At 32.6% G+C, this 144,179-nt stretch overlaps 2 protein-coding genes and 2 long non-coding RNA genes across 12 annotated transcripts; 3 read left to right on the forward strand and 1 right to left on the reverse strand.

The window, feature by feature from the left end:
- Window positions 1-26,851: 26,851 nt before the first annotated feature.
- LOC139886240 (F-box protein At2g23160-like) lies at window positions 26,852-31,803 on the forward strand. Of its 3 annotated transcripts, XM_071869985.1 has the most exons (5): window positions 26,852-27,067; window positions 27,578-27,753; window positions 28,240-29,636; window positions 29,750-29,879; window positions 31,711-31,803. In XM_071869985.1, exons 2-3 carry the CDS (start codon window positions 27,594-27,596, stop codon window positions 29,619-29,621), a joined length of 1,542 nt encoding a protein of 513 aa, XP_071726086.1. In that variant the 5' UTR covers window positions 26,852-27,067; window positions 27,578-27,593; the 3' UTR covers window positions 29,622-29,636; window positions 29,750-29,879; window positions 31,711-31,803. The 3 variants fall into 3 exon arrangements, with proteins under 3 accessions (XP_071726086.1, XP_071726085.1, XP_071726087.1); XM_071869984.1 differs by having other exon boundaries at window positions 28,240-29,879; XM_071869986.1 differs by having other exon boundaries at window positions 28,312-29,879.
- Window positions 31,804-31,834: 31 nt separating this feature from the next.
- LOC139886241 (aconitate hydratase, cytoplasmic) lies at window positions 31,835-35,549 on the forward strand. 6 transcript variants are annotated; one of them, XR_011772346.1, is made up of 8 exons: window positions 31,835-31,964; window positions 32,367-32,503; window positions 32,601-32,687; window positions 33,713-33,834; window positions 34,525-34,590; window positions 34,815-34,892; window positions 34,981-35,223; window positions 35,365-35,549. XR_011772346.1 is itself a non-coding variant. In XM_071869991.1 (7 exons), the coding sequence occupies exons 5-7, from the start codon at window positions 34,884-34,886 to the stop codon at window positions 35,434-35,436; spliced, it is 324 nt and encodes a 107-aa protein (XP_071726092.1). In that variant the 5' UTR covers window positions 31,835-31,964; window positions 32,367-32,503; window positions 32,601-32,687; window positions 33,713-33,834; window positions 34,815-34,883; the 3' UTR covers window positions 35,437-35,549. The 6 variants fall into 6 exon arrangements, 5 of the variants coding, with proteins under 5 accessions (XP_071726092.1, XP_071726093.1, XP_071726090.1 ...); XM_071869991.1 differs by lacking the exon at window positions 34,525-34,590; XM_071869992.1 differs by lacking the exon at window positions 34,525-34,590 and having other exon boundaries at window positions 32,601-32,629.
- Window positions 35,550-69,412: 33,863 nt separating this feature from the next.
- Window positions 69,413-70,069, forward strand: LOC139886242 (uncharacterized). The gene is made up of 3 exons (XR_011772347.1): window positions 69,413-69,535; window positions 69,837-69,885; window positions 69,975-70,069. It is a non-coding gene; the product is annotated as an uncharacterized lncRNA (long non-coding RNA).
- Window positions 70,070-79,866: 9,797 nt separating this feature from the next.
- LOC139886243 (uncharacterized) lies at window positions 79,867-99,951 on the reverse strand. 2 transcript variants are annotated; one of them, XR_011772348.1, is made up of 3 exons: window positions 99,675-99,951; window positions 80,391-80,433; window positions 79,867-80,293 (listed from the first exon to the last, which is right to left on the reverse strand). It is a non-coding gene; the product is annotated as an uncharacterized lncRNA (long non-coding RNA). The 2 variants fall into 2 exon arrangements; XR_011772349.1 differs by lacking the exon at window positions 99,675-99,951 and adding an exon at window positions 82,590-82,648.
- Window positions 99,952-144,179: the final 44,228 nt, after the last annotated feature.

Genomic DNA, 144,179 nt, shown 5'->3' on the forward strand with positions numbered 1-144,179 from the left:
AATGACGATAAATAAAATTGCGAGAATGTAAATTGCGATAATTAAATTGCGATAATATAAAATGTAATCAGTTAGCTAGGAACAATTAGCTAGGGACAGTTAGCGTGTATTCTTAACAAAATTTCTCATAGTTAATTTGTATGTTTCTAACAAATTTTATTTTGTCAAATGTTTTCTTCATTATGCCACTTGTTGGATTCTGATAAATCAAAATCCCAATATGAAATTGGATGAATATGGTTATTCTGTGGTGAACGGATTTGTATATCGGTGAATGTAAGTAGGATAGTAAATGACTATTGAATCTGATTCGAAGAATGTACAGTGTAACTTATTAATGTGGAATCTAAATATTCCTCGGGTATTACCTACCCGTTAAAATATTTTCACCATTAACAGTTTGTACAAAAGGATTTTTAATTACAACCTTTATGAAAAAATATATATACCTATATATTTTCTTCAGATGTATTCATGGATTTAATGAGTTAATGTGATATTAATCTCATTTGATTTACCGTTAGAACTAGAATATATAATCTCTAAAACATTGAAGATTACATAATCGTCATGTCGAACGAAGATAAATGATGTAGAAAGATTCGTAGAACGATGATTATGCTCGAGGTACATAATGAGATGTTGAGGCATGTTTTGTTGACGGTACGGGTGCTATTGCTAGTGGTTCTGTTGATGTCGGTGTTTGTAACAACCCGTCAAAATCGCTATTGACGCGGCATGTTAATTATTGATTCCACAGTGAGGTTTTGACCTCTATATGATACGTTTTGATAAAATATTGCATTCATTTAAATAAGTGACTTTCTAAACATAGAAAGTTATAAACATGTGGGTGAGTGCTTAGGTATAAGAAAATCCCCAAAATACATAAGTTTTTATCATATAGTTTGACATTACAGTCAAATTATTTATTACACAACGCAGTTTTATTTTGAATGCAATAAACTTTGTACAAAGCATGAGAGGCTCCATGCAGGCAACAAGCACATCACAGCGGAAGCAGTCTAAGGACCTGAGAATAAAACATGCTAAAAAGGTCAACACGAATGTTGGTGAGTTATAGTTTTAATTGCTCGAGTCATAGGTATATAAAGATGGAACACAAGATTTCATCAAAAGTTTATCAATAGATTCTACATAACAGAGCACCCTGGTAACTAAGCTTTAACGTTATAATGATAAATACCCCATTCGTTTTAATACACGCAAACCAACGTGTCCTAAACTCAAATAACACACGTCCGTTAAAAGGCTAGTGCTCTAGCTCGGACGGGGATGTCAAGCCCTATGGATCCATATACTATTATTCGCGCCCACCAGTCCATACTCTATGTACTGGCAGTTACTAGTTACCAAAGCTAAGGGATTTTCGGTTCAAACTCAGTGTAGAATTAAGTATGTACTTGTATCCATTGCGTTTAAAATAAATTGCATGTATTCTCAGCCCAAAAATATTTAAAGTATTTAAAAAGGGAGACTATAACTCACAGTTCAATATTGTGATTCAATATTGTAGGGAAATAGCGTAGACGTAATGATGGTAGACGACTGTATGGTTGGCCTTGTATTCTAGAACAATACCCCGAACAATACCCAATATTACCTTAGCTTGAAACGGTTTGAAACCCGAATTAAAATACCCTCGTAAATACCTTATTATTATTAAACTTAAATTATAATATTAAAATTATAAATATCTTATCGTTTACAGAAGGAAGAAAAGAAATTGGGGTGAGTAACTCGTCGAACAAACTGGCGTATTTATAATACTTTTTCATTTACTGTAGCTCATGCAATCGCATGAGTTTTCAGTGTTTTTGCCATGCGATCGCATGGCGTTTTGTTTCTAGTTCGTCGACATCAAATAGCGCTACTGTAGCAATTCACTATAGCAAAGTCAATTTTACTGTAGCAATTCATTGTAGCAAAGTCAATTTTACTGTAGCACTGTAGCAAAGTACGATTTCACTGTAGCAAATAGTGTTTTACTGTAGGAAAGTCGTTTTTACTTGTACATATACATATATACATACATATAATTGTTCATGAATCGTCGAGAGTAGTCAAAGGTAATTGAATATATGAAACAGTTCCAAAATTTTGAGACTCAATCTAACAGACTTTGTTTAACGTGTCAAAATAATAAATCGTATAGAGAATTGGTTTAAATAAGTCGAAATTTTTCGGGTCATCACAGTACCTCCCCGTTAAAGAAAATTTCGTCCCGAAATTTTTGAGTAGTACCTGTTTTATGAGCGATATCAGTGAACAAATGTGGATACTTTTGCTTCATTTGATCTTCACGTTCCCAAGTAAACTCGGGTCCTCGTCTAGCGTTCCAACGAACTCTAACTATCGGTATTTTGCTTTGCTTTAATTGTTTGACCTCACGATCCATGATTTCAACAGGTTCTTCGATAAAATGGAGTTTTTCATTGATTCGTATTTCGTTAAGAGGAATTACGACATCCTCTTCAGCTAAACATTTCTTCAAATTTGACACGTGAAATGTGTCGTGAACACTACTAAGTTCTTGCGGTAGCTTTAATCGATAAGCAACTGCTCCAATTCTTTCGGTGATTTCAAAGGGTCCTACGTACCTAGGACTTAGCTTTCCTCGTTTACCGAATCGTACAACGCCTTTCCAGGGTGACACTTTCAACATGACTTTGTCGCCCACTTGAAATTCTAGAGGTTTTCTTCTTACATCAGCATAACTCTTTTGACGACTCATGGCCGTTTTCAATCGCTGTTGTATTTGAATGATCTTTTCGGTGGTTTCATGAATAATTTCTGGTCCGGTAAGTTGTCTTTCTCCTACTTCACTCCAACAAATAGGAGACCTGCACTTTCTACCGTAAAGTGCTTCAAATGGCGCTGTGTTGATGCTCGTATGATAGCTGTTATTGTATGAGAATTCTGCCAATGGTAGATGTTTATCCCATCCGTTTCCGAAATCGATGACACATGCCCTCAGCATGTCTTCTAGGGTTTGAATGGTTCTTTCACTTTGGCCATCTGTCTGGGGGTGATATGCTGTACTCATATCCAAACGTGTCCCCATTGCTTTCTGTAAAGTTTGCCAGAACCTTGAAGTAAATCGGCTGTCGCGATCAGAGATGATGGACACAGGCACACCGTGTCTAGAAATAACTCCCTTTATGTAAACTTGTGCCAACTTTTCCATCTTATCGGTTTCTCGTATCGGTAAAAAGTGAGCAGACTTAGTGAGACGATCCACAACAACCCAGATGGTGTCGTAACCTCCCACTGTTTTCGGTAGCTTTGTGATAAAATCCATGGTAATACATTCCCACTTCCATTGAGGAATCTCTGGTTGTGTCAACAATCCTGACGGTTTCTGATGTTCAGCCTTGACCTTGGCGCAAGTCAGGCACTTTCCAACATAAGTAGCAATGTCGGCTTTCATGTTGGGCCACCAATAGAACTTCTTGAGATCGTGGTACATTTTCCCATTTCCGGGGTGAATTGAGTACCTCGTTTTGTGTGCTTCATCAAGTACTAGTTGCCTTAGGTTACCATGTTTTGGTACCCATATCCTACCAGCAAAATACAGGGTTCCATCGGCTTTTACTTCAAGTTGTTTTTCTAACCCTTTGCTCATTTCACCTTTTTCATTTTCTTCTTTTAAAGCCTCTAACTGTGCTGCTTGAATTTGCTTTGTGAGATCAGTACGAATTGTAATGTTCAAAGCTCGGACCCGAAGAGGTTTTACTCTTTCTTTTCGACTTAGGGCATCAGCTACAACATTAGCCTTTCCGGGGTGGTAACGGATTTCACAATCGTAATCGTTCAACAACTCTATCCAACGACGTTGCCTCATATTGAGTTGTTTTTGATCAAAAATATGCTGAAGACTCTTATGATCGGTGTACATTGTACACTTGGTTCCATATAGATAGTGTCTCCATATTTTGAGTGCAAAAACTACTGCTCCAAGTTCCAAATCATGCGTCGTATAGTTCATTTCGTGAATTTTTAGTTGTCATGAGGCATATGCGATAACTTTTGTGCGTTGCATTAATACACATCCTAAACCTTGGCGCGAAGCATCACAATAGATCACGAAATCATCATTTCCTTCCGGTAATGACAAAATGGGTGCAGACGTTAACTTCTTCTTTAATAACTGGAATGAGGATTCCTGTTCCGTGGACCAATCATACTTCTTTCCCTTTTGAGTCAATGCAGTTAAGGGTTTGGCGATTCTAGAGAAATCTTGAATGAATCTTCGGTAGTAACCAGCAAGACCTAAGAATTGGCGGATTTGTGTTGGAGTCTTCGGTGTTTCCCATTTACTAATGGCTTCGATCTTGGCAGGGTCAACTTTAATTCCATGTTTACTGACAACATGACCCAAAAACTGTACTTCTTGTAACCAGAAATCACACTTTGAAAATTTTGCGTATAATTCTTCTTTCTTGAGTATCTCTAGTACCAGTCTTAAGTGTTGCTCATGTTCTTCCTTGTTCTTTGAGTAAATCAATATGTCGTCGATAAAAACAATAACAAATTTATCTAAAAACGGCCGGCAGATGCGGTTCATTAGATCCATGAATACAGCTGGAGCATTAGTTAATCCAAAAGGCATGACTAAAAACTCATAGTGACCGTAACGGGTTCTGAACGCGGTTTTAGGAACATCTTCTTCCTTCACTCTCAGCTGATGATATCCGGAGCGTAGATCAATCTTAGAATAAACACTCGATCCTTGCAATTGATCAAACAAATCATCAATCCTCGGTAATGGGTACCGATTCTTGATCGTTAATTTGTTTAATTCTCGGTAATCTATGCACATTCTCATAGATCCATCCTTCTTCTTGACGAACAGAATAGGAGCACCCCAAGGTGAAAAACTGGGGCGAATAAATCCACGATCTGATAATGCATGTAACTGGCTTTGTAATTCTTGCATCTCTGAAGGTGCAAGTCTATATGGGGATCGGGCTACAGGTGCGGCTCCAGGTACGAGATCAATCGGGAATTCTACACATCTGTGTGGAGGTAGACCAGGTAATTCTTCTGGAAATACTTCGGGATATTCTCTCACAATCGGCACGTCATCAATGCTTCTTTCTTCGGTATTAATCTTCTTCACGTGTGCCAAAATAGCATAACACCCTTTTCTTATAAGTTTCTGGGCCTTCATACAGCTGATAAAGTTCAGCTTCGAGTTTTTCTTCTCCCCATAAATCATTAATGACGTTTCATCCTTACGAGGGATGCGGATCGCTTTCTCAGCACAAACAACTTCTGCTCTTGTTTTGGACATCCAGTCCATGCCAACGATTACATCAAAACTTCCTAATTCTACGGGTATTAAGTCGATTTTGAATGTTTCACCACTAAAGTTTATCTTACAACTACGGCAAATTTTATCAACTTTTATTAGCTTACCATTAGCTAATTCTACAATATGTTTGTCATCTAGAGGTAACAATGAACAGTTTAACCTAGTGCAAAAGTTTCTACTCATATAACTTCTATCAGCACCCGTATCAAATATAATGTAGGCTAATAGGTTATTAATGGTAAACGTACCCGTGACAAGCTTAGGATCCTCACGTGCTTTACTGGCACTAATATTAAATGCCCTCCCACGTGCGGGTTCTTTGTTCTTTTCCTTATCAGGGCATTGATTTATAAAGTGACCAGACTTCCCGCATCTAAAACATTTCTTGACATCGGTCGGTTTTGTCTTCACTTCAGAAATGGTGGCATAACAATCCTTCGCCACATGTCCTTTCTTGTTGCACTTATCACAGACCACCTGGCAATAACCTGAATGATGGGTGTAACATCTTTTGCAGAACGGATGGGGTCCCTTGTAGTATGGGCTAGCAGTTGCCCCATCTTGTTTGCCCTTAAAGTTCTCTTGCCTCTTCGGGTGAGAAAATTTTCCCTTATGGTCCTCCCATTTCCTCTTTCCTTCAGTTGTCTTGACTTCTGTAATTGGTGCCTTAATCGAACTCTCTGTGATCTGATCCATGAGTTGGTGTGCCATTCTCATGGCTTCCTGCATCGTATTTGGTTTGGACGATGTAACATTTCCTTTGATGTTGATCGACAAACCGTCAATATACATCTCTATCTTTCGTTTCTCATTTGGCACTAATTCGGGACACAACAAGGCTAGTTCCATGAAACGCTTTTCATAGTTGGTGAGATTCGCACCTACAACCTTTAAATTACGTAATTCAGTTTCCATTTTTCTGATCTCGTTTCGAGGACAGTATTCCTCGATTAACATCTTTTTCAGTTCTTCCCAAGAGATATCATATGCCGTATCTATTCCTTCTACTTTAGCATAATTGTTCCACCAAGTAAGTGCACCGTCTTGCAACGTGCACGAAGCATACTTTGACTTGTCTCCGTCCGCACAATTACTGATTTTGAAAACGGACTCCATCTTTTCGAACCATCGAGTTAGACCGACTGGTCTTTCGGTTCCACTAAACGTCAGTGGTTTGCATGCTTGAAAAGTTTTGTATGAGCATCCGTTTCGTGAGTTTGTGTTTAAGGCTGCTGCTTTGGCTGCTGCTTCGGCTGTTGCTTTTGCTGCCTCAGCTGCAGCAATTCTTTCATTCACACGTTTGTCAACTAGTTCCTCAAACTCAGCATCCGACATTTGAGACATGTTTCTGTTAAAGTTCATACTTAATAGCTTAATACAAAAATTAACTACTACCGTTCAAATAATATTCTATTATGTAAAACTAGTGCATTTTCATTTCACGCTTTATTCATGATATAGCAATACAATACCAGTATTTCACATAGGTTTATTTTATATAATACACATGTAGGATAAAATAAAGCACACTACATAATATTATACATGGCGTGAAATGTTATAATAGCGGGAGGTGATTCAAAAACGACGGGGCCTTTTAGTTGTTGGTGAATCAATTTGTTTAGGTGGAATGAGGGATAGACGCACAGTGTATTTTGTTGTTGGTTGTGGGTTTGAGGTACTTGGTATCTCGGTAGGATTATCAGGGAGATTTATATGGTACGGGTGGTTTGGGGGTAAAAGGTGTCGGTTTTCAAGCCCTACTACAATAGGAAGTTTAACATCCCTTGTTACGTTAATCCACTCTTGTTTAGAAATTTCTTTTACTTCCTCCTCCGCCTCAGGATCGTTTTCAGGTTCTTTCCTTTCTGGTTCTTCTGGAATTTGTGAATTTTCCCAAAATGCATCCCACTCTAGGTTATCATCGTCATCAGTTATATAGATGATTGATACATCTTTCGAGTCAACGTCGTTATCAGATAAGTCGATGATTGGTGCTTTTCCCGGAGATTCAACTTCGGAGTCGCTGAATGTGATAATGAGATTGGTGCTAGAAGTAGACATCTAATATGAAAAATTATAGCGAGTTAATAAGTATTAATAATACAAATAATCATTCCATGTTTTTATTATTAATAAACCAAAATAATACAATACCATATAATACCGATATTTTACATATGCTTATTTTACATAACAAGATAGAGTAGCACACATAAGCAATAGAATAGCGCATGGAAGATTTATGGGTGCGAGGTCGTTTATTCAGAACTATCAGAAACTTCTTCCCATTTGGTTCTCTCTGCCAATTGTTTGTGTGCGTATGGTTTGACAGACATTCTAGCAGTGTATTTAATTTTTGGTTGGGGTTTTGAGGTACCTGTTGCCTCAGTGGGTTTAATACAATAAGGGTGGTTACGGATCGAATGGTCATGTTCCTTTTTAATAATTAAGGACTTTTTATTATTGTGGTTGTTTTTATTATCTATAGCAAGTTGGAATTTCTCCTTAGTGACTTCTTTTATTTCATTAGCAAAATCCTCCTCCTTAGTGATCTCATCTGATGACGAACTGTCTGAGTCATGTGTAGGAGAATATGATGACGAACTGCGATCATATGTACCGGTGGTCATGAACCGAAATCTGCCAGGCGTAATTGGCACAACCCGCCCGTCGGCGGTATATCTGGACCAATGTCCATATTCATTTAGAAATGGACGATCTTCGTTTATTCCACGGATCATGGGTCCATTCCAACGATACTGTGGCTCCAGAAAACCAGAGCTGGGTGGAGCTGGGACCTCCTCCGGGTTTACCTGTAGTTGAGATTCCCCGGCTAACACAATTTCTTCTTTAATAGGTATTGGAACGCCCTTTTTAGTTGTGGATAGAATAGATTCAGTGTCCGATTCCGAGTCGTACAAAATGATAGGATTAGAAGAAGTCATCTATCACATAATTGAAACAACAATTACGTTAGCGTATAGATATATTACATATAATGTTTTTGACAAAATGATAAGCAAAATCGGTAAAAACAGTTATGGTTATAGTCCAGACTCACTAATGCATCCTAACAATTACCAGTTAAACACATTAATGTAAATTCTGGTTCCCTATAATCTCAAGCTCTGATACCAACTGTAACAACCCGTTAAAATCGCTATTGACGCGGCATGTTAATTATTGATTCCACAGTGAGGTTTTGACCTCTATATGATACGTTTTGATAAAATATTGCATTCATTTAAATAAGTGACTTTCTAAACATAGAAAGTTATAAACATGTGGGTGAGTGCTTAGGTATAAGCAAATTCCCAAAATACATAAGTTTTTATCATATAGTTTGACATTACAGTCAAATTATTTATTACACAACGCAGTTTTATTTTGAATGCAATAAACTTTGTACAAAGCATGAGAGGCTCCATGCAGGCAACAAGCACATCACAGCGGAAGCAGTCTAAGGACCTGAGAATAAAACATGCTAAAAAGGTCAACACGAATGTTGGTGAGTTATAGTTTTAATTGCTCGAGTCATAGGTATATAAAGATGGAACACAAGATTTCATCAAAAGTTTATCAATAGATTCTACATAACAGAGCACCCTGGTAACTAAGCTTTAACGTTATAATGATAAATACCCCATTCGTTTTAATACACGCAAACCAATGTGTCCTAAACTCAAATAACACACGTCCGTTAAAAGGCTAGTGCTCTAGCTCGGACGGGGATGTCAAGCCCTATGGATCCATATACTATTATTCGCGCCCACCAGTCCATACTCTATGTACTGGCAGTTACTAGTTACCAAAGCTAAGGGATTTTCGGTTCAAACTCAGTGTAGAATTAAGTATGTACTTGTATCCATTGCGTTTAAAATAAATTGCATGTATTCTCAGCCCAAAAATATTTAAAGTATTTAAAAAGGGAGACTATAACTCACAGTTCAATATTGTGATTCAATATTGTAGGGAAATAGCGTAGACGTAATGATGGTAGACGACTGTATGGTTGGCGTTGGATTCTAGAACAATACCCCGAACAATACCCAATATTACCTTAGCTTGAAACGGTTTGAAACCCGAATTAAAATACCCTCGTAAATACCTTATTATTATTAAACTTAAATTATAATATTAAAATTATAAATATCTTATCGTTTACAGAAGGAAGAAAAGAAATTGGGGTGAGTAACTCGTCGAACAAACTGGCGTATTTATAATACTTTTTCATTTACTGTAGCTCATGCGATCGCATGAGTTTTCAGTGTTTTTGCCATGCGATCGCATGGCGTTTTGTTTCTAGTTCGTCGACATCAAATAGCGCTACTGTAGCAATTCACTATAGCAAAGTCAATTTTACTGTAGCAATTCACTGTAGCAAAGTCAATTTTACTGTAGCACTGTAGCAAAGTACGATTTCACTGTAGCAAATAGTGTTTTACTGTAGGAAAGTCGTTTTTACTTGTACATATACATATATACATACATATAATTGTTCATGAATCGTCGAGAGTAGTCAAAGGTAATTGAATATATGAAACAGTTCCAAAATTTTGAGACTCAATCTAACAGACTTTGTTTAACGTGTCAAAATAATAAATCGTATAGAGAATTGGTTTAAATAAGTCGAAATTTTTCGGGTCATCACAGTGTTGTTGTTGAAGCTGATAAATTTTGCACCATATTCTCCAAATTGATTACTCGAGCGCGAAGTTCGTTGACTTCTTCCATTATTTCGGGATGATTGTCAGTCGGAACGAGCGGATGAATGAGGTTTAGAATCTGAGATAGTATAAGATCGTGACGAGATACTCTGGAAATGAGAGAGATAATGGTGTCTCGAACAGGTTCGCCGTTAAACGCTTTAGGTTCATTGTCAAGAGGTGAATTCGGTTGGTGGAAGGGATTGCCTTCTGCGCATTTCCATTAATTAGGTCAACTACGAAACCATCAGATGAATTGATAATGGCTGATTGGTTGATTCATGCCGATGATGCTGTTTTCGGAGCTTAGGTGAACATCTATGTCGGAATAGCTGTCGGAATAACTATAGGAATAGTTATTGGAATCTGAGGGACTCGAACTGGTTGAGGAATTTATCTTGTACGATCAGATGAAGGATTTTCGATAAGAAATAGATTATGGGATGTAGATTAGTACTCTGCAATACATAATTTACATATGCATATATAATACTAAAATCCTATAAGTTACGGAGGAATCTACGGAAGTTGTCAGGCAAAGTTACAGTAATAGATACACTAAGATATGAAGTAGCAGATACGCTAAGATATGAATTTTGTCTATACACTATTCATGCAGTCAATGCAGTAAAACGTGTCTAGACTAAGAATGATAAGTAAGTGATTCTCTAAGAATGATAAGCAGGTAATTTTTGACACAAAATGATAAGCAAAACTTTTGATATGCAGACACGGTCGAAGTCCAGACTCAATAATGCATCCTAACGACTTATCAGTTAGACACACTAATGCAGACATGGTTCGCTAAGACCACCGCTCTGATACCAACTGAAACGCCCCGTCCTAATCCATCCGGACGTAGTCCATATCGATTATAAGCGATTCATAACAGTTGATTACATCGCGAGGTACTTGACCTCTATATGATACATTTTACAAACATTGCATTCGTTTTTGGAAAGACAAACTTTCATTTCATTGAAAATTGACGACATGCAAACCATTTCATAATACATCCAACTATAATTGACTGAACAATGATCTTGATGAACTCGATGACTCGAATGCAACGTTTTTTGAAATATGACATGAATGACTTCAAGTAATATCTCTAATATGAGCAAACGCACAGCGAAAGATTTCTTTCGTACCTGAGAATGAACATGCTTTAAAGTGTCAACTAAAAGGTTGGTGAGTTCATTAGTTTATCATAATCATTCATCATTTTAATAGACCACAATATTTTTAAATATTATAAAACGTGCAGAAGTCCCATTCCAACTGCACAAACAAAATATCTTTCATATGAAGAACACCTGGTGAGGATTCAAAATATAATAGTAACCATCTGTGCTGGTCTTTCACCCCACGGCTGAATACATGTGCCTTCAAAATATAGAACCTCTGTGCCGGTCTTTACACCCCATGGCTGAACACATGTTTATAAAATATAGGACAACCGGTGCCAAAATGTCATAAATAATAAACCATCCACCCGGCTCGGGAGCTCATACACTATAACGGAAACCGGGGGCTAATGCGTCTCATAATAATCAACCCCAATCCCAGATAATTCTTTCATAGAATACAGTTAAGGTACTTGTGTCTATTGCGTCAACATTTATAAAAGCGCATGTATTCTCAGTCCCAAAAATGTAAAGAGTAAAAAGGGAATCAAATGAAACTCACCTAATGTATTTTGTAGTAAAAATACATACGACTATATTGAACAATGCAAGTTTGGCCTCGGATTCACGAACCTATATCATATATATATATATATATATATATATATATATATATATATATATATATATATATATATATATATATATATTAATACACTTAATCGTAATCGAATAAGTTTATATATATAACCTATTAATAATATTATTTTTATATTAAACTATATTTATTTTTCACATATTCTTTTTATATAATAGAATATTTTGTTATGTTATATGTGTTAAATATATATATGTTTATGAATTTCATTTGTTTAAAAAAAAATAGTTTTAATCATACTAAGTTAATATTAGTAAAAATAATGATAATAACATTAATAATATATTTATGTTAATAATAACTCTATTAGCGATACCAACAATGATATTAATAATAATATTTGTAAAAATATTAATTTTATTTTTAACGATAGTTATAATATCGATTTTTAATCATTATATTAATAATACACATAGTAATCTTAATGATAATATTTATATTGATATTAGAAATTTTATTATATACAAAAGTTACTAATACTAAAAATACTAATAATATGTATTAGCCTCCTAATAATCATAATTAAACATATTCATGCTAATAATATTAAGGTTATAATAATATCATATTTACTACTTATAATAATACTACTAGTAATAATAGATACAATATTTATAATTATGATAATAATTTTGATATTTATAACAATAATTATTATACTACTATAAATGATATTCATGATTCATGATACTTAATAATAAATATAATACTAATAATAACACTTAATAACAATAACAAGAATAATTTATAATAATAATAATAATAATAATAATAATAATAATAATAATAATAATAATAATAATAATAATAATAATAATAATAATAATAATAATAATAATAATAATAATAATAATAATAATAATAATGAAAGAAATAAAAAGACTACCTTATAAGCTCAATTTGAAAAGGATTGCACCCAGCAGGGATTGAACCCGAGACCACTCGAAACCCGACACCATACCCAAACCATCCATCTATTTTCGCTTATCAGTTTTATTTCACATCCCAATTCTATTAACCTGTTAATTTCTGTTTCCATTTTCTTCTTCCATTAAACTGGATCGACCAGAGCCCCAAACGAAATCATAATGGTTAATTAACTTAAGACTTACACTTGGATTAACATCAAACTGTAAAAAAAAATTGATTAACAGGTAACAAGGAAAATAAAATAAAAAAATAATAAAATAAATAAATAAATAAAACAGTCGCTGAAATCGTTTATGAACTCCATTCTTGATTTCGATTTTCAGACGTTTTTAGATTAAAATCACAACATGAATTAGGTTACAAATCCTTCCTAGAAACTCTATGAGTCGTCAATTTAAACAGAAATATCAAAACACTTACGGATTTCCTCATGAACATAAAGTTTGACTTTTTGATTTTTAAACTTTGACTCAACAATTGAAATTCAATAAGATAATTTGGCATCTGTAACTTTACAGATAGATTAAACGTAGGAATTCTAACCTATCTGCATTTATATATTTTGAAAAATGATTTGATCTCAAGCTTTTGACCAATTGGACCAAGAACAGAGAACTTGATAGCAGTTTTAGAGTTTTCAGTTTTAATTAAATCAGTAGAAATCAGTGGTAGTTGAAATTGATAGCAGTGGTAATATAATGGAATGGTGTGACTCTGATAACGTGATGAAACTAGTTGTTTATAGCTAAATACGTCGATAGAATTTATTTCAAAGACAGAAGAAAATGTAAAAAAAATAAAAATAAATAAAAGGTTGAATGAGACCTCTAACAAATTTTAGATTCATGTCTGTGATTAAACCCTTAATTGGTACTATCTATTAATTAGAAAACAGATTTCGTACAGCTTGATAACGATGGAGAACTGAATATGTTCCTGTATTTGGTTTTATATATTTCAGATATAATAAAAGAAAAAATGCGTATGAATCTGTAATTATTTAAGTATATGACTGTATTTATATAAATGAATAACTGTATATGTATTTTCATATGTATATAGCAGTATTTTATATATTTATGTGTATTTATATTTATGTGTGGTTATATATCTGTCTATATAAATTATATTTATTATTATTAATAATTAGTAAATATAAACATATTAATAATAATAATTTTGTTACTATTAATAATAATAAGTAATAATAATAATAATATTAATTATGATAATAATAATATTAGTAATAATAATACTAAAACAAATTAAATATACCAACTTTCATATCTATACATTATATATTAAAAATAATAATATAACTAATATCGATTATTAATACTAATTTTTAATATTATTATTGATAAGAATAATAATGAAAGTAATAATAATAATAATATTAGTAAAGATACCACATTAAATGTACTAACTTTCATATCTATATATATTTATTAAAAATAATAATATAACTCATATTGATATTAATATTAATATTAATATTAATATTAATATTAATATTAATATTAATATTAATATTAATATTAATATTAATATTAATATTAATAGCAACACTGAAAACAATAGTATTAGTATGACAATTATATTTTTAACTTATGGTTACATTTAATATGTTAATATTATAATTATAGGATAACATATACACGATAAGTAAATATTTATACATTTTATATATATTACATTTATATTTATATACATATTTATTTACAAGTACAAGTTCGTGAATCGTCGGGAATAGTCAAAGGGTATTTGATTACATGAATATAGGTTTCAAAACTTTCGAGACTCAACATTACCGATTTTTACTTATCGTGTCGGAAACATATAAAGATTCAAGTTTAAATTTGATCGGAAATTTCCGGGTCACTACATCAACAACCCGAGATCCCACAATGGAAATGGGAAGGGATGACGATAGATTTCATCCTGAAGACTACCAAAAACAATAGGCAGTTATGACACCTTCTGGGTTATCGTTGACCGCCTCACCAAATCTGCTCACTTTCTAGCCATGAAAGGAACCGATACAATGGATAAACCTGCACAACGATACATAAAGGAAAATGTATCCCGTCACTTCGGCAATTCAAATTCTATCTTAAGGACTGGCCAGGAATCTTATTTGATACTCATTCTTACGCGACTCTAAATCCTAACTTACTCCGAGAGATTTCTTATTTGATGATAATCGTACCATCATCCTTCTTACGTCAATATTAGTCGTACCAGTTCGAAATTTCTAAAATCAATGGGTAGTTAATTCCCATCCTCATACTCTCCCACTCGTATCTCACTTATAAGCAACAACTTCACACTTAAGCATTTTTGGTCATAGGACTTATGTCCTACTAAAAGTCATCAACCACATTTAAATTCAATAGTTTTTATTACCTCAAATGTCACCCGAAATTTTCAAAAATCTTTTACTCGATCTTTTTCCAACTTGTAATCTCCGAAATATGAAAATTTGTTTGCCAAAATTTTACACACACTATTTTACTGTGACATCCTCTCAAAGTTTTATAAAAATTTATTTTATTGCCATTCGTACAAATTTTAGAAACCGTATATGTTAAATAATTACTTATTTTGACTAGTACACATGAAATTTTACTTTCACTTTTACAAATCAAAGCTTTTATTCAAAAGATATTTTACCTTAAATGGTACGTGTTGCACATAACCCTAGTTTGCTAAGAACTTCGTTTCTTTTCTTACATTGTCACCTTAAACGATTTTTATAAAATTTTCGTTGCTTGTCAATATAAAATTTTTCGTTGCTTATTCGTATCCAAGTCTTCTTGGAGACTTTACAACCATCGAAACCGAGAGATTCATGGGTGTGTATGTGATGAAGGCACTTACTACCACGTCATGCAGAGCCTTCGGGCATCCATCAACACTTAAACCATTCAAAATTACTGCGTTACCCTAGGGATCTTATCCTTCACACCTGTCCGAGCGATGCTCTATCTTACACAACTCAAAGTCCTGACTTATTCCAAGGGATTCTCATCTAGCGATATTAACATCATCAGTACTCCGACTTTAATATTGGCCATAACCTGTTTGCCATTTTTGCAAAGTCAAGAAACAATTAACTTCTCATCCTCATGCTCTATCCTTCATACCTCACTTTTTAGCAACGGCTTCGCACGTGAACATTTTTGGGCCAAAGACTTAGGTCCTGATAATTTTCAAAACTACATTTAAGTCATTAGTTTTCATTACCTAGTAACATGTCAACCGATGATTCAAAGATTTTTCACTCGACCTTTTTCAACTCATAACCTCTAAAATACGAAAAACTATATTTATCAAAATATTTTGATTTTACACGTTGCTTATTTGTGCGGTCCGCACGAGATTATGGACAAATGAAAGTAATAAAATTTTTCGGTCACTTACGCGATTTATAAAATCATATATGTATATATATAATTAAGTTAACAAATTTACCCTTACTTATTTTGGTTAATACCTACTAAGTTATACCTTCAAATTATTTAACAATCGCTCCTTTAATGAGTTGTTTAACTTAAGTCAAATAGTTTTATGCAAAATGGTACACGTTGTACATATTTCTAAATTTACTAAGAACTTCGTTCCGTTTATGTTGTCACATCAAACGTTTAAAGGTTTTTCAAAACTTCCTTGGTTGATTTTAAAGGTTTTCGTATTAAGCTACACCATGTATGGATCACACTTCTTCTCGCCCTCCGTTAGGGATGAAGCTTACTATTAAAATTCTTGTTAAAAACACTTGAGCCACTTTGGGTGGCAGATTTTTTTAAAAAAAAATAAAAAAATTGTTAAGAAGTCTTTGCGCTCATGAAATGTTCCTCTTAAAGTTAGACTTGGCAAAAACGCGAGCCGATAAATCAGTCTTCTGATGTACACTCAGTGTTTACCCGATTGTAGGAAAGGAACTAGTTAGGTTTCTACTCTCAATATTTAACGGCTAATCGCAACACCCTCGTAAACGTCATCTCTAGGATTCATTATGTTGAGGTACAAGAAATCATTGTTGGAGATTCTCTTAACTTAGAGTAAATCATTCTTTATGACCAGGAGTTCACGTATCTTCTCATCCGCGCATCCCCTTAAGTATAAGGATAAATTTAGAACGAACTGTTCGGAGAATTCACTCTCGTTCAAGGACCACACCTTTCGTGCGATTTTCTTTCGGAAATGTAATATAAGATACCTTAAGAATCTATGAATCTTGTTATCCTCTTGGAAGGGACTGCTTAAAACGTCTGTAACACGGATATGGTTACTCCACACATTCCTTCCTTCGCCGGTTGCAACTATATGTTGTTCTAGTTAATGTTAACCCTAACCCCAACATGTAACTGAAAGGAAAAAGTTACATTATGGAACTGTTCACCTGTAGTATGGTAAACTAAGGTGATATATTTCATTGTTCGTTCAGACCGTCCTGAAGACACTATAGATAATTATGGCTTGCATTTCAAATAAGTCTGATTAGTCACTTTCAGCTAAAAATTTCAATTCATTTAGTCAAATGAAACGTTCTTAAATATCGGGTTCTTTATGCCTATGGTCTCCCTCCGAAATTTAGGGGTTAGTGAAATCCGCGGCCAACACTATCTATATATCAAATCGCATAGTTGTGATCACCATGTTTTCCATTTCACCTGTCAGCTTTATATTGCGACATAAACGCTCGATGTTTTAAATTAGTTTGGTAACATTCATGATGCATTTCATGCATCCAGCTTACTGAAAATGCCTGTAAGGCTAAAAACATCAAATTTCCTTTTGTGGGTATATATATTCGGATGACATATTAGCAAGAAACGAAATCAACTTGTTGATCTCTTAGGATAAGAGACTTACTTAATGGCATATACCTATTCTTACTTTTATACGCCCAAGTACCTTTCGAGGTAAATAACTCACTTCTGAGCCCACGAGTCTCAAAGAACCTTGATACGCTACTTCTTATTTAAATACGGTACCATTTGTAGTCACTCCTTAAATTTCGGGACGAAATTTCCATTAACAGGTGGGTAATGTAACTACCCAACTTTTTCGACTAGCTTTTATGCTTTGTATTTTTGCGAAACTGCGTATTTGTGCGTACTGTGTTACTTTATTACTCCGGAACCTGGAATACGTGTTTTATATTCATATATACTTTAAAACGTGCCTTGGTATATGTAGAATGCTTAACTTGTCCACCGGATGCTTTATAACCGTTAGCGTTACTTGCCGTTACGAATAAACCGCGGACTGCGCGCACGTTTGACTTTTGTCGGAACCGGAACTTTTGGACTGCGAAATATTAATTATTATTTTATAATAATAATTACTTGGGCCTTTGGATGCTTAATTTTATTTATTTAATTGCTAAAGCCCAATAGTTAGTCTTGTTGGACTTTCTACCTTGTTGGGCTCAAGCCCACCCTACTCTAGCTAGTGACCCAATTAATTAGCCCAAGCATAATTACTAGTGGCCCATAATAATAAATAAATAATAAATAAATTAATTAGTGAGTCATACTAGCATAATGGATAAGGTTTATCTAATTGTCACATGAGATTCTAGCAAAAGGACACACTTTAGACACCATTAGCCAAAAAGTAAAGTTTTGTCTCCCCCTCCCCTCCCTCAAAATTTCGGCCACCAAGGAGGCCTCATGGCCACCTCATCAATCCATGTGAATCTCTAATGCTTATAAATACTAGCCTTTAGTCTCTCATTCCAACACTTGATCATTTTGGTTTTTCACACACTTGTTCTTTCTTTCTTTCCATACTTGTAAGTTTTCTTTTTCTTCCTCTTTTCCTTCAATATTTTCGTGTATCATCATCATTCATCTATGGAGATCAAGTTCCTTTTAGCTTGATCTTACTTATATCTTGTTGATTCAAACATGAATCTTTCAAGAACAACAAAGATTCAAGCTTTCTAGCTTGAATCTTCATATCTTTTGTAGATCTACTTCTTTTATACTTTAATCTTTCTATTTTGTAATAAAGATTCAAACTTTTGTTTGTAATCTTCATGCATCTTCAAGATCTAAGCTTTATGCTTCAAGATCTTCAAGAACAAACAAGATGCAAGCTTTCTAGCTTGAATCTTCATATCTTTTTGTTAAATCTAAGTTCTTTTTGCTTTGATCTTGTTATTTTATTAAAAAGATTCAAACTTGTGTTTGTTATCTTCATATATCTTAAAGATCCAAGCTTTATGCTTCAAGATCTTCAAGAACATCAAAGGTTCAAGCTTTCTAGCTTTGCAACCTTGTAACTTGTGTGAAATGGATCCAAGCTCTCTAGCTTAGGGTTCCATCACCTCTTTTGACTTGGATTGTGCTTATACTTGTTGAATTAATGTAAAGTTTGTAACTTTAGTTGTTATTGTGAATTGAAATTGTGTTAAGACTAAGGATATGATGTAACCTTGGTTCATCATCCATCTAAGACTCATGAATGAGTTGTGTTCTTACTTGGTCTTAACATATTGTGTATTGATGGTGAATCTTGGTCAAAAGTGATGCTAAACCATCAACGAGTTGTACACTTGAAGCTACAAGCATCAAGGATGAGAACCGTGATGAGCATCAAGCACCAAGAACACCACTGGAGCACTTACCTACTGTTTTTCGTATCTGATCATACCACCTGGGCTACTGTAAAGTTGATTTTAAGTTAGTTCGGTTCGAGTAGATGATTTTCCATTTAGGCCTCGTCTTAATCCGAGTTACGGTTTAGGATTTATGACCCTCCGATAGTCACTACACCCTATTAACGTTGTGCTGAAATTTCTAACCTACTCGCACTTAAACCGTCGCCACGGTCAAACGAAGACGAGTTAGGTTCTGAAAATTGGTCAGCTGTTAGGGGACTCATATACGGAGCCATAGCCACTAACCATGCGTCTTTTCGATTTACGTAGAGGTCATAGCAGCTGACCAAAGTCAGCTTATTGTTTCGATCTCTATTCTCGTCAAACTTACTTAGCTTTTATGATGATGAATGATCATGATGATGACACTTAAACTTATTTTATGCACTATTAGAATTTATAAAGACAACCTACTGACCTAGTAACCCTTGATTTAGGTTGACGACCTTTCGGATCGACTTACTACTTGCGTACTTTCATTACCGACTTTACCGCTTTTATCACTGTGAGTTATAGCATCCCTTTTTACTTTAATTATTTTGGGACTGAGAATACATGCGCTTTTTACGTTTTACATACTAGGCACGAGTACTTAAACTTTATATGTGTGTGGGTTATACAACGGCATAAACATTCCCCTTAGCACGGTAACGTTTAGTCATTGGTTTTTGAACCGGTGAATGCGAATCTTAGATATGGATCCATAGGGTTTGACATCCCCACTCGGGCTAGTCGCGCTAGCATTTAACGGGTGTTTAATACTTCGTGAACATACGCACTCGCCAAGTGTACTTTCAGGGGGTTATAAACGTTAAGTCTAGTTACCGGGTGCCCACGGTTATGCATATACTTTTCATACTGTTTCGATATGCTGTTGCAGCACTGAAATCTCGTGGCCTATCTTACGTTACTATTACAACTTAAACTATAGCTCACCAACATTCGTGTTGACTTTTTAAGCATGTATTTCTCAGGTGCTTAGACGTTGTTGCTTCCGCTGTTAGACTTGCCGTTATAGACTTGCTGTTATGGACCTGCTGTATTAGATTTTCCGCTGCATTACTTAGAGATGTCTCAAGCATGGAACTTTTATTTTGCATTCGTGACTTACGTTATTTTAAAACAATAGCTTTGTAATGACCTTTGTACCATGTACTCATGTTAATGTTTTCTAGTCATCTTTTGTAAAACGCTATCTTTTTACGAATGCAAACTGGTTTTCAAACAGTATATAGTGTTTGACCTTGTAATGATCCTGTTGTTGATGATTCGTACACGATGGTTTTGTACGGGGCGTCACAAAACGTACCTTAACGTGTCCTTATCGTACCCTTCCCCGCTAACTCGGGACATTCCGACTTACGATGTACTTCTTCTTGGCAGTTGAAGCACACCGTACCATCACCCTTTGGCACCGAACATTCCCAAGACTTGTGACCCCTCACGCCACAATTGTAACATCTAGACGCGCTAGAATCCGATATACTCGTCCGCGTACCACCCGTGCTCACATTCGGACCCTTAGTCCTCTTACTTGGAGCACCATACGAAACAACCATTCTCTCACTTGAAGGTTCACCCATCTTAGATCGCAAATACGACTCGAAACCTCTAGCCACGACGAATAATTCCGAAAACGATTTCGCGTAACCCCGGCTAATCTTATTCTTTAAGTCATCATTCAAAGTTCGATAGAAATCTTGCATCAACAAATGGTCATTCCCCAAATACTCCGGGCAAAAATGAGTCTTCGCCATAAAGGTCGTCTTGAGAGTATTTAAATCCATAGAACCCTGTTGTAAATTTCGCAACTCATTTCGCAACTCCGACAAATCGGCTGAAGTCCGGAACTCCTCGAAGAATTCCTTCCTAAACTCGTCCCACGATAACGCCATAAACGGTTCACCACCGACAAGATCAATCTTACCATCCAACCAATCATTCGCTCTACCCCGCAACAAACTAGTAGCGAGTCTCGTCTTTTTCTCGGGAGGGCATTCAATAGTACGAAAACACCCTACGACCTCTGAGATCCAAGTTGTGCTTATCAAAGGATCCGGTTTCCCGTCGTACATCGGGGGTTTAGTCCTCATGAAGCTCTTAAGACAACGCTCCATTTCACCACTACTTTGAAGTTCGGAATACTTCCTATCCATTTCTTCTTGAAACGCACTCATTTGCTCCGCAACGGCAGCCGTAACTCTAGCGTTAAACTCCAAATCGTTCGTCTCGATCCCGTTTACCGTCGCCATTCTAAGGAATGCAAAGCGATTAGATCACGAACGTATAAAACCACACACACAACACCGCTCCATCTTGCTAAACACTCGTCGTACATCACTTGCTAGACACGATTTGCACCCGTAATAAGGTTTGCAAGTCCTTATTACGCACACACGCCGTATCAACTCGTTAGTACAACGACCGCCTCGCTCGATGATATAAACAAATACAAACAAAATTCTACGCGATATAAACACACGCGAGAATTATTATCACAACACAATAATATATTAATAATATCCGCATTACTAATATAAACATTAGTCCACCTACAACAAGGCACTAACTATAACCCATTCTGACCCGTACTCCTACAAGTCCCGCAACAATTTAGCACACCCAAAAGTCTAAGTCTAGGCACCTATCTCAAGTCACCTAAATCCCTTAGACCATGCTCTGATACCACTTGTAACAACCCAACCCGTTATCCAACCAAATCACGCTTACATTTTTTTTTTATTATTCAAAAATCAAGTTTACAGGCAAATGGAGCGATGCTCCATATAGGAGCGCGCCGCTCCAATCCCTGCTGTCCCAAATGTCGTTTTCCCACAAAAAGATCTCCCGCTTCCCGATACTTTTAGACGAAACGGTTTTACAACATTTAATAATAGTTAAATCTAACACGTTTCAATAATAAAATGAGTTATACGACACCGGGCCCACATATGCCCAAATTACCCTTTAAGTACAAAATACAAGTTCGACCACATGATTTTAATACAAAATAAAGACCGAGCATGGTGATTGGGGATACGCTACCCAATCCTAATCGATCCAAAAGCACATCCTCTAAAGCAAACTACGCAAGTCCACTAGTCCCCACGCTTACCCGATCCATCGTCTCCATGCAATCTATAAAAAATGTAAACAACGAGAGGGTAAGCTAACGCTTAGTGAGTGAGAATATACTACATACATATATATGCATAAAATGAACACGCCACGCAAATAATCAAATAACGCATACCGGAGCATCCAAGCATAAAGGCAAGCTAATCTAAGCATACCGTACGATCACTAAGCAACAAGCTAATAACATCCACAATAAAGTAAGTTCACCAACGACGATGTGAACAACGCCAATGAGCTACACCCGGAGGGTTAGCTACGTCACAACAATACATTAATATATATATAAAACTCTATATATAAACGACCAAGGTTAACCCCTTAACCCAATACCGAAAACCAAATACCACAATGAAGATTGGCCGAACTACACGAGCCTTAGTAAATCTGCATCCACACGAGACTACTATCTTCATTACCACAATAACATCGAGGTTGGCCGAACTACACGAGCCTTAGTGAATCCGCAACCACACGAGATCACTACCTCAATAAGATGACCAAACTACACGCGTCATCGTGAATCCGCATCCACACGTGACTCACTTCTCAATATCAAAACCCTTCGCCATTGGGGTTAATTAATCCACGTCACAAACACGTGTGATAACGTGCACACAAAATGTGCACCTCGCCAAAGGTGGTCAACCAAAATGCACAACCGTGCCAATTGGACCCATACACAAGTCCATCAAATCCACCTATATGTGAAGTGAGCTCTATAGCCGAGAATCACTTCACCCGACCCGCACCCATCCTACACATACATATGCACATAGGATATTAACACTCACCTTGTCGCCTTGATGAATGCCACCGAATAATCAACAACACGCCAATGGAAAGTACCTATTCCATTAATCACATAACAAACAACACAATTAGGGTGGATTTACAAATCAACCAAAATTGACAACTAGTGCAATTTCGACCCAATTGCACTTCCAAGCTCAAACCGCGCCCAAACTAGCCAATAATCACTAACACAAGTGAGAATGGTCCTAATACGCTAATTAAACCCAATCGTAATTGTTAAACACCAAACTTGCCCAATTTGACACCTAAACCCTAACTTTGACCCATTTCAAAATTAGTCAACCCAAATTCACCTAAAGTGGTTCCAACACTTCCATAATCACTAACACTAGTGATTACACACTACTTACAAGCCTTAAACATGGTTAAATCATTAACCAACCCAAAACCCGCCAAATATCAAAATAGCAAGTTTTCATAAACCCTCTTCATCAACTAAATGGGTTTTACAACTAACAATCTCAAACCCTAACTTGAATATCAAATCAAACAAATGAAATTCGGAGTTTGAACTTACCAATACTACCATAACGTAGCCGTGAACGAGATGAACAACTTTAAAACCCGAGCTTTGGTGAGAATCCGACTCATTCTTCTCCAAATCAAGCTCTCTCTCTCACTAAAAGTGGGTTTCTCTCACTAGGGATTGAAGAGAGTGTTTGTGTGGGTGAGAATGAGCTCCAATTGAGTTCTAGATCAGTTTTGATGATCCCAAACCGACCCCAAGTGAAAAGACCAAAGTACCCCTCATTAAAACCCTTTACAAATGCTGAAAATTGCATCAGACGCAATTGGAGCGCCGCTCCATAGGGTGGAGCGCCACTCCATAGGGTGGAGCGCCGCTCCAATCTTCAGGTGCTGGCAGTCGAGGAAAAACAGTTTTCAGTAACTTGTTTTGGCCATAACTTTTTGACCGTAGCTCCGTTTTCGATGAATCAAATATTGTTGGAAACGTAATAAGATTTTATTTCTAATGGCATGACTTTGAAATATCAACACAAACTTTATTTGGGGTTGAAAAGATACGTACACACCTTGTAACTTCAGACAACGTCCAGTTTTCTTCGACGTTCGAGCAAGCAACACGTACATGCTTCGTACACCTCATACACGCATCGTACACCATAAATACATTATGTACAATAAATATTTGGGTCTTACATGCAAGTATATTAACGATCCGTACTTTGAAATCATCATGCATAATGCCAAACGAGGAGCTATGAAAGATGATCCCACGATGCACATGTATGCATATGCATCTGCATCTGCATCACTCACAGAAGAAGAAGAAAAATCTGGTGCAACTAGTCATGAAGAGGTGGTGATCACAACAAAAAAGAATCCACGAACACCACCGTATATGGAGTTTGTCTGTAAAGACTGGCTTTTTAGATATTTAGTAGAAGGAGACATAATTTTAGGTTCCTGCAAGGGTCTGATATTTTCATCACAAGATCACCACCCTGACAATGTTGACGATGGCACCACCGTTTTACTTGTGATCAGTCCTTTAAAAAAGTATGTTATAAGTTGCCACCCATTAAAATTTGGTCATGTACATCAGCTTTTGAAGAACGCGAGTCATGTGGGCTTGGTTATGATGCTTCTTCCAATACTTACAAAATGGTGTGTGTTGTGCTTCGAAATCAACAAAAGAAGATTAGGTCGTATCATCGTGATGATGATGTGGTGAAGGAGGATTTATGCACCATGGTACATGATGTTGTATTGGGTGGCACCGCCAACTCATTGTCGTCGTCATCATCATCATCATGGCGGGAGATACCTGCAGTTCCAGCGTATCCCATAAGTGGTGAAGCCGTATTTGCTAATGGATGTTTGCACTGGTTGGTTAGTATTTCACTTAAATATTGGTTGTTTGATGCTCTAAGGAAAGTAATATGTTTTAACATGACGAAAGAGGAATTTGGGTTGATAGATCCTCCTGATACACTTAAATATTGGTCGTTTGATGCTCTAAGGAAAATAATCGCAACTACAAGTGAGAATCAATAAACACTCCTCTCGATTCTAAAACCTATAATGATTTACAAGTAGCAGGGCTTGATTCACAAGTGACTGAAGAAGTTTACACTCGATTCAAGTGTAATTCTTCTACAGTCACTCTAAATTTTGATAATTGGTGATTTGATCGTTATGTTTTGATAATTTGATTGGTGATTTTATACGAGTATTTGAATGTTATGATAATTTAATTGTTATGTTTTGATTTTGTAGATTGACTTTGTGTTTATGAAACTTCATAATCACTTTAATTGATTTTAGTAATTGGTTGTTGTTGTTGATAAAGTTGTTACTATTTCTTTTTGTATATATTCTTGATTAATTAGATTGTGTACCTCCATTGTGATCATCTGGCTTATGCTTTGTACATATTACTTCACCGCATGGAACAAGCAAGCCCCATCGTACCTGACACAGCCATCGTCCGTTGTTGCAACAACATTTACACCACCATCGTCCTTTGTTGCAACAACTTCCGAGTCGAAAATACCGAAAGTAGAAGGTCAATAAGCGTACGGTCCAATGATATAAATAAATTGTTTCAAGATAGTCAAATATAATGAAAGTAGAAGTCCAATAAGCCTATGGTCCAATGATATAAATAAGTTGTTTCTACTAGTCAAATATCAGTAAGCCCATAACTTATTAAGCCCAACAAAACCCTTAAACTTGACTAGCCCACTAACAATTCATTTACTCCACAACTTAAATCTAAATTAATGAGCCAGCTCAAAATAGAATTCCTTTCATTATTTACGCTTGTTTATCGAAAAGTAAAGACTTCGTAACAATTTTACGACCCAGTTAATCTAACCAAATTCGTACAATAATTAGTAATTAGGGTGTTCATCGGTTTAGCTTTCGATTTTTAGGTTTATTCGGTTCAATTACCTCGTTATTTTTACTTTAAATGTAAAACCGAACCGAAACCGATCGATACCAAAAGAATAGTGATATTTACAAAATCATTTTTTGATAGATCCACGTAAGTTTACTAAAATACCCTTTAATGATGTTTTATATTAATTTATTTGAGGGTATTTTAAGAAGATAGTATTAAAATAGTGATGCATCTATTAAAAATGGGATATGATTCTCACACACTACATTTTGGTCCATGTACACCTAATTACCTAATCTACCCTTGATTATATTTATAATAATAATAATATAAGTTCAACTTTCTAGGGACATAACTGTCAACCTATGAGACAAAAGTGTATAGAGATCAAAAAGTGGTGTGTGAGAATCATTTCCCATTAAAAATATATTTAGAAATTAAAAATAGTGGTGATATATGTAATTTATAAATTTATGAGGGGAAAATATAAAATTGGCTCAAAAATAAAAATATATTTGAATTTGAAATTCGGTGATAAAAGGCAAAAACCGAATTAGAAATCGCTTAGGTTTCTGTTAAAACCCAATTTAATTTAATCCGTCATCACCAAATAAATATTAGGGCTCAGACGTTAAGCAGAACCCCAATTCGTACTAACACCTTCAGCCCTCGTTCGCATTACACCAGAGGAATCGAGTTGCGTAAAACAACTGAAGTAATAATTAGACCTCTTGATTCTGAAACCTAGAACGATTCACAAGTAGCAGGGTTTGATTCGCTGGTGACTAAAGAAGTTTACACTCGATTTAAGTGTAAGTTCATAATCACTCTATATGTTTTATTAATTTAATCCTTCATCACCAAATATTAGGGCTCAGACGTTAAGCAGAACCCCAATTCGTGCCAACATCTTCAGCCTTCGTTCGCATTACACCAGAGGAATCGAGTTGCGTAAAACAACTGAAGTAATAATTAGACCTCTTGATTCTGAAACCTAGAACGATTCACAAGTAGCAGGGTTTGATTCGCTGGTGACTAAGATCATAATCACTCTATATGTTTTATTAATTGATCATTTGATATTTATGTTATGATGATTTGATTGCTGATTTTTATATGAGAATTCGAATTTTCTGATAATTTGATTGTAATGTTTTGATTTTGTAGATTAACTTTATGTTTATGAAACTTCATAATCACTCTAATTGGTATTAGTAATTGGTGGTTGTTATTGATAAAGTTGTTACTGTTTCTTTTATATACGCTTGATTGATGGTGTGTACCTCGTTTCGTTTGTGATCTTTGGCTTATGCCTTGCACAGATTTCATCATCACCACATGGAACAAGCAAGCCCCATCGTATCTGACACTGCCATCGTTCGTTGTTGCAACAACGTTTACAAAAGAAGAAAAGTAAAAGAGGCAAAATCTCGCCACAATCACAATCCCCTGGAGAATACCGATATCCAAAACCCTACGAAAAAGATGGAAACTTCAGGTGAGAAATTTATATACAAGTATGTTTTTGTGTTTAAAGTTTGTGGCTTTATCATACTAAATAAATGTGAAACGTGATATGAAGTAAAGTGGGTATTATATATGAACTGTTTGATTTGTTGAAACAGCTCGGGTATCCAAAACGGGAAGGTTAGCTTAATTAATTATTAATCTCTTTCGAAATACACACACATACAATATCTTGCCTTTTTCTTTTTTTTCTGATCATATTATATCTTCCCTTTTTCTTTATATAATTAAAAAAAAAACATATGGTGGTGAAAAAGGTATGTATGTATATGCACTGACCACTACGATGTTGTTGCAACAGTAGCCAGCCCAGTGTGAATGTGTAATGCTTCTTAAGCAGCACCTCTACTTTATTCACCACCGCCCTTGTAGTATTCAATTCAATAGATTCGTGAATTCAAAAAATAAAACCAATTTTCTAACGTATTGCATTGCATTGCATTGCATTGCGTTGCAGGGGGGTTTTCTATTTATCATCATCATAAAAAACAAAAAAACCCAACCCGTGCTATATCGATGACAATTACAGGTGGTGATGAGTTGCCGGTTGACATCGTATACAACATCCTGTCTAGAATGCCTATAAAATCTTTGGCTCGTTTTCAATGTGTAAGCAAGGTATGGTGCAAGTATATTAACGATCCGTACTTTGAAATCATCATGCATAATGCCAAACGAGCTGATATGAAAGATGATCCCACGATGCTCATGATATTCGAGTTAGATCGATATCCGTATGCGTATGCATCTGCATCTGCATCACTCACTATGTTGGTAACTAAAGAAGAAGAAGAAGAAAAATCTGGTGCAACTAGTCATGAAGAGGTGGTGATCACAACAAAAAAGAATCCACGAACACCACCGTATATGGAGTTTGTCTGTAAAGACTGGGGTTGTAGATATTTAGTAGAAGGAGAAATAATTCTAGGTTCCTGCAAGGGTCTGATATTTTCATCACAAGACAACAACGTTGACGATGGCACCACCGTTTTACTTGTGATCAATCCTTTAAAGAAAGTATGTTATAAGCTGCCACCCATCAAAATTTGGTCATGTAATATATCAGTGTTTGAAGAACGCGAGTCAAGTGGGCTTGGTTATGATGCTTCTACCAATACTTACAAAATGGTGTGTGTTGTGCTTCGAAATCAACAAAAGAAGATTGGGTCGTATCATCGTCATGATGATGTGGTGAAGGAGGATTTATGCACCATGGTACATGATGTTGTATTGGGTGCCACCGCCAACTCATCATTATCATCATGGCGGGAGATACCTGCAGTTCCAGCGTATCCCATAAGTGGTGAAGCTGTATTTGCTAATGGATGTTTGCACTGGTTGGTTAGTCATTCACTTAAATATTGGCCGCTTGATGCTCTAAGGAAAGTAATATGTTTTGACATGACGAAAGAGGAATTTGGGTTGATAGATCCTCCTGCTTATAATACACGTATTCATAATAGATGTACGGAGCGTTTGGTTGATCTAGATGGTCAAGTTGGAGTTGTGTATGATGATGATATCAGCACGAGGCACACGTCCTCCATAGAGGTGTGGTTATTGAATCATAAAACAAAATGTTGGGTCCTCCATTGCCGGTTGGATAAAAAACCGCCTCTTCGTCATGATACGTTTATAAAGGTTATAGGCTACTGGAATAAGGATGCATGCGACTTATTAATAACAGATGGTTGTCGGAAACGCTTGTACATTTACCGCTTAAAACAGGGCGTTTTGCATGAAATCAACTTTAATTATTGGGGTTATTCAATTACAACAGATATTCGACTGTATCAAGCTACGTTTTCTTCGATCCTCCGCCGTTCAATCAACATATGATCGCTTATCTACCAAGTAGAAAACTATATTATGCAAATAATTTATAGAGTAAACTTTATTATTTATCACCAAAACTTGTGATGTTTGTTTTGAATGGTTGTCATTATGTTTTGTTAAATTAAATAAAGAGATGTGCAAGCTAGCAGCATACTTCTTGATGATAGATATGAAGTGCGATTAGGGAGTCTAAGTGAAGTTTGTATCCAAGAAGGGGACAACCCATTCGAGTCGGTTCACCAGGTTGCTCAGATTACCTCAGTAAGTATTCGAAACAAAAAACCTAACTATACTTCTTTTTATATTATTATTATTTTTCTTGTATAAGAATCATAAAAAGTGTCTTTAAGTGCCAGACAAATGTTGTTTTGATGGTTAAGGTATTGTTCTACATCAAGATCTATACTTGTAAATGTTTTGTTTTTATAACCAATGCAACTTTTTCTGTTTAAAAAAAAAAAAAAAAAAAAAAAAATACTTCCTATTAGCTAGAGTAAGATTATACCGGATACTCAACGCAAAAAGCTTAAACAAGGAAACTGAATTTTAATCTTTAGAATCCGAATTTGGATAAAGTTGGATTGTGTGGTTTTGGGTCCATATATATATATATATATATATATATATATATATATATATATATATATATATATATATATATATATATATATATATATATATATATATTGGTAGGATCAAGGGGGAAGTAACCAATCGGGGAAGCGGGGGGAAGCAAAAATTTTTTTTTTTCGTTTTTTGAAAAAACTTTGTTCACGAACATTATAGATTGGATGAAAATATGAACATTTAATAAAGACACTTTGTAATAAAGACACTTTGTGATAAATATTTTTATTCATCACGAAGTGTCTTTTTTAAATGTTCATATTTTCGTGTGATCTTGATGCCTGAAAAAAAATTCCAAAAAAAAACGAAGAAAAAAAAATTTAACTCCCCCCGCTTCCCCCCGATTGGTTACTTCCCCATTGATCTTGCCCCTATATATATATATATATATATATATATATATATATATATATATATATATATATATACACACATATATATGTGCATATATATGTACATATATATGTGCATATATATAATATATATATATATATATATATATATATATATATATATATATATATATGCATATATATACATATATACCTATATATATACATATACACATATATAGGTACATATATATACATAGGATCAAGAGGGAAGTAACAAATCGGGGGGGAAGCGGGGGGAAGCAAATTTTTTTTCTTTTTCGTTTTTTGAAAAAACTTTGTTCACGAACATTATAGATTGGATGAAAATAAGAACATTTAGAAAAGACACTTCGTGATGAATGTTATTATTTTGGCGGAAAAACGCTCGAAGAAGTAATATATAACAATTATCGTGTTTTTCGAGCATATGTTGAGGTTTTAGACATTAGGGTTTAGATATTAGGGTTTATAGGGTTTAGATATTAGGGTTTATAGGGTTTAGATATTAGGGTTTAGAAATTTAGGGTTTAGGGTTTAGATTTAGTGTTTAGATTTAGGATTTAGATTGAGTTTTTAACACGAACGGTTTAGAGATTAGGGTTTAGGGTTTGGTGTTTTGGGTTTATGGACTAAACTCTAAATCGGGCTAAATTTTACTTCACAAAACATGAAGAAAAAAAACGTTAACATTCTTCACGAACATATTATCTTGAATGTTATTTTTGTCGATCGTTTTCCCGCCAAAATAATAACATTCATCACGAAGTGTCTTTTCTAAATGTTCTTATTTTCATCAAATCTATAATGTTCGTGAACAAAGTTTTTTCAAAAAACGAAAAGAAAAAAAAATTATGCTTCCCCCCGATTGGTTACTTCCCCATTGATCCTGCCCCTATATATATATATATATATATATATATATATATATATATATATATATATATATATATATATATATATATATATATATATATATATATATTGCTGTGGTGCATTGGTTATTCAAATTATGAACATTTGTTAGGTAAATCTCATCTTTTAAATTCAAAGGGGTTTTAACTGGAAAGTCTCTTCTTGATTTCATCATGCAGGACTTCCGAACAAGGTGCTTCTGGTGTAACCACTGCAACGTGTGCATATATATATATATATATATATATATATATATATATATATATATATATGATAACTTGTGTTTGCTTATAATTATGGTTTGGACATACTTATACTTGCAACTGAACTCAAAAAATAATAAGGATCGATGGAGTGGAGTCACGGTGTTGATTATAAGTCACCGGCTTTGTTGTCTTCTTAGATCGTTTTCACCGTAGTCTCTCTACTAAAGGTCATTTGCTTCATCTCTTATACGTTATATATTTATATTCACTGATTCTATTTTGGATATATGTTATGTTATTTATTTTTATTATTTTTCTTTCTAATTTTAGTAGTGTCCACGCTTGCGTAACATGTTTGACCCAAAATTTAGTTTCGGATTTATGAAATTATAAAGAATTATGAATTCTGATGATATGAATGATAGTAGCTTATTATATGACACGCAGGATTATGAAGTCAGATAAGTTAGACCTGTTTTAGACATGCTTGTATTACTGTGAGCTAGTAGTGACACTTAAGTTAATGAAAAATATCAGTTTAGTGTTAATATTCATATAACATCCGAATCATCTTTTTCCTGTTTATACAATTCCGAAGTTATAAGCCGATTTATTCTATTTGAGTACAGTCTATAAGTAAATTAGGATTCTTCTCGAATCGGCTATCCAAGTCACAAAGGAAGATGTTGAGAAGATCATTGATTGAGAGAAGAGTGCACCACAGCAGGTTGAAATTCCATTTAAGCCCACTCATGTTCTCTTGCAGGTATCTATTTTTTGGTTTCAATCTCACATGCACTATAAACACATGCATTTCATGATTTTTTAGTGAAGTTGTGTTGTAATGTTTCTTTATTGTTTAGGATTTTACTGGTGTACCCTGTTGCTGTTGGTAGGCATTTTGTTATACCTTTCGTTAGTGAATTATTATGGGCAAATGACCCGAAAAGGTAACCTATATTGTCAAATTTGACAATCAAGGTAACCTCCAATTCGCTAATGCCCGTAAAGGATTTTAATTTTAAAAACTTCGGAGAAAAGGTAACATCGTCAAATTCATTAATCATCGTCAGTCAAAATGACACAATTGGTCCCTGAAGTTTGTTAAAAGATTGCACAAAAAGTCCTTTTCATTATCTTCATCATCATCTGCAAAACCATCTTCAAAACCCATAACCATCTTCAAAACCAATGCATCTTCAAAACCCATAAATATTAAATCACTGTAATGTGCCAAATATTAATTGCTGTAAATGTGCCAAATATGAATTGCAACTAAGTGAATATCACAAACGCTAGATATGTTCAACACGCATCCATGTAAAAATTCTCATCTTTTTATAATTTCTTCTTTAAATTAAACCCAGATAGCATAGTTTTGACCGGTAATACTTCTTTTTCGACAACGAATCCGAAGTTCACAACACCGACACCGGTTAAAATTAGGTTTGAAAAGTCGATGAAGGAAGAACACGATCTCAATCTCTGTGAATTTGAACCTGTTAATCTGTTATGAATGATCACGAACATTAGGTTTTGTATGAGGATCGTGTTTATGAGCTGAATTTGTGTCGAAGATCATCTATGAAGATGAAGATCTGAAGAGGACTTTTAGTGCAATTTTTTAACAAACTTCAGGGACCAATTGTGTATTTTTGACTAACGATCGTTAATGAATTTGACGAAGATTACCCCAATTCTTAAAATTTTTGAACACGTAATCCTTTTATTGTGCAAAAATAAAATTGAAATCCTTTTTGGGCTTAGGCAAATTGGGGTTACCTTAATTGTCAAATTGGGTAATTTAGTTTACCTTTTTTGGCCATTTGACCAATTATTATTTATGTTATGACTTTACTATTTAAAACAAGTTAATGCATACGGACTATGAGCATTATGCTAATTTTTATTATATCCGTGCTTTGTTGGAATGCAATACATTCTGAGTTTTTCTCTTTTTGAAATTGTGGTGCAGGAGGATCTTGTGGATTCAAGTTGATGTTGCTAGATCTGAAAATGCTGTGAAAGCTAATATGGATTGGAACTTAATTTTCAGAGAAACAATGAGAGATTTGTGTTTCTAATATTGTTCGTCAGGTATATGACTTTATTATCGTGAATCATAATTGCTCATCAGGAAATGTCATTACATTGTATATTTTAACTTATCAGGTTTTAGCATCTATCTATTATATTTTAACTCAACCTGCTTCTAAAAAAATATTATCGGCCAACTCGACCTGCTTCTAAATCTAACTGAACAAAAGTATCCATTTTGACCTGAACCTGATTTTATCTTTACCTAGCCAGATATATAACCTACCCTTTTTGCCATCTATGGTTGTGAACGTCACTTACTTCTCACTGTTGTGCTATGCATATAGTGAATGTGTATACGACCTTCTATCTATCTGGGAACCGAAACTTTGAGGGGCGTATTCATGCATTGATAAGAGCAAACTATCTTGCATCCCCTCCTTTGGTTGTACTAAATAATAAATGTGTTTGCCAAAGCTATGTTGTTTGTTATAAAACTAATTACCTTTTTCTATTAAAATGACTTAGAAGGTTTTATACATTGGAATACACTTTGAATGTCTTCCTACTTGTTTGACCCACTTAGTTAAATCCTTCAGCTAAACCCATCTTACATTATTATGATTAAGCTTAACCCAATTTGCCCCATTTATAGGTAAATGGTTCAAAACTGCTTCATCCATCAAATGCCGGTTATCTAATGTTATGTTATACGTAGCAACTTATAACCTGTAAATGTGATTGGTGCAGGATGTTGTACTTATAAATCCATCAGCGAAGGAAATCCCATCTGGAATGATCTAATGGGTTAAACGGGTGAAAAATCGTCCATTTGCTCATATATCAGAAAACCATCTAATTATTTACTTGCTAAGTAGATTATTTAATTTTGTAGTCATACTTGTTGGTCTAAATATTATAAATAATCTAGTATTATGTAAAATAAGTGTTTTGGATCAACCTAACCTGACACAAGTAAGCCTTATAAAAAAGTGCATGTTTTGACTGTTTACCCAAGCTGTGGGACCTCCCGTTTTCAGGATACAATTGTGTTGGCTGGAGCAGAGTATGGAAGTGGAAGTTCAAGGGATTGGGCTGCCAAGGGTCCTATGTTATTGGTATGTTGGGATATTTACTATTATACCCTTTAACCTTTTTTTGCTTAACATTTTTTCTGATGGTTATAATAATAGTAATATACCACAGGGGGTTAAAGCGGTTATTGCAAAAAGTTTTGAGAGGATCCATCGCAGTAACTTGGTAGGTATGGGAATTATACCCCTTTGTTTTAAAGCCGGTGAAGATGCGGATACACTACAGTTAACTGGTCATGAACGATATACCATTGACCTTCCAACCAACATCAGTGAGATTCGACCCGGCCAGGATGTCACCGTCAAAACCGATACTGGAAAATCTTTCACGTGTGTCGCCCGATTTGACACTGAGGTACGTCCCCTCTTCATCAAGTATATAAAGGTAATGGTCAAGTGTCTTTAATGTTGCCAAGTATATATCCATGATATATACTTCATATACTTTGTCTCACCATATGCCTATAACCTTCGATATATATTTTGCTTTAAACAGGTGGAATTGGAGTATTTCGATCATGGCGGCATTCTTCCATATGTTATCAGACAACTATCAGCACAAAAATGATGTCGGTTTCGGAGAGCTTTATTAAATTGTACAATTTGAGCAATAGAAAAATAAACTGTTTTTCCTCCATGTGTATGATTTTTACATCAAGGGTATGAAATTTTCAGATTAGTCTTTTTCGGATCAAAACGTGTAAGTTGGCAGGGACACGCTAACCCTGTGTGCCGTAGCACCCACCAATCCCACCCCGAAAGAGACCTGTGCCGGCAAAGTACCTCCTCCCAGGTACCACAGTGACGGCAAGGCGATTTTTACCCCAGCTAGCTAGACCCCCGAAACACTTCACAAATTTCCCCCCGGAGGGAGAAATAATTCCATGCGGGGCGCCCAGACTGAGAATCGAACTTGCGCCTTTCTTCGGATCAAAGCTTCCCCCACTGTGGGCCCAGGGATCAAAGGCATCGGGTACCACTGAGCTATAAGCTCGTTGGTCAGATTAGTCTTTTTGCAGACGTCCAATTAGGTCTGCAATTGTGGCAGCCATTTTTTTTTTTTTTTTTTTTTGTAATAATACTCTAATCCTGCTACTGATGTCAGGCTGATATTTCCCTCAGTTATGTAGATGTGTATCTGAACCTCTGTTGATACGAGGAAATACGAGATGATATTTCGTAATTTTTCGTTGAGCTTAGATTGTGCAGTCTCCGTGATATATTGAAGTTCTGTAATATAACGCCCACTAAATCAACTTTATTAGCTTCATTATAATTATGTCGCATACTTACCATGGATCTAGATGTTGGAAAGATCTCGTATTCCGCTAGATATAAGGTTCTAGTATCGACAACAGACGAAATAACGATTAATATTGGAAAATTAATAGTTTTTTTGTTTAAAGGGTCTGGCATAGTAATTACAGAGAAAGAGAGAGTGTTTTCCTGATAATGGGGAGAATATCATTTACCCGGTGTGTTCGTTGATTTAATTGAATTGAATGTTTGCAGATACCGTCAATCAAATGTTTATTTCAGTCATGAATGTTTTTCAAAGTGATTTAGGTTCCAGTGAGTGATTAAGTGGTAGTGATTAAGTGGTAGGTTATTGTGTTTTTTGAAAGGGATTGGGTATTCTGGTAAGTCAACAATTGAATTTAAGGAGAGAGATAATTGTTGAGTGATCACTTAATTCAATGAATGATATTGAAAGTTGGTTCGTAATCTAATGATCACTTCTCCTCTATTTAAACTTTTTTGAAAATACTTTATTATTATATATTGATATTGATATTGATATAGAAGATAGATAGATATAGATTTGTGTGGATATTGTTAACTACAATCTTTAGGGTTGTGTTATACACAATGGTTATATATTAAATTTTGATATGGTGGTTTTTGATTTGTACAACACATTAAACCGTATTAACCACAACTCAAAGAACTTTAACAAATTTCCTTATATATTAATCAATTAATTGAAGAGTTAATGACTCGTATAAATGATTTCCATCATATCTTTTCCATCAATAATTCTATTCTTACATACACATTATACACATTTCAACTTGTTTTTCATAAATTAACAGACATTTTCTCTCTCTCTTTTTCTTTTATTTTTTCAGATCTAGAGTTTGGATCATTTTGGCCGCCGCTGCTTGCTCTCCTTCGTCTTCTCCATCGCTGCTGCTTCACCTTCATCTCGCTGGTTTGCATCTTCAGGGTTTGAGGCCCTCTCCGGCCACCGGTATCTGGCCGGTGGTTCGTTTTTCTTTCGTCCTTTTTTGATTTCTGGTTATATGTGGGTTTACGATGGTTTCCTCATCCACGCCGCCGTTCTGATGACTGGTTGTTGGGTTTTCTCGGTTTACTTGCTTGTAGCCGGTTTTCTTCCTTTCTCCGTTATATTTCCGGCAGCCTCGTTCCTTCTCTTTGCGTTTTCTGGTGGGTGAGTCGCCGGTGTTCTTGCGTCTGTAGCGGCCGGTAGTTGTACAATCCCGTTGGTGGTAACCAACGCTTGCAACGTTCGTATGATGGCTTTCCTACACCTCCGCTTCTTGTGTATTCACTGCCGGTTAGTTGGCTTGCCACCCTGTTGGTGGTAGCTGCTCGCTGCTGTTTGGGTCGGGCGGAGGTGGCGATCGACGTGCTTATTTCTCCGGATGATTGTTCTCGTTGTCGTGGGTTTGTCCAGTATCCTTTCCTTTCCGGTGCGTCTTCGGGTATATGCCATGCGACGATCTCCCTGTTGGAGATCTGGTTTTAGATCTAGAGTTTGTTCCCGTTTTTTTGCAGGTTTGGATCACTTCGTGACGGTTCCTGAAGCTTGGTTGCTGTTGGTAATGTTCTGGTTGATGCGGTGGCGGTCGGCGTTCTCCCGAAGGTCATCGTCGTTATTTTTCTTTATTTTTAGTGCAATCGGTCGTTAGATTTCCTTTGTTTGGCATGTTGTAGACTTGTTTGTTTCCTAAGCGAAGTGCGTTTTCTACCCTATTGCTGGGACCGTTTGCTTTAGGTCTCGATTTTTAGTCGTTTGTTTTTGCCTAGGTTTAGATTTCTTATTGTATCGGTTGTACTTGTTGATCTTCGGATCCGTTATATATTATTACGTTTTTTTAGCCCAAAAAAAAAAAATCAACATGGACTATCATGATAGCAATTAAGTAGAACATAGGGTGGTCCTAACCTTGATTGACAATTGGTTATGAACTAGTGTAGACCGGCCCGCGCGATGCGGCGGGGGATTTCGGCCGGCGTATTCATATTTAAAGCAGTTTTATTTACAGAAGGGAAAATGGTCCATGTGTTATGCGTCGTTGTTGGTGTCGTCGTATTTAGTGTTTTTTAAAATCTGTCCGGTTCGAACGTAGTTAGTTTCATTTTGTTGATAAAATTATTTCGAGCCTAACGGTGCTGGCGACAAAATATAACTCGCGGCGAACAGGAAGATACAGGCTGTCGTTGTGTTTAGCGTTTTTTAAAAAGTGTCCGTTTCGAACGTAGGTAGTATCTTTTTGTTCGTAAAATTATTTCGAGTCTGACGGCGTTGTCGGAAAAATTTAACTCGCGGCGAGCGGGAAGATACGAGTTGTCGTTGTGTTTAGCGTTTTTGAAAAAGTTTCCGTTTCGAACACAGTTAGTTTCGTTTTGTTCATAAAATATTTCGGGTTTAACGGTGTGGTCGGTGAAATTTAACTCGGAGCGAGGAGGAAGATACGGGCTGTCGAAGTGGTTGGGTGGAGTTTTTATTTTAATTGAAAGAATTAACGGTTTAACCCCCTGAAGTTTAGTGTAATTTTTGTAAGTTGGTTCTAGTTGAGGGGGGAAAATGCAAAATCCTAGTGTGAAAAGGGGTACTTACTGTTTTCGTTTTTTGCTTGAGGAAACGACCAAAAACCTCATGGTTTTTAGTATATACAGTGTTATTGTGACTCGTTCATTACTTCTTATTACTAGTTAAATAATAATATCGATAAAAATGCAGGAAATGCACAAACTTGTAGGGTGGATACTGGGTTTTGAAATTTTTGTACTTATAAAATTTTCTTTTTTAAGATTGGTATTTGTTACATTATATATTATTAAACCATAATTTTCATTTGTATTTGTGTAGATTTTGTCAACTATAATCACTAAGGTTGTTGTTAACACGTTTTATGTATTATATACATCAGTTATATATTAAATTTATTATGGAGGTTCTTTATTTTTATAACACATTAAAGCAAAGCGTGTTAACAACCATAAGAACTTTAGCAAAATCGTATTTATATTAATCATATTGTTAAAGGATTAATTACTTCGTTGGTCCTTGTAGATATATTATAACTACTGATTGGTCCTTTGAAATTTTCAATTATTTCGATAGTCCTTTATTTTTAAACTTATTGACTATTATGTTAATAGTCCTTTATTTAAAAATTTATTGTTGACTATATTATTATTATTATTATTATTACTCCTACATACTAAAAGCCAACCCAGAATTTGTAGTTTTAGTTACTTTTAAATGTCGTTTTGAGTTTGCATTCACACTATATATATATATATATATATATATATATATATATATATATATATATATATATATATATATATATATATATATATATATATATATATATGTATGTATATATATATATGTATATATATATATCTCTCCTAAAAGCCAACCCAGAATTTGTAGTTTTAGTTACTTTTGAATGTCGTTTTGAGTTTGCATTCACACTACTATATATAATATATATATCTCTCCTAAAAGCCAACCCAGAATTTGTAGTTTTAGTTACTTTTGAATGTCGTTTTGAGTTTGCATTCACACTACTACTATATATATATATATATATATATATATATATATATATATATATATATATATATATATATATATATATATATATATATATATATATATATATATATATATATATATATATATATATATATATATATATATATATAGTAGTGTGAATGCAAACTCAAAACGACATTCAAAAGTAACTAAAACTACAAATTCTGGGTTGGCTTTACTCCTACATACTAAAAGCCAACCCAGCATTTGTAGTTTTAGTTACTTTTGAATGTCGTTTTGAGTTTGCATCCACACTACTATATATATATATATATATATATATATATATATATATATATATATATATATAGTAGTGTGAATGCAAACTCAAAACGACATTCAAAAGTAACTAAAACTACAAATTCTGGGTTGGCTTTACTCCTACATACTAAAAGCCAACCCAGCATTTGTAGTTTTAGTTACTTTTGAATGTCGTTTTGAGTTTGCATTCACACTACTATATATATATATATATATATATATATATATATATATATATATATATATATATATATATATACTCCTACATACTAAAAGCCAACCCAGCATTTGTAGTTTTAGTTACTTTTGAATGTCGTTTTGAGTTTGCATCCACACTACTATATATATATATATATATATATATATATATATATATATATATATATATATATATATATATATACCTCCTACATACTAAAAGCCAACCCAGAATTTGTAGTTTTAGTTACTTTTGAATGTCGTTTTAAGTTTACATTCACATTACAACCGGTCTCTCAAGTTTCACTCAATTTACACAACGACCCCTCAAGTTTACACTTTTTCAGGGTAGAAATTGTAAATACATAATTTTATTAAAATAAAAGAAACTAATTCCACCCGAATTTTTAACGGGCCCTATCTTCTCGTTCGGTGCGGGTTAAATTTTTCCGAGACCACCGTTCAACTTGAAAAAATCTAACGAACCTAACGGGACTAACTATACGCGAAACGGACATCGTTAAAAAAACACTAAATATTTCGGGTTATATTTCATACATATACATACACGTACAACACACAACCCAACCTATTAGATATATTAGGTACCGAACAACATATATTCAAATTCGGCCGCGCGTTGAATACAACCGCAACAACACACGGTCGAATTTTTTTCTGGTTGTCTTTTATTTAAAATCTTGTTGATAGATGGTTCATTTAATAAATTATAAACATTTACTTCCTCAGTTCCAAATCTATTGTCCTCAGATAAAAAATACATAGTTTAAGAAAATATACCTGACACATGTATTTTTCTGTTAACTTTTCAGTTTTACCCTTTACTTTTTATATATATTTTTTTATGTATAAAATAATGGCACAAAAGAAATTTATCACATTATTCTTTTTCACTTATGAAAGTGGACAATTAATTTGAGACATTAAGGAATACTGGACAATAGATATGGGACAGAGAGTATTAGATTAAGGGATTATCTAAGTTAGTAAGTTACACGTTTTTAGTTAAAGGACTGTCAAAATAATTTAAAACATTAAATGATCGAATCAGTAATCTTGATACACTTATAAGGGCCAACTATATAATTTAGTAATCTTGATACACTTATATTAATGTTCTTTAGAGTTTTCACTATATAATTAAGAATTTTTCTAAGTATACATAAATTAATAATAAATTAATAGTACATGACATAAATTTTTTTAGTAAGTGAGTCGTTAAATTATCACGAAAGCATTAATGGTATAAGCTCTAAGTTGGATCCGAGTCATAGTTGGCGCAGGGTCAAATCGAGTGGAGGTTTTCTCAAGAATTCTGTTGTGGTTAATAATGGTGTATGCCCTAAGCACTAGGTTTATTCCAAATCACACCGGATACCCAATGTGGAGATGATGTTAAAAAAAAAAAATTCTAACGTGTGTGTGGGTGACAAATAAGAGTATTCGTGAGACGACCTGTCCTAATTCATAAGGACGAATACAATAACATATGAATTCATCACGAGGTATTTAACCTCTATATGATACATTTTACAAACATTGCATTCGATTTTAAAAGACAGCCTTTCATTACATCGAAAGTTAACAGGTATCATACCATTTCATAATATATCCAAACTATAGATGACTTAATCTGTCATTTACTTAATAATGATCTTTATTGAACTCAACGACTTGAATGCAACATCTTTTGAAATATGTCATGAATGACTCCAAGTAATATCTTTAAAATGAGCTAATGCACAGCGGAAGATTTCCTTAATACCTAAGAATAAACATGCTTAAAAGTGTCAACCAAAAGGTTGGTGAGTTCATTAGTTTATCATAAACGATCATTTCCATTATTTTAATAGACCACACGCGAAAGGACCCGTTCATATACATTATAAACGATTCACAATAGTTGATTACATCGCGAGGTATTTTGACCTCTATATGATACATTTTACAAACATTGCATTCGTTTTTAAAAGACAAACTTTCTTTACAACGAAAGTTGACGGAATGCACACCATTTCATAATACATCCAACTATAATTGACATAATAATAATCTTGATGAACTCAATGACTCAAATGCAACGTCTTTCAAAATATGCCATGAATGACTCCAAGTAATATCCTTAAAATGAGCTAATGCACAGCGGAAGATTTCTTTAATACCTGAGAATAAACATGCTTTAAAGTGTCAACCAAAAGGTTGGTGAGTTCATAGGTTTATCATAATAATCATTTCAATATATTAATAGACCACAAGATTTCTGTTTATAAATATATGTACACTCGCAAGTGTATAAAAGTATTCTATAAGTTGTAGGCACCCGGTAACAAGCCTTAACGTTCATGTTTTACCCTCTGAAGTACACCAGATCAGGTGTGTTTAAAATAACCTCGAAGTACTAAAGCATCCCATAGTCAGGATGGGGTTTGTCAGGCCCAATAGATCTATCTTTAGGATTCGCGCCTACCGTACATAGACAAGTAGTTTAATGTTACCAAGCTAAGGGTATATTTCTGGTTTAAACCCACATAGAATTAGTTTTAGTACTTGTGCCTATTTCGTAAAACATTTATAAAACAGCGCATGTATTCTCAGCCCAAAATATATATTGCAAAAGCAATTAAAAAGGGAGCAAATGAAACTCACCATACTGTATTTCGTAGTAAAAATACATATAACGTCATTTAACAAGTGCAAGGTTGGCCTCGGATTCACGAACCTATATTAATTATATATATTTATATGTTGGTCAATATTTGTCTAACAATTTTTGGTCAAGTCATAGTGTACCACAATCCTAATGCTCGAGACTAATATGCAAAAGTCAACTTGACCCAAAATGACTTCTAAAATTTATACGTATTTATTATATAACTTAGCTATGGTCGTTTTATATATTTAAATATATTTATTAGATTTTATAATAATAAAAGTCATTTATTAATAAAAATTTATATTAACGTTTATATATGATAAAATATACTTTTATATATCTTAAGTAGTAAAATTTATAAAGTTCACTTAATATCGTAAAACTATAGTGGTAAGTATTATTAATGTAATTATATTACGCGTGGTGAAAAATATCTTTGTATCCCCTATTTATTTGATAAAATAATATTGATCATAATAATAATAAGTAAAAGTTATATTATTTTGTAATAATAATTATTATTATTCTATAAAAAAAATAACAATATTTATATTTACTAAAAATGTTATTATGATAAAATGATAATACTAACATAATAGTAATAATGATATTTTATAATAACAATGATATTTCTATTAAAATAATAACGACGATAATAATAATAATCATTTTAACAATAATACTAAAATTCAGTTGACTATAACTTCAAATCCTTTCATCGAAACCATTCGATATCTAAATGAAAAGTTCTTAATTTTTCGCTAGCTTTCCAATGACATGCATATCATATACCCTATCTCAGTAGCATATGTATCTAATTCAGGATTCAACAAACCTATCTAAGGACAATATCGAATGTACAAGCATGCAGAATCCTATATACTCGAGCACTAGTCAGGGATACACTATTGATATATAAAAGTTAAGTTATGAGTGCTCACGTATCAATATTGAGATTCAATATTGCAGAAAAGTACGTAGACGCAACGGAGATGATAAAAACTAGATTGACCTCACGAGCATACCCATGAACCATACCCATCACCTCCATAGCTATAACCCATAATTTCCTTAGCTTCGACTCATTCAAAAAACTATTTTGAAATCACTCGGACATCACTCCGTCGTAATATTTTATGTATACTAATAATATCTTGAAATAATATAGAGCAATATATATATATATATATATATATATATATATATATATATATATATATATATATATATATATATATATATATATATATATATATATATATATATATATATATGTAAATCGATTGATAGAGTTTAGAGAAACATATTTTCAAGTTTCTATGAAATAATTAAACCTATTGAATTCTATTTATAATAGATTTTTGAATTATTAAAGTGAATTATTAAAGTATGAATTATTAAAGTGAATTATTAAAGTATGAATTATTAAAGTGAATTATTAAAGTATGAATTATTAAAGTGAATTATTAAAGTATGAATTATTAAAGTGAATTATTAAAGTTAAAGTAAAGGTAAAGTAAAGTAAAGGTAAAGTATAGTAAAAATATAAAAACTATGTATGTATAATACGTGTATAAATATATATAATATTAATTTAAATCGTTATATATATTTAATGAAATAAAATATAAATATCGTTATATTTATTATACTGGTTAAGTAATGAGTTGTCAAAAGTGATTCTAGATATTTATAAAAGTTATATACGTTTTAATAATAAAGTTCTTTTTAAACTGAAAACGTTTTTGTACGTTTGAAAATAGATTAATAGAATATTATGGAAACCAATTCTCCAATAGCTTTTGTCTAACTTTCGTAAATGACACTTTTTATTTTTATTTATAAATAGCTTTACAAATTATTCCGAATATCGTTAAGAGGAATAGATTTCTCAAATCATAGTGGACCTCTCAACAGAGACTTGTAATCATAATTCAATGTTTCTGATAATTCAATCATTTAATATATTTTTTTTTTAATTTCGTCGATAATCATATTGAAACAAATACATTCATATAAAGCATTATACTTTTAAATACTTTGTTGACATTTTCAATTTATAACATATACACATATACATACATATTCATATATGTTCATTTAATGGTTCGTGAATCATTAGAATTTGGTCGAGGTTTAAATGAATGTATAAACATAGTTTAAAATCCTTGAGATTTAACTTAACAAACATTACTTATCGTGTTAGAATAATATAAAGATAAAGTTTAAATTTAGTCAAAAATTTTCGGGTCGTCACAGTACCTACCCGTTAAAGAAATTTCGTCCCCGAAATTTGATAGAGGTCGTTATGGCTAACAATGAGAATGTTATTATGACGATTATGAAGTTTTATCATGTCTAAGAAGTATGGATAAAATAATTCGATTACTCAAAGCGTATGAGGGAAGTTATCGTAAATGAAGGAAATAAGATTATAGTGATTCGTCATATCTTTTGACGTCATCACAATTGATCTCCGAATTTAAAGAAAATCTTTGTAATCTATGTTGGATTTGATGCTTCGGTGATTAAGGAGATTATGATTCTCTTCGAATTAATACGATAATCCATCTTGATTTCTCTGTCGGGTATTTCACTATAAATCCACCTCCTTCGTTTCCTTACAACTTACACCTTCTATTCTTTCTCCCTCAACTCATATTTTAAAGTATTTGTCAATATGCTTCATCCAGTACTGATTCTCGATATACTCCTCACTTTCATATCTGTCATTCTTCTTTTTCATCTGCCTCCGGAAGAATCTATTTACTTCTACTATATTCTCGGTTTTATAGTGTTTTTAGTTCTTCTGTGTCTTTATATTGCTATATGCATCGATATATACGGTTTATAATTTTTGGGTGGTTGTTGGGATTTATATCTTCCCTTATATTTCAAAGACACTGCTTTTGTCTTCTATAATCATTGACATCCAAGTTAATGCTCCCTTCTATTTGCTGCGATTTATACTCCAATTTCTATTTTGGAGTTTTGTCCTTTCGTTTCTTCTTCTTGCGATTAAGCAACGTTTGTAATGGTCTAGTATTCGCAGATATGAATTTCAAAATGAACATAGTTAATGTTCTAAGAAGGAAATGGTAATGGCACGATCTTGATTTGTTAATTTACCAGAATACCCTGAAAAGATCGAATCATCAAGAAAATATATTCTTGATATTTTTAGAGATTAAATAGAATACAAGAGTCGTGTAACATGGAACATGATGACGGCATGGTCTGTGAATCATCATGTCCCATTAGAAACTCAGCATGACTTACTGTAATATAATCACGTTGATCAAGTGTCATTATATTATACTAACTCATGCTTCAGTTCCCAACATTACTTCAAAACATTCATAATTTAAACTCGAAAGTTTATAGAATATAGAAACTAATAGTTTCTTATATGATGTAACACTGATAGCGCAAAGAGATAAATGACTTCAGATAAGATTAGTTGTGAAAATATCTTCAGAAATATCGCGGATATTTATAATGAAAGATATGATAATATCTTAGAATTTCTAATATTGATGGATGATGATGAAGATTTGTCTGTAAAGGTTTAGAATAAAGAGTAAGGTATTCGTTAATGACTTTAGCAGGCACTGAATCATTTGAATTCTTTGAAGGCAGATTTAGTCTTTGTGATTTGTCCACAGCCTCCTTCATAGTCTGTTCAATCCGTTTTCCAGTTCCAAACCTTCTCTTTTTCTCAGCTTTACCACCTTACTATTCTTTGTCATTAAACTTTTTACTGTTAAGATCGTTTACAGTTTTTGATGCTTCGTCAGCATTTCAAGAACTAGTTTGCAGTTCAGAATATTTTTCAGAACTTCACATTCAAAGTATGTAAGTCCAGGAGATAGACGTTTTACGTACACATATAACTGTTGGCGTAGACATGCTGCGAGATTTCAAAATACTGGTTACTGTTTTTTGATGATTCGTATGACAATTCTCGTTACAAGATGCGAATGAGTAAATGATGTGATTTCAATAAATATAATGATTTTTTGAAAAGTCAAAGATAATTGAAGTTGTTGGTAAGTTTATTACTAAGGTGGCGAGATATGAAAGGTCCCCAGTAACGATGACGAAAGGGCAACGTATCTATCGAGGTTATAATAAGACTAGTCCGACTGAAAAGTCGAAGTTGACTTGCTGGAGCTGTGACAAAACTGTCTACTTTGAAAAGGAATTGAAAAGTCATTTTAGCTAATAAATGCCAAAGGGTCTGACACGGATACGCGTCGAACTATGACTTTGGCTTCGAGAGCTTTTTAGGTACATAAATGTGGGTAACATGTGATTGGATCATCATCTCGATTGTTCATTGTTTGAAGTGTCTTCGAAAACTTCGGAAAGTTTGAACACAGTTTGTAATCGTTAATATACATATGATGTCCTAACACGGTTTTGAAGTCAAAGTATAGCTTTGAAAGATGTAGGAATCTAAGAGTGATGTCTTCTGTTAAATCATGACTTGGATTTTGATTTGTCAAAATCAGAATGCGTAATCAAATTTGGGTGAGAATGGTTGTTTTGATTTCTATATAAGAATGTATATTGTTATGAGATTTTGAGAGTATAGTTGATGATTTGCTTAATCAGATTCGAAAAATGTAATATATTAATTGTGAATTTATATATCTCTCGGGTATTACCTACCCGTTAAAAAAAAAATTCACAATAAATATTTTGTACAACATAATTTTATTACAGTCTTTATGAAAATATATATGTGCATATTTTCTTCAGATGTAACATAGATTTAATGAGTTAATATTAAATTAAACTCATTTGATTTACGGTTGAAACTAGAACTGAATAATCCCTAAAGACTTTAGAAATTACATAACTTTTACGGAGTATTTATTCAATAAAATTGAAATTATGAATTAATACTTCGTTATTTGTTGGTGTTTGTAACCCTTGCACCATATTCTCTAAAGCCACTACTCGAGCGCGAAGCTCGTTGACTTCTTCTATTACATCGGGGTGATTATCGGTTCGGACGAGCGGATAAATAAAATCTAGAATTTGATGTAGTATATAATCGTGACGAGATACTCTGAAAATGAGAGAGAAAATGGTGTTTCAGACCGGTTCGCTGGTAAGTGCTTCAGGTTCATCGCCAAGAGGGCAATGTGGTGGATGGAAGGGATCACCTTCTTCTTGTCTCCAATTATTGAGGAGGCAACGAACCTATCCCCAATTCATTCATAATAGATGATGGCTAATTGGTTGATCCATTCCGGTCACACTGCTTTTGGAGCTTGAGTGGGATTCCATATCGGAATTCGAGGGACTTGAACTAATGACGAATTCCATTTTGTTCGATTGAATATAGAATTTTTCGATATGAAATGATTTTTCGGCTATCGGGTGGTATTCTAATTACATAGAATATCTATATATATAGCGCAAAAGATTTCGTAGATTACGGAGGAAATTACGGGATATGTCAGGCAAAGTTTACAGTAACAGATACGCTAAGATATGGATTAGCAGATACGCTAAGATATGAATTTTGTCTATACACTATTCATGCAATCAATGCAGTAAGACGTGTCTAGACTAAGAATGATAAGCAGGCAATTTCTGACAAAAATGATAAGCAAAACTTTTGACATGCAGACACGGTCGAAGTCCAGGCTCATTAATGCATCCTAACGACTATCAGTCAGACACACTAATGCAGACCTGGTTCGCTAAGACCACCGCTCTGATACCAACTGAAAGGACCCGTTCATATACATTATAAACGATTCACAATAGTTGATTACATCGCGAGGTATTTTGACCTCTATATGATACATTTTACAAACATTGCATTCGTTTTTAAAAGACAAACTTTCTTTACAACTAAAGTTGACGGAATGCACACCATTTCATAATACATCCAACTATAATTGACATAATAATAATCTTGATGAACTCAATGACTCGAATGCAACGTCTTTCAAAATATGCCATGAATGACTCCAAGTAATATCCTTAAAATGAGCTAATGCACAGCGGAAGATTTCTTTAATACCTGAGAATAAACATGCTTTAAAGTGTCAACCAAAAGGTTGGTGAGTTCATAGGTTTATCATAATAATCATTTCAATATATTAATAGACCACAAGATTTCCGTTTATAAATATATGTACACTCGCAAGTGTATAAAAGTATTCTATAAGTTGTAGGCACCCGGTAACAAGCCTTAACGTTTATGTTTTACCCTCTGAAGTACACCAGATCAGGTGTGTTTAAAATAACCTCGAAGTACTAAAGCATCCCATAGTCAGGATGGGGTTTGTCAGGCACAATAGATCTATCTTTAGGATTCGCGCCTACCGTACATAGACAAGTAGTTTAATGTTACCAAGCTAAGGGTATATTTCTGGTTTAAACCCACATAGAATTAGTTTTAGTACTTGTGCCTATTTCGTAAAACATTTATAAAACAGCGCATGTATTCTCAGCCCAAAATATATATTGCAAAAGCAATTAAAAAGGGAGCAAATGAAACTCACCATACTGTATTTCGTAGTAAAAATACATATAACGTCATTTAACAAGTGCAAGGTTGGCCTCGGATTCACGAACCTATATTAATTATATATATTTATATGTTGGTCAATATTTGTCTAACAATTTTTGGTCAAGTCATAGTGTACCACAATCCTAATGCTCGAGACTAATATGCAAAAGTCAACTTGACCCAAAATGACTTCTAAAATTTATACGTGTTTATTATATAACTTAGCTATGGTCGTTTTATATATTTAAATATATTTATTAGATTTTATAATAATAAAAGTCATTTATTAATAGAAATTTATATTAACGTTTATATATGATAAAATATACTTTTATATATCTTAAGTAGTAAAATTTATAAAGTTCACTTAATATCGTAAAACTATAGTGGTAAGTATTATTAATGTAATTATATTACGCGTGGTGAAAAATATCTTTGTATCCCCTATTTATTTGATAAAATAATATTGATCATAATAATAATAAGTAAAAGTTGTATTATTTTGTAATAATAATTATTATTATTCTATAAAAAAATAACAATATTTATATTTACTAAAAATGTTATTATGATAAAATGATAATACTAACATAATAGTAATAATGATATTTTATAATAACAATGATATTTCTATTAAAATAATAACGACGATAGTAATAATAATCATTTTAACAATAATACTAAAATTCAGTTGACTATAACTTCAAATCCGTTCATCGAAACCATTTGATATCTAAATGAAAAGTTCTTAATTTTTCGCTAGCTTTCCAATGACATGCATATCATATACCCTATCTCAGTAGCATATGTATCTAATTCAGGATTCAACAAACCTATCTAAGGACAATATCGAATGTACAAGCATGCAGAATCCTATATACTCGAGCACTAGTCAGGGATACACTATTGATATATAAAAGTTAAGTTATGAGTGCTCACGTATCAATATTGAGATTCAATATTGCAGGAAAGTACGTAGACGCAACGGAGATGATAAAAACTAGATTGACCTCACGAGCATACCCATGAACCATACCCATCACCTCCATAGCTATAACCCATAATTTCCTTAGCTTCGACTCATTCAAAAAACTATTTTGAAATCACTCGGACATCACTCCGTCGTAATATTTTATGTATACTAATAATATCTTGAAATAATATAGAGCAAATATATATATATATATATATATATATATATATATATATATATATATATATATATGTAAATCGATTGAGAGAGTTTAGAGAAATATATTTTCAAGTTTCTATTAAATAATGAAAACTATTGAATTCTATTTATAATAGATTTTTGAATTATTAAAGTGAATTATTAAAGTATGAATTATTAAAGTGAATTATTAAAGTATGAATTATTAAAGTGAATTATTAAAGTATGAATTATTAAAGTGAATTATTAAAGTATGAATTATTAAAGTGAATTATTAAAGTGAATTATTAAAGTGAATTATTAAAGTATGAATTATTAAAGTGAATTATTAAAGTTAAAGTAAAGGTAAAGTAAAGTAAAGTAAAGGTAAAGTTAAAGTATAGTAAAAATATAAAAACTATGTATGTATAATACGTGTATAAATATATATAATATTAATTTAAATCGTTATATATATTTAATGAAATAAAATATAAATATCGTTATATTTATTATACTGGTTAAGTAATGAGTTGTCAAAAGTGATTCTAGATATTTATAAAAGTTATATACATTTTAATAATGAAGTTCTTTTTAAACTGAAAACGTTTTTGTACGTTTGAAAATAGATTAATAGAATATTATGGAAACCAATTCTCCAATAGCTTTTGTCTAACTTTCGTAAATGACACTTTTTATTTTTATTTATAAATAGCTTTACAAATTATTCCGAATATCGTTAAGAGGAATAGATTTCTCAAATCATAGTGGACCTCTCAACAGAGACTTGTAATCATAATTCAATGTTTCTGATAATTCAATCATTTAATATATATATTTTTTAATTTTGTCGATAATCATATTGAAACAAATACATTCATATAAAGCATTATACTTTTAAATACTTTGTTGACATTTTCAATTTATAACATATACACATATACATACATATTCATATATGTTCATTTAATGGTTCGTGAATCATTAGAATTTGGTCGAGGTTTAAATGAATGTATAAACATAGTTTAAAATCCTTGAGATTTAACTTAACAAACATTACTTATCGTGTCAGAATAATATAAAGATAAAGTTTAAATTTAGTCAAAAATTTCCGGGTCGTCACAACACGATTTTCAATTCCATTTCTCATAAATATACATCCCATACATAGAGATAAAAATCATTCATATGGTGAACACCTGATAACCGACATTAACAAGATGCATATAGAATATCCCCATCATTCCGGGACATCCTTCGGACATGATAATTTCGAAGTACTAAAGCATCCGCAACAACGGATGGGGCTTGTTGGGCCCAATAGATCTATCTTTAGGATTCGCGTCAATTAGTAGACTGGTTTACTAATTCTTAGGCTACCAAACTAAAAGGGGCATATTCGATTTCGATCATTCAACCATATAATGTAGTTTCAATTACTTGTGTCTATTTCGTCAAACACTTATAAAAGCGCATGTATTCTCAGTCCCAAAAATATATATTGCAAAAGCATTTAAAAATGGAGTAATGAAACTCACAATACGATATTTTGTAGTGAAAATATGCATACGACGGAACTGAACAATGCAGGGTTGGCCTCGAATTCACGAACCTATATCAAGTATATATATTAACACATATAATTGTAATCAAGTAATTTCATTTATTAATCTTATAATATTTATATTTTAAGTGTTGTAGTTATATGAAATTTATAATAAACCCTAATATATATATTCTATGTATATTTTATATCTTAAATTATATGTTATCTATATTTATTTTGTATACATATTTATAGTAATTAATATTTATACATATGATTATATATATATATATGTAAGGACCCGTCCTAATCCACCTAGAAGAAGTCTTCAACAGTTGGTCCCATTGCGAGGTGCTGTCCTAAATGCCATGAACGACTCCATGTAATATGAGCAAATGCACAGCGAAAGATTTCTTTCAAACCTGAGAATAAACATGCTTAAAAGTATCAACCAAAAGGTTGGTGAGTTCATAGGTTTATTATAACAATCATTTCAATATATTAATAGACCACAAGATTTCCGTTTATAAATATAAGTACACTCGCAAGTGTATAAAAGTACTCTATAAGTTGTAGGCACCCGGTAACAAGCCTTAACATTTATGTTTTACCCTCTAAAGTACACCAGATCAGGTGTGTTTAATATAACTTCGAAGTACTAAAGCATCTCATAGTCAGGATGGGGTTTGTCAGGCCCAATAGATCTATCTTTAGGATTCGCGCCTACCGTACATAGACAAGTAGTTTAATGTTACCAAGCTAAGGGTATATTTCTGGTTTAAACCCACGTAGAATTTGTTTTAGTACTTGTGCCTATTTCGTAAAACATTTATAAAACAGCGCATGTATTCTCAGCCCAAAAATATATATTGCAAAATCAATTAAAAAGGGAGCAAATGAAACTCACCATACTGTATTTTGTAGTAAAAATACATATGACGTCATTGAACAAGTGTAGGGTTGGCCTCGGATTCACGAACCTATATTATTCATATATTTATTAAGAACTATACTTGTAATTCGAACAAGTTTTATTATTATTAATTGTTATTTCAGTAACTTGTATGTTTCTTTGATAACTATGTTAACTATATTTATTTTATGTACTTTAGATAAATAATTAGTATTTAGTATGAAATTATTAATGTTGTTATGCGATATGTTTTAAATATATTCTTATATAGCTATTTATTTGGTAAAATAATATCAATAATAATAAATAAAAATTTGTATCTTTTTATGATAATAATAATAATACTAAAAGTATTAGATTTATTAATGATACTGATATTAATAGTTTTGATAATAATAATAATAATAATAAAAGTAATGTTAGTAATAATAATAGTTTTAATGAAAAGATAATAATAATAAGATAAAAATGTTAGTTTTCATAAAAATAATATTTTAAATAATAATAGTACTTTTAATAAAAAAAATGATGATTCTAATAGGAATTTTAATAGTCATATTAATAATAATAATAATAATAATAATAATAATAATAATAATAATAATGATAATAATGATAATAATATTAATTATACTAATACTTTTATTTGTAATATTGGTAATTATAAAAATTACTTAATAACAATCAATAATAAATAATAATAATAAAATAATAAAAAAAACATAATAATGAAATAATAATAATAAAAGTATTAGTAATAGCTACCTCAAAGGAGTATCCCTTAAAAAAATGCCCAAGTCCGGGTTTGAACCCGCGACGTCCCGTTAACCCGATAACAATCCTAACCATTACGCCATTTCGTATTTCCTGATTATAACTATTCTAAATTTTATTTAACCTCTTTTCCTATATCATCTTCTTCTTTTCCATTTTCATTTACCATCTTTGTTATTATAAACCTTCATCATCATACTTGTTTATCATCATAATTCAACATCATCATCATATACGTATCTCATCATCATAACATAACCCGTTCATCATCATCGACCTTCATTACCATCATTCATGTAATCATATATTATTATCATCATCTTATATACGTATCATTATTGTATTCATCATCAGCATGTAATCGTCATCAATTTAACGTTTTAATCCTAGTAGAAACATAAGTAACCAGCCCAACAAGAACAACATAACGGCCCACTAGTGCAAAGAATGTTTTTGGCCCAATCATAAAAAGGAAAGCCCGATCCATACGTGAAGTTTAATCGTCTGCATAGATTCGTTTATTGATTGAGATCAGAATCGTTCAATTAAGAAGTTTGAAAACGTAAAAAGAGGAACCCACAAATGGGTCTTCGGTGGAATGTGGGGTTCTTGGATGTCGTCATAAAGGAAACAAATTGGCATCTAATACCAACACTAGAATCCGGTTTAGATACAAAGACAAATACGTAGCAGCAACATGGTTAGGTTTCTGTTCAGCTTAATCAGTTAATAAGGAGGTCCACTTGAGTGGGTGGGTTTTCTATTTCATCCTTTCTTAAACGAATCCCTTGATGGTTACATAAAAAGAAAATACAAAAGGGACATCCTTATAGCACTATGGTCGGCCATTTACTCCCACTTGTCCATCCTTTGAGGAATTTAATAATTCATTATATTATATAATACTCCAATTTGAATAGCTAGTACATCATTGAGGTTCAGTTTAAAAGGATAGGATAAATAACGAAGGAGATGTGAAAGGAGAAAGAGATAGGTGATAGTTTTCTTCAAAATGGTGAATTATGGTGCATCTGCAACAGAAGAGTGAAGATGGTGGTGGTTGTATTCATTGAAAAAGAGAAGAGGGAGGGAAATAGTGGCGATCGTCAATTGTTTTGGTGATGATTAAAGGTGGTGTTTGTTTAATCAAAGAGAAGAAACAGAAGGTACTTACAGCATCAATTCAAAACATTGATGGTGGTCCGTGGATGGTGGTTGATGGAGTGGCGGTTTATGATGGTTCTTGTGAGGATGGTTCTCGGCCAGATTAACAGAAATAGAAAATGATCGAAGTTGAGTTAAATCTATATGTGTGTGTGTATGTGTTTATATGGTTATAGGTACGTATATAGATGCAGAAGTGATGAATAGCAGTAACACAAGACAAGCAGTAAGGAACAAAAATCAAACTGTAGGGGAAATTGTTTTCCTTACATGCATGTATGTGCTCAAAGATATTTATGTATAATGTTAAAAGACACACTATAGCAATCAAAAGTGAAATCAAAACCCACGTTTTCTAAAAAAAACAGTCTTCATTTTGTTGCATTGTGCTGACGGTCTTCCAGTGTACTATATGTATTCTTTTAGGACTATATGTATCTAGAGTTTCTTTTACATATGATTATATGTTGCCTTCTAATTAATACTAGGTAGATATAACACAAGCTAATCAAGCATGAAAGGTTTTCTTATGAAGTTCAAAGTTAATTAGTCATCTAGTTGTTTGTATGGTAGCTTGTGTTTTGATTTAGTTTGAGATATAAACCCATTTACTTTTGCTTGTAAGTTTTTGGAAAGATGGTTGGAAGTTAACTGTTTGTATTTGATTTAATGTTATTAATGTTCTTAAATATATATGTATATAGATGCATATAAATATGGAATATATAAATATCCTGGTAAACTTAATATGAATAATAGAGATAGTGATAGAAAGCAAACTAAACAGTATATGTACTAAATTCAATATAGTTTGAATATATATATATATATATATATATATATATATATATATATATATATATATATATATATATATATATATATATATATATATATATATATATATATAACACGTTTTATTATATCGTAGGTCGTTTACATATTTAATTCTATTACTTAAATCTTATTTTGAAATATTATGTATATATTTATATTTATTTTTATATACATATTTATATTTATATCTGTATACAAATAATCGTTCATGGATCGTCGAAAATAGTCGAAGTGTAAATGAATACATTAACATAGTTCAAAGTTCTTGAGACACAACCTAATAGACTTTACTTATTGTGTCAAAAATATTAAATCGTATAGAGAGTTTGGTTCAAAATTAGTCGAAATTTTCCGGGTCGTCACAATATATATTTATATATAATTAGTATTTTATCAAAAATCAATAATTTGTTATATGTAATATATATATAAAATTTTTTTTAATATGTTCAATATATAATTATATGTTGTATTAATATAAGTATATTTTTATATACATAATATTTATTTGTCATGAAAATAATAATAATGATAATAATAATAATGACAGTTTCAATCATAATGATGATATTAATAATAATAATAATAGTTTTAATGATAAAAATGATAATTTTAATGAAGATGATAATTTTACTAGTCATGATAATAATAATACTAATAATGATAATAATAATAATAATGTATAATAATAATACTTATAATAATGATAATAATGATAATAAAGATAATAATACTTAATACTTAATAATAATAATAATAATAATAATAATAATAATAATAATAATAATAATAATAATAATAAATGTAACCCTAATCATAATAATAATAATAAATGACACTTAATACTTGTACTAGTAATAATAATAATAATAATAATAATAATAATAATAATAATAATAATAATAATAATAATAATAATAATAACAAAAATATTAGAAGTGCTACCTTAATGTAACAGGCCTTAAAAAAATAAATGCCTCTGCCAAGGCTTGAACCCGCGACCTATTGAAACCCAACAACACACCTAAACCACTCGTCCAATATTGTTTTTATGAATTAATCGTAACCCAAAAAAATAAAACCCGTTTCCTGTTCTCTCCTTCTTCTTTAAATGAATTGGGCTTGTTCCGGCCCAAGAGCTGATATAACCGTTTAATTATTCGATCCATAACCATTTAATTAACCCACTTGCATCAATCAAGAATATAGATTAAAAGTTTCGTTCACAGTAAAAAAAATAAACAACGATGGCAGCGGCAAACACAACAACAAAACACTTCGGTTCATCTTCATCATCACAGGTTCATCACCTAGACATCACTAACATCATTCACGTATCAAATCAAAATCAAAGAGTAACCCTAATCACTATTCATCGCCTTCTACATCTAATTGTCATCATCATTAAGCATCGATCATCACTATTCTCATCATCGTTATCACTTCCGTATCATCATCATAACTAGACCATCTTCATCATCAACATATCCATCGTAATTACTAAAACAGAAAAAGACAGCAGCGGCTGCAGCAAACTAAAGCTGCAGCAGTAACACATAAACAGCAACACAGCAATGGTAGCGAGTAGTTTTAAAAGATCAACTAGTAACAGAAAAACGGGGACCGAAGGAAGAAAAAGAAAAATAATAGAAGAGGTATAAAGGTGACGGGTTAGTGGTGGTGATTTGGGTTCTATGGTGGGGTGGTGTTCTCGACTGCAGGTATAACAAGTGGTGGTTGATTTGTAAACACAGCAGTAACATGGCGGTTGTTGGGGTAGTGCTCGATAAAAAATGAAACAGGAACATATACCACAGTGAATGACAGTGGTGTTTGTCGATCAAAACAAAGAAAATAGCACCAGTATTCGGTAATGTTGGTGGTCTTTTTGAAAGGAGATAAAAACAGTGAACTGTAGCAGAAAAATATTGTTGCAGAAGGTCTTTTAATGGTGGTTATCGATGGATTTTAAAAGTTTATTGGTTTGGGCTCAATCAGAAACAGTAATTACAGACGCAGCAGCGTTGTTGATAGTTCAAGCTTGATGATGGGTCGATGATGATGTTGTTGGGTGTTTGTAGACGGGTACAAAAACTGCCATTATCGAATAATAGGTTTATGGTGATAGGTGTCAATGATTGTTGCTTCAGTGGTGGTTTTAGAGTGATGGTAGCCGGAGATGGTATATGGTGGTTAATAATGGCTCGATGGTGTATGCCGGAGGTGTTGGTGGCGGTTCAACAAGAGTTAATAAGAAGATATATGTAAGAATATATCTAGTGTGCATATGTTTATATTTTACATATGTGATATGTATATAAATTAAGAGATGCAGTGGGTAGTGGGGATGGTATTCTATATATCTATATGTTATATATGTATATTATATATAGAGAGAGAAAAAGTTGATAGAAGAAAACAAGTCACAGAATAATCATCAATCTATAATAGTAAAGCATATACATATCATCGGATAATTCATGTTGTGAAAAATTGACTATATAACATTGGATTCTTACATGTTGAGGAAACAAACATATATATAATCGACAAGCTGTAACAGAATTTAAAAGTGGGAGACACAAACAAAAATATAAAGATTATAATAATAATAATAATTACAAAAACGTGTGATGAATTCAAAAGTACTCAGTGAGCCAATGTTTTAATTTGGATTCTAATTACCGACAGTTTTAATTTCGAATTATTATATCGTGGTCCGTTGTTAATTTAGTGGTAAATAAAAAGTGTTCAGAAAAATCCCATATTTTTAAATTAACTATATTTATTATTTTGGTCCTTATGGTATACAATTTGATCATTAATTTATTAAATAAAAATTACATCAACTGTCCCTCTCAATTCTGGGTAAAATATAAAAAGTTCTAAAATTTAACAAACAGCTCCTAAATACATTTTTAACAAGTCTATAATTTATAGAACTCATTTTTGGATCACTGTTTATTTTAAAATCATATAAGTTTGAATTTAGTTTGCTTAATATCAATCAGAACATCAAATGAGTATTACAATCATTTAATATTTATTTTTAATATAATTTATTTATATATATAGATATATTTTAAATAATAATTATTATAATATCCTATTTTTATTTTATTAATTTTAATAACAACAACATATAATACTTCAAGTTATATTTCAAATTATTATTTACATAAATTCACACATATCTATTTACAATTAATTGTTCGTGAATCATCGAGCACTGTCAAAGGGTAATTGATTACATGAACACAGTTCAAAGTTTTTGAGATTTCAACAATATAGACTTCGCTTCTCATGTCAGAACATATAAAGATTAAGTTTAAATTCAGTCAGAAATTTCCGGGTTGTCACAGTACCTACCCGTTAAAGAAATTTCGTCCCCGAAATTTGATCGAGGTCGTCATGGATAACAATAAGAATGTTTTCATGATAAATATGAGTTGATAAATAGAGTTTTATCATCATTGAGTAATATGGATAAAACCATTTGATTTTGTGAAGAGTACGAGTGAAGCTATTACAAAAGAGTGAAATGAGTAGGTGTAGATTCGTCATATCTTTTGACGTACATATGATTGAATTCCAAGTTCAAGAGATTTGAAGAAAATATTCGTAATAAGATTTGATTCTTCGGTAATCAAGGAAATTAGGATCCGCTTTTAATGCGATCATCTGTTTTGATTGCTCTGTAGGATATTTTACTATAAATCCACCCCCTTCGTTTCCTTACAACTCACACCTTCTATTCTTTCTCCCTCAACTCATACTTTAAAGCATTCGTCAATATGCTCCATCCACTTCTGATTCTTGATATACTCCTAACCTTCATATCTGTCATTCTTCTTTTTCATCTACCACCGGAAGAATCTATTTACTTCTACTATACTCTTGGTTTTATAGTGTTTTTAGTTCTCCCGTGTCTTTATATTGCTATATGCATCGATATATATGATTTATAATTTCTGGGTTGTCGTTGGGCTTTATATCCTCCTTTATATTTCGAAGTCCCTGCTTTTGTCTTCTATAATCATTGTCATCCACAGTTAATGCTCCCTTCTATTTGCTGCGATTTATACTACCATTTCTATTTCGGAGTTCATTATTTCGTTTCCTCTTCTTGTGATTAAGCACCGATTGTAATGGTCCAGAATTCATAGATATGAATTTCGGAATGAACATAGTTAATGTTCTAAGAAGGAAATTGTAATGGCACGATCTTGATTTGTCAAATTACCAGAATATTCCGGAAAAGACCGAATCATCAAGAAATATTTTCTTGATATTTTTAGAGATTAAATAGAATTCAAGAGTCGTGTAACATGGCACATGATGACGGTATGGTCTGTGAATTGTCACGTTCCATTAGAAACTCAGCATGACTTACTGTAATATAATTACGTTGATCAAGTGTCATTATATTATACTAACTCATGCTTCAGTTCCTAACACTACTTCAAAAATATTCTTATTTTAAACTCGAAAGTTTCAGAATTTAGAAACTAAAATAGTTTCTTTTATGATGTAATACAGATAGCGTGAAGAGGTAAATGATTTCATATGACAATAGTTATGAAGATATTTTCAGAAACATCGAAGATATTTATAATGAAAGATGTGATGATATCTTAAAATATCTAAGATTAGAGGATGATGAAGAATATTGTCCGCAAGAGTTTAGAGTAAGGAGTAAGGTATTTGATAAAGACTTCAGCAGACACCGAATCATTTGGATTCTTTAAAGGCAGGTTTAGTCTTTGTGATTTGTCCACAACCTCCTTCATACTTTGCTCAATTCGTTTTCCAGTTCCAAACATTTTCTTTTTCTGAGCTTTGCCAACACACTATTCTTTATCATCAAACTTTTTACTATTAAGTTCGTTTACAGTTTTTGCTGCTTCATCAGCGTTTTTCAAAATTTCGAGAACTAGTTCGCAATTTAGGGTGTTTTTCAGAAACTTCTCATTCGAAGTATGTAAGTCCAGTAGAGAGACGTTATATGTACACAAATAACTGTTGGCGTAGACATGCTGCGAGATTTCAAAATACTGATTGCTAATTCCCGATGATTCGTATGACAATTATCGTTACAAGATGCAGAGGAGTAAATGATGGGGTTTTGATAAATATAATGATTTTTTTGGAAAATCCTAGATCATTACGGTTGCTGATAAGTTTACTGCTAATGTGGTGGAATATAAACGGTTCTCCGGTAACGATGGTGAAAGGGCAACGTATATATCAAGGTTATAATAAGGCTGTTTCGACTGAAAAGTCGAAGTTGACTTGCTGGAGCTGTGACAAAACTGACTACTTTGGAAAGGAATTGAAAAGTCATTTTAGCTAATAAATACCAAAGGGTCTGACACGGATACGTGTTAAACTATGACTTTGGTTTTGAGGGTTTTTCAGGTACAAGACTGCGGGTAACATGTGATTGGATCATCATCTCGAGCGTCTTCAGAAATTTCGAAGGGTTTGAACACAGATTGTAATTGTTAATATACATATGATGTTCTTGGATTTTGAATGATACCAATATTTTTCTGGGTTCCATGAATAGAAATGATGTTCTAGTACAGTTTTGAAGTCAAAGTATAACTTTGAAAGATATAGGAATCTAAGAATGATGATACTGTTAATTCTTGACTTGGATTTTTGATTTGTAAAAATCAGAATATGTAATCAAATTTGAATGAGAATGATTGTTTTGATTTCTATGAAAGAATGTATATCGTTGTGAAAGTAGTGAGTATAGTTGATGATTGCTGAATCAGAATCGAATAATGTAACATATTAATTGTGAATTTATATTTCCTGGCTATTACCTACCCGTTAAAAGTTTCACGAGTAATATTTTATACAAGGGAATTTTATCACAGTCTTTATGAAAATATATATATATATATATATATATATATATATATATATATATATATATATATATATATATTTTTTTTTTTTTTCTTCAGATGTAATATAGATTTAATGAGTTAATATCATATTAAGCCCATTTGATTTTTGGCTGAAACTAGAAATGAATTAATCTCTAACATTATAGATTACATAATCTTCACAGAGTATTTCACTACTGTGATCAATACTCCATTATTTATTCTTATTGATATTTCCTCAGTGAATCATGTTGATGCTCATAGAACTCTTGCTAACTTCGCAAGGTACAAATGATGTTTCTTAGAGAGTTTCTTGTATATCGAAGATGAAAGTGTAAAACCAACCATATAATTGAATAATACACTTGATTTATTATGAAATGGATTTCATTGAATTGAAACAGAAATTGTAGTTAACGATGGTTAAGTCGTTAATCGAAGGATTATCGCATATTAGTAATATGGATTTAACCGAGTAGTATCTACCCTTTTTTAATTCATACATAATAGCTTAATACGAAAAGATTTATGATGGTTTCAAAATTTATATATAAGATATACATATAAATTCTTTAGAGAAATTGAGTTAGTACTTCATAACTCATTGATGCAATATACTCGTTGTTGATTCGTAATGATGTCCACGATGATTCTTGAACTGACGGAGCTTGTGATGTTATAGGTGTTGCTAGTGCTGATGATGCTGACAGTATTGACAGTGCTGGTGATGCTGACGGTACTGTTGATGCTACTGGTAGAATAAGTCTAGCATGTAAATCGTGCACCATTTCGGTCAGGGTTTCTACTCTACTGTCTCTGTTCACTCATCTGATTTGTAATTAGAATCAGAATAATCTCTAAGATTTTGGAGATTACTTAATCGCGAAAAATATTTCTTCAATGAAGTCATGAATCAATACTTCATCGTTTGTTGTGGTTGGTATTCCTTGGTATCTATAAGGCGTATGACATTGGTGCTCGTGGGACAGATTGTAAAGTTAAGGTTTACGACGCGGTTGTGGTTGGTGGTGGTAATGGTACTATTGGTGTTGATGATGGTGGTACTGTTGATGTCGGTGGTTCTACTGGTGCTTGTAACCTTTGCACCATATTCTCTAAAGCCACTACCAGAGCGCGAAGCTTGTTGACTTCTTCTATTACACCGGGATGATTGTTGGTTCGAACGAGCAGGTAAATAAGGTCTAGAACTTGGGATAGTATATAATCGTGACGAGATACTCTGGAAATAAGGGAGAAAATGGTGTCTCGGACAGGTTCGCCGGTAAGTGCTTTAGGTTCATCGCCAAGAGGGCAATGTGGTGGATTGGAAGGGATCACCTTCTTCTTGTCTCCAATGATTGAGAAGGCTACGAACCCATCCCCAATTCATCCAGAATAGATGGTGGCTGATTGGTTGATCCATTCCGGTCACATTACTTTCAGAGCTCGAGTGAAATTTCATATCGGAATTCGAGGGACTTGAACTAGTGTGGAGTTCCATTTCGTACGATTTAATAAAGGATTTTTCGATATGAAATGATTTCCAGCTATCAGATGGTATTCTAATTACCTAGCATATTTATTTATATAGAACAAAAGATTTCGTAGATTACGGAGGAATTTACGGAATATGTCAGGCAAAGTTTACAGTAATAGATACGTTAAGATATGAATTAGCAGATACGCTAAGATATGAATTTTATCTATACACTATTCATGCAATCAATGCAGTAAGATGTGTCTAGACTAAGAATGATAAGTTTGTAATTTCTAACAAAAATAATAAGCAAATCTTTTGACATGCAGACCAGGTTCAAGTCCAGACTTATTAATGTATCCTAACAACTACTAGGTTGAAGTCCAGACTCATTATTGCATCCTAATAACTACCAGTTAGACACACTAATGCAAGACCTGGTTCGCTAAGACCACCGCTCTGATACCACATGAGATGACCCGTCATAATCTATAAGGAAGAATACAATAACATATGAATTCATCACGAGATATTTGACCTCTATATGATACATTTTACAAATATTGCATTAGTTTTTAAAAGACAACCTTTAATTACATCGAAAGTTGACAGGTATGCATACCATTTCATAATATATCCAAACTATAGATGACTTAATCTGTCATTTACTTAATAATGATCATTATTGAACTCAACGACTTGAATGCAACTTCTTTTGAAATATGTCATGAATGACTCCAAGTAATATTTTAAAATGAGCTAATGCACAGCGGAAGATTTCCTTAATACCTGAGAATAAACATGCTTAAAAGTGTCAACCAAAAGGTTGGTGAGTTCATTAGTTTATCATAAACGATCATTTCTATTATTTTAATAGACCGCAAGATTTTCAATTCCATTTCTCATAAATATACATCCCATACATAGAGATAAAAATCATTCATATGGTAAACACCTAGTAACCGACATTAACAAGATGCATATAGAATATCTCCATCATTCCGGGACATCCTTCGGACATGATAATTTCGAAGTACTAAAGCATCCGCAACAATAGATGGGGCTTGTTGGGCCCAATAGATTTATCTTTAGGATTCACGTCAATTAGTAGACTGGTTTACTAATTCTTAGGCTACCAAGTTAAAAGGGGCATATTCGATTTCGATCATTCAACCATAGAATGTAGTTTCAATTACTTGTGTCTATTTCGTCAAACATTTATAAAAGCGCATGTATTCTCAGTCCCAAAAATATATATTGCAAAAGCATTTAAAAAGGGAGTAATGAAACTCACAATACGATATTTTGTAGTGAAAATATGCATACGACGGAGCTGAACAATGCAGGGTTGGCCTCGGATTCACGAACCTATATCAAGTATATATATTAACACATATAATTGTAATCAAGTAATTTCATTTATTAATCTTATAATATGTATATTTTAAGTGTTGTAGTTATATGAAATTTATAATAAACCCTAATATATATATTCTATGTATATTTTATATCTTAAATTATATGTTATCTATATTTATATTGTATACATATTTATAGTAATTAATATTTATACATATGATTATATATATATATATATATATATAATAAGTATTTTATTAAAAATCAATAATTTGTTATATGTGATATATATATATATATATATATATATATATATATATATATATATATATATATATATATATATATATATATATATATAAATGTTAATATGTTCAATATATAATTATATGTAGTATTAATATAAGTATATTTTTTATATACATAATATTTATTTGTCATGAAAATAATAATAATGATAATAATAATAATAATGACAGTTTCAATCATAATGATGATATTAATAATAATAATAATAGTTTTAATGATAAAAATGATAATTTTAATGAAGATGATAATTTTACTAGTCATGATAATAATAATACTAATAATGATAATAATAATGTTATTAATAATAATAATACTTATAATAATAATAATAATAATAATAATGATAATAAAGATAATAATACTTAATACTTAATAATAATAATAATAATAATAATAATAATAATAATAATAATAATAATAATAATAATAATAATAATAATTGTAACCCTAATCATAATAATAATAATAAATGACACTTAATACTTTTAGTAATAATAATACTAATAATAATAGTTATAATAATAATAATAATAATAATAATAATAATAATAATAATAATAATAATAATAATAATAATAATAATAATAATAATAATAACAACAACAAAAATATTAGAAGTGCTACCTTAATGTAACAGGCCTTAAAAAAATAAATGCCTCTGCCAAGGCTTGAACCCGCGACCTCTTGAAACCCAACAACACACCTAAACCACTCGTCCAATATTGTTTTTCTGAATTAATCGTAACCCAAATAAATAAAACCCGTTTCCTGTTCTCTCCTTCTTCTTTAAATGAATTGGGCTTGTTCTGGCCCAAGAGCTGATATAACGTGGATCCCGGCCTAAAATAATTCGATCCATAACCATTTAATTAACCCACTTGCATCAATCAAGAATATAGATTCAAAGTTTCGTTCATAGTAAAAAATAAAAAATAAACAACGATAGCAGCGGCAAACACAACAACGAAACACTTCAGTTCATCTTCATCATCACAGGTTCATCACCTAGAAATCACTAACATCATTCACGTATCAAATCAAAATCCAACAGTAACCCTAATCACTATTCATCGTCTTATTCATCTAATTGTCATCATCATTAAGCATCGATCATCACTATTCTCATCATCGTTATCACTTTCGTATCATCATCATAACTAGACCATCTTCATCATCAACATATCCATCGTAATTACTAAAACAGAAAAAGACAGCAGTGGCTGCAGCAAACTAAACCTGCAGCAGTAACACGTAAACAGCAACACAGCAATGGTAGCGAGTAGTTTTAGAAGATCAACTAGAAACAGAAAAACGGGGAACGAAGGAAGAAAAAGAAAAATAATAGAAGAGGTATAAAGGTGACAGGTTAGTGGTGGTGATTTGGGTTCTATGGTGGAGATGGTGGTGTTCTTAACTGCGGGTATAACAAGTGGTGGTTGATTTGTAAACACATCAGTAACATGGCGGTTGTTGGGGTAGTGCTCGATAAAAAATGAAACAGGAACATATACCACAGTGAATGACAGTGGTGTTTGTCGATCAAAACAAAGAAAATAGCATCAGTATTCGGTAATGTTGGTGGTCTTTTCGAAAGGAGATAAAAACAGTGAACTGTAGCAGAAAAATATTGTTGCAGAAGGTCTTTTAATGGTGGTTATCGATGGATTTTAAAAGTTTGTTGGTTTGGGCTCGATTAGAAACAGTAATTACAGACGCAGCAGCGTTGTTGATAGTTCAAGCTTGATGATGGGTCGATGATGATGTTGTTGGGTGTTTGTAGACGGGTACAAAAACTGCCATTATCGAATAATAGGTTTATGGTGATAGGTGTCAATGAGTGTTGCTTCGGTGGTGGTTTTAGAGTGATGGTAGCCGGAGATGGTATAGGGTGGTTAATAATGGCTCGATGGTGTATGCCGGAGGTGTTGGTGGCGGTTCAACAAGAGTTAATAAGAAGATATATGTAAGAATATATCTAGTGTGCATATGTTTATATTTTACATATGTGATATGTATATAAATTAAGAGATGCAGTGGGTAGTGGGGATGGTATTCTATATATCTATATGTTATATATGTATATTATATATATATAGAGAAAAAGTTGATAGAAGAAAACACGTCACAGTATCATCAATCTATAATAGTAAAGCATATACATATCATCAGATAATTCATGTTGTGAAAAATTGACTATATAACATTGGATTCTTACATGTTGAGGAAACAAACATATATATAATCGACAAGCTGTAACAGAATTTAAAAGTGGGAGACACAAACAAAAATATAAAGATTATAATAATAATAATAATTACAAAAACGTGTGATGAATTCAAAAGTACTCAGTGAGCCAATGTTTTAATTTGGATTCTAATTACCGTCAGTTTTAATTTTGAATTATTATATCGTGGTCCGTTGTTAATTTAGTGGTGAATAAAAAGTGTTCAGAAAAATCCCATATTTTTAAATTAACTATATTTATTATTTTGGTCCTTATGGTATACAATTTGATCATTAATTTATTAAATAAAAATTACATCAACTGTCCTTCTCAATTCTGGGTAAAATATAAAAAGTTCTAAAATTTAACAAACAGCTCCTAAATACATTTTTAATAAGTCTATAATTTATAGAACTCATTTCCGGATCACCGTTTATTTTAAAATCATATAAGTTTGAATTTAGTTTGCTTAATATCAATCGGAACATCAAACGAGTATTACAATCATTTAATATTTATTTTTAATATACTTTATTTATATATATAGATATATTTTAAATAATAATTATTATAATATCCTATTTTTATTTTATTAATTTTAATAACAACAACATATAATCCTTCAAGTTATATTTCAAATTATTATTTACATAAATTCACACATATCTATTTACAATTAATTGTTGGTGAATCGTCGAGCACAGTTAAAGGGTAATTGATTATATGAACACAGTTCAAAATTTTTGAGATTTCAACAATACAGACTTTGCTTATCGTGTCGGAATATATAAAGATTAAGTTTAAATTCAGTCGGTAATTTCCGGGTTTTCACAATTCGATTTTGAAATATCCGTAAAAAAGTGAGTCGTTAATTTGGTTGTACAAATAAATAATTAATGGAATGGACCAGATGTTTGAATAGTTTTATTTAAATTTAAACACAGCTTAAAGGTTGGATCTGAGTCATAGTTGGCGCAAGTTCGAATACACGGGTATGTTTTCTCAAAGATTCTGTTGTGGTGAATATTTGTGTATGCCCTAAGCGACTCGGTTTAATCCAAAGCACACACCGGGTACCAATGCGGCGATGGTGTATGAAGAGTTTCCTCCGAACACTTGTGAATGACAAATTAGAGTATTCGATGTCGAAATAGTCATTAAAAAGTGAATCATTAAATTTGTTGTACAAAAAATAATTAATGGAGTGGATTTTTTTTTTTGGCAAAAAAACCGTAACATCAATATCTGATCCGAAGATCAAACAGTACAAACGATACAACATTATCCAACAACGAGCCCTAGTAAAGCTAAACAAATAGAGTAAACGGCCTCACCAACAGGGTGAAAAAACACGATAACTAAAAAATAAAGCTAGACTAAAAGCTATAACAATGGAAATATTATATCGAAAATACAAACTAAAGCTTAACAGACATAAACAAACGGAGATCAGGAGAACGCCAATACCGCAACAATCCGCCAGGGCATCATCACAACCGTCACAAAAGGACCTAACCTGCAAAATACCAGTTAAACTGCCAAGGCTAACCCCAGATCTCCAACTGGGAGATCGTCGCCTGGAGAACGTTACGCAACCAGAAAGGAAAAGCGGTTTGAATAGTTTTATTTAAATTTAAACACAGCCTAAAGGCTGTCATTTCCTATAATTAAAGTAGAAAAAAGTTTTTCTACGTATTACCGTTGCTAAAATTACGGAGTAGACAATTACTGTAGAACGTTATATATTTGAGTCTAACTTCAACCTTGACCTACTACTATGACTGGCGTTAAGGTTACGCAACCATATCTATAAATACACGTCTTTCCACATTCACTCGGTATCTCTGTATTTCTTTTCACTCTGTTCTCTTTTCTTCGCGTAATCAGTTTTTTTTCCCTTTAGTTTCTTTAAGATCTTCGAATTAGGGTTTCGTTATTTCATTAAGGTCTTCAAATTTAGGGTTTTTGTTTTGATTCCAATTTTTTTTTTTGAATTTAGGTTATTTCCGTCAAATTCTAAAAAGTTGGAATTCTTGTGTTGATTATGTTAAAGTTTTGGAAATTAGGGTAATCGAAAGAAGTTGTGCATGTAAGTCATGTGTCCTGTACAGTAGGTGCTGAGTTATCAGAAGAAGAAGAAGAAACGGAATCAGGTTCTTGTCACTCTCTTATGTTCTCTTCGCGTAATCAGGTTCTTTTTTCCCTTTTATTTTGTTAAGATCTTCGAATTTAGGGGTTTTTTTTTTTTTTTTTTTTTTTATTATTAAGGTCTTTAAATATAGGGTGTTCTCTTTATTTTCGTTACTTAGGTTGTACAAAGTGAAGGTTTCTATCTTGTTTGATTCCGTTTATATCTTTGGATTTAAGGGTCTTTTTTTTTGTCAAATCTCAAAAAGTTGGAGTTCATGCGGTGATTATGTTAAAGTTCTGGATATTGAAGTTCTGCACATCATAGGTCATGTGTCCTGTGCGGACTACTAAAATTCTTATTGTAAGTTTATGTTAATTCTTGATATTCATATATTTGACTACCAAAATTCTTTTTGTTAAGTCTTTATATTCATATCCTCGGCAAGACACATCATCTTTAAACTCTTTTTTATATACGAGCAATACATCCAGTAAATGTACCAGTCGTTATCTTTCATATATCTTCAAAAATAGTTTTTCCTCAAAATTAGTCGCCATCTTCATATGTAAATGTACCAGTCGTTATCTATACCTCTGTATGCTTGTCTGATCGTTGATAACTCTTTTCTGTTTAACATTGTAACAATCATCTTTTTATGCAGATGTATTAGTCGTTATCTGGGCCATGCAGCAAAACTCTCAAGTCATTTTGTGAGTTATTTATACCCATTATCGTTGTCGGAGATCATTAGACAAAAAGGTTATATAATTATCCTCTAGTCTTTCCCTTATATGAATAGATCAACAACGGCATTGTGCCAAAATGAACTCACCAAGAGGAAAACACATTGTAAACCGAACATCCTAATCATTTGGATACAACAAGACACCAGGTATTGATCTTGATTTCTATTATCTTACGTCCTGTGAACTGTTTATAGTTGTTTGGTACTCTGTGAAATATTAACTGAAATATGATGTTTATAGGAAATAGTCTATCAACAGGATAACATATGGAAAACTCAGGGCCGGTCTTGACAATTTTAGGGCCCTGACCGAGTCGGAAAAAAGGCCCTTAGTAGGTCACTTTAAGACTCTCAAGAACAATAGGTTAATAAACTCATTCCGCGTATTCAGAGTAAAAGTTAACGACAATTGTTATGCCAATATCAATACAAGATAATGAGGCTGAGCTTTTCTTCTTGTTTATCTATATGCTACAAAAATTAAAAATGTATTTAGACAAATGATGAAATCGCTAGACCAATATCCTCGCATCAAGAATTTGTAAGATATACAATCTCCGTTTATAAAAATTGCAACGTTTCATTTCAAAACTTTCTAGATCCCTTTGTGCTTTCCAGATTTAGCTATACATATTTCATTGAAGGACGATTCACTTGAAGAATGATATAGAAGAACTCACCCTATGAAAATTGTGTCAAAATATCATTCAAGAAATTTGACTATTAAAGATTTTATATATATCCACATGTAAAAGAAACAATGTGTTAGTTGGAATCGTTTTTTCATCTCACATCGGTGGGTTTGGTAGAAAAGATACACTATAAATTCATAGGGCATTGGTTAAATTCTAATATAAAGTTAAGCTGGGCCTGACTCCCTTGGCAAGATTTCTCGTGGGCTAAGTAGTTGACTCTCAAGATTTCTCGTGGGCCAAGTAATTTGTGTCTATATAATAGAAAAATATTGGGCCCCTAGATTTATTGGGCCCTGTGCGGATGCACATGTTGCACCCTCTCTGGGCCGGGCCTGGGAAAACTGAATATTCTAATCATGCGGATACAACAGGACAACAACAGGTATTGATTTTGATTTTATTATCTTACGATTTGTTGGCTGTTTTTTAGTTTTTTGATACTCTGTGAATATGTTTACTTAAAGGATGTTTATAGGGAATGGGTGGGCGGCTGATACTTATGATGATGTTCAGGTAACAGATACAACTTCCGTGAAAACACAAGGCTAATCTCTTAAACAATATGCAGTAGTCTATAAAGTTTTTTTTATATATGTCTAAGTTTTGCATGTAGGTTCTAAGTCTTTTGCAGTAGTGTCTAAGTTTTGTCTAGGTTGACTCTCAGCTCAGCAGCAACCTCTGCACAGATGCTATATCAGCTGAGAAGGTAATCTGGATAATTGAGACAACTCATTGACTCTTAGATACTCTATATTAGCTAAAGATGGTAAAATGAGTTGGGTAATGGGTTAAAATATACACTTTTTTATTAGTTGACAGTTGTAAAGAATTTATTAGGAGTGATTTTTGTTCCAAATATGATAATAAAACATATGACTACAATAATCATGTAGTTCCTTTTATTCGATTTAACAGCGTCTTGTATATATTATATATTATATATTATGTGACGTTTAACCCGTTTTCCATTAGCTTGAACATAACAATTTGATCCGTTATAAAATAATGCATTTCTCGAATCAACACATTCATAACTAAAATGGTCACAACACTATAAGTATAGTTTTGTTACTTGCTTCCTTTGTCACCACCCAAATGATTTTTACTCTCTTATTCTGATCGCATCATGGGTAGGGAAGCGTCTCATGATGCCTTGGGATGCACTTTGCAGTCAAATCTTAACATGGTGCACTTCTTGTTGATTCCAAGCTTAACCATGTATGCCTACTTTATACTTTGTAGGTTATTCTTGGTGAAGAAGGTGTTGCGCTTCCAAATTATTAACCATCTTTGACATAACAAAACAGACATGTGATGAAGTGCAAGCCAGTGTAGAAAAAGGTCTAGTGTTTTTCACTTGAAGGTTTTTTTTTTTGATTTGGCTTACGTATTACTCCGTATCTCTGGTGTGGAATATGGGTAAAATAAAAATGGCTTAAAAAGGAAATGGGTCAAATAGTTCGAAATGGTTGAAAGGTGATTAAAGTGTAATTCCAGTACATAATAACTTCCTTAACCATTTTGATAAAATAGTGAAACTATCAACTAAAATGATATAAAAATGGTCATTAGATTAGACACACTTACAATTCATAAACTATGTTGACCAACATTTTTGGGGTCAATGCCACCCAGTCCGACATGTTTTAACTAGTACAAATAGATAACCTGCCTGACCCACCCATCTTGTCACCTCTAGTTATTATCGGTGTGGTGGTTACTGCTTATATTATCAACTTATCTTCGAAAGTTTATTTATTGGGACAGAAAGGTACAATGGTGTCATTATTCTTCTTATAGAAACCATTCCCGAAGTTTATGCATCGTTGCAGGTGACTAGCATCTCTATATTTTAATTTAATTTATTTAAAATCATCACAACCGTCTCCTTGGGCATCCACGTTATTTCAATTTTTGCCACCATTTATTTATTAGAGAAGAGGTCAGTTTATCATATTTTTGCACATGGGATGTATGTATGGCTTATTTCAACTGTGAAGCTTCTCCTTTATCCTGGATTAGATGACTCGGAAGATTATTTTGACAACACAAAGAACAGGGAGAGATTTACAGAACAAGGGGACACAATAAATTTTGAATCGGAGGTAAGTTTGTTTCCACTTTTGTTTTTTTTTTAAGTCAAGGCCCCAAAGTCACTGTTAAGTAAGTGTTCCCTGTCTTGATTTTTTTTTCTGTTTACAATTTTTATTTGTATATGAAGAGTCATTAGTCATCATGGTTTTTATTACTATTATTGAAGACTGTTGTCATCTGAATCCGTATGTACTTTTTTGCATTTTGTCTGATAGATAGATGAGATAACAAGAAAGCAGCTGTTGAAATGTTGGGCTCTAAGCTGGTGGGAGGCTATCAAATGTAATGTACCAATTGATGGAAATATATATATATATATATATGGTTAACTTATTATAGAGAAGAGATTTAATTGGTGAAATTGGAGCTCTAAATTATACGGTTGCGTTGTTAGGAACAGTCTTGCAGAAATCAGGGCAGACGTGTTCAAGATTCATGTAATGTATACCTCGACTGTTTGATTAATTTGTATGTTTCATTTGTTTATGGACCTAACCTAATAAAGGAAATCGGAAAGTGTTTAGATGTTTATTTTTAGTTTTAGATGGTTGTTTGTAGTATAAGGGATGGCAATTGAAACATTTCTCCTTCACTTCAAGATTGGATTCTCCCAAGGTATGTTACTAATAGATTCACATATAAGTTTATCGACCTGGGTAATTTAATACATATTTTCTATGCCTGATTGTTGACTTTTGGTGCCAATTTCTGACATTGGAACAATCGTCTTTTTATGCAAATGTCTTAGTCGGAGTTTGTGATTTCTGGTGGTGCACTTTGACACTAGGAGTGATTTTTATTAGATACTATCTGATTGTCACTCCTTGATCATAATATCATTCATCTGGGTCATGCAGCAAAACTCGTTAGTCATTTTCCGAGTTTAATAAGTTATATTATTTTAAGCATGGAGAGACATATTACTAAATCGTTTCTGTCTCAAAATGTTGTTTTCTCATTTAATATTTTCTTGCTGGTGAAACTGTCATGCGAGTACGAAGGTGTTCTTCCAATAGTTTTTTCCTTCAAGTGAGGCAAGTTTGTATCTCATGAATCTCAGTAATTTTTTATTCTATGAACAGTACGGCTGACTTTATGTAGTGTAGTTTATCACCGTATTTTAGTCGGGAAGTCATTTTTACTAACCTGTTTTCGATCATGAAACATTCAGATTTATGAGCGTGTATTGATACTGAATCAATAGCAGAGTCTGATGATGCCCGACTTGATTACTTTTAAAGAAAAAGGTACGATTTCCTGCGTGCCGCGCTATTCCAGTTTGTGTATGTAATAAACCCTATTATAAGGAAATGTGTGGATCCGGCCATGTTTCTTGTAGGTCTTTCCAAAAATAAAGATTCTGTTCAGGTACTTGATAATTCTTGTAATGCAGTGAGGCTTGCTAGTAAAAGTCAAAGTATCCTTTACCTTATATAATTTCTGAAAGTTATTTTTTTTTGAAAGGCAATATATTAAAAATCATAAAACTGTACAAAAATCGGGAGCCGAAAGGGGCAACCCCACAATAAAGTGAGCGCACAAGGCTACTATACAATAAGATGCTAAGTTAGTAACCTACCAATATAGCTAGCCTATACAAGAAAAGAAGAAGGATTATGCAACCAAGAGTGAGTGCCAATCGATAGATTTCGATTTACATCTTTTTGCAATCCACTCAAAGCTTAAAACTTGAATCTCACTTAAGGCATTAGGAGAGGTCCAACATTTCTTTTTGAAAACTTGTTGATTTCGATTCTTCCATGTCAAATACCCACATGACCATTTCACCGCTTTCCAAATCTTCGCACCTATTTCCGAAGCACCTTGAGCAACCAACCCACTAAAGAAATCACCAAAGCCCATGTTAGTAGGAAAGGTAAAGCCCCACCAATCATAAACTTTGGCCCAAATCTCCCGCACAAGATTACAATCAACAAGAGAGTGTTCAACCGTCTCGATGGAATTACCACAAACCGGGCAAAGGACTGTAAGTCAATACCCCGTTTGTCTAACTCCGAAAGCGTTGGAACACGCCCCCGTTTAGCCCGCCACACAAAAACTTCAACTTTTTTCGGTACTAAATTATTCCTTAAAGTCTCACCACGGTTTACTCCATTTCCAAAGAACTTACTTTCAATCAACCTCGTCATAATTTTCGTAGAAAACACGCCCGAAGTACATAATTTCCAACACCACGAATCTTGCTTTTCCGAGTGCAATACCACGCTACTGATCAGCTGTTGCAGCTCATCCAGCTCGCCGCTTGTTCTGCCTCTCGGTATCCTACTCCAGCTTGGTAACAGCACACTCGATGGACCTGCAACTTGTACCCGACTTGCAACAGTGGAACTTGGGTCAGATTCAAGGTGAAATAACCTGCTAAATCTATCCCGAAGCAGACCACCATTCAGCCAGTAGTCGCACCAAAATGAAGTCGAACAACCATTACCAATTACTCTAGAAAACGAGTCACTGAAGTTCACACCCAACGTGTATCACACCCCCAGTTAGGGCCTGGGTGAAATGTGACTTAATATCAAATAAACCAACATATTATAATACGAGAACAATACTATATGATAAAAATAAACTTTATTGAGTACGCAGCGGAAAATGAAATGTCGTTACAATGATGGAAATTACAATAAAGTAATTGTTTCAAATGTAAGAATGATATATGCGATATCTCTTGATCCTAAGTTCAAGAAGCATCACATAAGCAGTAAATAAGTAAGCTTGATCAATCGGCACCTGAGACAAAACTTGCTAAAGTGTCAACCAAAAAGGTTGAGTGAAGTTCATAGGTTTAACAAATATGTTTGACCTTTGTTTTAGACCACAAGATTTAGTTTATAAAGTTGATCTCGCAGGGACCAAAAAGTTATGCCAATTCGTGATATTTAGACTAAACGTTCAAAGTTTGCCCCAATGACAAGTTGTGTCTATACTTGTCGGTTTAATTTCATTATTAAGTAATACAAAGACTTAATCAAATGTAACGGGGACATTACTCCCGATAGGCCTACCCCCAATAATTAAGAATGCATTTAACGAGCAATTAAAAATATCACTGTAAGGACTTAGTCGGACATAGCCGGGTATATCATAGTTTAACAGTTGGTACTTGTGTCTAAATTGTAAATAGTAAAAGTAGCATGTGTCTCACTCCAAAAAGTTAAATAAGGTGAGCACAATATAAAGTGGGGCTATGAAGTTCACCTTAGTAAGTAGGAGAGAGTTTGTTATTCCTCGGAATAGAAGAGTTGGATGAATGTGAGCAGAAAGTCAACCTAATGACATTTAAGAGTAGTTAAATGTTTTGCCAAGTTTAAGTTAAGTTTAACTATGCAAGAGTTTAAATGTAGTTTGTTTTACTAAGTTCTCATTTTTGGTAAGTTTCCACTTTTAGTAAGTTTCTATTTTTAGTAAGTTAGTGTTGAACACTAGTGAGTTGTTCTTAATAAGTCTACCACTTATTAAGTGTGTTAGTAACTAAGTGTATGATTACTATAGTCGGGTTTGACATTGTGCACCATACCCAAACATCTATTCCACCACCGAGTCACCAGAATGACCAATTGTTACCGGTTGGCCCAGGATTTCTTGACCAAAATCTAAGTTTGGCATTCGTAATCCACAAGCGTCCCATAGTGGTACCAAGGATCACCCTAGGCCTTAAGTAGCGTTGACGTTCGAGTAATCCTCACGTTATCGTGAATGACTATTGTAATCGTATGTTATACTATAAGTAGTATATTATAAGTGTTAGTAGTAGTATAAGTGTATAAGTGTTAAGTAGTAGTATAAGTAGTATTAGGGTTTTAATTAATTAGAGTAGTTAGGTTTTAATAATAAATTAATGATTAGGGTTTAAGTAATAAATGTTTAATAGTATTATTAGGTTTAGGGTTTAGTAAAGTAATGATTAGGGTTTTAATTAATGTTTAGGGTTTAAGTTGTATTAGGGTTTTATTTTGTTTAATGTTTATGTATATATATGTCGTGTGTATGTATATATATATATAGTTTATATATTTTTTTTTATATATAACCGTATATGTATATATATGTATATGTTTATATTATTTTTTTACATGTATATGTATATTTATATTTTTTTTACATGAACAATATGAATGTTAAGATCATGCACGAATATGATTATGAATATAAATATGAATTGAAAGAAAGATTTAAAAGTTTTAAGATTTTGGATCATACCTTGTTAATGATGATGAAGATTAACAAGAAACAAGAAGAAAACTTGGCGATGAAGATCAAATAACCCAAATAATGAAGAACACGCTTGAAGATCTTGATGAACACGAAGAACAAGCTTGAAGATCACTTGAAGATGGTGGTGGTGTGGTGGTGGTGTTCTTGGCCGAATACCACAAGAGAGGGAGAGGGAGAGATTGTTTTTGAGAGATGATTTTTGTGTGATTTGTGAATGAGAAACTAGGAGTTTAAGGGTGTTTATATATTGCAAGTATTAGAGTGTTAGTCAACATAAGGATGTTCTAATTAATGATTTTATTTTATTTTATAATTCTTTTAGTCAACAATAGGTGGTACTAGTTTATATTTTTTATATATATATATTTTATATTTTTTTAGTCAACATAAGGATGTAATTGTTTAAGATTCTTTAGTCTTACTATTACTATTACTATTACTATTACTACATGATAAGTATTATTTTCTTTTTACTAATTCATGATTTGTATTTATTATTATTTTTTATTTAGTTCTCAATTGTTTTATTATTTATATAAATTTCACTTTTTATTTATTACTTATAGATTAATAGTTATAATATTACAGACATGCATAAATTTTAATTAGCAGTGAGTGTCGAATAAAAGTTTATTATTTGGTCAACGTTAAATCAATTGTGTATATAACAACCCTTAAATAATTAATACGTATAGTCAGGCAGTAAACCCTAGGGTTATTTCAGTAATGTCAGAAGTCGAAAAGTGAGGATTGTTATAACGTGTCAATCTCGAAACCTGTTTTAATAATATTCATCCAACACGAACTCTTATATGCATTAGGAAAAACCCCACCCGATAATAAATCCCCTGAGTCCCCATAAATACTTTTAATAACATTAACCCACAAAGAGTCGGTTTCGTTTTTAAACCTCCATCACCATTTGCAAATTAATGCTAAATTTTTGCATTTCAAAGACCCAAGTTAAGCCCTCCTTCCTCGAAAGGAAGGAGAACTTCATCCCATTTAACCCACGGAATTTTTGAATCACTCCCCGTCCCGCCCCAAAAAAAATTTCTCCTCACACTCTAAAGTTTTTTCAACACACTTTGCGGAGCACGGAATAGTGAGAAAAAGTACAAAGGCAAGCTATTAAGAACCGACTTAACGAGAGTCAAGCGACCACCAAAAGACACCATACGAGCTTTCCAATCCGAGAGACGTTTTTCAAATTTATCCACAACCGGCTTCCAAGTATTGTATTTATTTATGCTAGCACCAACCGGAAGCCCAACATGGGAAAGATCCAACATTACAATCAAAAAGATTAGCCATTGCCTCCACTTCGTTCGCATCCACATTCACCCCGAATAGATTGCTTTTGTTATAATTAACTTTAAGGCCGGAAGTTAATTCAAAACACTTTAATAATTTCATGAGATTATCCGCATTCGATCCACTCCACTTACCAAAGAATATAGTATCATCCGCATATTGGAGATGAGAAATTAGGATTTTATTGCTCCCAATTTCTACCCCCGAGAAGAGATTAGCTCGAACGCCGCCTTAGTCAATAGATTTAAACCTTCCGCCGCAATAATGAAAAGGAAAGGCGAGAGAGGATCGCCTTGCCTAACACCTCTACCAAGGTTAAATTCACTTGTTGGAGATCCATTGACCAACACCGAAATTGAAGCCGACTTTAAACATGATAAAATCCATCCCTTCCACTTACTACCGAACCCCATAATGCTCATCATTTCCAACAAGAAGTCCCAACTCAAGCAATCAAATGCTTTTTCAAAATCCACTTTAAACACAAGACTTTTTAACCGATGATTTTTGAGGTAGTCTAAAGTCTCATTTGCAATAAGGGCACCATTCAAGATATTCCTTTCCTTCAAAAAAGCGCTTTGCTCTGACCCAATAAGATTAGGAGCTACTTTTCTTAGTCGAAAGGAAAGAATTTTCGCGATAATTTTTGTAGAAGCTACCAATTTCTGAAAGTTATATATAATGTTTGGGTGGCAGTTTTTATTTGCCCATTGAAAATTGATACTCATATTAGTCTTAAGAAATTGATCTCGTTTGTTACTACCGATCCTATTGTAGGGGTGAGTTTATGATGCAAAGTCTGATTGATTTTATATTATTTATACGCGTCTTGGTTTCAGGTAACGGATACACATTTTATTCTCATAGTGAGGGCCCTGAAACAACTTTTTGTCTGAATGCTCACACTATTTTCTTTTAGAAGTATTGCGATTATTGCTGAAGAACTTATAAGGATTTATACACAGATTGTACCATGTATGGCCTAACGTACTGAAAGTACATTTATTGGTTCGATATAGTATATTTGATTTTATATGTATAAGAAAAATATAATAGAGATAGTCCCTTTAACTTTAAGTCTGTCGTTTACATTGTTGATTTCCTATTCTGTTGTATCGAATTTATCAGGTGGAAACAAAGCTAAAGATTGAGCCCAAAGCCGACCCGATCCTAAAGAACAAATCCATCAACACTAAAGGTTAGTATCTCCACAAGCATTGAGCCGTTTCTGTCTCTCAATGTTGTATTGAATAAAGATTCTTATACGGTGAGTTTATTTAAAAGGGTATTATGCCCTGCTTCTCTTGAAAATGTCAGTGATCCCAAAATTAAAGAGTTCATAGAGAACTGTATGCTAGAGAGCTTTTAGAACACGCATTTGTCGAGCCCAAGAATCTTAAACAACCAGCCAAATATCCATTAGCAGCAATCTAATTCTCACGTTATTGAACTTTGTAGGATGCATCAAGAAAACGAGTTTAGACTGAGTGGCACCAAATCATTTTATACATGAAGTCATTCATTAGTCATCCCGGTTTTTATTATTATTGAATCAGTGGTGATAATGAAGGTGTAGTTGCTGCACTATGTATGGATGATCTCTATAATTCATTTAAGTAAAACTTTGTACTATGAAGAGGAAATCTTTATTTACAACTTGTTTCCCAATAGAACAAGATGGCACCATCATGCATATCGCATCTTCAAGCGTACGAAATATTTGGGATGACATATGTGCGTCCTGTTGCAAATTAAAATATATGGCTCACCTTAACAGATGATATATCTCCACATAATCAACATTAAACAGTATTTTATGAGTATGTAATATCAAAATATCTCAATTCATTATGCCAATCTTAGGTAAAGCAAAATAACTAGTAAAGATTATATCATTAGTATTATCTGTAACATATATATCTCCCTTGGTACCATATTCCTCTAGACTAGATAATGAAATGGAAAAGACTATTCTTTATTCACCGGATACTTTCACTGACACTTCTGGCGCTTCATGTACTGAAGGATCGGATCCTTAACATATAAATAAATAAAAATATTATTTCTTTAAAAAAGGCAATATCTGAACTAATGAATAGCTTTCTTGTTATTAATGGAATGAATTATGTACCGTGCTTGCTTTGCGGGAACGTTTGCCTTGGCTGGACCTGCCACTACAAAGTTATACATGAAGTCATATTAGTCATCCCGGTTTTACTTACATGAAGGCTATGATGTCATGGTGAGATGCATGACAGCCGTAATCTCTCACTGATGTGGCCTAGCTAGAGTATGCAACCATGGCAGTTTAATCATCAATGTTTCTTTTGATGAAATTCATTTTTTGACTAGGAGTTTATTCCTGGCCTCTGAAGACATGTATCCTGAGTTAGTAAAATCTTATACTCTGGCACCTTTTAGTTTGGACTTGTTTGTTTGTAATTTTGATGTTGGATTCCCAAAATTTGAAACGAATTGATGGTTACCGATATACGGGATTATTATACCTTGGACCGTAAAAGAACGTCCCTTGTGGGTTTAAAACTTTCGATGAGTCGTCTTCTGAAAAGTGTTAGATGATAGGTTAATGGCCCAACCCAATTGTGGGCTTGTGTCCATTAAGGTTTGAATAGTTATTAGGGTTTATGTGTCCTTTATAAATACCGCTTGAATAATGTATAATAAGGTAGGGGTTTATATTCTCAACATGGTATCAGAAGTATTCGATCCTGGTTGAATCATCTCCACCAAATTCCATCCTTGATGTCCCTCGATTGTGATATGATGGGATAATCAACTTCTTTCATTTTTTTCCCTAAGAATATTGGTTTAAAATTGCACTTCATTATCGTTTACCGATGTTTTTTTTTCTTCCCTCATCTCAAAAAAACCCCCCACCGAAATACCTAATAAAGGCCGCCGATTTCTTTCACCTCACCATCTCTTTTTATCCTTAATAAAACATCATGCGGCACACTTATAATGGTTGCCTGATACGTGTAAGCCATTTGTCCTAGTTTCTACTTACTTGCCACCATTCAATTCAACATATACCATCACCAAAAAAAAAAAAAAAAAAAAAGTTCTACAACCGCCTTGTAATGTTTTCGTTAACATCGTCTAGTTCTTGTTTTTTATTTTAAATTTTCAATAATCGGCGTGGGGCTGAGCCGCCTAGCATGACTAGGTTCCAAACCCCGAAAAAAAAGAGGAATATATTAAAAAAAAAGTTTATTTGCAGCGTTGATGAAGATCGTTATCATTGACAAAAGTAGCATATCAAATCGGTACTTGATCCTTAGGCACAGCAAGCCACGGCGTAAAAAGAAAAAAAAAAACGCTACGGAAAAGGAGAAGTCGTCAAGAAATCTGCAACTCTATCAACGAAGATCGGTCTATTCGATGCAAGACAAATGAAAAAATAGAGTTTATTTTATTTCCTTTATTTAATATTTATTGTTTTCTTCCAGTCCGAGCTTTCGCGATTTCGCCACTCGGACTGCCGGGGAGTGTTAGAAGATAGGTTAATGGCCCAACCCAATTGTGGGCTTGGGTCCATTAGGGTTTGAATAGTTATTAGGGTTTATGTGTCCTTTATAAATACCGCTTGAATAATGTATAATATGGTACGGGTTTATATTCTCAACAAAAAGTCCCTTGTGGGTTTCGATGTTAGTTTGCCAGAATTTATTTTAAATTGACAGTTTCATTATGGATTTATGTCATGGCTTGTACGAGTCCTCTTCTGTGGGCTTCGATGTTGGTTTTCCCAAAATATGTTTACAGGACCGGTTTTGCTATGTGTTCCAGGTTTGTTGCTTTATGGTTTTGATGTTGGTTTTCCTAAGTCAGTATACAATTGACGGTTTCAAGGTGTCAATATATGTCGTGGCTTGTGAAAAATGCCCGTTGCTGGTTTCCAGCTTTCGACCAGGGTTAATATTGTGGCTTGTCAAACAAGTCCCATGTTGGTTTCGATGTTTATTTGCCAAAATCTGTTTAGAATTGGCGATTTTGATATGGATTGCGCCATGACTTGTTAAAAAGCGTATGTCTGTGAGTTTCAAGTTTTTGATGGTGATTTAGTTGTAAATGTTGGGTTATATATTTAGTAAAAGGTGTATACACATGAATCGTGTGTACTTTTAAAATTTAGAAACGCAGCGGAACATGAAAATAAACATTTTTTATTAATCATTAAAATAAACATCATTTATTTTATTATAAACTTTCAAGTAAAACATTCACACGATTAACGATCCCAACAAGATCCAATTATACAACTAATAATTGTCAAGTAATAAATTCACAAAGAGGAGTTTAGATATACCTTTAGCGAGCGATGCAAGAACGGTAGAAAGAATTGTTCACGGCTAAGTTGAAACATATAGAGAAAATTGCGCGGTTGGTCCTTGTGGTTTACATGAAATGGGGTGTTTGGTCCCTGAACTTCACTTTCGGGGTTGTTGGTCCCTGTGATTTTCAAAACACGCGTGGTTGGTCCCTAACAGGGACCAACTACACCTGTTTTGAACTTTCATTTTCGGGGTAGTTGGTCCCTGACAGGGACCACCCACGCGTGTTTTGAAAATCACAGGGACCAGCAACCCCGAAAATGAAGTTCAGGGACCAAACACCCCATTTCATGTAAACCACAGGGACCAACCGCGCAATTTTTTCAAACATATATTCAAAGTGTATGAATATCTCTATGGTTGATCCACACAACACGTCAAGCAACACCAATCGGATGCTAGTTCGTATAACCCAAAAGTAATATATAATACTACCTTTAATCAAACGATCAAAATCAACTTGTTTGATCTAGTCTTACAAAAGCCAACAACTTTTGTTTCTCATCTTCTTTCTTAGGATGAACTACAAAAATGAAATCAAGAAAATAAAACCACTTGACTCTTTTATTTCTTTGGTGCAGTAATAGAACACATATGAGATAATATGTGTGTTATTTTATTTGTTCACAAAACAAGAGTAAATATTGAAAAGGATGACAGCAAACTTTTGTTATCATATTTAAGTGTGAATTGTAATGATCACTTTTTTTTTATACGGCTAAACTGAATATATATATATATATATATATATATATATATATATATATATATATATATATATATATATATATATATATATATATATATGAATTCATGTACGGAGTATAATATTTTATTTATTTCCTTTTCAACAAAAACAAAAACATGTGAACCCACTTGTGCATTATTGTACATGATTATGATTACTGACTGTCGAAGTGGGTGAGATGGTTTCAACATGTCAGATTTGCAAATTGAAAAAGTTATCCAATTTTTTACTTTGTTACAAGAAACAAGATACTAGTTAGACAAAATATTAATTAGATACAATATCTAATTAATAAATTTAAGACTTTAAAATAATTTAATTAAATCATATTTAATTAAATTATACTTCCACAAATTATGTGTTACAATTATATAACAGCATTATATATTAATTAGTGTCTAAATTCTTAATGTGTGTGACCCCATAGTCCTGTACATAAGCGGTAGTATAGATTTGTGTTATGACGTGCACACTAAACCAACAAACTCCTACTTGTGCAGGACATAACATCTAGAAAAATATACCGACATATATTGGCGTCTAGCAACACGTTAATGCCCCAGAAAATATACAAGTGTTTGTTTCAGCTAAACGAACTATCATTATTATTATTAAAAATGATGTAATGATTGAGTGTCTATTGTCCCTTTATTACCAATACCGAGTTGACATGAGACATGGATCTAGTCATTCTCATTTGTCAATTAATTCTGTTTCTCGATCTAGAAAATTTTGAATGCGATCACCAAGTTAAAATTGATCTACATTCAATATAGCTTGGACACGGCCGTGTAAATATCCATTCACTTTCATCGAGAGGCCCAGTGGTATCATACTCTCACATAGAGGAATAAATCCCATTTTGATTATATGCGTTCGTCATGTACTTCACATCATACCCAATGATGACCTTTATAACTACCTTGTTCAGGATAGCGTTTAACCATATCAAAGTATAATATGTCATACAATTAAAAACCAGCATATACATCTCAGGTCTAAGGACACAAAAACATAAGCATTATGAGATTCACTATTGACGACGATCCATGTAATGACATCTCATGATTGGGTCATTACAATATTCATCATCAATGAATACATATGAATTTTGGCCTCGACTAGTTAACTATTCACCATCAGTGAATAAAACCAAATTTCATAATAATCTTAATTCATGTTACTCCCATAACATGACCGATTATGGAAATTTAGAATAATCAACAATTATTCATGAATTAAACATGCTAATATAGAACATAGTGATATAAATGAAAACGACCATACCAAGTATCTCAATTCATTAAGATAAAACTGCTTAATGTTCTAGAAATATCCAAATACTAAATTACAAATGAAAAAGATTAGTAGCTTAACGAAGTCCAATATTACAAGCATGATCATCATGCTGGTTGTGCATCAAGGGCTTCGTGAACGGGTCAGCCACGATATCATCTGTATGAACCTTAAGAATACTAATTTCATTCCCCACAATGACTTTACGAATGTAGTCAAACTTTCGAAGAATGTGTCGGATACTTTTATGTACATGTGATTCTTTCGGAAGTGTTATAATAATCAAACTATGACAATACATCTTTATAGAAAATTTATTGTTGTGTACTACTCTGAGTTCAACAACAAACTTCCTTATCCAGACAACTTTCTGAGCAGCATCTCAGGTAACAATGTATTCTGCTTTTGTTGTAGAATGTGCAATAAAGCTCTACTTTGAGCTCTTTCAATTAACTGTCTAGTCCTATCATGACAAAGACACAACCTGAATGGGATCAAGAATCATCTCAATCAGTTTGGAAACTAGCATATGTATTATGGTTAATACTTAACTCCTTTTCCAAACCATCATAAACCAAGAGCATATCTTTAGTACTCTACAAATACTTAAGAATATTCTTAACAACAATCAAATGTTCTTAACCTAGATTTTGTTCATAACGACTCGTCAAACTCAAAAATAACGAGACATCACTTTAGTACATAAAATGGCATACATAATGGATCCTATAGCCGAAGCATATGGGATACATTTCATTCGTCTTATCTCATCATGTGTGATAAGACTTTGAGACTTGCTCAAGATTATGCCCTTTTGCATTGGCAATGCTTCAAGGTTGGAGTAATGCATGCTGAATCTCTGCAAGAGAAGATATGTACATTAATTCAAACCAATAAGCCATTTGAATTTATTTCTATAGATCATGATTCCAAGTATATAAGTAGCTTCGCCAAGATCCTTTATGGAAAAACATTTTTCAAGCCAAGACTTGACATCTTGCAAGTTGAAATGTTATTTCCAATAAACATTATGTCATACACATACAAGATCAAGAAGACAAATTGTGATGACCCTGAAATTTCTGATCAAATTTAAACTTAATCTTTGTATGATTAATATTTCTGACACGATAAGTAAAGTCTATGAAGTTGAATCTCAAAATTTTGAACTATTCAATTACCATTCGATTGTTCTCAACGATTCGCGAACAATTATATGTAAATAGATACATATGCTAGAACTTGAAAACGTAACAAAGTGTTGTGAAAATGATACTGTGCATTAACCTTATTGGTTTGATTATCTGTTTGATATTTAGATAAATTAACTAAAACATTTAAGATGAACCAGTAAAACACTAATTTGCTACAGTATTTTCAAATTGCTACAGTACCCGAAAAGCTACAGTGTTTTCAAAAAACACTATTTACTACAGTAAAAAAAACTTTGCTACAGTAACTTTGCTACAGTAAAACACTATTTTAAAATGTATTTTAACAAATAGCGAGACGTTGATTTATAGAAGTAAATGACCAAAACACTCAAATGTATAAATTATATTTCGAGTGATATAGTTTAGGGATAATTTAAGGCTATATTTTGACAAAGGTACGTATCCTAAAATGTAAAATGCAAATTTTCTCAGTATACGAAAGGACGTTCGAAAAACCAGAACCGGGACAGAAGTCGAGTGACAACGTATGACTTATCGGGACGAAAATTACAAGTCAACTATGCACATGAATTTAATATAATATATAATTAATTATATAAATTATTTATTATATTTATATTATAATATTATGTCGACGAGGAAGAAATCAAAACAATGTGAGCTGGAAAAGGGATCCATGCGATCGCATGGAATTCCCTCACATTCCCCATGCGATCGCATGGGGTCTGATATCAGGCCACATTATAAAGCTCGATCGTTTCTGCCATTTTTTTTACTCAATCTATCTCCCGACCTCTTCTCTCATATATATATATATATATATATATATATATATATATATATATATATATATATATATATATATATATATATATATATATATATATATATATATATTATTATTATTATTATTATTATTATTATTATTATTATTATTATTATTATTATTATTAAGATTAATATTATTATTACTCTTATTATTATTAATATTATTAATTAGTATTATACATAAAAATACTACAACGAGGTTATGAGCGTGTCACTTTCAAAATGGTTTTCGAGCGGGATAGAGCTAAGGAAATTATGGGTTATTGCCAAGGAGGTTATGGGTAATGTTCGGGGGTATATTTATGAATCAAACCTAGTGTTTATCATCTCCGTTACGTCTACGTACTTTCCTACAATATTTAATCTCAATATTGATACGTAAGCACTCATATTTTATCTTTTATATATTAATTGTGTATCCATGTCTAGTGCTCGAGTATATATATTTATACATGCTTGTATGCTAAATTTCGTCGTTAAACAGTTTATGATGAATCACGAATTAAATACATATGTTACTGGTAAAAGGTATATGATATGCATGTTTTTGGAAAGCTGGTGAAAAATCAATGACTTTTCATTTAGATATCGAAGAGTTTCGATGAATGGATTAAGAGATATGATCAACTGAATTATGATTGACGTTAATTGAAATTGCTTTTGAATCTGCAATTAAGATTTAAACAACTTGTTTACGAGATTGATAAAATGGATTTTTGAATATTACCAACCGAGTAAATGACTCCTTATATAAGGTATGTCTCGTTTTGTTGAACTATTGTCAAAATTGACTTTTTGAAATGACTTTGGATAACTTTTGTATGTCGATCTCGAGCATTAGGATTGTGATACACTATGACCAGACTTAGTTTGATAGACATTTATTGACCAACATATGTTCTCTAGGTTGAGATCTACGGTTATTTGGTAATCCGAGTTTCGGTCACATTTTGGTGAACTACTTTATATGCTGCTAAGGTGAGTTTCATTTGCTCCCTTTTTAAATGATTTTGCAATATATATTTTTGGGCTGAGAATACATGCACTTTATTTTAAAAACAATGGACACAAGTACATACTAAATTCTATACTGAGTTTGAACCGAAAATCCCTTAGCTTTGGTAACTAGTAACTGCCGGTTATAAGAACTGGTGGACGCGAGTAGTAGTATATGGATCCATAGGGCTTGATATCCCCGTCTGTTCCATGTTTAGAAACCCTAGCCTGAACTATAAAACAGACGTATGCTATTTGAGTTTAGTACACGTTGGATTGCGTGTATTGTACATGTTGGTTGCATGTATGTTAAAACAGGGGTACTTATTATAACGTTAAAGTTTAGTTACCAGGGTGCTCAATTTCGTAGAATCTTTTGATAAACATTTCGGATGAAACAACTGAAATCTTGTGATCTACCTTTATATACAGATTATATGAAACTATAAAACTATGAACTCACCAACCTTTGTGTTGACACTTGTTAGCATGTTTATTCTCAGGTTTCCTAGAAGTCTTCCGCTATTTGCTTATGTGTTAGACAAGCTATGTGCATGGAGTCTTACATGATATATTTTTCAAGGAAACGTTGCATTCACCAAATCATCACCATGTATCTTATTTTGACTGCATTGTCAACGAAAGTATTATTGTAAACTGTTATTTACGGTGATTGTCTATATGTAGAAATCATCAGATGTCGAAAATCTTTGATTTAATATTCATTTATGGTGTGCCTTTTTAAAAGAATGCAATGTTTACAAAACGTATCATATAGAGGTCAAATACCTCGCAATGAAATCAATGAATGACATGTTCGTCCATATGGATTTGGAGCGATCGTCACAGTTGGTATTAGAGCGTTGGTCTTAGTGAACCAGGTCTTGCATTAGTGTGTCTAACTGATAGTTGTTAGGATACATTCGTAAGTCTGGACTTCGACTGTGTCTGCTTGTCAAAATTTTTGCTTATCATTTCTTGTCGAAAATTACATGCTTATCATTCTTAAGTCTAGACACGTTTTCTTGCATATAAATAGTGTATAGATAAAAATTCATATCTTAGCGTATCTGTTACTGTAAACTTTTCCTGACATCTTCCGAAAATTTCTCCGTAATTTACGGGATTTTGGTATTATATATACATATGTAAATTATGTGTTGAAGAGTTCCAATCTAAATTCTATAATCTATTTCATATCAAGAATCATCCCTCTAATTATACAAGATGGATCACGTATCTAGTTCAAATTCCTTAAACTCCGACAGCTATTCCGATATGGATATTCACCTGAACTCTGAAGACAGTGTAACCGGAATGGATCAACCAATTAGCCATCACCTATTCTGGATGAATTGGGGATGGGTTCGTAGCCTGCTTAGTCATTGGAGACAAAAAGAAGGTGATCCCTTCCATCCACCACATTGCCCTCTTGGCGAAGAACCTGAAGCACTTACCGGCGAACCTATTCGAGACTTCATTTTCTCTCTCATTTCAAGAGTGTGTCGTCACGATTATATATTATCTCAAATTCTAGATCTTATTCGTCCACTCGTCCGAACCGACAATCACCCCGGTGTAATAGAAGAAGTCAACGAGCTTCGCGCTCGGGTAGTGGCTTTGGAGAATGTGGTGGAAAGGTTACAAGCACCAGCAGCAGCACCGGCAGCAACAGTACCACCATCAGCAACACCAACAGTATCATCACCACCACCAACAACGACATCCGCATCCCACACCTCAACATCACAATCTGTACCTCGAACATCAACGTCATACGCACCATAGATACCAAGGAGTACCAACAACAATAACCGATAAAGTATTGATTCATAATTTCATTGGAGAAATATTCTGCGGTGATTATGTAATCTCCAAAGTCTTAGAGATAATCTATTCCAGCCGTAACCGTAAATCAGATGAGTGGACCGAAATGATAGAAGGAAGAGTAGAAACCCTGACCGGAATGGTGCACGATTTACAAGCTAGACTTGCTTGACCAGCAGCATCAACGGTATCGTCAGTATCACCAACACCGGCAAAACCTGTAGCACTATAAGTTTCGCCAATTTCATAATCACCAACATCATCACAAATCAACAACGCGTATATTGTATCAACGAGTTATGAAGTATTAACTCATTTTCCCTGAAGAAATTATATGTATATTATATATATATATATATATATATATATATATATATATATATATATATATATATATATATATATATATATATATATATATGTGAAATTTGAAAACAAAATAAATCTTTTCATACTAAGCTATTACATGTGAATCATAACTGGTAGGTACTACTCGGTTAGTTCATGTTACTAATATGCTATACATCCTTCGTTAATAACTTAACAATCGTTAACTACAATCTCTGTTTCAACTCAATGAATTTCATTTCCTAATAAACAAAGTGTATTATTCAATTACATAATTGATTTTACATTTTCATTTTCGATGTACTCGAAACTTTCCAGAAAACATCATCTGTGCCTTGTAAGGTTTACAAAAATTCCACGAGCATCAATATCCTTCACCGAGGAATAAGAATAAATAATGAAGTATTGATTTCATTAGTGAAATACTCAGCGAAGATTATGTAATCCTTAATGTTTTAGAGATTATTCATTCAAGTCAAAAATCAAATGAGCTTAATATGATATTGACTCATCAAATCTGTATTACATCTAAAGAAAATATACATACATATATTTTCATAAAGACGGTAATAAAAATTCTTTTGTACAAAGTATTAATTGTGAAATCTTTAACGGGTAGGTAATTCCCGGGAAATATATAAGTTCACAATTAATATGTTATAATGTACATTTTTCAACTTTGATTCAAAAATTATTAACTATGCTCACAGCGATATACAATCGTTTCCATACAAATTCAATTACATATTCTGATTTTGAAAAATCAGAATCCAAGCCAAGATTTAACAGAAAACATCACTCTTAGATCTCTACATCTTTCAAAGCTATACTTTGACTTAAAAATGTGAAAGATCCTTTAGCATTGTTATTACCGAAAATAATCTTGCAATCCCTTTTCAAAGTATCCAGTTTTACCACACTTTCAACCAGTCAACTTCGACTTTTCAGATTAACCTTATTATAACCTTGATATATACGTTCTTGTTACTGGGGAACCTTTCATGTTCCACCACATTAGCAGTAAATTTACCAACAACTTCATTGATCTGTGACCTTCCGAAAAATCATTATACTCATTGAAACACCATCATTTACTCACCTACATCTTGTCATACCAACTACCGGGAATTAGCAATCAGTATTTTGAATCTCGCAGCATTTTCTACGACAACAGTTATATATAGATAACATCTATCTTCTAGACTTACAGATTTCGAATGTGAAGTTTCTGAAAAACACCTTAAACTACGAACTAGTTCTCGAAATCTTGAAAAATGATGATGAAGCAGCAAAAAACTGTAAACAACCTTAACAGTAAAAAGTTTGATGATAAAGGATAGTGTGCTGGCAAAGCTCAGAAAAAGAGAAAGTTTGGAACTGGAAAACGGATTGAGCAAAGTATGAAAGAGGCTGTGGATAAATCACAAGGACGAAACCTGTCTTCAAAGAATCCAAATGATTCAGTATCTGCTGAAGCCATTAACGAATACCTTGCTTCCGAATCTAAACCCTTGCGGACAATATTCTTCATCATCCTCTGATATTAGAAATTCTAAGATATCATCGTATCTTTCATTGTAAATATCCTCCATATTTCTGGAGATAATTCCATAATCATTCTTATCGAAAATCAATTTTCTCCTTAGGATATCTGTGTTACACCATAAAAGAAACTATTTTAGTTTCTAAATTCTGAAACTTTCAAGTTTAAAATATAAATATTTTAAAGTAATGTTGGGAATTGAAGCATGAGTTAGTATAATATAATGACATTTGATCAACGTGATTATATTACAGTAAGTCATGCTGAGTTTCTAATGGAACGTGATAAAGGTTCACAGATCACACCCTCATCATGAACCATGTTACATAACTCTTTCATTCTATATAATCTCTAAATATATCAAGAAAATATATTTCTTGATGATTCGGTCTTTTCCAGATATTCTGGTAATTTGACAAATCAAGATCGTGCCATTACAATTTCTTTCTTAGAACATTAATTATGTTCATCTGAAATTCATACCTACAAATTCTGGACCATTATTCGCTTGACTTAAGGTCGGGAAGAGAAATCGAAAGCATAGAGTTCTGAAATATAAAGGAGAATAAAAGCCCGATAACAACCCCAAAAATTTACAAACCGTGTATATCAATACGTATTGCAACGTAAAGACACGGGAAAATTAATAACACTATAACCCCAAGATAAAAGTAAAAGTAAATAAAATCCTCCGGTGGTAAATGAAAGAGAAGAATAACAGATATGAAGGTTAGGAGTATATCAAGAATCAGAACTGGATGAAGCATTTCACAATCTTTTGAAGGTATGAAATGAGGAAGAAGATGTAGAAATGGTGAGAATAAATGAAACGGAAGTGGTCAATTTATAGCGAAATATTGGACACAGCAATCGAGGCAGATTACGCATTTAATCAAAGAAAATCCTAATTTCCGCAATTTCCAAAGAATCAAATCTTATTTAGATTATGAAGATTTTCTATTCCTTAAAATCCGGAAATAAATCGTTACTACATTAATAAATAAGACGAATCTCTATAACTTCTCTCATACGCTTCGAGTAATTAGATTGTTTTATCCATAATTATTCAACGATGATAAAATTCTATTAATCAACTCATATTCATCATAAAAACATTTTATTGTTAGTCATGACGACCTCACTCAAATTTCGGGACGAAATTTCTTTAACGGGTAGGTACTGTGATGACCCGGAAATTTCTGATCAAATTTAAACTTAATCTTTGTATGATTAACATTTCTGACACGATAAGCAAAGTCTATGAAGTTGAATCTCAAAATTTTGAACTATTCAATTACCCTTCGATTGTTCTTAACGATTCGCGAACAATTATATGTAAATAGATACATATGCTATAACTTGAAAACGTAACAAAGTGTTGTGAAAATGATACTGTGCATTAACCTTATTGGTTTGATTATCTGTTTGATATTTAGATAAGTTAACTAAAACGTTTAAGATGAAGCAGTAAAACACTAATTTGCTACAGTATTTTCAAATTGCTACAGTACCCGAAAAGCTACAGTGTTTTCAAAAATCACTATTTGCTACAATTAAAAAAACTATGCTACAGTAACTTTGCTACAGTAAAATGCTATTTTAAAATGTATTTTAACAAATAGCGAGACGTTGATTTATAGAAGTAAATGACCAAAACACTCAAATGTATAAATTATATTTCGAGTGATATAGTTTAGGGATAATTTAAGGCTATATTTTGACAAAGGTACGTATCCTAAAATGTAAAATGCAAATTTTCTCAGTATACGAAAGGACGTTCGAAAAACCAGAACCGGGACAGAAGTCGAGTGACAACGTATGACTTATCGGGACGAAAATTACAAGTCAACTATGCACATGAATTTAATATAATATATAATTAATTATATAAATTATTTATTATATTTATATTATAATATTATGTCGACGAGGAAGAAATCAAAACAATGTGAGCTGGAAAAGGGATCCATGCGATCGCATGGAATTCCCTCACATTCCCCATGCGATCGCATGGGGTCTGATATCAGGCCACATTATAAAGCTCGATCGTTTCTGCCAATTTTTTTTACTCAATCTATCTCTCGACCTCTTCTCTCATATATATATATATATATATATATATATATATATATATATATATATATATATATATATATATATATATATATATATTATAAATTATTATTATTATTATTATTATTATTATTATTATTATTAAGATTAATATTATTATTAATCTTATTATTATTAATATTATTAATTAGTATTATACATAAAAATACTACAACGAGGTTATGAGCGTGTCACTTTCAAAATGGTTTTCGAGCGGGATAGAGCTAAGGAAATTATGGGTTATTGCCAAGGAGGTTATGGGTAATGTTCGGGGGTATATTTATGAATCAAACCTAGTGTTTATCATCTCCGTTACGTCTACGTACTTTCCTACAATATTGAATCTCAATATTGATACGTAAGCACTCATATTTTATCTTTTATATATTAATTGTGTATCCATGTCTAGTGCTCGAGTATATATATTTATACATGCTTGTATGCTAAATTTTGTCGTTAAACAGTTTATGATGAATCACAAATTAAATACATATGTTACTGGTAAAAGGTATATGATATGCATGTTTTTGGAAAGCTGGCGAAAAATCAATGACTTTTCATTTAGATATCGAATAGTTTCGATGAATGGATTAAGAGATATGATCAACTGAATTATGATTGACGTTAATTGAAATTGCTTTTGAATCTGCAATTAAGATTTAAACAACTTGTTTACGAGATTGATAAAATGGATTTTTAAATATTACCAACCGAGTAAATGACTCCTTATATAAGGTATGTCTCGTTTTGTTGAACTATTGTCAAAATTGACTTTTTAAAACGACTTTGGATAACTTTTGTATGTCGATCTCGAGCATTAGGATTGTGATACACTATGATCAGACTTAGCTTGATAGACATTTATTGACCAACATATGTTCTCTAGGTTGAGATCTACGGTTATTTGGTAATCCGAGTTTCGGTCACATTTTGGTGAACGACTTTATATGCTGCTAAGGTGAGTTTCATTTGCTCCCTTTTTAAATGATTTTGCAATATATATTTTTAGGCTGAGAATAAATGCACTTTATTTTAAAAACAATGGACACAAGTACATACTAAATTCTATACTGAGTTTGAACCGAAAATCCCTTAGCTTTGGTAACTAGTAACTGCCGGTTATAAGAACTGGTGGGCGCGAGTAGTAGTATATGGATCCATAGGGCTTGACATCCCCGTCTGTTCCAGGTTTAGAAACCCTAGCCTGAACTATAAAACAGACGTATGCTATTTGAGTTTAGTACACGTTGGATTGCGTGTATTGTACATGTTGGTTGCATTTATGTTAAAACAGGGGTACTTATTATAACGTTAAAGTTTAGTTACCAGGGTGCTCAATTTCGTAGAATCTTTTGATAAACATTTCGGATGAAATAACTGAAATCTTGTGATCTACCTTTATATACAGATTATATGAAACTATAAAACTATGAACTCACCAACCTTTGTGTTGACACTTGTTAGCATGTTTATTCTCAAGTTTCCTAGAAGTCTTCCGCTGTTTGCTTATGTGTTAGACAAGCTATGTGCATGGAGTCTTACATGACATATTTTTCAAGGAAACGTTGCATTCACCAAATCATCACCATGTATCTTATTTTGACTGCATTGTCAACGAAAGTATTATTGTAAACTATTATTTACGGTGATTGTCTATATGTAGAAATCATCAGATGTCGAAAACCTTTGATTTAATATTCATTTATGGTGTGCCTTTTTAAAAGAATGCAATGTTTACAAAACATATCATATAGAGGTCAAATACCTCGAATGAAATCGATGAATGACGTGTTCGTCTATATGGATTTGGAGCGATCGTCACACTAATTTGCTCCCACTAGATTTAATGTAAACACATAGCTCATCTTGGTTTTGAGAAAAACAAAACTCTTTGATATTCTCATCAAACTTAAGATTCTAGCTCCTGAATGCTTGCTTTAATCCATAAATGAATTTTAGAAGCTTGCATATTTTAATAGGATGCTTCGGATATATAGATCCTTTTGGCTGAACCATATATACGTCCTCGCTTAGGTCGCCATTTATAAAGCGATTATGATATCCATTTACCATACTTCATAATCATGAAAAGTAGCTATGGCAATAAGTATTCTAATGTATAAAGCTCGCGATCAGTGGAAAAGTTTCATCATAAACTTTTGCTACGAATTGAGCTTTAAAAGTGTTTACATTACCATCCATGCTAGTCTTCTCTTTGAAGACTCATTTTGCACTCCATTGTCTTACAATTGGGTGGAAGATCAATCAAGTCACATACTTGATTATCTTTCATGGACTGCATATTTGCATTCATAGTATCTCGCCATTTTTAGGATTCATGATCTTATATGGCCTCACGGTAGCTAGAGGGTTCATAATCCTCTAGGTGAGGTTCATATGAATTAATTAGATAATCAAACCTCTTATGTCGATGAGGAGTTCTACCAGGCCTATGATGTTCAGATGCAACATGTACTGACTCACCAACAATGTGTTCAGCTTCAACGTGCGGTTGGCTAGTACCGTCAGAAGGTATGTCACTTTGGGATTCTTGAATTTCTTCAAGATCTACTTTACTCCCACTGACTTCTTGTAAGAGAATATCTCTTTCAAAGAATTCAGCAAACCGAGCAGTGAACACTTTGTTTTCAGCTTGGTAGTAAAAGTAGTAACCCATTGTTTCCTTTGGGTATCCCATAAAGTGAAATTTAGTACTTCAGGGTTTTAATTTGTTTGAAGTGTCATGCTTCACATACACTTCACAACCCCATAATTTCAAATAAGACAACTTGGGAATCTTACCATGCCACACTTCATACGGTGTCTTTTCTACCTTCTTGGTTGGAACCATATTGAGTATGCCTGCAGCAGACTCTAATGCATAACCCAAAAAGATGATGGTAGAATAGTCAGACTCATCATAGATCAAATCATATCAAATAAAGTTCGATTCCTCCATTCAGACTCATCATTGAGTAATGGTGTGTGAGGTGGAGTGAATTGTAAGACAATCCCACAATTTTACAGGTGGTCCAAAAACTCTTGACTCATATACTCACTTCATCCATCAGAGTGAAGTGATTTAATGATATTTCCAAGCTGACTCTTTACTTCATTTTGAAAGACTTTTGAACATTTCAAAAACTTCATGATTATGTTTCAGCAATTAAAACAAAACCATATCTACTATAACCATCGGTTATTGTAACGAAGTAAGACTTACCATTTCTAGACATTGTTTTAAAGGGCCACATACATCAATATGTATTAGTCCTAAAAGATATGTAGCTCTTTCACCTAAGTCGGAGAAATGAGCTTTTGTCATCCTTTCACATAAACATTACTCACATACATCAAATGACTCAAAGTCATTTGATTCTAAAAGTCTATAAGAATGGAGTTTTGAAATGCGTTGTTTATATGACCAAGATGACAATGTCATAGATAGGTCTTATTCAACCGTTGCTTGAATTGCTTGGCGGTACATGTATACATAGAATTCTCATTTGAAATCACACCATGCATATCAATTTCAAAAATACCATCACTTGGATAGGCATTAAGATAAAAAATATTATCCTTAGAAATCGAAATATAAAAGTGCGTAAATGCAAGTTCAAAACCAGCATCTTTCAAATCATATTACTCCTAATACTAGGAGCATAATAACATTGTTTCAATAAAACAATAAGACCACTTGGAAGATTAAGCTCATAGTGACCAATGGCTTCAATCGAAGCTTGATTTCCATTGCTCACTCGCAAATCTAGTGTGCCTTTCTTCAGCCTATTACTTCTTCTCATTCCTTTCATATTGTTACAGGTGTGAAGGCCACAACCGGTTAACAAAAATCCAGGAATCACTAGAAAAAGTATATAACTGTATATGAAATATACCTGAGTTTGCTAGTCTTACCAGCATTGCCTTTTCTCAGCTCAGATTGGTAGATAGGACAACTTCCTTCTCCAATTGCCAACCTTTCCACAATGGAAACATTCGGTATCTTTTGTTGGGATTTACTTCTTGGAAGGTGGAATATTTTCCTGGCAAATGATTTACCATATCCCTTCCACAAAGTATTCGACTTATTATTTTTCACCCTTTCATCCTACTTCTCCTACTCATCGAACAACTTACGATAAGCATTTTGCTTAGCAGCAGGAGCTGCGCAAACAGGAGGATCGGATAAGGGTTCTAATTTTGTTCAACTTCCATTCATGCTTGATAACAATTCTCAGGTTGCAGTGCCAATCTAGGAAGTTTGAACATTGAGTTTATCCTTCTCCAACAAAGAAGGAAGTGTGTTTTGGTTTACGTTTTGATTATTTGACATCTACAACAGATATAAGATTCAATTTAGTATTTTCGATATTGAGCTTTAATTAATTAACTACCCAAGTTTTTATAATATTTAAAAAAATAATTAATTTACGAAAGCCTAAGATCCACATAGAGGTTCTATAGCCACATCTGTTGATCAGCTAGCAGTTATGGAGTCTATTGGTAGGTAGCGGGTACCAATTGCTTTACAAGTACAACTCTTAGATCATTATGGGACCTAGAGATATATGCAGTCCAACAAACCACTATTATCTAATGGCATGTTTGTCCCATCCTTGCCTCGAACTCAGGTCTCACCGTGAATACGATTAAGTCGTCCAATTTGGAAACAGTGAAAATTCACGCTAGTCTCACTAGATCGAAACACCCACCTCGTGGCTATAATTCAGCCTAGTCTCACTAGATCAGAAAAATAACGAGGAGTGTTTGCAAGCTCATTGGATGGCATGACTTAAATTTGACGAGTATTTTAGAAAACGTTCGTGTCAACGAATAATGCATGCACACAAGATTCACTACAACTATTAGTTAAAAAAACATTTTAACCAATTATATATATGTCAATCGTGTTTCTGCGTCTAGTTTGTTATTTTATTTTATATATAAAAATAACAAATACACATTGTGTATCGTTTTAAAACAGTTTTAAAAGATGTCGCCCATATATATTATTTGAGTTTCAAAAAATATTTAACTTTAAACTCGTTAGAGTTTAACTTTTTAAAATCATCAATTTTAATCTTGAAACTCGTTACCGGTTTTATTTGATGTTTTCATCAAAAACATTTAGCATATATTATAATCAACAATTAAATATAAATGCATAAAATAAAACTCAACCATGCATCACACACATATAGCCTAGCCCAAAAATCATATGCTTGATCCCATGAGCCGACATGGGATCAAGAGGTCAAACTAAGGGTAATATTGTAGCTCCCACTTGATTCAATAACCAAGTAAAAAACTTGACAAACGTCATCGTTGTTAACTTGACCTGTTCGCTATCTTTTAAGTCAAACTTCATGTTGATCTATATTTTCAATCTTCATCTTATTACATTTATTTAAAATTGAAAAATACAACTAATCTAATACTTTTACAATTTAGAATAAACATAAATAAATACTATGAAATTGAAAAATAAATAAAATACAACTTTGACTTCAAAATGGTCTTTCTAATAAAATAAATAATCAAGATTATATAATATTGTTGTAATCAACAATCACAACAATCACATATAATCAATTTTTAGGATTGGCTGGTTACTACAGAAGATTCATCCAAGATTTTTCCAATAGGTCGGGGCATTACGGGCTATGTATGCAATCCCAATTTTAATAACTACATTATTAAAACCTACATATAGCTTGTCCATGGTTACAATGCATGTGTACAATCATGGAATACAACAATCAACAATTTTAATAAATATTCAAGCCATAATAATTAAATCTACAATTTAAATTAGTGATATTCTTTCAATCATATTTGTGCGTCATTAGGTTAAGTCTAAATCAACCGTGTTGACTTTAAAAACCAAAAAGGTTTTGACTTTCACCAATACACCACAAAGCTAAATCTAAAGAATAGTCACACGACAATTAAAATGGTGTAAAAGCGGCTTGGATACCACTGATGGAAAATCGTGTGTACTTTTAAAATTTAGAAACGCAGCGGAACATGAAAATAAACATCTTTTATTAATCATTAAAATAAACATCATTTATTTTATTATAAACTTTCAAGTAAAACATTCACACGATTAACGATCCCAACAAGATCCAATTACACTACTAATAATTGCCAAGTAATAAATTCACAAAGAGGAGTTTAGATATACCTTTAGCGAGCAATGCAAGAACGGTATAAAGAATTGTTCACGTCTAAGTTGAAACATATATTCAAAGTGTATGAATATCTCTATGGTTGATCCACACAGCACGTCAAGCAACATCAATCGGATGCTAGTCCGTATAACCCAAAAGTAATATATAATACTACCTTTAATCAAACGATCAAAATCAACTTGTTTGATCTAGTCTTACAAAAGCCAACAACTTTTGTTTCTCATCTTCTTTCTTGGGATGAACCACAAAAATGAAATCAAGAAAATAAAACCACTTAGAGTCTTTTATTTCTTTGGTGCAGTAATAGAACAAACACATATGAGATAATATGTGTGTTATTTTATTTGTTCACAAAACAAGAGTAAATATTAAAAAGGATGACAACAAACTTTTGTTATCATATTTAAGTGTGAATTGTGATGATCACTTTTTTTTTATACGGCTAAACTGAAAACACACACACACACACACACACACACACACACACACATATATATATATATATATATATATATATATATATATATATATATATATATATATATATATATATATATATATATCATGTACGGAGTATAATATTTTATTTATTTCCTTTTCAACAAAAACAAAAACATGTGAACACATGTGAACCCACTTGTGCATTATTGTACATGATTATGATTATTGATGGTCGAAGTGGGTGAGATGGTTTCAACATGTCAGATTTGCAAATTGAAAAAGTTATCCAACTTTTGACTTTGTTACAAGAAACAGGATAGTAGTTAGACAAAATATTAATTAGATACAATATCTAATTAATAAATTTAAGACTTTAAAATAATTTAATTAAATCATATTTAACTAAATTATATTTTCACAAATTATGGGTTACAATTATGTAACAACATTATATATTAATTAGTGTCTAAATGCTTAATGTGTGTGACCCCATAGTGTTAAAATCACAGGTTGATTGATCAATCGTTTCCTTGAAAGTCTTTCTTTTTTATTTAATTTATGTTTTGTTTTTTTTTTCAGTTGTTTTTTTGGGACTGCCTCTGCCACCGAATACTTGTTAAGGGGATAAAGGTGTAAGCTGGAAAGATATCTTGGTGGATGTTGCTGTACTCCAGAAAGAATGAGCTGGCTTTCCTATTTTGTCTATTCTAGAAGGGCCTAAGTTGGGTTGGCTCATATTATTTAACCCCCATCGTATTTAGGGTTCTACACAACAAAAAAAGAAGCAAACTGCTCCTATTAGTTCACACCAAAATTCGTGAATTTTCATATTGTTCATATAGTTCTTGTTTCTTCTTCTTAATCGTGTTATTTTGTTCATTGAAGAATCGTTGCAGATTGTGACTTTAAGTCACTACTTCTTTATAAGTTCTTGTAATTCATTGTTTGAAGTTGATTAAGTTTTTGGTTGATTGGATTTAGTGTTTGTGTTCTGGTATTCGTTTAATTTAACATGGTATCAAGAGCTATTGGATACGCTTGTGGTTAATTCGCTCATCTGGCAATCTAGGGTTTCCAATTAATTTGGGAATTCGTTGTCTTTTTGATCCGTGGCTGACCTGTGACTCACACTTGCTTCTCTTAGGTAATACTGAGGTTTATTTTGTCTTCCGCTGCTGTTTTTGTGATCTCTTTGTTCTTGTTCTCATTATCACTGTAAGTCTTTTTTCATTTTCCTCTAATCTGAGTCTGCTCGTGAGTTTTAAGCGAAGCTTGTTATCCTTGATCTACCAACTGAATTGGTGTGAAACCCTGGCTCTAACAGCTTCATAGGCTTGATTCTTGCTGCCATTGGAGTTGTCTAGAAGGGACTCCTTCTAGATTCTATAACACTGTTCTGTATTGTGTCTATCATATTTATTACTTTGTCTGCTTTCTAAATGTTGCAGGTAGCTTGATTGTTTTCTATTACTTTTGATGTACTAGTATTCTTTATTTTCTTAACTGCTTTTCCTTTTGTGTCTTTGTGCCTTTTGTGTGGTTCTGCTTGCATCGTGTGTTATCTGCTTGTTATATTATGGTTAATGAAGGTGGAGAAGGGTCCAAGATCACTCAAGTGAGTGATCTTGACTTTGGAGACCCATTATATTTGCATGCTAGTGACACTAGTACCACTGCTCTAATTTCCTTAAAACTTAAAGGAACAGAGAACTACAATGTTTGGAGTAGGGCCATGTTACTTGCCTTGCAGACTAAAAATAAAACTGGATTTATAAATGGCACATGTGTGAAACATACTACTGATGAAGTACTAATAAGGCAATGGGAAAGATGTAATTCTGTGGTTTTGTCTTGGATTTTAAATTCTATATCTGAAAAGTTGTATTCTGGTCAAGTTTTTTCTCAATCTGCTCAAATTGTGTGGGAAGAACTTAAAGAAACCTATGACAAAATTGATGGGTCTATTACTTATAATCTTCACCATAAAATAAACTCTTTAACTCAAGGTAGTTCTTCCGTGTCTGATTATTATCATAACATGAATGCCCTTTGGAAACAATTTGATGCTTTAGCTAAATTACCTTCTTGTGTTTGTGATGCGAATAAAGAATATAAGGCACATAATGATTTGATAAAATTAATGCAATTTCTGATGGGGTTAAATGAGTCCTTTTCTTCCATAAGAAGTAACATTTTAAGTAGAGAACCTTTACCTAGCATTAAAAGTGCTTTTGCTATCATTTCTAGAGAAGAGTCTCACAGAATTTCATCTAATGTCAATATTGGTAATAAAGGTCAAAGTTCTGCTTTTCTTGTTGCTAAAACCTTTGATAATAAAAGAAGAATTGGAAATACTCCTAACTCTAACCTAAAATGTTCTAAGTGTCAAAGGAGTGGTCACACCATTGAGAGATGTTATGAAATTGTTGGCTATCCACCTGGGTGGGTTAAAAGAATTGGGAACACTGGAAACTTTGGTAACTCTAATAACAAGTCTGGTTCTAGTTACAATACTGTGCAGAGTGCTTCTAATGTGAATGCTGCTATGCCCTTTTCTGCTGATCAAATTAACAAACTTATGGATTTAATAAAGGACCAGTCTGTTAATGGAAATGTCCAGGCCAATATGGCAGGTACCATTGTTAACTACAATACTTTTTTCAATTCCAACTTCAATAAGTTCTTTAAATCCTCCAATGTTTTTAAAAACAAACCCACTAAAGGCTGGATCATTGATTCTGGTTCAACTCAACACATGACAGGTGACTGTAATGAGTTGATAAATGTTTATGATGTGTCTCACTTAAATCTAACTGTCAGTCATCCTAATGGAACTTGTGCTAAAATAACTAAAATTGGCAATCTTAAACTGTCCAAAAGCATCACTCAGTTTGGTGTCTTAATTATACCTGAGTATAGGGTCAGTTTATTATCTGTAAGTAAACTTTTAAAGGATTGCAATATGTTTGTTGGTTTTGATGCTAAGTTATGTTACATTCAAGATTTGACTCTAAAGAAGATTGTGGGGATTGGTAATGAGAATAATGGTCTTTACATGTTTAACTGTATACAAGGTATCAGTCCAAACATGAGTTCTGTATGTAATGCTTCTGCTAATTTGTGGCATTGTAGACTAGGACACCCTGCAAGTCAGGTCTTAAGTATTCTTAAGGATCAGATTGGGGTCAATCCTAGTACTGTTGATAGTGTATGTGATATTTGCCATAAGGCAAAACAATCAAGGGAACCCTTTCCAATAAGTGACTATAAATCTGTTTCTGTTGGTGACCTTGTTCACCTTGATGTCTGGGGCCCTTATAGAGTTGTCAGTAGGCAAGGTTACAAATACTTTCTTACTGTAGTTGATGACTACTCTAGGGCTGTGTGGTTATATCTGCTTAAATCAAAAGATGAAGTCTTTGAAAATCTGGAAACCTTTTATAAAATGTTAAAAACTCAGTTTGATAAAAGTGTCAAAGTTTTCAGAAGTGACAATGGGTCTGAATTTGTTAATCATAAAATGAACATTTTTTGTAAAGAAAATGGCATTATACACCAGACCTCCTGTGTTTACACCCCTCAACAAAATGGTATTGTGAAAAGAAAGCATAGACATTTACTTAATGTTGCTAGATCATTATTGTTTCAAAGTGGTTTACCTCTTATATATTGGTGTGAATGTGTTCTAACTGCAACCTTCTTGATTAACAGGCTACCTTCATCTGTGTTGCTTGGAAAGTCTCCTTTTGAAATGGTTTACAAGTCTAAACCTAGTCTATCTCTTTTGAGAGCTTTTGGGTGTTTATGTTTTTCTGTTATATTAAATGATTTTGATAAGTTTTCTAAAAAATCTGAAAAATGTGTTTTGTTAGGGTACTCAAATGAGAAAAAGGGTTACAAATTGTTAAGTTTGGAAAACAATAATATATTTTTTTCAAGAGATGTTAAATTTTATGAAACTGTTTTTCCTTTCAAAACAAAAAATAAAACTGTCTTAGAAGAGTCAGAGTCAGATTTTGTTACTCATTTGAACTTTTTTGATAACTTTTTTGAAAAGCCCATTAGCTCTCCAAGTCCCAATGATGAAGGGGGAGAAACAACTGATGAGGAAAGGGGCAGTGATCACGGGTCATCAGATAATTCTGATGAATCTGATACCCCTATCTCTCAAGATGCTACTTCATCTAGTCCAAACCCTGAGGGCAATTCTGAAACAAATACTGATGGTTCCCAATACAACAAAGATGATGGGGGGAGTTAAGAAGGTCTGCTAGGGCTAAGTTCTTTCCTTCTAAGTATAATGATTATGTGATTAAAAGTAATGTGAGGTACCCTGTGTCCAATTATTGTAACTACTCTCACATTAATGCTGACTTTATGTGTCTTGTGTCTAATCTGGAAAAGTCTAAGGAACCTGAGTCTTACTATGAGGCTTGTAAAGACCAGAACTGGGTTGAGGCTATGAATGATGAGATGGAAGCCCTTAACAGAAATAATACTTGGGTCATTACTGATTTACCTGTTGGTAGAAAACCAATAGGATGCAAGTGGATATATAAAATTAAATATAAGTCTAGTGGTGAAATAGAAAGGTATAAGGCTAGACTGGTGGCTAAGGGATATAGTCAAAGAGAAGGTGTTGACTATGAAGAGACCTTAAGTCCTGTGCCTAAAATGGTAACTGTTAGATGCTTGTTAAACCTGTCTGTTCAATATGGCTGGACATGCTATCAACTTGACATTAATAATGCCTTCCTATATGGTGACTTAGTTGAAGATGTTTACATGTCATTACCCCAAGGTTTTTTTCTTGAAAATGAAACAAAAGTTTGCAAACTAACTAAGTCTTTGTATGGTCTTAAACAAGCTCCCAGAATGTGGAATGAAAAACTAACTGCTTCTCTTACCGAGTATGGTTTTCAACAAAGTATCAATGATTATTCCCTTTATACTTTTTCAAAAGATTCTATTTTTATAGCCCTGCTTGTGTATGTTGATTATATCATCATAACTGGGAATAATGTTAATGAAGTTGAAAAGGTGAAACTGTTCTTAAAAACCAAATTTATGATCAAAGACCTAGGTGAATTGAAATATTTTCTTGGAATTGAAGTTGTCAAAACCAAAGATGGATTGTGTCTATCTCAAAGAAAATACTGCTTGGATCTTTTAAGTGAGTTTGGTATGCTAGGGTGTAAACCCATCAATACTCCTCTTGAAGTTAACACTATTTTGGCCTCTGATGCAACTGAGCATGACCAATTGGTCCCTAACATAACAGAATACCAAAAGTTAATTGGAAAGCTCATTTATCTCACTCACACCAGACCGAATATATCCTACTCTGTACAAACCCTAAGCTAACACATGCATGCTCCCTTAGAATCCCATGTTAAAGCTGCCTTCAGAGTTTTGAGATATCTAAAAGGATCTCCAGGAAAAGGTATTCACATAGCTAAATCTTCAGATGTGTTCTCATTAACTGCTTATTCTGATGCTGATTGGGGTAAGTGTTTACTAAATAGGAGGTCTGTTACTGGATACTCTTTATTCCTTTGTGGTTCTCTTGTGTCATGGAAAAGTAAGAAACAGGCAACTGTTTCTAGATCCTTCACAGAATCTGAGTATAGAGCCTTAGCTGATACTACCTGTGAAATTGTTTGGGTGTTAAAACTCTTGTCTGATTTTGGTCTAAACAATCTTTTACCTGTAAGTCTAATGTGTGACAACACATCTGCTCTCTTACTAGCTGCAAACCCTGTCTTTCATGAGAGGTTAAAACATTTTGAAACAGACGTCCACGTGGTTAGAGAAAAATGTGTGTCTGGGGTAATTGAAACTAAATATATTGACACCTCTAATCAGATTGCAGATATATTTACAAAAGGCCTTCCAAAACTGCAGCATATAGCTCTATCTCAGAAATTGGGTTTATTAGATTGTTTCAAGGATAAGATTGAGGGAGGGTGTTAAAATCACAGGTTGATTGATCAATCTTTTCCTTGAAAGTCTTTCTTTTTTATTTAATTTATGTTTTGTTTTTTTGTTTTTGTTTTTTTTTTTTCAGTTGTTTTTTTGGGACTGCCTCTGCCACTGAATACTTGTTAAGGGGCTAAAGGTGTAAGCTGGAAAGATATCTTGGTGGATGTTGCTGTACTCCAGAAAGAATGAGCTGGCTTTCCTATTTTGTCTATTCTAGAAGGGCCTAAGTTGGGTTGGCTCATATTATTTAACCCCCATCGTATTTAGGGTTCTACACAACAAAAAAAGAAGCAAAGTGCTCCTATCAGTTCACACCAAAATTCGCGAATTTTCATATTGTTCATATAGTTCTTGTTTCTTCTTCTTAATCGTGTTATTTTGTTCATTGAAGAATCGTTGCAGATTGTGACTTTAAGTCACTACTTCTTTATAAGTTCTTGTAATTCATTGTTTGAAGTTGATTAAGTTTTTGGTTGATTGGATTTAGTGTTTGTGTTCTGATATTCGGTTTAATTTAACACATAGGCCTGTACATAAGCGGTATTATAGATTTGTGTTATGACGCACACACTGAACCAACAACACATTCAAGATTCGACCTTATTTTCTGCTTGGCAACAACCGGATGATATTTTCATCGTGTGGCGGTTTATGTTTGCAATTATGAAGGAATCATATCTATTAAATTATTTGAAAAGAAATAGAAATACAAATAATATTATTCTATGAACAGTACCGCTGACTTTATGTAGTGTAGTTTATCAGCTTATTTTAGTCGGGAAGACATTTTTACTAACCTGTTTTTGATCATTAAACATTCAGATTTATGAGCGTATTGATACTGAATCAATAGTAGTCTGATGATGCCCGCCTTGATTACTTTAAGAAAAAGGTACGATTTCCTGCGTGCCTTTCCAGTTTGCGTATGTAATCAGCCCTATCATAAGGAAATGGGTCGAACCGCCATTGTCACACTTAAGAGTGGTTTAGTAGTCAACTTGACATTTTCCATGTTTCTTTGTAGGTCTTTCCAAAAATTAAAGATTCTGTTCAGGTACTTGATAATTTTTGTAATGCATAATCAACAAAAACTTATATTATCTGTTGTGAGGCTTGCTAGTAGAAGTTCAAAGTATCCTTTACCTTATATAATTTCTGAAAGTTATATATACATGTTTGGGTGGCAGTTTTTATTTGCCCAGTGAAAATTGATACTCTATTAGTCTTAAGAAATTGATCTCGTTTGTTACTACCGATCCAATTGTAGGGGTGAGTTTATGATGCAAAGTCTGATTGATTTAATATTATTTATACGCGTCTTGGTTTCAGGTAACGGATACACATTTTATACAAACTCATAGTGAGGGCCCTGAAACCACTTTTTGTCTGAATGGTCACACTATTTTCTTTTAGATGTATTGCGATTATTGCGGAACTTATAAGGATTTATACATAGATTGTACCATGTATGGCCCAAAGTACTGAAAGTACATTTATTGGCTCGTTATAGTATATTTGATTTTATATGTTTAAGAAAAATAAAATATAATAGAGATAGTCCCTTTAGAGATAGTCCCTTTAACTTTAAAGCCCCGTTTGGCTCACGGAATTCAATGGGATTCCGGCGGAATTGGACTTCAGGAAGTGTTGCTCATAGCGTCGTTATCTATTCATCGTGCGAAAGTAGGTCCAATTTTCAACCGAAGTTTTTTTAGCACGCTAGCCACATAGTTCGGTCCGAATATATGGCAAACGTAATGTGCTCGAAAATGTGTTTTGTGGCCATGAATTATTAACGAAACGAAACTAAAGTCAAATATATCTGTATTCAATATGAAATTTGAAAATGAAAACAATTATAGAGTTATAAATTGAGAGATGTCAAAAAGTGTTATAAAATAATCGAATCATCAAACCACAAAGTTACTAAACGTGTAAGGATTTGTGGTTAGTGGAGATATATTAACCTCAAAATATTTTCAATGTACCTAAATAAAGTGTTACATAAAAAACAAGTATCAAAATGATATTTAAATATGTATAAGAGTTCAAATACAAAGGTAATAATTATCGTAAAATCTAAAAGTTTGAAATTCACCTTTAAAAATAGCAAAACGACTTTTTCGGTGTCAAAACTATTTTGAATGGAAGCAAGCCTTCAAGAAGTCTTGCTCATATCGTCGTTATCTATTCATCGTGTGAAAGTGGGTCCAATTTTCAACCGAAGTTTTTTTAGCTCGCTTGTCACAAGGTTCGGCCCGAATATGTGGCAAACGTAATGTGTGCTCAAAAATGTGTTTTGCGGCCATTAATTATTATCGAAACGAAACTATAGCCAAATATATTTGCTTTCAATATGAAATTTTAAAATAGAAACAATTATAGAGTTATGAATGGAGTGATATAAAAAAATTGTCACACAATAATCGAAACATCAAACCAAGATGTCCCTAAACAAGTAAGGATTTGTGGCTAGTGGGGATATATTAACCCCAAAAACATTCTCTTGTACCTAAATAAAGTGTTACATAAAAAAACAAGTATCAAAATGGTATTTAAATATGCATAAGAGTTCAAATGCAAAGGTAATAATTATCGTAAAATCTGAAAGTTTAAAATTCACCTTTAGAAATAGCAAAACGACTTTTTCGGCGTCAAAACTATTTCGAATGGAAGCAAGCCTTCAGGTATTCTTGCTCATAAAGTCGATATCTATTCATCGTACGAAAGTGGGTCCAATTTTCACCCGAAGTTTTTTTTAGCACGCTTGCCACATAATTCGGCCCGATTATGTGGCAAACGTAATGTGCTCAAAAATGTGTTTTGCGGCCATGAATTATTATCAAAACGAAACTATAGTCAAATATATTTGCATTGAATATGAAATTTTAAAATAGAAACAATTATAGAGTTATGATTTGAGAGATATAAAAAAGTGTCACAAAATAATCGAACCATGAAATCAAAATGTCAATATACGTGTAAGGATTTGTGACTAGTGGGGATATATTAACCCAAAAAATATTCTCAATGTACATAAATAAAGTGTTACATAAAAATAAGTATCAAAATGGTATTTAAATATGCATAAGAGTTTAAATGCAAATGTAATAATTATCGTAAAATTTGATAATTCAAAGTTCACCTTTAGAAATAGCAAAACAACTTTTTCGGCGTCAAAACTATTTCGAATTGAAGCAAGCCTTTAGGAAGTTTTTCTCATAGCGTCATTATCTATTCATCGTGCGAAAGTGGGTCTAATTTTCAACCGAAGTTTTTTTAGCACGCTTGCCACATAGTTCGGCCCGAATAAGTGGCAAACGTAATGTGCTAGAAAATCTGATATGTTGCCATGTATTATCAAAACGAAACTATATTCAATTATATTTGCCTTCAAAATGAAATTATAAAATAGAAACAACTATAGAGTTATGAATTGAGAGATATAAAAAAGTGTCACTAAATAATCGAACCATCAAATCAAGATGTCACTAAACGTGTAAGGATTTGTGGCTAGTGGGGATATATTAATCCCAAAAATATTTTCAATTTACCTAATTAAAGTGTTACATAAAAGATAAGTATCAAAATTATATTTAAATATGCATAAGAGTTAAAATGAAAAGTTAATAATTATCATAATATTTGAAAGGTTAAAATTCACCTTTAGAACTAGCAAAACGACTTTTTGGCGTCAAAACTATTTTGAATGAAAGCAAGCCTTTAGGAACTCTTGCTCATAACAATGTTATCTATTCATCGTGCGAAAGTGGGTCCAATTTTCAACCGAAGTTTGTTTAGCACGCTTGCCACATTGTTCGGCCCGAATATGTGGCAAACGTAATGTGCTAAAATATGTTTTTTGAGGCCATATATTATTATTGGAACGACACTCTAGTCAAATATATTTTCATTCAATATGAATTTTTTAAAATAGAAACAATTATAGAGTTATGAATAGAGAGATATCAAAAAGTGTCACAAAATAATCGAACCATCAAATCAAGATGTCACTAAACGTGTAAGAATTTGTGACTAGTGGGGATATATTAACCCCAAAAACATTCTCAATGTACCTAAATAAAGTGCTACATAAAAAATAAGTATCAAAATGGTATTTAAATATTCATAAGAGTTCAAATTTAAAGGTAAAAATTACCGTAAAATCAAAATTCACCTTTAAAAAATAGCAAAACGACTTTTTCGACGTCAAAACAATTTCGAATGGAAGAAATCCTTAAGGAAGTCTTGCTCATAGTGTCATTATTTATACATCGTTCGAAAGTGGGTCCAATTTTCAACCGAAGTTTTTTTAGCACGTTGGCCACATAATTCGGCCCGATTATGTGGCAAACGTAATGTCCTAAAAAATGTGTTTTGCTGCCATGAATTATTAAAATGAAACTAGAGTCAAATATATTTGCATTCAATATAAAATTTCATAATATAAACAATTATAGTGATATGATTTGAGAGATATCAAAATGTGTCAAAATAATTGAACCATCAAATCAAGATGTCACTAAACGAGTAAGAATTTGTGACTAGTGTGGATATATTAACCCAAAAAATATTCTCAATGTACCTAAATAAAATGTTACATACAAAACAAGTATCAAATTGAGTTTAAATATGAATAAGAGTTCAAATACAAAGGTAATAATTATCGTAAAATCTTAAAATTTAAAATTCACCTTTAGAAATAGCAAAACGACGTTTTCGGCGTCAAAACTATTTCGAATGGAAGCAAGCCTTCAGGAAGTATTGATCATAGTGTCTTTATCAATTCATAGTGCGAAAGTGGGTCCAATTTTCAACCGAAATTTTTTAACACGCTTGCCACATAGTTCGGCCCAAATATATGGCAAACGTAATGTGCTCGAAAATGTGTTTTGCGGCCATGAATTATTATCAAAACGAAACTATAGTCAAACATATTTGCATTCAATATGAAAATGGAAATAATTATAGAGTTATGAATTGAGAGATGTCAAAAAGTGTCACAAAATAATCGAACCATCAAACCACGAAGTTACTAAGCGTGTAATGATTTGCGGCTAGTGGAGATATATGAACCCCAAAATATTCTTAATGTACATAAATAAAGTGTTACATAAAAAACAAGTATCAAAATGAAATTTAAATATGCATAAGAGTTCAAATACAAAGGTAATTATTATCGTAAAATTTAAAAGTACAAAATTCACCTTTAAAAATAGCAAAACGACTTTTTCGGCAGTAAAACTATTTCGAATAGAAGAAAGCCTTCAAGAAGTCTTGCTCATAGCATCGTTATCTATTCATCGTGCGAAACTGGATCCAATTTTTAAGCGAAGTTTTTTTTAGCATGTTTGCCTCATAATTCGGCCCGATTATGTGGCAAACGTAATGTGCTTAAAAGGTGTTTTGCGGCCATTAATTATTATCGAAACGAAACTATAGTCAAATATATTTGCTTTCAATATGAAATTTTAAAATAGAAACAATTATAGAGTTATGAATGGAGATATATAATAATTTCACAAAATAATCGAACCATCAAACTAAGATGTCACTATACGTGTAAGGATTTGTGACTAGTGGGAATATATTAACCCAAAAAATATTCTCAATTTACCTAAATAAAGTGTTACATAAAAAATAAGTATCAAAATGGTTTTTAAATATGCATAAGAGTTCAAATGCAAAGGTAATAATTATCGTAGAAAATTCAAAATTCAGCTTTAGAAATAGCAAAACAACTTTTTCGAGGTTAAAACTATTTCGAATTGAGGCAAGCCTTCAAGAAGTTTTCCTCATAGCATCTTTATCTATTCATCGTGCGAAAGTTGGTCCAATTTTCAACCGAAGTTTTTTTAGCACGCTTGCCACAAAGTTCGGCCTTAATATGTGGCAAACATAATGTGCTCGAAAATCTGTTTTGTTGCCATGTATTATCAAAACGAAATTACATTCAATTATATTTGCCTTTAATATGAAATTTTAAAATAGAAACAATTATAGAGTTCTGAATTGAGAGATATCAAAAAGTGTCACAAAATAATCGAACCACAAACCAAGATGTCACTAAACGTGTAAGGATTTGTGGCTAGTGGGGATATATTAACCCCAAAAATATTCTCAATGTACCTAAATAAAGTGTTACATAAAAAAAAAGTATCAAAATTATATTTAAATATGCATAAGAGTTAAAATGAAAAGTTGATAATTATCGTAAAATCTGAAAGTTCAAAATTCACCTTTAGAAATAGCAAAACGACTTTTTCGGCGTCTAAACTGTTTCGAATAGAAACAAGCCTTTAGGAAGTCTTGCTCATAACATCGTTATCGATTCATCATGCGAAAGTGGGTCCAATTTTCAACCGAAGTTTGTTTAGCACGCTTGCCACATAGTTCGGCCTGAATATGTGGCAAACGTAATGTGTAAAAATATGTTTTTTGCGGCCATTTATTATTATCGGAATGACACTATAGTCAAATATATTTGCATTCAATATGAAATTTTAAAATAGAAACAATTATATAATTATGATTTGAGAGATATCAAAAAGTGTCACAAAATAATCGAACCATCAAACTAGGATGTCACTAAACTTGTAAGGATTTGTGGCTAGTGGAGATATATTAACCTCAAAAATATTATCAATGTACCTAAATAAAGTGGTACATAAAAAACAAGTAGTAGTATGGTATTTAAATATACATAGGAGTTAAAATGCAAAGGTAATATTTATCGTAAAATCTAAAAGTGCAAAATTCACCTTTAGAAAAAGTAAAACGACTTTTTTGGCGTCAAAACTATTTCGAATGGAAGCAAGCCTTCAGAAAGTCTTTTTCATAACGTCGTTATCTATTCATCGTGTGAAAGTGGGTCCAATTTTCAACCGAATTTGTTTAGCACACTTGCTACATAGTTCTGTCCAAATATGTGGCAAATGTAATGTGCTCAAAAATATTATTTGCGACCATGAATTATTATCGAAACGAAACTATAGTCAAATATATTTGTATTCAATGTGAAATTTTAATATAGAAATAATATAGAGTTATGAATTGAGAGATATCAAAAAGTGTCACAATATAATTGAACCATCAAATCAAGATGTCACTAAACGTGTAAGGATTTGTGGCTAGTGGGATATATTAAACCCAAAAACATTCTCAATGTACCAAAATAAAGTGTTACATAAAAAAGAAGTATCAAATGGTATTTAAATATGCATAAAAGTTCAAATGCACAGGTAATAATTATCGTAAAATTTGAAAGTTTAAAATTCATCTTTAGAAATAGCAAAACAACTTTTTTGGCGTTAAAACTATTTCGAATGGAAAAAAGCCTTCACGAAGCCTTTCTCATAGCGTCGTTATCTATTCATCTTACAAAAGTGGGTCCAATTTTCAGCTGAAGTTTTTTTAGCACATTTGCCACATAGTTCGGCCCGAATATGTGGCAAATATAATGTGCTCAAAAATGTGTCTTCCGGCCATGATTTATTATCGAATTGAAACTATAGTGAAATATATTTGTATTCAATATGAAATTTTAAAATAGAAACAATTATAGAGTTATGAATTGAGAGATATCAAAAAGTATCACAAAATAATCGAATCATCAAACTAAGATGTCACTTAACGTGTAAGGTTTTGTGGCTAGTGGGATATATTAACCCCCAAAAAATTCTCAATGTACCTAAATGAAGTGTTACATACAAAACAAGTATTAAAATGGTGTTTAAATATAAATAAGAGTTCAAATGCAAAGGTAATAATTATCGTAAAATCTGAAAGTTCAAAATTCACATTTAGAAATAGCAAAACGACTTTTTTGGCGTTAAAACTATTTCGAATGGAAGCAAGCCTTCAGGAAGTCTTGCTCATAGCGTCCTTATCTATTAATTGTGTGAAAGTGGGTCCAATCTTCAACCGAACTTTCTTTAGCACGCTTGCCATATAGTTCGGCTATATGTGGCAAACGTAATAAAATGTGTTTTGTGGCCTTGAATTATTATCGAAACGAAACTATAGTCAAATATAATTTCATTCAATATGAAATCTAATAAGAAAAACAATTATAGAGTTATGAATCGAGAGATATCAAAAAGTGTCACAAAATAATTGAACCATCAAATCAAGATGTCACTAAACGTGTAAGGATTTGTGGCTAGTGGGGATATATTAACCGCAAAAACATTCTCAATGTACCTAAATAAAATGTTACATAAAAAACAAGTATCAAAATGGTATTTAAATATGCATAAGTGTGCAAATGCAAAGGTAATAATTAACGTAAAATCTGAAAGTTCAAAATTCAACTTTAGAAACAGCAAAATGACTTTTTCAGCGTAAAACTATTTCGAATGGAAGCAAGCCTTCAGGAAGTCTTTCTCATAGAGTCGTTATCTATTCTTCGTGCGAAAATTGGTCCAATTTGCAACCAAAGTTTTTTTTAGCACGCTTGCCACATACTTCGGCCCGGATATATGGCAAACGTAATGTGCTTAAAAATGTGTTTTGCGGCCATGAATTATTATCGAAACGAAACTATTATCAAATATATTTGTATTCAATATGAAATTTTATAATAGAAACTATTATAGAGTTATGAATCGAGAGATATCAAAAAGTGTCACAAAATAATCGAACCATCAAACCAAGATGTCACTAAACGTATAAGGATTTGTGGCTAGCAGGGATATATTAACCCCAAAAAATATTCTCAATGTACCTAAATAAAGTGTTACAGAAAAAAGTATCAAAATGGTATTAAATATGCATAAGAGTTCAAATGCAAAAGTAATAATTATCGTAAAATCTGAAATTTTGAAATTCACCTTTAGAAATAGCAAAAAAAAATTTTCGACGTCAAAACTATTTCCAATGGAAGCAAGCCTTCAGGAACTCTTTATCGTAACGTCTTTATATATTCATCGTGCAAAAGTGAGTCCATTTTCAATCGAAGTTGTTTTAGCACGTTTGCCACATAGTTCGGCTCGAATATGTGGCAAACGTAATGTTCTCAAAAATGTGTTTTGCGGCCATGAATTATATTCGTAACGAAATTTTACTTAAATATATTTTCATTCAATATAAAATTTTAAAATAGAAACAATTATAGAGTTATGAATTTAGAAATATGAAAAAGTGTAACAAAATAATCGAACCATCAAACAAAGATGTCACTAAACGTGTAAGGATTTTTGGCTAGTGGGGATATCTTAACTCCAAAAACATTCTCAATGTACCTAAAAAAATTATTACACAAAAAAAAGTATCAAAACGATATTTAAATATGCATAAGAGTTCAACTAAAAAGGTAATAATTATCATAAAATCTGAAAGTTTAAAATTCACCTTTAGAAATAGCAAAACGAATTTTTCGGCGTCAAAACTATTTCGAATAGAATCAAGCTTTCAGGAAGTCTTGCTCATTGCGTCATTATCTATTCATCATGCGAAAGTTGGTTCAATTTTCAACCAAAGTTTCTTTTAGCACGCTTGCCATATAGTTCGGCCCGAATATGTGGCAAACGTGATGTGTTCAAAAATGTGTTTTGCGGTCATAATTTTTATCGAAACAAAACTATAGTCAAATATATTTGCTTTCAATATGAAATTTTAAAATAGAAACAATTATAGAGTTATGAATTGAGAGATATCAAAAAGTGTCACAAAATAATCGAACCATCAAACCAAGATGTCAATAAATGTCTATGTATTTGTGGCTAGTGGGGATATATTAACCCCAAAAACAATCTCAATGTACCTAAATAAAGTGATACATAAAAAACAAGCATCAAAATGGTATTTAAATATGCATAAGAGTTCAAATGCAAAGGCAATAAATATCGTAAAATCTGAAAGTTCAAAATTCACCTTTAGAAATAGCAAAATGACTTTTTCGGCGTCAATAATATTTCGAATGGAAGCAAGCCTTTAGTAAGTCTAGTTAATAGCGTCGTTATCTATTCATCATGTGAAAGTGGGTCCAAATTTCAACCAAAGTTTTTTTAGCATGCTTGCCACATAGTTCGGCCCGAATATGTGGCAAACGTAATGTGCTCAAAAATGTGTTTTGCGGCCATAAATTATTATCGAAACGAAACTATAGTCAAATATATTTTCTTTCAATATGTAATTTAAAAAAGAAACAATTATAGAGTATGAATTGAGAGAGATAAAAAATTGTCACACAATAATCGAACCATCAAATAAAGATGTCACCAAAAGTGTAAGGATTTGAGGCTAGTGGGGATATATTAGCCCCAAAAACATTCTCAATGTACCTAAATAAAGTGTTACATAAAAAAAGTATCAAAATGGTATTTCAATATGCATAAGAGTATAGATGCAAAGGTAATAATTATCGTAAAATCTCAAAGTTCAAAATTTACCTTTAGAAATTGCAAAATAACTTTTTCGGAGTCAAAACTATTTCGAATAGAAGCAAGCCTTTAGGAAGTCTTGCTTATAGCGTCGTTATCTATTCATCGTGCGAAAGTGGGTCCAAATTTCAATCGAATTCTTTTTAGCACGCTTGCCACATAGTTCGGCCTAAATATGTGGCAAATGTAATGTACTCAAAAATGTTTTTTTTCTAGCCATGAGTTATTATTGAAACGAAACTATAGTCAAATATATTTGCATTCAATATGGAATTTTAAAATAGAAACAATTATAGAGTTATAAATGGAGAGATATCAAAAAGTGTCAAAAAATAATCGAACCATCAAACCAAGATGTCACTATACGTGTAAGGATTTGTGGCTAGTGGGGATATATTAACTCCAAAACATTCTCAATGTACCTAAATAAACTGTTACATAAAAAAGTATCAAAATGGTATTTAAATATTCATAAGAGTTCAGATGCAAAGGTAATAATTATGGTATAATCAGAAAGTTCAAAATTCACATTTAGAAATAGCAAAATTACTTTTTCGGCGTCAAATTTTGAATGAAAGCAAGCCTTCAGGAAGTCTTGCTCATAGCGTCGTTATCTATTCATCATGCGAAAGTAGGTCCATTTTTCAGCCGAAGTTTTTTTTTAGCACGCTTGCCACATAGTTCGACCCGAATAAGTGTCAAACGTAATGTGCTCAAAAATGTGTTTTGCGGACATAAATTATTATCGAAACAAAACTATAGTCAAATATATTTGCATTCAATATGGAATTTTAACTTAGAAATAATTACAGAGTTATGAATGGAGAGATATCAAAAAGTGTCACAAAATAATCAAACCATCAAACCAAGATGTCACCAAACGTGTTAGGATTTGTGGCTAGCGAGAATATATTAACCCCAAAAACATTCTCATTGTACCTAAATAAAGTGTTGCATAAAAAAAAAGTGTCAAAATGGTATTTAAATATGCATAAGAGTTCAAATGCAAAGGTAATAATTATCGTAAAATCTTATAGTTCAAAATTCACCTTTAGAAATAGCAAGACGACTTTTTCGGCGTCAAAATTATTTCGAATGTAAGCAAGCCTTCAGGAAGGCTTGCTCATAGCTTCGTTATCTATTCATCGTGCGTAACTGGGTCCAAATTTCAATAGAAGTTTATTTATCACGCTTGCCACATAATTCGGCCCGAATATGTGGCAAACGTAATATGCTCAAAAATGTGTTTTGTAGTCATGAATTATTATCAAAATGAAACTATAGTCAAATATATTTGCATTCAATATAAAATTATATAAATAGAAACAATTATAGAGTTATGAATTGAGAGATATTAAAAAGTGTCACAAAATAATCGAACCATCAAACCAAGATGTCACTAAACGTGTATGGATTTGTGGCTAATGGGGATATATTAACCCCAAAAACATTCTCAATGTACCTAAATAAAGTATTACATAAAAAACAAGCATCAAAATGGTATTTAAATATGCATAAGAGTTCAAATGCAAAGGTAATAATTATCATAAAACCTGAAAGTTCAAAATTCACATTTAGAAATTGCAAAATGGCTTTTTCAGCGTCAAAAATATTTCAAATTGAAGCAAGCCTTCAGTAAGTCTTGCTAATAGTGTCGTTATCTTTTCATCGTGCGAAAGTGGGTCCAAATTTCAACCGAAGTTTTTTTTAGCACGCTTGCCACATAGATCAGCCAGAATATGTGGAAAACGAAATGTGCTCAAAGATGTATTTTGCGGCCATGAATTATTATCGAAACGAAACTGTAGTCAAATATATATTTGTTTTCAATATGAAATTTAAAAATGAATCAATTATAGAGTTATGAATTATCAAAAAGTGTCACAAAATAATTGAACCATCAAACCAAGATGTCACTAAATGTGTAAGGATTTGTGGCTAGTGGGGATATATTAACCCCAAAAATATTCTCAATGTACCTAAATAATGTGTTACATAAAAAAGAGTATCAAAATGGTATTTAAAAAATGCATAAGAGTTCAGATGCAAAGGTAATAACTATTTCGAATGGAAGCAAGCCTTCAGGAAGACTTGCTCATAGCGTCGATATCTATTCATCATGCGAAAGTGGGTCCAATTTTCAACCAAAGTTTTTTTAGCACGCTTGTCACATAGTTCGGCTCGAATATGTGGCAAACGTAATGTGCTCAAAAATGTATTTTGCGGCCATGAATTATTATCAAAACTAAACAATAGTCAAATATATTTGCATTCAATATGAAATTTTAAAATAAAAACAATTATAGAGTTATGAACTGAGAGATATAAAAATGTGTCATAAAATAATTGAAACATCAAACTAAGATGTCACTAATCGTGTACGGATTTTTGGCTAGTGGAGATATATTAACCCCAAAACATTCTCAATGTACCTAAATAAAGTGTTACATAAAAAACAAGTATCAAAATGGTATTTAAATATGCATATGAGTTCAAATGCAAAGATAATAATTATCGTAAAATCTGAAAGTTCAAAATTCATCTTTAGAAATAGAAAAACAACTTTTTCAGCGTCAACACTATTTTGAATAGGAGCAAGCCTTCAGTAAGCCTTCAGGAAGTCTTGCTCATAGCGTCGTTATATATTCATCGTGCAAAAGTGGGTCTAAATTTCAACCGAAGTTTTTTTAGCACGCTGATGTTATGCGAGGTGTATATGAAATAGCTATATATTTTACTAGGAAAAACTATTAAATACGATACAATTTTACACAAAATATGACAAGTTTTAATTATTTATTTACAAATGAGATATACCTAAACCTTGCTACAACACTATAGGCAGTGTACCTAATCGTAGAGTAGTGTAGTTTTTAGTAAGTCCGGTTCGTTCCACAGGGAGCTGGCTTATTTCACACTATATTTTAAACAATTATATTCGTACAAAATATATTATATTAATAATATATAAAAGGGGGTTTTACCGTTTAATGACCGGTTTGTCGATTTTATATTTTAAGCGAAGCGTAAAGTAAATGACGATATTTAACTAACAATATAAAATAAATAACAATAATTAAAATGACAATAAATAAAAGTACGAGGAAATATGAAATAAAATATATTATGCTTATTTAAACTTCCGTAATCATGATGTTTGACGTGTTGATTTTTAGTTTATTCCCATGGGTTAATTGTTCTTTGTCCTGGATTATTTAATATGCCCGTCTGGTTTTTGTCCATAACAGTCCATCAGTCATAAATATAAAGTGCGAGTGTCCTCGTCAAATTATCCTTATATCCGAAGTCAAATATTCCAACTAATTGGGGACTTAAACTGTAATAAGGTTTTAATACTTTGTTTAATAATTACACCAGGATATCGACTGCGTGTAATTCAAGGTTTAATACTTTGTTAACAATTACGCCAAGTGTTCTTGTACATAATTTCACCCCTGTTTTAATAATTCCATAGACTATTAATCCATTCCCGTGTCCGGTTAAATGAACAATTATTCGTACATATAAATATCCCGTCCATCGTGTCCGATCGAGTGTATATGGTTATTTATAGGGACGTCCAATTGTAAATATTTATATTAAAATTAACAAACTATCATTTAGTTAAACAAATATAAAGTCCATTAATAGCCCATAGTCTAATTTCCACAAGTGTCGTTCTTTTGTCCAAACCCCAATTATGGTACGAAGCCCAATTACCCAATTTTAGATATTTTTAGCCCAACATCATGATTACTTCAGTTCAAATAAGCATAATAACAACTTAGTTACGAGACATTAATTTAAAAAGGGAGAACATAACTTACATTGATTATTTAACGCGTAGTGTTACACGGACAGAGTTTCGGCTTAAAAACCCGTAAATAACCGTTACATAACCCAAACTAACTAATATAAAACTACCCTATATATATATATATATATATATATATATATATATTATATATATTTATTTATTATTTATTAAAGAGTATTATTATTTTTTTTATGTTATTTAAACTCGGCAGAATGCATGGCCTTTTATAGGCATTTCTGATTTTTGCAGCTCCGCGAGCTGCGGCATTTTAAGCCTGCAAACTCCGCGAGTCGCGGAGTTTGAAAATCCAGCTCACACAATTTTGGAACCTTGCTTGTCGACATAATTTATATATAAATATAAAATATAAATAATTAATATAATTATTTATATATTATATTATATTCTTGTGCATAGTAGACTTGTAATTTTTGGTCCATTGTGTCGGGCGTTGATAGTTGGCTCGGGTACCGGTTCCGGATTTTTGAACGCCTTTTTGTATAATTTAATATCTTGTACTTTGCGTTCCACAACTTGTACTTTTGTCATTTTTAGACGTTTCTTATCAATAAGTTGAACCACTTGGATTGTTTCTTGTACATTTGAGCTTTTTGGACGTTTTTGTCTTCAAATCGTCGTTTTCGCCTTTTGTCTTCGCACTTATTTAATATAAACGATTACAACTTAAAATAGAACAATTACAACTAAATAATTTACATATTGGGAGGATATTGCTACAAAATATATGTTCATTTGGAGCACTATCAAATATCCCCACACTTGAACGTTGCTTGTCCTCAAGCAATACATAACTTGAAATAATATAATACATCACACGATTCACTTCTTTATTCTTCACACTTTGTACATCAGTGATTTTGATATGGCGGTATAAATAATGATAGTAACGATAGAACCATGGTTAAAGGTGGGTGTGTCATCTACACTTGCCTCGGGTTTAGGTCAACGACACTTGCAATCAAATAGCCGATTTACTTTCGGTTTCCAAAGCAAAGTGCACATTTGAAAGGCGGTTTACAGTCCCACATGACTATGAAAATGTAGATCCTTAAGGAAATTGGATCTTTATGAAAACATTTGATCTTTTGAAAATTCAATCTAGCTTTTACCCTAGACAAGTTTTCCGGAATAACCCTTCACCGGTGTTTGCAAAATGATTTTTTTGTGGGTTTTGTGGGTTTCAGATTTGAAAATTTTAGCTCAAAACTTATGGTTTTGTGTTACCCACTTGCTAACCTTGTATTAGGAAAGCAACACGTCCAGTTTACTTGTCCCGTATATTACCTTTCGGTAAACTACCGTCCGGTTGTAAAGGAAAGCGATGAACAAGCAACTGTTAAGGCAATGTCCCGTGACTTGCTTTTGATTATGGTCTACAAACGTGTCAGATGCTAGTACTATCCTTTGTAGGAGCAATAGTAAAGATCATCCTATGATTTTTCGGTCTGGCACAAGGTCCTGTCTCCGACCATGCTATGCAACCACTGTTCTTACGGTTGACACCCGATTTGGTTCAGGTGACCTAATGAATTCCAGGTGAATTCCTAGGATTTTACGTTCAATGGTAATGAACGCATTGAAAATAGGTTTTCAGAAAACAAATCGGTTTTAATTTTGATCAAAATATTTTCTCGTTCAAGCTCGAGTTTAGATATCATTGAATTCCATGAGTTTGTAATTCTCAATCTTTAAGGTCAATCTCAAGGATTGAGTAATATCAGGCTTAAAAGCTGATTTTTAATCTTTAAGGAGATTATCCTTTCTGGGGATCTGATTCATTAGTCTTATCAAGCTAATTTGCACGGTTCCCCCCCATTGTACGAGATAAATCCTTCTCATGGTTAGGATAAATCTGACCACTTGGCGACCCTGTTTGATGCTGAGGTCCGTGGATTTCCTGCTGATTTTAGTGATGACTTTTCTAGATTTTTCGTCAACCTACAGCTGGTCTGGACGACAAATTCTTGACCTAAATCAAGAAGCGCGTGTTTTTTTCGAGGTAACGATAATTTCGGTATTAACACCTAGTTTTCACCGTTCATAAATATATATAAACATGATTTTAAATTCATTTAGTTGAAAATTTTTCAAATTTTCATAAAATTTGGCAAATAAACCAAGTATAAACCCGAGAGAATTTATAACCCTTCCCCACACTTGAGATCATGCAATGTCCTCATTTGCATGAAATCAAACTCTAATTATAAATTCATGAGGGTGATTAGTGTAGAAAAGTGATTGAAAATACCCAGTTTGTAATTACAAAGCTCGTCGAATGATAGATGGCGCGCCTCATCGTTCATTCCTTCTTGTTTTATCACACATGATTTTTTTCAAAAAGGGCTGCTTTTCTGAACTATTTACTAATATTTGAAAAAGCGTCTTTTACCCAAATCATGCATTTTTATTAACGAGTTATGCACTAACCCGAACCCCTAATTTAACGTTAAGTGGGGTTAGACTTCCCCACACTTAGCTGACGACATGTGAAGTCCGTAGAATAAGTTCCACTAATTAAAATAGTGAGCCAGTTATTTACATCTCGGGTGGTATATATTATATCAATGGGTTTAAAGTTTAGACCCACCCGATCGTCACTACCTAATTCTTTTTTAAGTGTAGCTTTTAGTAAATGGATATGTCTCTTTTCTAGTTCTTGGTCAAATGGATCGATATACACAGACATACTTATTTCTATAGGGTGGACAATTCCTAATATTTCCTTCCTTTTATTCTCGTGATCAAAGTTTTCACCTCTATTACCCGATTGGGTGAAATCCGAGGTGTCATTATCTATTACAGCTCGTAGTTCATCTTCGGTAGATGACTCGTCTATTGAGAATATTGGGTTGGAAGGTTGTGTAATGGTGAAGTTCGGTTTGGCCTCGGGGGTAAAATTTTCAACGTTATCGTTTTCCCAAAAGTACCAATTTGTCACCCTTACTTCTTCTTCATCATCCATTGATGGATTGATGATTTCGTCGGTAGAGGCTAATGTGTCATTATGTTGTGAAATTGGTAAGACTGAATAAAAAGTATCATCGGGATAGTTGGTGATTTCGGAGCTCTCGAATTCATCAAAATTAGATGATCTGAGATTTTCTTGCACACTACTCCTCAGATCAACAGCTGTATAATCTGATAGAGTTTCAACTTGCCTATTTACAAACTCTCTCATTTGTTCATTTTGAGCATGAAGTTCTTCGAGTTTGATTTTCATATAATCTAAAGAATTTTCAGACACATACTTTTCCTCGTCCTCTGGTTGTTGAGTTTGGATATATTCTTGGGAATAATCCCAATTAGAATTGTATTCCTCATAATCATTCCATTCAGGTTCTATGGGTTCATAATTTTCCATAGGAACGTAATAATAACATTCCCATGTTGAGTGATAATCTTCACAGATTTTACAACCAGTTATTGTTTCGTCATTCGTGATCCAAGATTGACTGAACGAATTACCATCAAAACCCGTTTGAGAGTATTGATTTAATTGATTTTGGAGTTCAAAAAGAGTTTCCAAGGCCTTGTTTTCAAAATTTTCTATTTTATTGCGATGGCCAAATTTTAGCTACAATGTGGTGCATTCACTAATTATCCTATTAGTTATAAAATAGAAAAACTTATATAAGTTGTCTAATTAATAGACTTTTCTGATTTTTGCCCACGTTTTGAATAGCCAAAAGATGCAGTAGGAAGCCAGGACCCTTTAAATCGGAAGCCCACAACTTGCCACTAACAAATCCAACTATTACTACGAACCAGAAAATTTGGATGCCTATTAACTTAACAGTTTAAATAATTTTTCTTTCCGTTTGGAGAATTAGATAAGAAGTATAGAAAATTTCTAAGTCCTAAAAACTAAAGCGTCGAGAAATAAGAAAGAAAAAGATTGCGCGTCGAAAAATGTCGAAAAATAAAAATAAGAAAGTAGCGCGTCGTAACTTAAAAGGTACTAAATTTATAAACAGCGTCGCAAAATTCTAAAGCACCTAAATTTTAGTCTAAAGAAATAAGCACTTAAGGAATTTTACGGCAAATCCTAAAAATCTAGAAATAAAAACACTAATCTTAAAACTAGATACAAACGACAAAAATACAAGTATTACGATTAAACAAATAAAAAGATACAAAAATAAAACTAAGCTTAAAATTGATAAAATTATTTATTTTTATAAAAATATTATTTTTATATTTATTTTATAAAAGTATTAATTTTTATATATATTAAAACTAATCATAATTAATATTACAAATTAATTAATAAAACTAAACTAATTATAATAATAATTAAGTAAATAGGGTTAAATAAAAAAAATAATAAATAATAATTACTCCGTACTTAATGCGAATTAGGGTTTGTGGTGGCCTGACAGGGCGGCTCCGCGAGTCGCGGTTCCACCTGGAAACAAACTCCACGAGTCGCGGAGATTTGAAATTAAAATGACAAGTTTCATTTTTTTTAAAATATTTATATTAATTAAATAAAACATATATTTAAAAACTAAAATATAAATACTTTATAATTTTATAAATAGAAATCTAAAAAAAATAAATTTATATATATATTTTTTTTCGATTTTTAATTTTTAAATTTTTTTTTTATTTTATATTTTTGGACACTTATAATAAATAAGAAAATATTTTTACGAAATAAGAAATAATATATTTTTACAAAAATATAGTTTTTCACCCGATCCCCGACAGCGGTGCCAAAATACTTGATGTTATGCGAGGTGTATATGAAATAGCTATATATTTTACTAGGAAAAACTATTAAATATGATACAATTTTACACAAAATATGACAAGTTTTAATTATTTATTTACAAATGGGATATACCTAAACTTTGCTACAACACTATAGGCAGTGTACCTAATCGTAGAGTAGTGTAGTTTTTAGTAAGTCCAGTGCGTTCCACAGGGAGCTGGCTTATTTTACACTATATTTTAAACAATTATATTCGTACAAAATATATTATATATTATATTAATAATATATAAAAGGGGGTTTTACCGTTTAATGACCGGTTTGTCGATTTTATATTTTAAGCGAAGCGTAAAGTAAATGATGATATTTAACTAACAATATAAAATAAATAACTATAATTAAAATGACAATAAATAAAAGTACAAGGAAATATGAAATAAAATATATTATGCTTATTTAAACTTCCGTAATCATGATGTTTGACGTGTTGATTTTTAGTTTATTCCCATGGGTTAATTTTTCTTTGTCCTGGATTATTTAATATGCCCGTCTGGTTATTGTCCATAACAGTCCATCAGTCGTAAATATAAAGTGCGAGTATCCTCGTCAAATTATCCTTATATCCGAAGTCAAATATTCCAACTAATTGGGGACTTAAACTGTAACAAGGTTTTAATACTTTGTTTAATAATTACACCAGGATATCGACTGCGTGTAATCCAAGGTTTAATACTTTGTTAACAATTACGCCAAGTGTCCTTTTACATAATGTAGTGACCCGAACTTTTCCATGTTTATATATATATTAAATGAAATTGTTATTTACATGATTAAGTGTTTCCAACATGTTAAGCAATCAAACTTGTTAAGACTTAATTAATTGAAATAGGTTTCATATAGACAATTGACCACCCAAGTTGACCGGTGATTCACGAACGTTAAAACTTGTAAAAACTATACGATTACATATATATGGTTATATATATAGTTAACATGATTTTATTATAAGTATGTATCTCATTAGATATTTTAACAATGAGTTATATACATAAAAATGAGACTATTAATTTAAGAAACTCGAAAACGATATATATAACGATTATCGTTATAACAATGTCTTACTAGGTACATATGAATCATATTAAGATATTGATACACTTGGTTAATTATGTTAAATTATAAGTAAATATATTATTAGGTGTATTAACAATGAAATACATATGTAAAAATAAGACTACTAACTTAATGATTTCGAAACGAGACATATATGTAACGATTATTGTTGTAACGACATTTAACTGTATATATATCATACTAAGATATATTATATATCATAATATCATGATAATATAACAATTTAACATCTCATTTGTTATAATAAATAATGGGTTAACAACATTCAACAAGATCGTTAACCTAAAGGTTTCAAAACAACATTTACATGCAACGACTAACGATAACTTAACGACTCATTTAAAATGTATATACATGTAGTGTTTTAATATGTATTCATACACTTTTGAAAGACTTTAAGACACTTATCAAAATACTTCTACTTAACAAAAATGCTTACAATTACATCCTCGTTCAGTTTCATCAACAATTCTACTCGTATGCACCCGTATTCGTACTCGTACAATACACAGCTTTTAGATGTATGTACTATTAGTATATACACTCCAATAATCAGCTCTTAGCAGCCCATGTGAGTCACCTAACACATGTGGGAACCATCATTTGGCAACTAGCATGAAATATCTCATAAAATTACAAAAATATGAGTAATCATTCATGACTTATTTACATGAAAACAAAATTACATATCCTTTATATCTAATCCATACACCAACGACCAAAAACACCTACAAACAATTTCATTCTTAAATTTTCTTCATATAATTGATCTCTCTCAAGTTCTATCTTCAAGTTCTAAGTGTTCTTTATAAATTCCAAAAGTTCTAGTTTCATAAAATCAAGAATACTTCCAAGATTGCAAGTTTACTTCCAAGTTTTCTAAATCCATTCCAAGTAATCATCCAAGATCAAGAAACCTTTGTTACTTACAGTAGGTTATCTTTCTAATACAAGGTAATAATCATATTCAAACTTTAATTCAATTTCTATAACTATAACAATCTTATTTCGAGTGGAAATCTTACTTGAAATTGTTTTCGTGTCATGATTCTGCTTCAAGAACTTTCAAGCCATCCAAGGATCCTTTGAAGCTAGATCCATTTTTCCCATTTCCAGTAGGTTTATCCAAGGAACTTGAGGTAGTAACGATGTTCATAACATCATTCGATTCATACATATAAAGCTATCTTATTCGAAGGTTTAAACTTGTAATCACTAGAATATAGTTTAGTTAATTCTAAACTTGTTCGCAAATAAAAGTTAATCCTTCTAACTTAACTTTTAAAATCAACTAAACACATGTTCTATATCTATATGATATGCTAACTTAATGATTTAAAACTTGGAAACACGAAAAACACCGTAAAACCGGATTTACGCCGTCGTAGTAACACCGCGGGCTGTTTTGGGTTAATTAATTAAAAACTATGATAAACTTTGATTTAAAAGTTTTTATTCTGGGAAAATGATTTTTATTTTGAACATGAAACTATATCCAAAAATTATGGTTAAACTCAAAGTGGAAGTATGTTTTCTAAAATGGTCATCTAGACGTCGTTCTTTGACTGAAATGACTACCTTTACAAAAAACGACTTGTAACTTATTTTTCCGACTAAAAACCTATACGTTTTCTGTTTAGATTCATAAAATAGAGTTCAATATGAAACCATAGCAATTTGATTCACTCAAAACGGATTTAAAATGAAGAAGTTATGGGTAAAACAAGATTGGATAATTTTTCTCATTTTAGCTACGTGAAAATTGGTAACAAATCTATTCCAACCATAACTTAATCAACTTGTATTGTATATTATGTAATCTTGAGATACCATAGACACGTATACAATATTTCGACCTATCATGCCGACACATCTATATATATTTCGGAACAACCATAGACACTCTATATGTGAATGTTGGAGTTAGCTATACAGGGTTGAGGTTGATTCCAAAATATATATAGTTTGAGTTGTGATCCATACTGAGATACGTATACACTGGGTCGTGGATTGATTCAAGATAATATTTATCGATTTATTTCTGTACATCTAACTGTGGACAACTAGTTGTAGGTTACTAACGAGGACAGCTGACTTAATAAACTTAAAACATCAAAATATATTAAAAGTGTTGTAAATATATTTTGAACATACTTTGATATATATATGTATATATTGTTATAGGTTCGTGAATCAACCAGTGGCCAAGTCTTACTTCCCGATGAAGTAAAAATCTGTGAAAGTGAGTTATAGTCCCACTTTTAATATCTAATATTTTTGGGATGAGAATACATGCAGGTTTTATAAATGATTTACAAAATAGACACAAGTACGTGAAACTACATTCTATGGTTGAATTATCGAAATTGAATATGCCCCTTTTTATTAAGTCTGGTAATCTAAGAATTAGGGAACAGACACCCTAATTGACGCGAATCCTAAAGATAGATCTATTGGGCCTAACAAACCTCATCCAAAGTACCGGATGCTTTAGTACTTCGAAATTTATATCATATCCGAAGGGTGTCTCGGAATGATGGGGATATTCTTGTATATGCATCTTGTTAATGTCGGTTACCAGGTGTTCACCATATGAATGATTTTTATCTCTATGTATGGGATGTGTATTGAAATATGAAATCTTGTGGTCTATTGTTACGATTTGATATATATAGGTTAAACCTATAACTCACCAACATTTTTGTTGACGTTTAAAGCATGTTTATTCTCAGGTGAATACTAAGAGCTTCTGCTGTTGCATACTAAAATAAGGACAAGATTTGGAGTCCATGTTTGTATGATATTGTGTAAAAACTGCATTCAAGAAACTGATTTCGATGTAACATATTTGTATTGAAAACCATTATGTAATGGTCGTGTGTAAACAGGATATTTTAGATTATCATTATTTGATAATCTACTTAAAGCTTTTTAAACCTTTATTTAAGAAATAAAGATTATGGTTTGTTTTAAAAATGAATGCAATCTTTGAAAAACGTCTCATATAGAGGTCAAAACCTCGCAACGAAATCAATTAATATGGAACGCTTTTAATCAATAAGAACGGGACATTTCAGTTGGTATCCGAGCGTTGGTCTTAGAGAACCAGAAAATTTGTATTAGTGTGTCTTATCGAGTTTGTTAGGATGCATTAGTGAGTCTGGACTTCGACCATGTTTTCTTTAAAAATGATTGCTTAACATTTTTGTTGGAAACTATATATTATTAACATGTATATATCTGATATATTAATCTCTTAACATGTTTGATATTGTGTGATAGATGTCTACCTCTAGCACAAATCTCATTGATTCACCTAATAATAACGAAGAGTCGAATATATATTGGACTGATTCACAAGTTCCCGAAGAGGAACCGGAAGAAGAATCAGAACCAGAAGAGGAGGAACCGGAGGAGGAAATAGAACCGGTGTGGGAAATAATAAAACGGTTAAGTAAAAGAAAATCCTCAACCAACCGACCAAGGTTAATTATGGTCAATGGTGTTTTCGCCAAGGAAGCAAAATATTGGGAGGATTACCAATTCTCCGATGAATCGGATTCCGACGAGAATTCCGATGATGTTATAGAAATTACCCCAACTGAATTTAAAAAGGCAAAAGAAAATAATAAGGAAAAGGGCATAAAAATATAGTAATCTAATTCCAACCCCGATGAACTTTATATGTATCATCAACCCCCGAAGTCCTTAAGTTGTAACAATGACCCGGGAACCTCTAAACCACCAGGTTTTTCTAAACCGTTGTGGAAAACGACAGCTCGTATTAGGGGAACATCATATATCCCTAGAAACTTGGCAAAACGAACCAAAACCGAAGAAGAAGAAATGAGCGAGTCGGAATAAGATAGTTGTATTCGTGTGGTGTAATATATGTAATATAGTGTGCTTATGCTTTATGATATATGTAAAAATTGCTTGTATTAATAAGTATTTTTTTTATGAATCTAACTCTTGTCTATTTTACAGTATAAAAACACAAAATGGATAGACAACCCAATATTTTAAGAGACCTACCCGGAGACATGATTGATGAAATCTTGTCTAGAGTCGGTCAGAATTCTTCGGCACAACTATTTACGGCGAAATCAGTTTGTAAGACATTCGAAGAACGTTCCAAGAATGTCTTGGTTTATAAGAGACTTTTGTTTGAAAGATGGGGGATATCACATTGGGAAACCCATAAGTTACGATGTGTTTACTTTGACGCATATATTGCGGGGAACCCAAATGCTATTTTACGCAACGGGTTAAGAAATTATTTTGACTCAATGTATCTGAATATAGGACTTCATGATTTAGAAAAAGCGGCTAACATGCAACATAAAGAAGCATGCTATGCTTACGGGTTAGTAATGTTCGCTTCTCACCAAAGTGAGAAAAAGAACATCGGGCTACAACTATTAAACAAAACGTTCCCAGAAGTGACGGAGTCGGTAATTGGGGTAAGAAATGAGGTTTTTAGGTTATTACGAGACTGTTGGTCATTACGTAACCCTCGTCCCTTTGACGACGTTACAACACGCTGTCTTATCAACGGCCATAACAGTTATGTTCCACAAGACCAAGGATGGGAAGTAGTCCTAGTAAAACCAGAATGCATGACTTGTTTCTGGACGTATGAATTACGTGTCTTTATTGCCTTTGCTGAACGACTTGTGTACTAGCTAGAATTATCTTCACAACTATCTTGTATCAAAGTTATTGTGTGCTATATTTCATGCTTTATGTAAAATAAGCGGTATTGTAAGTTTGTAAAATATTGTATAAAAGTTTGAACGCGAAATATTATTACAATCAGTTTTTCATATAGAATTGTAGTAGTTGAATTGTATATTAGCTACTAATTATGAACTTAACGGGTAGGTACTACCCGAATTTAAACTTATAAAACGCTAATATGAAGAAAAAGCTTTTATAAATGAGTTCATATTATGCTACGAAATACTATTAACTACTCTTAATATTCTGTATGATTAACTTGTTCCATTTGACTATTTTGAAGGAAATGGCACCGACTACTCGACACACCGTGAATATGAATGAAGAGGAATTCCGTACTTTTCTAGCTTCAAACATAGCCGCAGTACAGGCTGCGCTACATACCAACAATAACCTTGGATCTAGCAGTACAGGAAATCGTGTAGGATGCACCTACAAAGAATTCACTGCCTGCAAACCTTTGGAATTTGATGGAACCGAAGGATCGATCGGATTGAAATGGTGGACCGAGAAGGTCGAATCGGTGTTTGCCATAAGTAAGTGTACTGAAGAGGACAAAGTGAAGTACGCTACGCATACCTTCACAGGTTCTGGGTTAACATGGTGGAATACCTATCTAGAGCAAGTGGGACAAGATGATGCGTACGCACTACCGTGGTCAGCATTCAAGCACTTGATGAACGAGAAGTACCGTCCCAGAACCGAGGTCAATAAGCTCAAGACAGAACTTAGAGGGTTACGAACCCAAGGATTTGATATTACCACGTACGAAAGACGATTCACAGAATTGTGCCTATTGTGTCCGGGAGCGTTCGAAGATGAGGAAGAGAAGATCGACGCGTTTGTGAAAGGATTACCGGAAAGAATCCAAGAAGATATAATTTCACACGAGCCTGCCTCCATACAACAGGCATGTAGAATGGCTCACAAACTAGTGAACCAGATTGAGGAAAGAATTAAAGAACAAACGGCTGAAGAGGCCAATGTGAAGCAAGTCAAAAGAAAGTGGGAGGAAAACGGTGATAAGAATCACCAATACAACAACAACAGCAATTACAATAATAATCGCAACAATTATCCCAACAATCGCAACATCAATCGCAACTACAACAAACGGGCCAACAACAACAACAACAACAACAACAACAACAACAATAATAACAGCAACTACAACAATCATCCCAACAACAATAACAACCGCAACAACAACAACAATCAGAAGCAGCTATGCCAAAGGTGTGAAAAGTATCACTCTGGGTTCTGCACTAAATTTTGCAACAAGTGTAAAAGAAATGGTCATAGCGCGGCGAAGTGTGAGGTCTACGGACCAGGGGTTAACAGAACGAAAGGAACAAATAGTGTCAGAACGAGTAATGGCGGAGCAAGTAGTGTCGGAGCAAGTTACGCCAATGTAGTTTGTTATAAATGTGGAAAACCGGGCCACATTATTAGAAATTGCCCGAACCAGGAGAACACGAATGGACAAGGCCGCGAAAGAGTTTTCAATATTAATGCGGCAGAGGCACAGGAAGACCCGGAGCTTATTACAGGTACGTTTCTTATTGACAATAAATCTGCTTACGTTTTATTTGATTCGGGTGCGGATAGAAGCTATATGAGTAGAGATTTTTGTGCTAAATTAAGTTGTCCATTGACGCCGTTGGATAGTAAATTTTTACTCGAATTAGCAAACGGTAAATTAATTTCAGCAGATAATATATGCCGAAATCGAGAAATTAAACTGGGTAGCGAAATATTTAAGATTGATTTGATACCAGTAGAGTTAGGGAGTTTTGATGTAATAGTTGGCATGGACTGGCTGAAGAAGGTGAAAGCAGAGATCGTATGTTATAAAAATGCAATTCGCATTGTACGAGAAGAAGGAGAACCCTTAATGGTGTACGGAGAAAAGGGCAACACGAAGCTACATCTTATTATTAATTTGAAGGCACAAAAACTAATAAGAATAGGTTGCTATGCTGTTCTAGCACACGTCGAGAAAGTACAAACTGAAGAAAAGAGCATCAATGATGTTCCCGTCACAAAAGAATTTCCCGATGTATTTCTGAAAGAATTACCGGGATTACCCCCACATCGATCCGTTGAATTTCAAATAGATCTTGTACCAGGAGCTACACCAATAGCTCGTGCTCCTTACAGACTCGCACCCAGCGAGATGAAAGAACTGTAAAGCCAATTACAAGAACTTTTAGAGCGTGGTTTCATTCGACCAAGCACATCACCGTGGAGAGCTCCTGTTTTGTTTGTCAAGAAGAAAGATGGTACATTCAGGTTGTGTATCGACTACTGAGAGTTGAACAAACTTACCATCAAGAACCGCTACCCACTACCGAGAATCGATGACTTATTTGATCAACTACAAGGCTCGTCTATTTATTCAAAGATTGACTTACGTTCCGGGTATCATCAAATGCGGGTGAAAGAAGATGATATTTCAAAGACTGCTTTCAGAACACGTTACGGTTATTACGAGTTTATGGTCATGCCGTTTGGTTTAACTAATGCACCAGCTGTGTTCATGGACCTTATGAACCGAGTGTGTGGACCATACCTTGACAAGTTTGTCATTGTTTTCATTGATGACATACTTATTTACTCAAAGAATGACCAAGAACACGGTGAACATTTGAGAAAGGTGTTAGAAGTATTGAGGAAGGAAGAATTGTACGCTAAGTTTTCAAAGTGTGCATTTTGGTTGGAAGAAGTTCAATTCCTCGGTCACATAGTGAACAAAGAAGGTATTAAGGTGGATCCGGCAAAGATAGAAACTGTTGAAAAGTGGGAAACCCCGAAAACTCCGAAACACATACGCCAGTTTTTAGGACTAGCTGGTTACTACAGAAGGTTCATCCAAGACTTTTCCAGAATAGCAAAACCCTTGACTGCATTAACGTATAAAGGGAAGAAATTTGAATGGAAGGATGAACACGAGAAAGCGTTTCAGTTATTGAAGAAAAAGCTAACTACGGCACCTATATTGTCATTGCCTGAAGGGAATGATGATTTTGTGATTTATTGTGACGCATCAAAGCAAGGTCTCGGTTGTGTATTAATGCAACGAACGAAGGTGATTGCTTATGCGTCTAGACAATTGAAGATTCACGAACAAAATTATACGACGCATGATTTGGAATTAGGCGCAGTTGTTTTTGCATTAAAGACTTGGAGGCACTACTTATATGGGGTCAAAAGTATTATATATACCGACCACAAAAGTCTTCAACACATATTTAATCAGAAACAACTGAATATGAGGCAGCGTAGGTGGATTGAATTGTTGAATGATTACGACTTTGAGATTCGTTACCACCTCAGGAAGGCAAATGTGGTAGCCGACGCCTTGAGCAGGAAGGACAGAGAACCCATTCGAGTAAAATCTATGAATATAATAATTCACACTAACCTTACTACTCAAATAAAGGAGGCGCAACAAGGAGTTTTAAAAGAGGGAAATTTGAAGGATGAAATACCCAAAGGATCGGAGAAGCATCTTAATATTCGGGAAGACAGAACCCGGTATAGGGCTGAAAGGATTTGGGTACCAAAATTTGGAGATATGAAAGAAATGGTACTTAGAGAAGCTCATAAAACCAGATACTCAATACATCCTGGAACGGGGAAGATGTACAAAGATCTCAAGAAACATTTTTGGTGGCCCGGTATGAAAGCCGATGTTGCTAAATACGTAGGAGAATGTTTGACGTGTTCTAAGGTTAAAGCTGAGCATCAAAAACCATCTGGTCTACTTCAACAACCCGAAATCCTGAAATGGAAATTGGAAAACATTACCATAGATTTCATCACTAAATTGCCAAGGACTGCAAGTGGTTTTGATACTATTTGGGTAATAGTTGATCGCCTCACCAAATCAGCACACTTCCTGTCAATAAGAGAAGATGACAAGATAGATAAGTTAGCACGACTGTATTTGAAGGAAGTCGTCTCCAGACATGGAATACCAATCTCTATTATCTCTGATAGGGATGACAGATTTATTTAAAGATTCTGGCAGACATTACAGCAAGCATTAGGAACTCGTCTAGACATGAGTACTGCCTATCATCCACAAACTGATGGGCAGAGTGAAAGGACGATACAAACGCTTGAAGACATGCTACGAGCATGTGTTGTTGATTTCGGAAACAGTTGGGATCGACACCTACCGTTAGCAGAATTTTCCTACAACAACAGTTATCATTCTAGTATTGAGATGGCGCCGTTTGAGGCACTTTATGGTAGAAAGTGCAGGTCTCCGATTTGTTGGAATGAAGTGGGGGATAGACAGATTACGGGTCCGGAGATAATACAAGAAACTACCGAGAAAATCATCCAAATTCAACAATGATTGAAAACCGCCCAGAGTCGAAAAAAGAGCTACGCGGACAGTAAAAGAAAAGATATAGAGTTTGAAATTGAAGAAATGGCCATGCTTAAGGTTTCACTTTGGAAAGGCGTTGTTCGATTTGGTAAACGGGGGAAACTAAATCCAAGGTACATTGGACCATTCAAGATTATAGATCGTGTCTGACCAGTAGCTTACCAACTGGAGCTACCTCAACAACTCGCAGCTGTACATAACACTTTCCAAGTCTCAAATTTGAAGAAATGTTTTGCTAAAGAAGATCTCACTATTCCGTTGGACGAAATCCAAATCAATGAAAAACTTCAATTCATTGAAGAACCCGTCGAAATAATGGATCGTGAGGTTAAGAGACTTAAACAAAACAAGATACCGATTGTTAAGGTTCGATGGAATGCTCGTAGGGGACCCGAGTTCACCTGGGTGCGTGAAGATCAGATGAAGAAGAAATACCCGCATTTATTTCCAGAAGATACGTCAACACCTCCAACTGCTTAAAATTTCGGGACGAAATTTATTTAACGGGTAGGTACTGTAGTGACCCGAACTTTTCCATGTTTATATATATATTAAATGAAATTGTTATTTACATGATTAAGTATTTCCAACATGTTAAGCAATCAAACTTGTTAAGACTTGATTAATTGAAATAGGTTTCATATAGACAATTGACCACCCAAGTTGACCGGTGATTCACGAACGTTAAAACTTGTAAAAACTGTACGATGACATATATATGGTTATATATATAGTTAACATGATTTTATTATAAGTATGTATCTCATTAGGTATTTTAACAATGAGTTATATACATAAAAATGAGACTATTAATTTAAGAAACTCGAAAACGATATATATAACGATTATCGTTATAACAACGTCTTACTAGGTACATATGAATCATATTAAGATATTGATAAACTTGGTTAATTATGTTAAATGATAAGTAAATATATTATTAAGTGTATTAACAATGAAATACATATGTAAAAATAAGACTACTAACTTAATGATTTCGAAACGAGACATATATGTAACGATTATTGTTGTAACGACATTTAACTGTATATATATCATACTAAGATATATTATATATCATAATATCATGATAATATAACAATTTAACATCTCATTTGTTATAATAAACAATGGGTTAACAACATTCAACAAGATCGTTAACCTGAAGGTTTCAAAACAACATTTACATGTAACGACTAACGATGACTTAACGACTCAGTTAAAATATATATACATGTAGTGTTTTAATATGTATTCATACACTTTTGAAAGACTTCAAGACACTTATCAAAATACTTCTACTTAACAAAAATGCTTACAATTACATCCTCGTTCAGTTTCATCAACAATTCTACTCGTATGCACCCGTATTCGTACTCGTACAATACACAACTTTTAGATGTATGTACTATTGGTATATACACTCCAATGATCAGCTATTAGCAGCCCATGTGAGTCACCTAACACATGTGGGACCATAATTTGGCAACTAGCATGAAATATCTCATAAAATTACAAAAATATGAGTAATCAATCATGACTTATTTACATGAAAACAAAATTACATATCCTTTATATCTAATCCATACACCAACGACCAAAAACACCTACAAACACTTTCATTCTTCAATTTTCTTCATCTAATTGATCTCTCTCAAGTTTTATCTTCAAGTTCTAAGTGTTCTTCATAAATTCCAAAAGTTATAGTTTCATAAAATCAAGAATACTTCCAAGATTGCAAGTTTACTTCCAAGTTTTCTAAATCCATTCCAAGTAATCATCCAAGATCAAGAAACCTTTGTTACTTACAGTAGATTATCTTTCTAATACAAGGTAATAATCATATTCAAACTTTAATTCAATTTCTATAACTATAACAATCTTATTTCGAGTGGAAATCTTACTTGAAATTGTTTTCGTGTCATGATTCTGCTTCAAGAACTTTCAAGCCATCCAAGGATCCTTTGAAGCTAGATCCATTTTTCTCATTTCCAGTAGGTTTATCCAAGGAACTTGAGGTAGTAACGATGTTCATAACATCATTCGATTCATACATATAAAGCTATCTTATTCGAAGGTTTAAACTTGTAATCACTAGAACATAGTTTAGTTAATTCTAAACTTGTTCGCAAATAAAAGTTAATCCTTCTAACTTGACTTTTAAAATCAACTAAACACATGTTCTATATCTATATGATATGCTAACTTAATGATTTAAAACCTAGAAACACGAAAAACACCGTAAAACCAGATTTACGCCGTCGTAGTAACACCGCGGGCTGTTTTGGGTTAATTAATTAAAAACTATGATAAACTTTGATTTAAAAGTTGTTATTCTGGAAAAATGATTTTTATTATGAACATGAAACTATATCCAAAAATTATGGTTAAACTCAAAGTGGAAGTATGTTTTCTAAAATGGTCATCTAGACGTCGTTCTTTCGACTGAAATGACTACCTTTACAAAAACGACTTGTAACTTATTTTTCCGACTATAAACCTATACTTTTTATGTTTAGATTCATAAAATAGAGTTCAATATGAAACCATAGCAATTTGATTCACTCAAAACGGATTTAAAATGAAGAAGTTATGGGTAAAACAAGATTGGATAATTTTTCTCATTTTAGCTACGTGAAAATTGGTAACAAATCTATTCCAACCATAACTTAATCAACTTGTATTGTATATTATGTAATCTTGAGATACCATATACACGTATACAATGTTTCGACCTATCATGCCGACACATCTATATATATTTCGGAACAACCATAGACACTCTATATGTGAATGTTGGAGTTAGCTATACAGGGCTGAGGTTGATTCCAAAATATATATAGTTTGAGTTGTGATCAATACTGAGATACGTATACACTGGGTCGTGAATTGATTCAAGATAATATTTATCGATTTATTTCTGTACATCTAACTGTGGACAACTAGTTGTAGGTTACTAACGAGGACAGCTGACTTAATAAACTTAAAACATCAAAATATATTAAAAGTGTTGTAAATATATTTTGAACATACTTTGATATATATGTATATATTGTTATAGGCTCGTGAATCAAACAGTGGCCAAGTCTTACTTCCCGACGAAGTAAAAATCTGCGAAAGTGAGTTATAGTCCCACTTTTAATATCTAATATTTTTGGGATGAGAATACATGCAGGTTTTATAAATGATTTACAAAATAGACACAAGTACGTGAAACTACATTCTATGGTTGAATTATCAAAATTGAATATGCCCCTTTTTATTAAGTCTGGTAATCTAAGAATTAGGGAACAGACACCCTAATTGACGCTAATCCTAAATATAGATCTATTGGGCCAAACAAACCCCATCCAAAGTACCGGATGCTTTAGTACTTCGAAATTTATATCATATCCGAAGGGTGTCCCGGAATGATGGGGATATTCTTATATATGCATCTTGTTAATGTCGGTTACCAGGTGTTCACCATATGAATGATTTTTATCTCTATGTATGGGATGTGTATTGAAATATGAAATCTTGTGGTCTATTGTTACGATTTGATATATATAGGTTAAACCTATAACTCACCAACATTTTTGTTGACGTTTAAAGCATGTTTATTCTCAGGTGAATACTAAGAGCTTCCGCTGTTGCATACTAAAATAAGGACAAGATTTGGAGTCCATGTTTGTATGATATTGTGTAAAAACTGCATTCAAGAAATTGATTTCGATGTAACATATTTGTATTGAAAACCATTATGTAATGGTCGTGTGTAAACAGGATATTTTAGATTATCATTATTTGATAATCTACGTAAAGATTTTTAAACCTTTATTTATGAAATAAAGGTTATGGTTTGTTTTAAAAATGAATGAAGTCTTTGAAAAACGTCTCATATAGAGGTCAAAACCTCGCAACGAAATCAATTAATATGGAACGTTTTTAATCAATAAGAACGGGACATTTCACATAATTTCACCCCTGTTTTAATAATTCCATAGACTATTAATCCATTCCCGTGTCCGGTTAAATGAACGATTATTCGTATATATAAATATCCCGCCCATCGTGTCCGATCGAGTGTATATGGTTATTTATAGGGACGTCCAATTGTAAATCTTTATATTAAAATTAACAAACTATCATTTAGTTAAACAAATATAAAGCCCATTAATAGCCCATAGTCTAATTTCCACAAGTGTCGTTCTTTTGTCCAAACCCCAATTATGGTACAAAGCCCAATTACCCAATTTTAGATATTTTTAGCCCAACATCATGATTACTTCGGTTCAAATAAGCATAATAACAACTTAGTTACGAGACATTAATTTAAAAAGGGAGAACTTAACTTACATTGATTATTTAACGCGTAATGTTACATAGACAGAGTTCCGGCTTAAAAACCCGTAAATAACCGTTACATAACCCAAACTAACTAATATAAAACTACCCTATACTATATATATATATATATATATATATATATATATATATATATATATATATATATATATATATATATATATATATATATATATATATTACAGAGTATTATTATTATTTTTTTATATTATTTAAACTTGGCAGAATGCATGGCCTTTTATAGGCATTTCTGATTTTTACAGCTCCGCGAGTTGCAGCATTTTAAGCCTGCAAACTTCGCGAGTCGCGGAGTTTGAAAATCCAGCTCACACAATTTTGGAACCTTGCTTGTCGACATAATTTATATATAAATATAAAATATAAATAATTAATATAATTATTTATATATTATATTATATTCTTGTGCATAGTAGACTTGTAATTTTTGGTCCATTGTGTCGGGCGTTGATAGTTGGCTCGGGTACCGGTTCCGGATTTTCGAACGCCTTTTCGTATAATTTAATATCTTGTACTTTGCGTTTCGCAACTTGTACTTTTATCATTTTTAGACGTTTCTTATCAATAAGTTGAACCACTTGGATTGTATCTTGTACATTTGAGCTTTTTGGACGTTTTTGTCTTCAAATCGTCGTTTTCGCCTTTTGTCTTCGCACTTATTTAATATAAATGATTACAACTTAAAATAGAACAATTACAACTAAATAATTTACATATTGGAAGGATATTGCTACAAAATATATGTTCATTTGGAGCACTATCACACGCTTGCCACATAGTTACGGCCCAAATATGTGGCAAACGTAATGTGTTCAAAAATGTGTTTTGCGGCCATGAATTATTGTCGAAATCACACTGTAGTCAAATATATTTGCATTCAATTTGGAATATTAAAATAGAAAAAATTATAGAGTTATCAATGGCTAGATATCAAAAAGTGTCACAAAATAATCGAACCATCAAACCAAGATGTCACTAAACGCATAAAGATTTGTGGCTAGTGGGGATATATTAACCGCAAAATCATTCTAAATGTACCTAAATAAAATGTTACATAAAAAACAAGTATCAAAATGGTATTTAAATATGCATAAGAGTTCAAATGCAAAGGTAATAGTTATCGTAAAATCTGAAAGTTAAAAGTCACCTTTAGAAATAGCAAAACGAATTTTTCGGCGTCAAAGTTTTTTTAGCACGCTTGCCACATAGTTTAGCCCGAATATGTGGCAACCGTAATGTGTTCAAAAATATGTTCTGCGGCCAAAAATTATTATTAAAAAAACACTATAGTCAAATATATTTGCATTCAATATAAAATTTTATAATAGAAACAATTATAAATTATGAATTGAGAGATATCAAAGAGTATCACAAAATAATCGGACCATCAAACCAAGATGTCACTAAACGTGTAAGGATTTATGGCTAGTGGGGATATATTAACCCCAAAAATATTCTCAATGTATCTAAATGAAGTGCTACATAGAAAACAAGCATCAAAATGGTATTTAAATATGCATAAGAGTTCAAATGCAATGGTAATAATTATCGTAAAATCAGGAAGTTCAAAATTCACCTTTAGAAATAGCAAAACGACTTTTTCGGGTGAAAAATATTTCGAATTGATGCAAGCCTTTAGGAAGTCTTGCTCATAGCGTCATTATCTATTCATCATGGGAAAGTGGTTCCAAATTTCAACCGAAGTTTTTTAGCACGCTTGCCACATAGTTCGGCCCGAATATGTGGCAAACGTTATGTGCTCAAAAATATGTTTTGCTGCCATGAATTATTATCAAAACGAAACTATAGTAAAATATATTTGCTTTCAATATGAAATTTAAAAAAGAAACAATTATAGAGTATAAATTGAGAGATATCAAAAAGTGTCACAAAATAATTGAACTATTAAACAAAGATGTCACTAAACGTGCAAAGATTTGTGGCTAGTGGGGATATATTAACCACAAAAACAATCTCTATGTACCTAAATAAAGTGTTACATAAAAAAAAGTATCAAAATCCTATTTAAATATGCAGAAGAGTACAGACGCAAAGGTAATAATTATCGTAAAATTTGAAAGTTCAAAATTCACCTTTAGAAATAACAAAAAGATTTTTTCGGCGTCAAAACTATTTCGAATGGAAGCAAGCCTTCAGGAAGTCTTGCTCATAGCGTCATTATCTATTCATCGTGCGAAAGTGGGTCCAATTTTCAACCAAAGTTTTTTTAGCATGCTTGCCACATAGTTCGGCCCGAATATTTGGCAAACGTAATGTGCTCACAAATGTGTTTTGCGGCCATGAATTATTATTGAAACGAAATGATAGTCAAATATATTTGCATTCAATATGAAATTTTGAAGTAGAGACATTTATAGAGTTTTGAATTGAGAGATATAAAAAAGTGTCACAAAATAATCGAACCGTCAAACCAAAATGTCACTAAACATGTAAGGATTTGCAACTAGTGGAAATATATTAACCCCAAAAATATTTTCAATGTACCTAAATAAAGTGTTACATAAAAACCAAGTAAAATGGTATTTAAATATGCATAAGAGTTCAAATGTAAAGGTAATAATTATCGTAAAATCTGAAAGTTCAAAATTCACCTTTAGAAATAACAAAACGACTTTTCGGCGTCAAAACTATTCGAATGGAAGCAAGCCTTCTGGAAGTCTTGCTCATAATGTCGTTATCTATTCATCGTGCGAAAGTGGATCCAATTTTCAGCCGAAGTTTTTTTAGCACGGTTGCCACATAGTTCGGCCCGAATATGTGGCAAACGTAATGTGCTCAAAAATGTGTTTTGCGGCCATAAATTATTATCGAAACGAAACTATAGTAAAATATATTTGCATTCAATATGAAATTTAAAAATATAAACAATTATAGAGTTATAAATGGAGAGATATCAAAAAGAGTCACAAAATAATCGAACCATCAAACCAAGATGTCACTAAACATGTAAGGATTTGTGGTTAGTGGGGATATATTAACCATATATTAACCACAAAAACCTTCTCAATGTACCTAACTAAAGTGTTACATAAAAAAAGTACCAAAATGGTATTTAAATATGCATAAGAGTTCAAATGAAAAGGTAATAATTATCGTAAAATCCGAAAGTTCAAAATTCACCTTTAGCAATAGCAAAATGACTTTTTAGTGTCAAAACTATTTCGAAACGAAGCAAGCCTTCTGGAAGCCTTGCTCATAGCGTCGTTATCTATTCATCATGTGAAAGTGGGTCTAAATTTCAATCGAAGTTTTTTTAGCACGCCTGCCACATAGTTCGGCCCAAATATGTGGCAAACGTAATGTGCTGAAAAATGTGTTTTGCGGCCGTGAATTATTATCGAAACGAAAATATAGTAAAATATATTTGAATTCAATATGAAATTTTAAAATAGAAACAATTATAAAGTTATTAATAGAGAGATATCAAAAAGTGTCACAAAATAATCGAACCATCAAACCAAGATGTCATTAAACGCATAAAGATTTGTGGCTAGTAGGGATATATTAACTGCAAAAACATTCAAAATGTACCAAAATAATGTGTTACGTAAAAAACTAGTATCAAAATGGTATTTAAATATGCATAAGAGTTCAAATGCAAAGGTAATAATTATCGTAAAATCGGAAAGTTCAAAATTCACTTTTAGAAATAGCGAAACAACTTTTTCGGCATCAAAACTATTTCGAATGGAAGCAAGCGTTCAGGAAGTCTAGCTCATAATGTCGTTATCTATTCATCGTGTGAAAGTGGGTCCAAATTTTAACTGAAGTTTTTTTAGCACGCTTGCCACATAGTTTGGCCCAAATATGTGGCAAACGTAATGTGCTCAAAAAATGTGTTTTGCGGCCATGAATTATTATCGAAACGAAACTATATTCAAATATATTTCCATTTAATATGAAATTTTAAAATAGAAACAATTATAGAGTTATGAATGGAGAGATATCAAAAAGTGTCACAAAATAATCGAACCATCAAATCGAAATGTCACTAAACGTGTAAGAATTTGTAGGTAGTGAGGATATATTAACCCCAAAAATATTCTAAATGTTCCTAAATAAGGTGTTACATAATAAACAAGTATCAAAATTGTATTTAAATATGCATAAGAGTTCAAATGCAAAGGTAATAATTATCGTAAATTCTGAAAATTCACAATTTACCTTTAGAAATGGCAAGACGACTTTTTCGGCGTCAAAAATATTTCGAATGGAAGCAAGCCTTCAGGAAGTCTTACTCATAGAGTCTTTATCTATTCATCATGCAAAAGTGGGTCCAAATTTCAGCAAACGTTTTTTAGCACGCTTGCCACATAGTTCGGCCCGAATATTTGGCAAACGTAATGTGCTCAAAAATGTGTTTTGCGGCCATGAATTATTATCAAAATTAAACTATAGTCAAATATATTTGCATTTAATATGAAATTTTTAAATAGAAACAATTATAGAGTTATGAATTGAGAGATATCAAAAAGTGTTACA

This window comes from Rutidosis leptorrhynchoides, chromosome 1, assembly GCF_046630445.1.
Source record: "Rutidosis leptorrhynchoides isolate AG116_Rl617_1_P2 chromosome 1, CSIRO_AGI_Rlap_v1, whole genome shotgun sequence".
Classification (NCBI taxonomy): Eukaryota; Viridiplantae; Streptophyta; class Magnoliopsida; order Asterales; family Asteraceae; genus Rutidosis; species Rutidosis leptorrhynchoides.

Bases quoted from the DNA above. Each gene is read 5' to 3' on its own strand.
- LOC139886240 (XM_071869984.1), top strand. From the start codon at position 27,594: ATGGAACAAGCAAGCCCCATCGTATCTGACACTGCCATCGTTCGTTGT. The intron at 27,754-28,239 runs GTGAGAAATTTA...ATTGCGTTGCAG, and splicing joins GAAAAAGATGGAAACTTCAG to GGGGGTTTTCTATTTATCAT.
- LOC139886241 (XM_071869991.1), top strand. The intron at 35,224-35,364 runs GTACGTCCCCTC...TGCTTTAAACAG, and splicing joins TCGCCCGATTTGACACTGAG to GTGGAATTGGAGTATTTCGA.